The following is a 144179-nucleotide window of genomic DNA, read 5'->3' on the forward strand; positions in this document are numbered from 1 at the left end:
TTCCGACAATGCAGTAATAACCAACGATTAATCTAACCTAACAATTCCAAAACTACTACCTTATACATACAAGTGTAAAGGGATAAAGAATATGTACATAAAGATATATGAATGAGTGATGGTACAGAACGGCATAGGCAAGATGCAGTAGATGGTATCGAGTACAGTATATACATATGAGATGAGTAGGGTAGGGTATGTAAACAAAGTGGCATAGTTTAAAGTGGCTGGTGATACATATATTACATAAAGATGCAGTAGATGATATAGAGTACAGTATATACATATATATATGAGATGAGTAATTTAGGGTATGTAAACATTATATTAAGAGGCATTTTTTAAAGTGGCTAGTGATATATTTTACATCAATTTCCATCAAGTCCTCAATGTTAGTGGTGGCTGTTTAACAGTCTGTTGGCCTTGAGATAGAAGCTGTTTTTCAGTGTCTCAGTCCCTGCTTTGATGCACCTGTACTGACCTCACCTTCTGGATGATAGCGGGGTGAACAGGCAGTGGCTCGGGTGGTTGTTGTCCTTGATGATCTTTATGGCCTTCCTGTGACATCCGGTGGTGTAGTTGTCCTGGAGGGCAGGTAGTTTGCCCCCGGTGATGCGTTGTGCAGACCTCCCTACCCTCTGGAGAGCCTTACGGTTGTGGGCGGAGCAGTTGCCGTACCAGGCGGTGATACAGCCCGTCAGGATGCTCTCGATTGTGCATCTGTAGAAGTTTCTGAGTGCTTTTGGTGACAAGCCAAACTTCTTCAGCCTCCTGAGGCGCCTGCTGCGCCTTCTTCACCACGCTGTCTGTGTGGGTGGACCAATTCAGTTTGTCTGTGATGTGTACGCCGAGGAACTTAAAATTAAAACTTATTACCCTCTCCACTACTGTCCCATCGATGTGGATAGGGGGGTGCTCCCTCTGCTGTTTCCTGAAGTCCACAATCATCTCCTTAGTTTTGTTGACGTTGAGTGTGAGGTTATTTTCCTGACACCACACTCGAGGGCCCTCACCTCCTCCCCGTAGGCCGTCTCGTCGTTGTTGGTAATTAAGCCTACCACTGTAGTGTCGTCCACAAACTTGATGATTGAGTTGGAGGCATGCATGGCCACGCAGTCGTGGGTGAACAGGGAGTACAGGAGAGGGCTCAGAACGCACTCTTGTGCGGCCCCAGTGTTCAGGATCAGCGGGGTGGAGATGTTGTTACCTACCCTCACCACCTTGTTGCGGCCGTCAGGAAATCCAGTACCCAGTTGCACAGGGCGGGGTCGAGACCCAGGGTCTCGAGCTTGATGACGAGTTTGGAGGGTACTATGTTGTTAAATGCTGAGCTGTAGTCGATGAACACCATTCTCACATAGGTATTCCTCTTGTCCAGATGGGTTAGGGCAGTGTGCAGTGTGGTTGAGATTGCATCGTCTGTGGACCTATTTGGGCGGTAATCAAATTGGAGTGGGTCTAGTGTGTCAGGTAGGGTGGAGGTGATATGGTCCTTGACTAGTCTCTCAAAGCACTTCATGATGACGGAAGTGAGTGCTAGTCGTTTAGCCCAGTTACCTTAGCTTTCTTGGGAACAGGGACAATGGTGGCCCTCTTGAAGCATGTGGGAACAGCAGACTGGGATAAGGATTGATTGAATATGTCCGTAAACACACCAGCCAGCTGGTCTGCGCATGCTCTGAGGACGCGGCTGGGGATGCCGTCTGGGCCTGCAGCCTTGTGAGGGTTAACACGTTTAAATGTTTTAATCACATCGACTGCAGTGAATCAGATTGTTCGGACCAGCGTTGAACAGACCTGATTCTGTCGACAACATGTCAATTTATATTGCAAGAGCTCCAATAGGTCAGAGGATGTCCTCCGGAAGTTGTCATAATTGCTGTGTAAGTCTACAGAAGGGGCTGAGAACCATGAGGCTCCTAGGTTTTGCATTGAAGTCAAGGTACCCAGAGGAGGACGGAAACTAGCTGTCCTCTGGCTACTGTCGATCACCATTGCAAAACAGTGTTTAAATACATTTGGTGAAGTTAATATATTTAGTATAGTTTTTTTTAAAAGGCTAACTTTTTTTTGTTTCACTATTTTGCTGAAATTCAATGAGGAGGATGGTCCTCCCCTTCCACCTCTGAGGAACCTACACAGCTACCACTACTCTTGCTCAAATAAAAAGGTTATCTGTCTCATCTACATTTTTAAGTCAATCTAAAAACAAACGATTCTGAGGTAAGTTGATCTAATATTTTGTCATTTACAAAAAGTTATATATATATATATATATATATATATATATATATATATATATATATATATATATAATCTAAGTTAGATCTATAAATAAACGCTTTACATTAACCATTAGGCCCAAAGATACTTTAAATAACAAAAAAAAGTGTAATCTGAGGCCACCTATTTCTCTTCATAGTTTATTTGGTTCCATCATCCACATGCCTAATTTTGACCAAACTTTGCTTTTTTGTGTCAGCAATTGGATATTGTTCTTAGGGGGGCTAGTTACCCCAAATTAACATATTAATGCTTCTCCCTAGCCATATTAATACTGCTGCTTATACAGTATTTGCATATAGTCAAGTGTAGTTATAGTGAAAGGATCATTGGCTACAGTTGTCCTCTATAAGCCTGTGAGGAATATGCTTGTTGGGTGAAAATCAATTATTGATACGTTAAGATCAACAGAATAGGCTGCCAGAATCAATTTGTGAAGTAATCAGTTTGTTTGAAACACATATTGTTTTTTCCAGCTTGGGAGAAGATTGTGAGATTCCTTATCCGGTTTGGATCTTATTTCCTGTTTCTCAGTTTCCCGTTGGGAGATCTGAGTGTTGAGCTGTCAAGGCAATAAGAATTGCTGTCATATTAGATTGAGATGGGGGAGGGCGGCAGTAAACTATTGTTCTGTTGCGTTCAGAGAGAGTGTGTCCCCACTTTGTTTGTTGTCCTGGAACAATAATTCAACCATAATTAGAGAGATAAGCCAAAGCCAAAGTATTATACTGTAATGAAGTGTTTATTACCATCGATTACCTCATATTTCTTTCGCAGAGTTAGAGTGGATGAGGGATGCAAGCAAACTTGAGGACCATGAGCTTTTAATATAACTTCTACTTAATGTATATTGAACAAAGATATAAATGCAAAATGTAAAGGGTTGGTCCCATGTTTCATGAAATGTGTTGATCCCAGAAATGTCCCAAAAGCTTATTTCTCTCAAATGTTGTGCACAAATTGGTTTACATTGCTGTTAGTGAGCATTGCTCCTTTGCCTGACAGGTGACAGGCGTGGTATATCAAGAAGCTGATTTAACAGCATGATCATTACACAGGTGCACCTTATGCTGGGGACAATGAAAGGCACTTTAAAATGTGCAGTTTTATTTGTAGAGTAATGCCACATATGTTTCAAGTTGCATGCAATTGGCATGCTGACTACAGGAATGTCCACCAGAGCAGTTGCCAGAGAATGTAATGTTATTTTCTCTACCATAAGCTGCCTCAAAACATAGTTTTAGAGAATTTGGCTGTACATCCAACTGGCCTCACAACCGCAGACCACGTGTAACCACGCCAGCCCAGGACCTCCACATCTGGCTTCTTCACCTGCGGAATCGTCTGAGACCAGCCACCCGGACAGCTGATGAAACTGAGGAGTAATTCTGTATGTAATAAAGCCCTTTTGTGGGGAAAAACTCATTCAGATTGTCTGGGCATGTATCCCCAGGCAGGGGCGCAGCCATGGGTGGGCTTGGGAGTGCATAGGCCCACTCACTTGGAAGCCAGGCCCACCCATGGTTGAGACTAATATTTTTTTTTCAATTGACTGATTTCCTTATATGAACTAACTTTTGTAGAATTGTAGAAATTGTTGCATGTTGCGTTTACATTTTCTTTCAGTATATATTGTTTGGGAAACATTTTGTAGTAAGCATTATGCTTAAGTTTGTGAAATTCAAGCCTGAGGATTGGATCAGAAGGTAATGTTTAGAAGGTAAAAAAACAATAGTGGAGGTCGTATTTTGAAGAAACTAAAGAATTAAGTGAAAATGTTGGAACGCAACATTTTAAAATCACTTGATTGTGATGACATCCTTCTCCACAAGACAACAAAAGTGATAAATGTATCAAACACATCTATATTTTGATATATATATATAGATAGACTCTTCAATGATGATGAGAAGTTAAAGTGAAAAGGCTACGAGTCTGTCTGTCAAGCTAATAAACTGTGCCTTGTGTCACATTGTGCAGCTAGGGGCATTAACCTGGGTCCCACTCTCTCTCTCTTTCTCTCTGAGTTTCCACATCATTGATAATTTCCCCTTCACTTCAGGCATATCACAAGGCATAGCCTACATAGGAGTGAATGTTGTGCTCTCACCAAGCAGATGACATCCATACAACTGATTAAGCAAAGCAAGATGCTCAGGAGGAGATGCACCATGCTATTTCTTATTATATCTACAATGCCCATTCTACCCAACTGTGTTCCCAGATTGAGTCTGTATTTTACACTTTCGGGGCCGCTGACTCATGACTGTCATCACTAAGGTGTCCCAACAAAAAAGTTATTGTAACTTTTACTAACAACATCGCAAAAAAAACTGCCAAAACATTTGGTATAATCTAGATTAGGTTTAAGGGTGCTTCCCAGCCACCATAAATTTGTCAAATATACAGCCAACTCAATGATTTTGGTTGAGAGTTGGTATAAAATACATGTGAACATAATGGGTTGTGTTTGGACATTGCAGTCCAACAGAGAGTTGAACTTTTGACCCAATGTATCCAGACTAGCTAGGTCCATCAACTAATTGAGTTCAATCAATGGAGAGTGCCCTTGTCTAAATTCTTTCCACTCGCAACCACATCCCTAAACCCCAACCACACATTGGCATTTCATGACTTTGGGTTTTAATTTGTCCAAAGAGGCCTTACAAACCAGAAAAAGAGACGCATGCATAAAATAAAAACTATATTTTTTGTCAAAGAAAACAATAACTTGTTGGAGACCAATTCAGGGGAGTGCTGAAATACGTGTAGTGTTCAGCTGGAACCTTGTTCGCCAGTCTTCCCTTTGTGTTGCACAGCAAATTAAAAACTACAGTCTGGCTTGCTAGATTAGATCTGCTGCTTTTAATCACTGAATGTAGATGTAAAAACACTTTTCTTGGGGTCATCTGGTATTGAAGCATCAAATTCTAGTGACAAGTTGAGTTCATTAGATAGTTGTTGTGCTTTTAACTCCTCTTGACCTATTCAATACTTTCCTGCAGTCAAATGCCCTAGTGGCCTCATGAGTGGAACGTTATTAATATTTTTCATTTTTCATGATTTTGTTGTCTTTCAGTCTTCTGTGACGTAAATAAAGTGTAATATTGGGAGGCAAATACATTTCGAACTTCATATCTGACATGGTACGGGTGTCATGTTTTATTTCCATAGCCATCCATGGTGGTGAAGTGTATACTTTTGTTTCAAAGTAGATTTGTTTTTGCCCCATGAAATGAATCCATTCCTCTGATGGTCACCAGGAGTGAGTGTGTGTGTGCGTCTGCCTTTCTGTTTGTGTCTGTGTTTGAATGTCTGAGTGAGTCTGTGTGTGTCTGTGTGTGTGTGTGTGTGTGTGTGTGTGTGTGTGTGTGTGTGTGTGTGTGTGTGTGTGTGTGTGTGTGTGTGTGTGTGTGTGTGTGTGTGTGTGTGTGTGTGTGTGTGTGTGTGTGTGTGTGTGCGTGCGTGCGTGCGTGCGTGCGTGCGTGCGTGAGTGTGTGTGTGTGTGTGTTTGTGTTTGTGTGTGTGTGTGTGTGTGTTGGGGGTGGGTTGCTTGTAAAGGATTGAACGATAAATATGAAGTCCATTGCCATTTCACTCCACTATTTTTGCATAATAGTAGCCTGATTTAATTGATATGCTTATATTATTATCATGTGAATTGTTATCATTATCTGTTATGCACAAAGTTCTTACTGTAGCACACATGTACTGTATATGTTATTTCAAATATCTTGAGTTCTTTCTGCTCGTATCAGTATGTGATAATAATATGTGTGCATAATTTATCATGCATATTTGTTCCTTCTATCTGTCCAATGTTGAGCTATATAAACTGTCAGTTAGAATGACATCAGCTACAATAATTCACTTCATGTTCCTTTATATTTTCTTTGTGTACATATTCTATTATACAGTTCAAGTATTTCACAACAGTATTGTGATTCAACTGGGTGAGACTATCAATGGAGGCTGCTGAGGGAGGACGACTCATAATAATGGCGAGAACAGAGTCAATGGTGTGGTACCAACCATATGGAAACAACGTCTTTTATGTGTTTGATACTGTTCCCTTGACTCCATTCCAGCCACTATTATGAGCCATCCTGCCCTCAGCAGCCTCCATTGCTCTCTAGAGCAGTTTGCCCTATGCATACACAATACATACACAGGGCCAGTATTTCTCAGATGTCAACAGCTAAAAACAACCGGCTGTTCCAATGTCCTAGTCTGTAACCAAAGTATTATCATCCAAATTAGCCTGCATGCCACCCTGTTTCATCCAGCCAGTGGGACACCAGCAACGGTAAGGTTAGAGGGAGTACAGCATAGCACACAAAACATAAGCATCTCATTATTGAGTATGTTGTAATTTAATGTTTAATTATGTGCTTATTCATGCATATAAATTACAATTTAAATGAATGTTTAACTCCTGCAGGAGGACTGCAAGCTAGATAAAATGTGAAACATAAGACTACATATTGTAGAGACTGTATAAAATGTGATATCTCATAAGCATAGCGTATGCACATAGGAGTTGCGAGATACTCTTAGATGCAAAATCTATGCTGTGTGACAATCTCTCTCAGTGTGATATACGGTTGAGCATTTCTGTGGCACAGAAGCATCATTCTCTCCCATGTATAATGGATATGGATTAGATGGCGCCTTAATCCAAATCAATCTACTCAACACACACATCACCTTGTTGCTATGTGTGTGGTAGGCAACATGTAAGCTACTATAAAAAGACAATTTGATGACTAATTTCCAGACTCTTTACTTTTAGTAATATATTTATCATTTTCTTATAAAGTGATAGGTATTTGTCTATCTGTTCTAATGAGTAAGCAGTAAGATGAATGGTTGTGTCAGTACATGCAGTAGGGCGATTTATCTACTGAACTTGACCAATTTTTCTTCTTGAGTGTATTACCTTTAAGGCTTCTGTACACATTTGGTGGTTGATAGTCTTGTTAATTCATGGTTTTGAAAGAAGAAAAAAAACACAGTAGGCACATTTTTTGAATTTGTCACCAGAATGTGGTGACATTCTAACAGTGCAAGAGTACTACAATAGATACAAATGTTCCTCTAACAAAACCAATCAATGAACCAATATTGTTCGACATTGCACTTATTGGCGTCATTAAGTCTACGTGCTGACTCACAAATCTATACAGAATCTATATAAACAATATGGTTGTTCCTCATGTAGAAATATATTTTTTTTACCTTTATTTAACCAGGCAATTCAGTTAAGAACAAATTCTTATTTTCAATGACGGCCTGGGAACAGTGTGTTAACTGCCTGTTCAGGGGCAGAACAACAGATTTGTAACCTTCTGGTTACTAGTCCAACACTCTAACCACTAGGCTACCCTGCCGCCCCATATTCCAGCAAATGATTACAAGTATGGTTTTACAAACACCATGTCGTTATTGTAGAAAATAATGTGTTTTCAATGACTTAAATGCTTAAATAAAGGCAATTAACACCATGTAGTATATGTAGAACAACCATATACACTGAGTATACAAAACATTAAGAACAACTGCTCTTTCCATGACAGACTGGCCAGGTAAATCCAGGTGAACGCTAAGATCCAGTATTGATGTCACTTGTTAAATCCACTTCAATCAGTGTAGATGAAGGGGAGAAGACATGTTAAAGAAGGATTTGTAAGCATTGAGACAATTGAGACATGGATTGTGTATGTGTGCCATTCAGAGGGTGAATGGGCAAGACAAAAGATTTAAGTGGCTTTGAACAGGGTATGTTGGTAGGTGCCAGGCGCACCGGTTTGTGTCAAGAACTGCAACGCTGCTGTGGTTTTCATGCTCAACAGTTTCCCTCGTGTATCAAGAATGATCCACTACCCAAAGGACATCCAGCCAACTTGACACAACTGTGGGAAGCGTTAGAGTCATTTTTTATTGATTTGGCCTTTATTTTACCAGGTAAGTTGACTGAAAACATTTACAGCATTGACCCGGGGAATAGTTACATGAGGATTAATGAAGCAATTGGATGCTGGGGATGATTAGGTGGCCATAATGGTATGAGGGCCAAATTGGTAATTTGGGACCGACCAGGACCAACTCTGTTTAGCTCCAGAGGAAAGCCGGCAGTGGGATGCAGGGTGGTATACTGCTGTCTGAACATTGGTCAATATGGGCAAGCATCCCTGTGGAACACTTTCGACACCTTATAGATTCCATGCACCGACGAATTGAGGCTCAATATTAGGAAAGTTTTCCTAATGTTTGGTACACTCAGTTTAGAATACCTAGAATATCCATATACAGTGCCTTCGGAAAGTAGTCAGACTCCTTGACTTTTTCAACATTTTATTAGGTTACAGCCTTATTCTAAAATGTATTAAATATTTTTTTTTCCTTCATCAATCTACATACAATAACCCATAATGACAAAGCAAAAACAGGATTTTAGAATTTTTTGCTAATTTATTAAAAATGAATTCAAAAATTTTACAGACCCTTTACTCAGTGCTTTGTTGAATCACCTTTGGCAGCAATTTCAGCCTTGAGTCTTCTTGGGTATGACGCTACATGCTTGGCACACATGTATTTGGGGAGTTTCTCCCATTCTTCTCTGCTGTTCCTCTCAAGCTCTGTCAGGTTGGATAGGGAGCGTCGCTGCACAACTATTTTCCATTTGATTGGGTTCAAATCCGGACACTCTGACTGGGCCACTCAAGGACATTCAGAGAGGACATTCAGAGACCACTACTGCGTTTTCTTGGCTGTGTGTTTAGGGTCGTTGTCCTGTTGGAAGGAGTACCTTCGCTGCAGTCTGAGGTCCTGAGCACTCTGGAGCAAGTTTTCATCAAGGATCTCTCTGTACTTTGCTCTGTTAATCTTTGCCTCAATCCGGGCTAGTCTCCCAGTCCTTGCTGCTGAAAAACACCCCCACAGCATGATGCTGCCACCACCATGCTTCACAGTAGGGCTGGTGCCAGGTTTCCTCCAGACGTGACACCTGGCATTCAGGCCAAAGAGTTCAATCTTGGTTTCATCAGACCAGATAATCTTGTTTCTCATGGTCTAAGAGTATTTAGGTACAAACTCCAAGCGGGCTGTCATGTGCTTCCGTCTGGCCAGTCTACCATAAAGGACTGATTGGTGGATTGCTGCAGAGATGGTTGTCCCTCTGGAAGGTTCTTCCATCTCCACAGTGGAACTCTAGAGCTCTGTCAGAGTGACCATTGGGTTCATGGTCACCTCCCTGACCAAGGCACTTCTTTCACAATTGCTCATTGGTGTTTCCAGACTTCTTCCATTTTAGAATGATGGAGGCCACTGTGTTCTTGGGGACCTTCAATGCTGCATATTGTTTTACGCATCCACAGATCTGGGCCTCGACACAATCCTGTCTCAGAGCTCTACGGACAATTTTTTCAACCTCATGGCTTGGTTTTTGCTCTGACATACACTGTCAACTGTGGTACCTTACACATACAGATGTGTGCCTTTCCAAATCATGTCAAATCAATTTAATTGACCACAGGTGGACTCCAATCAAGTTGTAGCAACATCGCAAAGATGATCAATGGAAACAGGATGCACATAAGCTGAATTTTGAGTCTCATAGCAAAGGGTCTGAATACTTATTTCAGTTTTTAATTTGTAAGAAATGTATAAAAATTTATAAAAACCTGTTTTTGCTTTATCATTACGGGGTATTGTGTGTAGATTGCTGAGGATTTTTATTTACTTAATCAATTTTAGAATGGATTAAGATAACAAAATTAGGAAAAAGTCAAGGGGTCTGAATACTTTCCGAAGGCACTGTATGTTCTTGCAATTTCTAGTGTATTAAATTTCAGATTTATATATGAGAAGTAGTTTCTTAAACGATAGGATTCATGAGTTTTTACTCACCAATGTAACGACACATTGTGGTCAAAGACATAGTAACTTAGTTTAAGTCACGATTTGGTTTCCTATAAGTAAAAACACAGTTATGTTTTTGGCTATTACATTTTTATGAACTTATTTCCGGATATGTTCTACACTATCCACAATAAACAACTTCTGAACATCATATGGAGGATTTCCTCTGTGCTAACGTGTTCGTTTGCTAGCTCGGTAGCTAGCTCAAGCTGGCTAACGTGAGCGACTAACCATGCTAGCATGTATTTACATTCCAGACCAAGTGTTGACGGTGGTGAGCTACAATCCACCGATCACAGGAAATGGAATCTATCCATTTGGGATTTCCCTGACTCTCCAATGACCTTGTGAAACACCCCCCCCCCCCCCATGGTAGCTAACTCAGCCTTCACTCTTTTAAAAGTTTACCGTTGGATGCGCCCAGCCATCAAGCCTCTGCTCTCTCTTTGCTTTGATCTGTGGTTATCTTTTAGTTGTGTTGTGTTAGTTGTATTCTAGCTGGTCTCCAGTAGTTGGGCTCTAGGTTGCTGACCATAACTGTGGTGGTTGGCTAGGCTAGTTAGGCTAATAGCTAGTTGGTTAAATAGCTAAAGTTCACTGGCTGGCTAGCTTTCTGGCTAAGATAATTGCATTTAGCTAACATTCTTTGATAACTGGTTAGATGCCATTATTCATTTCCAAAACTTTGGTTTACTTTAATGTAGCTGTAAACTAGGTGTTGATAGCAACTGGATGACTCATGTAGTGCTAACATAACGTTAGCAGGCTGGTTTAGCTAACGTTAGAATGCTAATTGGTTAGCAATCTTACATGTTGATTTGTAACAGTAAATATAGAAAGTACTGTATTTACTTGTAATTTGGCTGAAAATGAAATTGAAACGTGTAGCCATGAGTGCAAACAATTTGGCTTAATTTGAAGTTATACATAGGAAGTTATTTCGGTTTAAATTTACTTTATAGGGAATAGGCTGGCTTGTCAGTTCCTCCATTGTCACGCCCTGACCTTAGAGATCCTTTTTATTCTCAATTTTGGTTAGGTCAGGGTGTGCCTATGGTGGGTAATCTAGTTTTTGCATTTCTATGTTGGCCTGGTATGGTTCCCAATCAGAGGCAGCTGTCTATCGTTGTCTCTGATTGGGGATCATATTTAGGCAGCCTTTTTTCCACCTGTTGTTTGTGGGGTCTTGTTTTTGTGTAGCTGCCTGTGAGCAGCTACACACTGTATTGTTTTTGGTGAGTTGCATATTTATTAAACATGTTGAACTCTAAGTACGCTGTGCCTTGGTCCATTCATTCCAATGATCGTGACATCCATATTAGATCACCCCCCAGGATTTTATTTTTAACTAAATGACTTCGGCATACTTCGGAATTCTGAAAGGTTTTATGTAATAACTAAAAAAAACTGAGGTGTAACTTCGCATTGGGATTTTTGATGTGTATACTATTGCAAATCAAGATGTTACATGTGGTTAAGTTTATGCTACCTACCCTTCAGCTTTAGTGTAGCTTAAAACTTCTTCGATTATGAAGTAATTGGTAGCTCAACACTGCTGAAGATACAATAGTTGGCAATTTGAAAGATTGTAAATTGAACATTTATGAAGGGTCACTTACATTTGGAAATGTATGTACTAATACAGTAACAATAACAATATGTATGTCGATAACAATTATATTATGACAAAGTGGATATATCATGTTAGAGGATATGCACAGTATGGCTAGGCTATTAGTGGAAAAATAACAGTGTAGGCTAAATTTGCCTGGAACATTTTACATCTCCTCCCATACATTATCTGTTGATAGCAAATACATTAAAATATGCAAAATGTTAGCGTAGTTTTCTGTAATAAACTGGCAACACTCAGAAATATGTTGAATGTGGAGATTGTGTGGAATGGGGTGAGAAAATACTGTATGTCATTTTAGAGACGTGGTTTACTCTAACGCAAGAGAGCGCGGACCAATGAGAACCTTTCACGCGCTTCTCTAATACCTGCCTCTTTCATCCGCCTTCATACTCTCACAACTGGTGTCGAGCAACTGCCGTTCACATCTGGCGCCGCGTTGAATATTAGGGTTAACTCTTTAACTTTCTGATTTATTTCGAAATGAGGCTGCCTTTTTAGATTTAGGTGGTTCTGAAAAAGCTGAAATGCATCAGAGTTTGGTTTGTCACAAATAGCGTAAGTGTGATCTTTATAGCCTGGTTTGCGATTTCCTTGGACTGTCTACACCACCATGCGTAAACAGAGCATGGTTACGTTTGTAGATTTGATACATCCACATAGAATGAATATAAGTATGAAGTTACACTTTTTATAGTTCGATACAATGTCTAGAATAGTTGGTCATTCGTATGCATGGTCCATCATCTATTCAGTTTAGAAATTAATGTCTGGTGGGACAGCCTACACGATAAAATGTTTCGTCATAGCACGAATCTTATTAGAAAAAGTTGATAATTCTATGACTTACATGACGGTTTGCCTTGAGATTCACTTTTCATTTTAACACGGCTTCCCGAGAAAAGATTATGTATTTCAATTGTGTATAGTTCTTCCCAGTGACAGATGACATGATGAACTATGCGTTTGTCATATAATAGGTCATATAATAAGTGACATTTTTCATATGATTTTGTCCACTTATCAAGTAACATTTGGACGGGGTTCTTGGGAAGGAAATTTGGGATATGGCATAAAGGCGCACAGCTCCATACTGAAGTGTTTAAGTTAGTCTGAAGGGAAATTTAAAAGACCTAAAAATACAGCGCTGGTTTCTTCTCCACAAAGAATCATTTGAACTTCCCACCGCAGAACGAGAGCGACATAAATAGTTCTGACATGTGGATGTAATTTCAGAAGAAGTAAAAAACCCCCACAAAAAACAGACATGCAGATAAATAAAGTGAGTGGGCTCAGTTTGAACGTATTACAGATTTAAAACGAGGGAGGGAAAGCGAAGAGATTATAGTTATGATTTTACAAGCCACTATCAAGACCATAATGAGAGGACAGATAGAGTGAAAGATGACTTGCTCTTTTGAAGACAGTTTAAAGTAAATTAAGTCATTTTAACTGAAGCATCAACTCAACCTTGCTTTCTGAAACGACTATTGGAGGTTCGGCATGGTTGTCTCAGGGATGGGCCCCCCTCTAGTGCTCCACAGTGTGGGCTTTCTTTTCTTCAGCTTGGTCCTCAGTCACGTCTGTCTGGTAAGTTATTCATTTCATTATAGAACATGTTCTGCATGTCATTCTTGTATTTTACCACATGTATAGGCAGCTGACCTTACAGCCTATTCAGTTGTAATAGGTTGAAGCTAGGCTATATATTTTTTAATAATTGTGACCTTCATTGAACATACCAGCCTATTGAAGCTGAAATTATGTTGACAGATGATCCACGATATGAATAAACTGTCTAGAAAAATGTTTCTTCATAATGGAACAAATTAAACAGACATTCCTTAACATCTCTTCCCATAGCACTTGTAGAGCAAGGATGTTTTGTTAGACATTGTACCTACAAAATTATATTCTGACCTATTCCACTGCCCTGCTCAGAGCATACTGTGGATACATATACTTTTAGAAAAAAGGGTTCCAAAAGGGTTCTTCGGCTGTCCCCATTGTAGAACCCTTTTGGTTCCAGGTAGAACCATTTTTGATTCAAAGTACAACTATTTTGGGTTTCATGTAGAACCCTCTCGGGAATGGTTCTACCTGGAACCAAAAGAACCAAAAGGGTTCTACCTAGAACCAAAAAGGGTTCTCCTATGGGGACAGCCGAAGAATCCTTTTAGGTTCTAGATACCACCTTTTTTTTCTAAGAGTGTACACACCCACTCAGTGTATTGCATTCACTCAGGTACATAATGCTATGCAGTGCAATTTCCATGAATTAATGCTATTAAAGAACCTCATAAAATGTAGGCATTTACTTAATTATGTGTGAAATTGTATTACTACAGTAGACTATAATGTGTGTAATTTCAATTATGCATGAATCCTACTGAAGCCCCATCACACAGAGATAGAGTGCATGCGTTAAATCACTTTGCCAAGCCTAATTAATAGTAATGTTGACATCTCTGATCAACTATGTTGAATACAGAAACTGCATGTACATCATCAAGGGAGACAGAGAGAGTCTAAATACAAAATGTAGGTTTTTACCATTCTTTGTATCCGGCATGGGTATTATATTAATGAAAAAATGCATTCACATGTAATTTCAGTGTGGTGTTTTCCAAAGGAGAATGCTAGTGTACATGCACCGCATGGGGGCAAATCCTCATTAACATTTTATGTCTGTGTAATATCATGCTCATGTAGGTTTTCTCATGTTGATAGGTGATGTTAACTTATTAGTAAAGCCACAAGGTTGATGATGCTATTTTCAAAAGTCAGTATAACAGTAGCTCTACTCTGTAGACTACACAGTGGCTTTACCGACAGCAGTACAGGCAACTGCAAGTAGCACTGCTGGTCGTGGTTGTCCTGTGTTTTTTGGCTGAGTGTGTTGAGCGTTCAACAGGCAGTTTGCTGGGGCTGTGAGGTACAGTGCCTTTCCCTGGTGATGTGGTACATCACTGTGCAGCAGCACTGCTGGCATAATTGGTTTAGATGGCAGGGGAAAGAATTCTAACATAGCTAACTGCATTTATAGCTGATTCAACATTTGATCATTAAAGGATGTGTCTGTAAATTTGGTTTACCCTTTCAGTTTTGATGTTTTGTTGTGTTATTTTTCTCAAAAAAGTTATATTTAAGAGTTGTGTTTTTTATAGTATATGTCCAGTGATGATATCCAGGTAACTGCCAAAATTATGGAAAGACTTGAGTAAGTGAGGGATACACAGTATATTGAAAGCAGGTGCTTCCACACAGGTGCGGTTCTTCAGTTAATTAAGCAATCATGCTTAGAGTCATATATACAAATGCTGGGCAGGCCATTATTTTGGCTACCATAGGATGACAATGCCCCCATCGCAGTGCATGAGTGGTCACTGAATGGTTTGATGAGCATGAAAACGATGTAAATCATATGCCATGGCCGTCTCAGTTACCAGATCTCAACCCAATTGAACTCTTATGGGAGATTCTGGAGCGGCATTTGAGGCAGCATTTTCCACCAACCTGAACAAAATACCAAATTATGGAATTTCTCTTGGAAGAATGGTCTCACATCCCTCCAAAAGAGTTCCAGACACTTGTACAATCTATGTCAAGATCATTGAAGCTGTTCTGGCTTGTGGTGGCCCACCACCCGATTAAGACTCTTTATGTTGGTGTTTCCTTTATTTTGGCAGTTACCTGTAGATATCCCCTAGTTTACGTAGGCTGAGTAATGAAGCACTAACATCTAACATCTATAACTATAACTATATATTAAGTCCTATGTCAGTTAGTATGTATCCTTCCATTAAGCTATACTTCATTTGAAATACTTAAAAAAGAAAATGTACGTTGATATAAACTGATGGTGCTTGCTGTACAGAGGAAGGATCTTAATTTCAGTTTCAGGAAGCTAGGCGTATGTCGCACATCACTACTTCACAGAAGAAGCATTTCAATATATTTTTTGTTGTTGTTGATCAAAATGCGTTTTTGGGTAGAAATGCCTTCTGGAACTTGTGAACTTTCATCTGCCTTAATAACGAACTTGTATTCCATCTGTAAATACAAATAGAATTGTTAAGTTAGGAGCCTAGTTGGTTTAGCCACAGAAAAAGACAGGAACCTTACCACTAGCCATGATTAGCTGAGGTAATGGATGGGCTGGACATGCCGAGAGATGAGTTTGGATTGGTCTTCTATGTAGCATGCTTCTGTCTATAACGTGAGCTACTCAGTATATGTTGATAGTCCTTTCTAACATGGTGTTTTTTGAAAGATTTAATGTTAGCCATCGAGAACCATAATAGTTTTGCGTCTTTTCTCATCAACATTGATGCCCTGATGGGCTACTTTCTGCACACGCCACAGTCAGTGTGAACCAGAATGACTTGACATAACGCTGGCCAAACAAGACGTAGCTACAAACAAAACGGAGTTAAATGGTTCCAGTCTGCTGTGAAGCATTCATCCATGTATACATATGGGTAAGAGTCTAGCTACATTTTCAGATTTTATACGTTTCTAATTGTGTCAGAAAGTCATATTCATTTCAAGTTAAAGTGTACTGTTAGCTAGCATGTGTATGATCTGTGTCGTAATATTATTCTAATCAGAACTCCATTTGGATTGCTAGTTAGAGCCTAATGTAAGCCTGCTAACATTGAACCTAGTTGGTTAGCTTTAGCTACCTGGAGATTCATACTACAGCTATGACAATGTTTATATTGGCAGTAGTATGAGTTGGGATTATGCCGCTTCATTGTTTAGCCAGCTAGCTACATGTCTAAACAAAATACTTTGCCAGATGATTACATGACCCATCAATTTAGCCAGGTGTGTCTGGTGGTGATTACGACCATCTATTGTATTTCATGAACGTGTGTACAGTACATGTCTAGACAATAGTGACCCATCCACTTAGCTAGATGTACCTGGGAGGGTGGTTATTGCATTTCTTTCACATGACCCATTACTTTAGAAAAATGTGTCAGGTAAGCGTCATCTAATAGTTATAAAATATCCTGTGCATGTGACAAATACATTTAGATTTTATTTGATATAGTGTGTGTTTACCAGAGACGATAATGTAAAGAATAACATGACCTGCACCAAAGTCAGATTAGGATATAGGCCAAGGACTAGATACATTGTATTTTTACATGGAGTTTTTCCTTAGTGTAAGCTTCTACTTTTACCACTTTTAGTTTTTGAATCTTTGATTTTTACTACACTATTCACTCTGATTAGCACATGGCCTCACATGTGAATGCTTAAAGAGATGGGTGGGGCTAAGGCTTAAGAGGGTGTGAACAATGCTGAATGTGTGTAGACAAAGAATAACTCTCCAGTAGGTGTACCAAAACATTCAAGGGCAATTTTCTCAAAAGTGGGGTTACAAGTTTATCAACTTTCAAAGCATAATTATTTTCCCATTGTTTCTCAACTATTGTGCAAATATATTTTGTTTTCTGGCGCCGAGTCTCTACTTTTTTCCAATGTTAAAAACACAATTTCAAATTACATAGGACCGAATCCAGGTGGTAGGTCATATTTGATTAGTATTGTCGTAGCAAAAGAATCCTGCAGCAAGAGGATTTGAGCGTTGAGTCCATAATATTGCTTGATCGGTGTTTAGGGTATTAGCTGGAATGAAAATGGGCTTTAAGAAAAGTGCAGTACTGTTAATAAAACCATGTGATAACATTCTCAACAAAAATGTTATCAAATTAAGATCCTACATTGTCATTCTCTGCTTTTTATTAACCTTGACACTCATAATTTAGTGCCAACTCACAGACATGGCCAACACACTGCTGCCTGCCTGGTAGGATTGTCTGTTATCAGACTGAGTGACTCAGACTCACTGGGTTATTGAATTTATTAAGAGGAAATGCTTCTTTCAGTAACCGCGGTCGGTGTGCATCGCCATCTAATTCCTACCTCATGACTGTGTTTTGGCTGTCTGATGACTTGCAAGTGTCATGTCTTCCTCCCAGAGTGAGAGTTAAACACATAAAGTATCTGTGAAACACAAGGTAGCCATGTAGGATATGTGATTCAGTCAAGATGTTTATCCAAGAAGCAACTTCATTGTAAGCACTAGTGACAGGGAAAAAAACACTGTTACATGTCGGGATATTATCACTGACGATATATCGTATATTATCATTTTGACAATATCGCAATATTAATTTGGGGCGAGTTGGCTCTACCTCTTTTTAAACAGGGAGCCAATTTGTTTTCAGCACTTTTATTTACATGACTGATCAAAACTTATTTTCTCATAGGTCTCTTTTGTCGCTCTGCAGCAGACATATCGTGAGCAATATGTTTGGAACATTGAATTGCAATAAAATCACAGTATCGAATCGTAATACATAAATCGTAATACATAAAGAATCGTGAGAATCGCAATACATCGCAATACAGATCATATCGGCACAAGTATTTGTGATAATATCGCATCGTAATGGCAATTCCCAGCCCTGGTAAACAGGTTTATATACAGTGGGGCAAAAGGATGAAATTTGCAAATAAATTAGACATTTGATCTGGTCAATGCTCATCCTGTCACACTGCCAGTTGCAATTGAGGAGACATCAGTTAGTGTCTGTTGGAGAACACTTTGAATGTAGGGTAGCCTAGTGGTTAGAGCGTTGGACTAGTAACCAGAAGGTTGCAACTTCAAATCCCCAAGCCGACAATGTACAAATCTGTTGTTCTGCCACTGAACAGGCAGTTAACCCACTGTTCCTGAAAATAAGAATTTGTTCTTAACTGACTTGCCTACTTAAATAAAGGTCAAATGTGTCTCAAGTTAACCATTTTTGCTGTTTCAATACATATCTAATTATTTTTTACAACACAGTGTATATACTATGTATGTTTCACAAAATAACACATAAGGCACTCAATTCTTTCCCATGAAGGCAAAAGAACAGCTGTGAGCTAACAATAGGGGTTTGTTCCCCCTAGTTAAGTGTACCACAGGAGGTTGGTGGCACTTTAATTGGGGAGGAACGGTTCGTGCTAACGGCTGGAGCGGAATTAGTGGAATGGTATTAAATACATCACACACAGGGTTTCCATGTGTTTGATGCCATTCCATTCCCTCTGTTCCAGCCATTATTATGAGTTGTCCTCCCCTCAGCAGCCTCCCCTTAATTGTAGAGTAATTGAATGGTGATAACACTGATAGGATACGAACGTACAATTATCTACTTACTACCTGCGTTTAGTCAAAACAATTAGCACCTGGCTTGTACCTGATAACACACTGTCCATTTAGTCAAAACAATTAGCAACTGGCTTGTACAAGCTAATATGCTGTTTGGACCACATTACTATAAGTATTATTAAGCCCCTAAGCTTTTAAGTAAAGACCCATTTTCTCTGCTTGGAATATTGTTCCAATATGTTAGCTTGTGTGTCTTTCGATTCTACACTGAACAAAAACATGAACGCAACATGTAAAATGTTGGTCCCATGTTTGATGAGCTGAAATAAAAGATCCCAGACATTTTCCATACAAAAAGCTTATTTTTCTCTAATTTTATGCACAAATGTGTTTACATCCCTGTTAGTGAGAATTTCTCATTTGCCAAGATAATCCATCCACCTGAGAGTTGTGGCATATCAAGAAGCTGATTCAACAGCATGATTATTACACAGGTTCCCCTTATGCTTGGGACAAGAAAAGGCCACTTTAAAATGTACAGTTTTGTCACACAACACTATGTCACAGATAAATTGACTGATTTCCTCATAAGAACTGTAACTCAGTAAAATCTTTGAAATTGTTGCATGATGCGTTGATATTTTTGTTCAGTTTAGTCTAATAATCAACAAGGCAACAGTGAATGATGCAGCCCCCCCCCACCCCACCCTTTTGGGCCATTTGAGATATGACTAACACATTTCAATGAATTACTATAGCTCCCACCTTGGCCCAATCAGTGTCTTTTTATAAAAGTTACGGATCTCTATGGCAAGAGGCATAATTCACAAAAGTTTGCTGTCTGAGATATCGCGTGTGAATAACGGACGGACGGATGGAGATAAACAGTCCCTTCCCCGATTTCATTGTGGGGGACAGCAATATCTGAGATCGATAGAGTGGAATGTTATCGCTAACCATGTTGTTATTACTGTTTTAGAGCCCTAGGCATGTCATATCCCTAGATGCTTTGGGTGAATATTAAAATACAAGCTGTGTTAAAAGTTGTTGCCAACATTTAACCCTTTCGGAATAAGTTACACAATACACTTGAGTGCTTGAGTGCTGAAATGGGATTCACTGTGCAGCGGATGTATGATGGACAAACAGTGTTCCACAGTATTATCTGGTACTGGATTGGTTGTTGCCCTTTCAACTGAAGTATGAAGGTAATGCAGTATCATCAGATGTGCACCAGACAGACATCATTGTCTCATAGCTGTTTCTCTCTTTATCATTATGTGTATACTGTAGGTCAGCTTTTAAGGTGCATGTAAAGTGTAGTTTTGGAAATTATTTTAATGGGTCAGAAGATTTCTACCAGACAAAAAAACACAAATGGAGATCTCAAGTGCCTTGAAAATATCTTCCTCAGAGAGGAGAGAGCTTAATACATGTAATGATCATGCATCACTGATCATCCTTTGACCAGCATCAGTACAGGTACACAGATTGATTTCTACTGGAATTGCTATAGTAAGACTTCCTGGTTGTTCTCTCTCTATTCTTCTAGAGGTCTACAGAGGATGGCGATGTTAGGACAGTACTAGGTAGTCATCTGTTGCACCATGTTTCTATGGATGCTACTGATAATAGCATCACTGTCTGCATATTCACAACAAGAATAGCTCGGCTTTTCTGTATACATTTGTGTATTGTCATCAGACAGTCACCGTGGACAGTTAAGAACCTGGGTGAGAATTATTCTTGCTTGATTGGCGTTTCCATTTTGTGCATTAATTTCAAGGTAATGATGATTGCGATCAGACTTTCAAATTGATAGCTGGTAACCTTGCTGGCACTTGAGCATTTCTGAGGGAGCCTGTTGGATAACCCTGAATTGACAATGGATGTCACTGAGACAGAGGAGACCATTTTTGGTTCCAGGTAGATCCCTCTGTGGAAAGTTTTTTTAAAAGGGTTCTCTAGAGAGCAAGTGCTTTGTGCTTTTCTTTAGTTCTCTGTCATCATACAGGGTTATTTTGTATCTTTAATTAACTAGGCAAGTCAGTTAAGAACAAATTCTTATTTACAATGACGACCTAGGAACAGGGGCAGAACGACAGATTTTTACCTTGTCAGCTCGGGGATTCAGATCTTGCAACCTTTCAGTTACTGGCCTCACGCTCTAACCACTAGGCTACCTGCCACCCCATAATTATGTTGTGAATTATAGAAAAAACATCTTCCTGAACGTAAGATTATATAATAAGTGTACTAGAGACTGCCCAGGCTGGCACAAAAATGTGTGTGTGTGTGTGTGTGTGTGTGTGTGTGTGTGTGTGTGTGTGTGTGTGTGTGTGTGTGTGTGTGTGTGTGTGTGTGTGTGTGTGTGTGTGTGTGTGTGTGTGTGTGTGTGTGTGTGTGTGTGTGTGTGTGCTGACAAAGTGAAGAGGACAGGAGGTAACGAAGTGGTCTTCAATCTGTATCTGTATAGCACTTTGTGACAATTTTACTGATGTAAAAATGGCTTTACAAAATACACATTTGATTTAATCGCCATGGCCAATTAATTAGGTCCGATATCAAGTTTTCATAACAATCGGTAATCTTCATTTTTGGACGCCTATTATGGCCGATTACATTGCAATCCACAAGAAGACTGTGTGGCGGGCTAACCACCTGTTTACGTGAGTGCAGCATCAAAAGGACCTGGTGGCTGCAAGGAGCCAAGGTAAGTTGCTAGCTAGCATTAAACTTATCTCGTAAAAAACAATCAATCTTAACATAATCACTAGTTAACTACACATGGTTGATGATATTACCAGTTTAACTAGCTTGTCCTGTGTTGAATATAGTCAATGCAGTGCCCGTTAATTTATCATCGAATCACAGCCTACTTCAACTTCGCAAAACGGGTGATGATTTAACAAAAGCGCATTCGTGAAAAAGCACAAACGTTGCACCAATGTACCTAACCATAAACATCAATGCCTTTCATAAAATTAATACAGAAGCATATTTTTTTTAAACTTGCATATTTCATTAAAATAAATTCATGTTAGCAGGCAATATTACTAGGGAAATTGTGTCACGTATCTTGCTTTCAGTGCAAGCAGAGTCAGGGTATATGCCGCTATTTGGGCCGCCGGGCTCGTTGCGAACTGTGTGAAGACCATTTCTTCCTAACAAAGACCGTAATTAACTTGCCAGATTTTTACATAATTATGACACAACATTGAAGGTTGTGCAATGTAACAGCAATATTTAGACTTATGGTTGCCACCCGTTCAATAAAATACGGAACGGTTGAATGTATTTTTATATTATATTAAGTTCAAATAAAAGTGTACATTGTTCATTCAGTATTGCTGTAATTGTCATTATTACAAATATATATTAAAAAAATTGCCTGATTAATCGGTATCAGCTTTTTTTTGGTCCTCCAATAATCTGTATCGGTAGATTGATTGATTGATTTAATGGATGTGACACTAAACACTTAATTCACAACCACACAGCCTAACATATTATGTCTTTAATGGTGCAATAGAAGCAATAAAGGTGGAGAAATGTAACCACTCTCAAATTCATAAACAGAGCTGTGGATGCAAGTACTGACCATCCATTATAGGTTCGGCCCTAATTTATGTATTCTCTGTCACCTGGAGCTGCATTGAAAATGATTCAGGAACAAAAGGACAATGCCCAACGACTAGTCAGCCCTTCCCCCTCTGAGGGGCCAAAATGTATCACTCTGTTACAGTATCCAGAGGACTGACTATTGTGACAGAATAATGCTATAGTATCCATGATTGATATCTATCTGAAACTTGTTCACTGAGGATAACTCTGATGTTATCTTTAAGGATGTATGATCTCTGTGGTTACTTGTATCTATACAGGGTGAACTCTCAATTACTCTATTATGCAAAAAGGTTTTATGGTCTTCTCAGGAATTCTGTCTTATGTACACTGGTCTCATCCCCACACAAGCACCTAGATGCTGTAACATCCTGTAAAACGTTTACAGGTTACTCTGTAAACTTGGTATCGTTTGATTGGTCAATTGTGGTTGGTTTTTGGTTAAAAGGTTACACCTTCAGATGTTATAAATGGAATGAAATGCCTTTGTTCTCTCTCTTATCCAGTATTCAGTTCATGGAGGAAGGTTGTATGATCAATTCTCATTTACTAGGCTTCTAGGCCTTTGGCCGAATAGGCATTTCTTTGATCATGCTTCGTCCTGTAAATTAACCGTAGAATCTATATTAGTGATGCACCGATATGGCATTTTTGGCCGATACCGATATCCGATATTTTCCTTGCCAAAAAAACCTGATACCGATAAACGATATTTAAAATTTTAACGGCCTTTTAAGCATTCTAGTACAGTTAAATAGTTAACATACACATGGACACAGAGGTCTAAGGCACTGCATCTCAGTACAAGAGGCGTCACTACAGTCTCTAGTTTGAATCCAGGCTGTATCACATCCGGCCGTGATTGGGAGTCCCATAGGGCAGCGCACAATTGGCCCAGCGTCGTCCGGGGTAGGCTATCGTTGTAAATAAGAATTTGTTCTTAACTGACTTGCCTAGTTAAATATAGGTTACACACACACACCACACTGACCAAAAATATATTTTGATGGCATTTACACTACTGTTCAAAGGTTTGGGGTCACTTAGAAATGTCATTGTTTTTGAAAGAAAAGCACATTTTTTGTCCATTAAAATAACATAGAATTGATCAGAAATACAGTGTAGACATTGTTAATGTTGTAAATGACTATTGTAACTGGAAACGGCAGATTTTTTATGGAATATCTACATAGGCGTACAGAGGCCAGCTGCAGTCAAAATTGGCTATATTGTCATAATTTTTTTATCACTCCTATTTTTCAATGGCACGTCGTGTTACTTTCAAATAGGTACTTATATTTTGAAGGAAAACCACAAATTCCACTATTGAGCCTAATCCTTATTGTGGCTAGCTTCACAACACATAACAACGGTCAGGTCGAGCCTCACGAGCCAGATGAAGCTAGCTGACTGCTTATAACATTAGCTTTGGGGAACAGGGTTAAGTAGCTGGCTAGCTTTTTATTTTCATGAACTGAAGTTCAATTTCAATAGGCGAGCAACAAGTGGCTACCTAGCCAATACTTACTCACAAGGATTACTAAATCATTGCGAAGAATAGTGAAAATGACTGCAGTTTCTACTGGTTATTATTTTCAGGCTGGTTGTATTGGTGCCAGCTACGTACCAAGCTAAAGCTAGCTAGCTACCCCAGAAGTTGCCGTTGAACAAATAATGCTATATTACCAACGTGGTATTGTTAACACATTGTTCGTGGCCGGTGTTAGCTTGTTTGCAGACTTTTTGTACAGCTTTGATAGTGCTACTGATAGTAGTGGTGGCACTTGGCTTGTACGTGCAAAGTCAGAACACACAACATTCTATAATAGAATTGTGTTATTTGACGTGTCAAATTAAAAGCTTATTTAACACGTCAAATAATGTTATTTGACATGTATCTTTTGTGACACGCAAAGGCCAAAAGGCATTCCATAGTATGTCGTGAAGCTTATAGCAGTAACTCTATTACTGTGTAACTCCGGTAGGGCAACATCTGAAAAATAGCGCAGTTGGTAACGTTAGTATGTACTGGGGCTCGACCAGTCGTGAAAGCCAACATCACCCACGACAGAGAACGGTTAATTGTCAAGGGCAATGAATTCCATTATCTTGGCATTAATGGATTTCGCCTTTGAGTTGTCTCGCTGAAATGTTCTTAGTCTTTGAAATGACTGCTCGACTTGTTGACTGCTTGATCCACACAGCAGACATTGTAGGCTAGGTTAGGAATGCTGTGTTGCACGTGTAGCACAACATTTTACGCGGCTTCATTACATCATGTACCTACGTTATATAGGTATGCACGTCAGCTTTGACATCGGTTTTGCACATCGGCGTTAAACTAGACATCGGGCAGATACCGCTGTTGGCATTTTTAGCAAATATAGGCCGATTCTGATAAGTTCACCGATGTATCGCGCATCCCTAATCTACAGTGGGGAGAACAAGTATTTGATACACTGCCGATTTTGCAGGTTTCCCTACTTACAAAGCATGTAGAGATCTGTAATTTTTTATCATAGGTACACTTCAACTGTGAGAGACGGAATCTAAAACAAAAATCCAGAAAATCACATTGTATGATTTTTAAGTAATTAATTTGCATTTGCTTTGCTAGAAATAATGCCTTGTAATAATCTTGAAACTCTGGGGGCAGTATTTCATTTTTGGATGAAAAACGTTCCCGTTTTAAACAAGATATTTTGTCACAAAAAGATGCTCGACTATGCATATAATTGATAGCTTTGATATTGATATTGTCTGTGAGTGCCCCAGAACAGGAGCTACAGGCAAAACCAAGATGAAACTGCAACCAGGAAATGAGCAGGATTTTTGAGGCTCTGTTTTCCATTGTCTCCTTATATGGCTTATATGGCTATCTATCATTTCCCCAAGGTGTCTGCAGCATTGTGACGTATTTGTAGGCATATCATTGGAAGATTGACCATAAGAGACTACATTTGCCAGGTGTCCGCCCGGTGTCCTCCATCGAAATTGGTGTGTCATTTTCAGCTGCTGGTATTTTTCCATGGGATTCTAAGACGAAAGCAGGCTTCCACAAACGGAATATCAATGAAGAGATATGTGAAAAAACACCTGATTCTAAACAACGTTTGCCATGTTTCGGTCGATATTATGGAGATAATTTGGAAAAAGTTTGACGTTTTGGTGACTGAATTTTCGGTTCGTTTCGGTAGCCAAATGTGATGTACAAAATGGAGTGATTTCTCCTACACAAAGATACTTTCAGGAAAAACTGAACATTTGCTATGTAACTGAGAGTCTCCTCATTGAAAACATCCGAAGTTCTTCAAAGGTAAATGATTTTATTTATTTGGTTATCTTGTTTTTGTGAAAATGTTGCGTGCTAAATGCTACACAAAACGCTAAGCTAGCTTGCAATACTCTTACACAAATGCTTGATTTGCTATGGTTCAAAAGCATATTTTGAAAATATGAGATGACAGTGTTGTTAAGAAAAGGCTAAGCTTGAGAGCAGGCATATTATTTATTTTCATTTCATTTGCGATTTTCAGAAATCGTTAACGTTGCGTTATGCTAATGAGCCTGAGGCTGTATTCACGATCCCGGATACGGGATGGGTAGTATCAAGAAGTTAAAGGGGTAATCCACCCCAAACCACTAAATCATATTATTAACAGTGTAAACACTGTTAAATAACAATAATATGTGACAACAATATTTTTTCGTGAACAAATGTATAATTTTGTTGTGATAACAAGATTGGTAGAAACTTGCATTTTTTTGTGAAATCTGTTGCAGCTCAAGTCTACTACAAACCCTCAAATGCAATGTTCCCATATTGCTCAGTTGGTAGAGCATGGCGATTGCAACACCAGGGTTGTGGATTTGATTCCCATGGGGGGCTTGTATGAAAATGTATGCTCTCAGTACTGCAAGTTGTTCTGGATAAGAGCCTCTGTTAAATGACTAAAACGTAAATGCAATGTTCTCTATTTTGGCTAGCTAGAAAACATAGCTACATACAATAATCCCAAAGTTAATATCAGCATGTGAAGGAACAAGCTAGCTGTAAAATCGCTAAACAAACTGTGCTATCAATTCAAGAGTCTTGCAGTTTTTCTCTGCCACTGGGCTATAAACGGCGTCTCTGCCGAGAGCAGCGTTATGTTGCTTTCGCACAGAGACAGTTTTGAGGACATGTGAACTCCATTTGAATCAGATTGTATGATGATTAGTTTAGCAACTGCATGATGCAAGCATGACAACATGAATGCGATTGGTCGACAGTCAGTTGGGTGGGGCGTTTCTCCATTCATTGCGCAATGAGATTCCTCCTATCTCCTCCTGTAATAGCACTGTTTCCTACAGACACGGCAAATTGCGACATGGTACTTGAAGGAGGAACAGAGGTTAATAATTTGGGACACTGTTTAAATTGAGCACATCTAAGGGAAGTCTATGCTTTGTAATGAAGATATAAACTGATGGATGTGTTCTAAACATTTATGGCCATCCATATTGGCTGATTTGACAATCTGGAATGCAGGTCATTGTTTTTAAAGCGTTATGAAATGTGATAGTGTGTAATCTCCTCTCTCCAGTTTCAAGAATGATGTAGTTCCTACACAATTTCCTGATTTTCACAGGCGGACCACTTAGAAGTTAAATCATGGGGATTTTTTTTACCCACAGATAGAACATAGGCTTTCACCAAATTGACAGGGGTTTCATGATTTTTATTTCTGTGGGTGGATTATCCCTTTAATGCTTGTAACTTAATCTTCATGCCTTGTATGTGAATCCATTCATTCCTACAAAGTAATTAAATAGACTTGTATTTACAATTCCACTCTCACACATTTCTTGATGGCCTATTACTGTAACTCAACTATAGTGTTTCTGCATATTGCTGATTATATTTATGGAGTCAGATAAACATTTTAATAGGCTAATTGCTTATTCTTAGTACGAGTCACATGTGAAGTACAGTGGGGCAAAAAAGTATTTAGTCAGCACCAATTGTGCAAGTTCTCCCACTTAAAAAGATGAGAGGCCTGTAATTTTCATCATAGGTACACTTCAACTATGACAGACAAAATGAGAAAAAAATACCAGAAAATCACATTGTAGGATTTTTTATGAATTTATTTGCAAATTATGGTGGAAAATAAGTTTTAACAAAAGTTTCTCAGTACTTTGTTATATACCCTTTGTTGGCAATGACAGAGGTCAAACGTTTTCTGTAAGTCTTCACAAGGCTTTCACACACTGTTGCTGGTATTTTTTCACACACTGTTGCTGGTATTTTGGCCCATTCCTCCATGCAGATCTCCTCTGTTGCTGGGCAACACGGACTTTCAACTCCCTCCAAAGATTTTCTATGGGGTTGAGATCTGGAGACTTTCTAGGCCACTCCAGGACTTTGAAATGCTTCTTACGAAGCCACTCCTTCATTGCCCGGGCAGTGTGTTTGGGATCATTGTCATGCTGAAAGACCCAGCCACGTTTCATCTTCAATTCCCTTGCTGATGGAAGGAGGTTTTCACTCAAAATCTCACGATACATGGCCCCATTCATTCTTTCCTTTACACAGATCAGTCGTCCTGGTCCCTTTGCAGAAAAACAGCCACAAAGCATGATGTTTCCACCCCCATGCTTCACAGTAGGTATGGTGTTCTTTGGATGCAACTCAGCATTCTTTGTCCTCCAAACACGACGAGTTGAGTTTTTACCAAAAAGTTATATTTTGGTTTCATATGACCATATGACATTCTCCCAATCTTCTTCTGGATCATCCAAATGCTCTCTAGCAAACTTCAGACGGGCCTGGACATGTACTGGCTTAAGCAGGGGGACACGTCTGGCACTGCAGGATTTGAGTCCCTGGCGGCGTATTGTGTTACTGATGGTAGGCTTAGTTACTTTGGTCCCAGCTCTCTGCAGGTCATTCACAAGGTCCCCCCGTGTGGTTCTGGGATTTTTGCTCACCGTTATTGTGATCATTTTGACCCCACGGGGTGAGATCTTGCGTGGAGCCCCAGATCGAGGGAGATGATCAGTGGTCTTGTATGTCTTCCATTTCCTAATAATTGCTCCCACAGTTGATTTCTTCAAACCAAGCTGCTTACCTATTGCAGATTCAGTCTTCCCAGCCTGGTGCAGGTCTACAATTTTGTTTCTGGTGTCCTTTGACAGCTCTTTGATCTTGGCCATAGTGGAGTTTGGAGTGTGACTGTTTGAGGTTGTGGACAGGTGTCTTTTATACTGATAACAAGTTCAAACAGGTGACATAAATACAGGTAACGAGTGGAGGACAGAGGAGCCTCTTAAAGAATAAGTTACAGGTCTGTGAGAGCCAGAAATCTTGCTTGTTTGTAGGTGACCAAATACTTATTTTCCACCATAATTAGCAAATAAATTCATAAAAAATCCTACAATGTGATTTTCTGGATTTCTTTTCTCATTTTGTCTGTCATAGTTGAAGTGTGCCTATGATGAAAATTACAGGCCTCTCTCGTCTTTTTAAGTGGGAGAACTTGCACAATTGGTGGCTGACTAAATACTTTTTTGCCCCACTGTAGATATACTGTATCTACACATATCAAATATTATTACAGTACACTACACCATGATATAAAATATATAGTTTTAATCATGTTTTGAGGCTGTATTGTTTTTGTTTATATTTTATTCGTTTACAAAAGTTGTAGTAAAACCAGGCTAATATTTGGGGTTCTGATAGGGTACGACAGTTGAACAAAGCTTATCAGGCATTTATAAGTTATATTATTCAAGAATCAATGGGAACATATTATTTATTAGTCCAAAAATTGATGTAGTAACTGCTGATTGCCCCTTTAAGGGTAAATGTTAATTAATAGTCAACATAAAGTTTATAAATAATTAATAAATATTTATAGCTGAAATTGTGTGGGTTGGAGAGGAGGACATTTCATATAGGTGTGAGAAAGTCACCCACAGTCGTCATTGCCTGGTCTCTTGGAAACGCGAGTTTATGTGATTCCTGGGATGAACTTTAGATTCCTCACACACAAGTACAAGTTTATGGGGTTAAATACTCCTTAGACATGGTTATACAAAACATCTTAGATAACAAAAAATATATATATATATTTTTTTTACTGTCCATTCCTTTCTTAAAGGGAAATTCCTGGTGTTTGTTTCATTACTCCACTGTTGATTCAGTCTCAAATTAATTTCAGTCAGCTATCAAGATTTCAAGAAATATAATTAGCAAAGTACAGAAAGTGTCACAGCATGATACATTTTGCAAATGAGTTGTATTTTCCTTTAATATTTGTAATTCTTTATTAAGAAATGTATCCTCAGCTCTCACACAATTGTTTTTTTTATGTTGACTCACACATAGCAGGGATTTTGAGAAGGCCCCTGACTCAGTCTCATAACAGACCTGTTAATAGTCAAGTCTTCAGTTTCCTTGGCATGGTAAGGTTATACCATGGCTGTGTTTGACTCAGGAAAGAGCTTGTTTTCTTGACTTCCCTTGACCTTCTCTTTTTTTCTCAACTTTTCCATTTAAAGAATGCAGGAGTGTGAGTAACTCAATGCCACTTTTACACCCCACTGAAAAAGTTACACCACTAACACAGATATTTTAATGATGTCTCTCTCTTTGCCGTAGTACTTTTGGAGGGTCTCTCTAATAATCTTTCTAGCAAAGATAAACCTGTTATTTGGGGTTTTGAAGGGACCATTTTTACAGTATATTTATTGACATTACTTGACAGGATTACTCATGGCACCATACCATATTTTGGGTAACTGACTAAATTCATATATTTTATTACAGTATACAGTACATTTTGGAGAAATGTTGTTGCTGAAACCAGTACAGCAAGAATAGTGCTGATGGTGTTTACCTACCAGAAAGTAATGTCACAAAACTACTCACTCAATGTGCTCCCGCATTGTCTTATATTTCCACCACCTCTGACTGCATTGCACATAATTATGTTAAATCATCCCTGTTCTAATATTCAACATTCCCAAAATCATAGCACGCTGCATAAGTGCATTTTAAGAAGTTAATACCCAAATCATAGTTTGAACATCATGAATTTAAAGCCCAGGAAGGGCCACCATCTTTATTAATACCTGTATGAAGAGCCAGGAGTATGTGAACAGGTATATAGTGAATATGACTGGACTGGTCTTTTGTACAGACAACCTATTGGAGGTATAGAAATAAATAAGTAAAGAAATGAAGAGTGGTTTTGTCACATGGGCAGTTGCCATGTTTCAAAAGAATAACAAGAGACAAAATGTATATGTGGGGCTGGTTATCTCTGAAGCTGTAAATGTGTGTGTCAATGGTTTAACTAACTTGTAGGAATTATCACTCTTTCAGTGTGAATATTTGAGTCATTAAGCAGACATTCTTATCCGGAGTGACTTACAGGAGCAAGGGTTAAGCGCCTTGCTCAAGGGCACATCAACCAAATTTTCACCTAATCGACTTCGGTATTCGAACCAGTAGGGCCAGTAACCGAATCTGACTCGTTTAACCGCTAGGCAACCTGCCACCCAATATTAGATAAGATATCCTGTGTTCATGATCCAGGATTAATTGATCTTAAATTGTTCCGAAGATACCTATGAACAGTGTTATTTTGTTTTACAACATGAAACAAAAGAATATTACATTTTGTATTAGACTATGAAATTAACCATTTTTGATGAGTTGTTAATAATCACTAAGCTAATGTCTTGTCCTGTGGGGCTCTTCTTCCCTCTACCTAGCTACTGGATGAAAATGCTGCGATAGATTTCTAGAATTCCATGTGGTGTGCATTCCATAACTCCCAGGGTACCTCAATTGCGTGTTCTTAGCCATGTTGCTGCCTTCCACATTGACATAAAGTCCTGCAACGCCCTCCTCCACCGGCAGTGCAAGCGATAACATTTCAAACACATAGGAGAACCCATGACATATTATGACATAGCCTCCCACCCCCAGCCCTCGTCACAACATCAAATGGGCTTTCACAGAATCCATTTATCAGATCAATGCAGCACCTGAGATCTGTGGTTACTAGGAATTCTCCTCAGTTCTGATCCAGTTGTTGTTGATGTGATTTGAAGGCAGCTCTAGTTTTGGGCAGGTCTAACCCGCTTTCCTTGGCTGGCACATGGCTTATATGCAGAGAGGAGGGAGCATTTCTTAAAAGGACCTTTATTAGTTTCATTGCGAACCTCTGGGGTTTATGGGTTAGTAAGTATGCAGTTCACAGCTCCCAGATTTTCCAGCAAAGAGTAAGAACAGCACATTACAGATCCAAGCCAATTCAAATTAAGATAACAGTGAGAGGCCTTGCCTGGATTGCTGCAGTAGCGCAATTGCATTTAGCACATGATCCAAAGTGAAAAGAAAATATACAAGCTGTATAAGCTCACAGTCTGATGATCCATGTTTTTGTCTAGGGAATATATTGTAATTTCTTGAGTAAAATGGTACTTACATAGCATTGTGTTCACAATATGAATGATGTGGATGGTGCATTGCATCAGTGTTAATTTTGGAAGCTATTTTTGTTTTCGTCTTAGTTGTAACTTTAAAATGCTATTTAGTCTTAGTCACATTTGAGTGATTTCATCCTCTGTTCGCTTTGTCTAGTTTTAGTCACAGCCATTTTAGTCACATACTATTAAATAATGAATATTCAGGCTACCTCTACCTCTAACCTACTATCCCATCATATACCTTAACTGGCAACATTGATATTGTGGCAGATTGTAACCAATGACAGCCATAATTAACCAAATAGGCTACAAAGCCTTAATCCCCATCATAGCCGTCAAGTGGTGGGGGGTAAATAACAGCGGTTTCCTTGAAAAGGGGAGAATTTGAGCTTTGCAAAAATGCCAGAAGTATGAAATATTCTGCATGCCTGCTTAGGATTGGACAAACCAGATGAACAGGAGCTTCACGTAAAATGAACTGTCCATTAGACTCACATGGAATTCTTGTCTCGTCACATTTTCGCAGTCTAAAAAAAGTAATTTGTAATAGTTTTTCCAGGGAATCTCATCTCATTATCATCATAGTTTAAGTCAGGAAAAGTAGGTTGTTGATGAGTATTTTTCGTCATGACAAAATTAACAATACATGAAAAATGGTCAAAACAGAACTTGAAGTGCTCCTTCTGTTATGTACTTGAGTGAAGACCCAAAAGCGGTTTTAACAGAAAACAGAGTTCTTTAATGAAAAACAGGAATGGCATAAATCCTCTTCCAACGTAGTCAATGGAACAAAAAGAACGTTAGTATAATGCAGGATGCACCTGCCAGGCGGACTCCGACAGGATAGGACAAGGTGGAAGCAAACGGGACGACAGCTTGCTTCTGGCATAAAAAACACAAACAAGAATCAGACACTGAAAGTAGCAGGAACAGAGAGAGAAATAGAGACCTAATCAGAGGGGGAAGAGAGAACAGGTGGGAAGGAGTGAATGAGCTAGTTAGGGGAGATGTAGAACAGCTGAAGAATGAGAGACAGAGAAGGTAACCTAAAAAGACCAGCAGAGAGAGACAGAGTGAAGAGAAAGGACAGGAACAGACATAACAAGACATGACAGTACCCCCCCCACTCACCGAGCGCCTCCTGGCGCACTCGAGGAGGAAACCTGGCGGCAACGGAGGAAATCATCGATCAGCGAACGGTCCAGCACGTCCCGAGAGGGAACCCAACTCCTCTCCTCAGGACCGTACCCCTCCCAATCCACTAGGTACTGATGACCACGACCCCGAGGGCGCATGTCCAAAATCTTACGAACCCTGTAGATGGGTGCGCCCTCGACAAGGATGGGGGGGGACAGCGGGGGAAAAGAACGGGCTTAACACAGGAGACATGGAAGACCGGGTGAACGCGACGAAGATACGCGGGAGAAAGTCGCACTGCGACAGGATTAATGACCTGAGAAATACGGAACGGACCAATGAAGGGCCAACTTGCGAGAAGCTGTCTTAAGGGGAAGGTTCTGAGTGGAGAGCCACTCTCTGACCGCAACAATATCTAGGACTCTTGGTCCTACGCTTGAGCGGCCCTCACAGTCTGCGCCCTATTACGGCAAAGTGCCGACCTCCCCCTTCCAGGTGCGCTCGCAACGCTGGACAAAAGCCTGAGCGGAGGGGACGCAGGACTCGGCGAGCTGAGATGAGAACAGCGGAGGCTGGTACCCGAGGCTACTCTGAAAAGGATAGACCGGTAGCAGACGAGGGAAGTGAGTTGTGGGCGTACTCTGCCCAGGGGAGCTGTTCTGACCAAGACGCAGGGTTACGAAAAGAAAGACTGCGTAAAATTGACCAACAGTCTGATTGGCCCGTTCGGCTTGACCGTTAGACTGGGGATGAAAGCCGGACGAGAGACTGACGGAAGCCCCAATCAAACGGCAAAACTCCCTCCAAAATTGAGACGTGAACTGCGGGCCTCTGTCGGAAACGACGTCAGACGGAAGGCCATGAATTCGGAAAACATTCTCGATAATGATCTGAGCCGTCTCCTTAGCATTCTTATCGAGAGGAATGAAATGAGTTTAGAGAATCTATCGACAACCGTAAGAATAACTGTCTTCCCCGCTGATGAAGGCAGTCCGGTGATAAAATCTAAAGCGATGTGAGACCACGGTCGAGAGGGAATGGGAAGCGGTCTGAGACGGCCGGCAGGAGGAGAGTTCCCAGATTTAGTCTGCGCGCAGACCGAACAAGCGGCGACAAATCGACGCGCGTCACGTTCCCGAGTGGGCCACCAGAAACGCTGGCGAATGGAAGCGTCCCCCGAACGCCGGGGTGGCCGGCTAACTTGGCAGAGTGGGCCCACTGAAGAACGGCCGGACGAGTAGGAACGGGAACGAACAGAAGGTTCCTAGGACAAGCTCGCGGCGACGGAGTGTGAGCGAGTGCTTGCTTTACCTGCCTCTCAATTCCCCAGACAGTCAACCCGACAACACGCCCGTCAGGGAGAATCCCCTCGGGGTCGGTGGAGACCTCAGAAGAACTGAAGAGACGAGATAAAGCATCAGGCTTGGTGTTTTTGAGCCCGGACGATAAGAAATAACAAACTCGAAACGAGCGAAAAACAGAGCCCAACGAGCCTGACGCGCATTAAGTCGTTTGGCTGAACGGATGTACTCAAGGTTCCTATGGTCAGTCCAAACGAGAAAAGGAACGGTCGCCCCCTCCAACCACTGTCGCCATTCGCCTAGGGCTAAGCGGATGGCGAGCAGTTCGCGATTACCAACATCATAGTTACGTTCTGACGGCGATAAGCGATGAGAGAAAAACGAGCAAGGATGGACCTTGCCGTCAGAGAGAGAGCGCTGAGAAAGAATGGCTCCCACGCCCACCTCTGACGCGTCAACCTCAACAACAAACTGACTAGAGATGTCAGGTGTAACAAGAATAGGTGCGGATGTAAAACGATTCTTAAGAAGATCAAAAGCTCCCTGGGCGGAAACGGACCACTTAAAGCACGTCTTAACAGAAGTAAGGGCTGTGAGGGGAGCTGCCACCTGACCGAAATTACGGATGAAACGACGATAGAAATTAGCGAAGCCCAGAAAGCGCTGCAGCTCGACGCGTGACTTAGGAACGGGCCAATCAATGACAGCCTGGACCTTAGCGGGATCCATCTTAATGCCCTCAGCGGAAATAACGGAACCGAGAAAAGGGACAGAGGCGGCATGAAAAGTGCACTTCTCAGCCTTCACATAAAGACAGTTCTCCAAAAGGCGCTGGAGGACGCGTCGCACGTGCTGAACATGAATCGAGAGAGACGGTGAAAAAATCAGGATATCGTCCATGTAAACGAAAACAAAAATGTTCAGCATGTCTCTCAGGACGTCGTTAACTAGTGCCTGAAAGACAGCTGGAGCGTTAACGAGGCCGAAAGGAAGAACCCGGTATTCAAAGTGCCCTAACGGAGTGTTAAACGGTCTTCCACTCGTCCCCCTCCCTGATGCGCACGAGATGGTAGGCGTTACGAAGGTCCAATTTGGTGAAAAACCTGGCTCCCTGCAGGATCTCGAAGGCTGAAGACATAAGAGGAAGCGGATAACGATTCTTAACTGTTATGTCATTCAGCCCTCGATAATCCACGCATGGGCGCAGGGACCCGTCCTTCTTCTGAACAAAAAAAACCCCCGCTCCGGCGGGAGAGGAGGAGGAGACTATGGTACCGGCGTCGAGCGAAACCGACAAATAATCCTCGAGAGCCTTACGTTCGGGAGCCGACAGAGAGTATAATCTACCCCGGGGGGAGTAGTTCCCGGAAGGAGATCAATACTACAGTCATACGACCGGTGTGGAGGGAGAGAAGTGGCCTTGGAACGACTGAACACCGTGCGCAGATCGTGATACTCCTCCGGCACCCCTGTCAAATCGCCAGGCTCCTCCTGTGAAGAAGAGACAGAGGAAACAGGAGGGATAGCAGACATTAAACAGGTCACATGACAAGAAACATTCCAGGATAGGATAGTATTACTAGACCAATTAATAGAAGGGTTATGGCGCACTAGCCAGGGATGACCCAAAACAACAGGTGTAAAAGGTGAACGAAAAATTAAAAAAGAAATGGTTTCGCTATGATTACCAGAGACAGTGAGGGTTAAAGGCAGCGTCTCACGCTGAATCTTGGGGAGAGAACTACCATCTAAAGCGAACAAGGCCGTGGGCTCCCCTAACTGTCTGAGAGGAATGTCATGTTCCCGAGCCCAGGTCTCGTCCATAAAACAGCCCTCCGCCCCAGAGTCTATCAAGGCACTGCAGGAAGCAGATGAACCGGGCCAGCGGAGATGGACCGGAAAGGTAGTGCGTGATCCAGAAGGAGAGGCCTGAGTAGTTTCACCAGTAGCCCTCCTCTTACTGATGAGCTCTGGCTTTTACTGGACATGAGGTGACAAAATGACCAGCGGAGCCGCAGTAGAGACAGAGGCGATTGGTGATTCTCCGTTCCTTCTCCTTGGCCGAGATGCGGATACCCCCAGCTGCATAGGCTCAGCATCCGAGCCGGCGGAGGAGGGTGGCAGTGATGCGGCAGGTGGCAGTGATGTGGAGAGGGGAGCAACGGAGAACGCGAGCTCCTTTCCACGAGCTCGGCGACGAAGATCAAACCGTCGCTCTATGCGAATAGCGAGAGCTATTAAGGAGTCCAGACTGGAAGGAACCTCCCGGGAGAGGATCTCATCCTTAACCTCGACGAGGAGACCCTCCAGAAAACGAGCGAGCAAAGCCGGCTCGTTCCAGTCACTAGAGGCAGCGAGAGTGCGAAACTCAATAGAATAATCCGTTATGGATCGATTCCCCTGACATAGGGAAGACAGGGCCCTGGAAGCCTCCTCCCCAAAAACAGAACGGTCAAAAACCCGTATCATCTCCTCCTTAAAGTCCTGATACTGGTTAATACACTCAGCCCTCGCCTCCCAGATTGCCGTGCCCCACTCACGCGCCCGTCCGGTAAGGAGAGAAATGACGTAGGCGTGCGGGCTGCGCTCCTGGAGTAAGTGTTGGGCTGGAGAGAGAACACCACATCACACTGAGTGAGGAATGAGCGGCACTCAGTGGGCTCCCCAGAGTAACACAGCGGGTTGTTGATCCTGGGCTCCGGAGACTCGGAAACCCTGGAAGTGGGCGGTGGATCGAGGTGGAGTTGGTGAACCTGTCTTGTGAGGTCGGAGACTTGGACGGCCAGGGTTTCAACGGCATGTCGAGCAGCAGACAATTCCTCCTCGTGTCTGCCTAGCATCGCTCCCTGGATCTCGACGGCGGAGTGAAAAGGGTCCGGAGCCGCTGGGTCCATTCTTGGTCTGATTCTTCTGTTATGTACTTGAGTGAAGACCCAAAAGCGGTTTTAACAGAAAACAGAGTTCTTTAATGAAAAACAGGAATGGCATAAATCCTCTTCCAACGTAGTCAATGGAACAAAAAGAACGTTAGTATAATGCAGGATGCACCTGCCAGGCGGACTCCGACAGGATAGGACAAGGTGGAAGCAAACGGGACGACAGCTTGCTTCTGGCATCAAAAACACAAACAAGAATCAGACACTGAAAGTAGCAGGAACAGAGAGAGAAATAGAGACCTAATCAGAGGGGGAAGAGAGAACAGGTGGGAAGGAGTGAATGAGCTAGTTAGGGGAGATGTAGAACAGCTGAAGAATGAGAGACAGAGAAGGTAACCTAAAAAGACCAGCAGAGAGAGACAGAGTGAAGAGAAAGGACAGGAACAGACATAACAAGACATGACACCTTCTCTTTGTGGAAGACACATTAACCCTGTGACAATGAAGAGAGCAATCGAAGAGAGCAACCACTTGTGAAGCACATAGGTTTGAAAGAGATGTGGAGATATTCAGTGCATTCGGGAAAGTATTCAGACCCCTTGACTTTTTCCACATTTTGTTACGTTACAGCCTTATTCTAAAGTGGATTACATTTTTGTTTTTTCCTCATAAATCTACACACAATACCCCATAATGACAAAGTGAAAACATAAATACCTTATTTACATAAGTATTCAGACCCTTTACTATGAGACTCAAAATTGAGCTCAGGTGCATCCTGTTTCCATTGATCATCCTTGAGATATTTTTACAACTTGATGGAAGTCCACCTGTGGTAACTTCAATTGATTGGACATGATTTAGATATGACAGTGCATGTCAGAGAAAGAAACAGGAAGGAATTGTCCATAGAGCTCCGAGACAGGATTGTGTTGAGACACAGATCTGGGGAAGTGTACCAAAACATTTCTGCAGCATTGAAGGTCCCCAAGAACACAGTGGCCTCCATTCTTAAATTGAAGGAGTTTAGAACCACCAAGACTCTTCCCACAGCTGGTTGCCCTGTCAAACTGAGCAATCAGGGGAGAAGGGACTTGGACAGGGAGGTGACCAAGAACCCAATTGTCACTCTGACAGAGCTCAAGAGTTCCTCTGTGGTGATGGGAGAATCTTCCAGAAGGACAACCATCTCTGCAGCACTCCACCAATCAGGCCTTTATGGTAGAGTGGCAGACGGAAGCCACTCCTCAGTAAAAGGCACATGACAGCCCGCATGGAGTTTGCCAAAAGGCACCTAAAGGACTCTCAGACCATGAGAAACAAGACTCACTGGTCTGATAAAACCAAGATTGAACTCTTTGGTCTGAATGCCAAGTGTCACGTCTGGAGGAAACCTGGCACCATCCCTACTAGAGGTCGAACGATTAATCGGAATGGCAGATTAATTTGGGCCAATTTCAAGTTTTCATAACAATCGGAAATGGTTATTTTTGGATGCCGATTTTTTAATATATTTTTTATGAAACGAAGCAAGTCAGTTAAGAACACATTCATATTTTCAATGACGGCCCAGGAACGGTGGGTTAACTGCCTTGTTCAGGGGCCGAACGACAGATTTTTACCTTGTCAGCTCGGGGATTCAATCTTGCAACCTTACAGTTAACTAGTCCAATGCTCTAACCACCTGCCTGCCTGTTACGTGAATGTAGTAAGAAGCCAAGGTAAGCTGCTAGCTAGCATTAAACTTATCTTATAAAAACCAATCAATCAATCATAATCACTAGTTATAACTCTACATGGTTGATGATATTACTAATTTATCTAGCGTGTCCTGCGTTGCATTTAATCGAAGAAGGACTGTCGTTGCTCCAACATGTACCTAACCATAAACATCAATGCCTTTCTTAAAATCAATACACAGAAGTATATATTTTTAAACCTGCATATTTATCTAAAAGAAAGGTTAGCAGGCAATATTAACCAGGTGAAATTGTGTCACTTCTCTTGCTTTCATTGCATGCAGAGTCAGGGTATATGCAACAGTTTGGGCCGCCTGGTTCATTGCAAAATTTTACATAATTATGACATAACATTGAAGGTTGTGCAATGTAACAGCAATATGCAGACTTAGGGATGCCATCCGGAACGGTTCCGTATTTCACTGAAAGAATAAACGTCTTGTTTTCGAAATTATAGTTTCCGGATTTGACCATATTATTGACCTAAGGCTCGTATTTCTGTGTGTTATTATATAATTAAGTCTATGATTTGATAGAGCAGTCTGACTGAGCGATGGTTGGCACCAGCAGGCTCGTAAGCATTCATTAGAACAGCACTTTCGTGCGTTTTGCCAGCAGCTCTTCGCAATGCTTCAAGCATTGAGCTGTTTATGAATTAAAGCCTATCAACTCCCGAGATTAGGCTGGTGTAACCGATGTGAAATGGCTAGCTAGTTAGCTGGGTGCGCACTAATAGCATTTCAAACGTCACTCACTCTGAAACTTGGAGTAGGTGTTCCCCTTGCTCTGCATGGGTAACGCTGCTTCGAGGTTGTCGATGTGTTCCTGGTTCGAGCCCAGGTAGCCCAGGAGAGTATTGGAAGCTATACTGTTACACTGGCAATACTAAAGTGCCTATAAGAACATCCCAATAGTCAAAGGTATATGAAATACAAATCGTATAGAGAAATAGTCCTATAATTCCTATAATAACTAGAACCTAAAACTTCTTACCTGGGAATATTGAAGACTCATGTTAAAATGAACCACCAGCTTTCATATGTTTTCATGTTCTGGAGCAAGGAACTTAAACGTTAGCTTTCTTACATAGCACATATTGCACTTTTACTTTCTTCTCCAACACTTTGTTTTTGCATTATTTCAACCAAATTGAACATGTTTCATTATTTATTTGAGGCTAAATTGATTTCATTGATGTATTATATTAAGTTAAAATAAGTGTTCATTCAGTATTGTTGTAATTGTCATTATTACAAATAAATAAATAAAATTGGCCGATTAATCGGTATCGGTTTTTTTGGTCCTCCAATAATCGGTATCGGCATTGAAAAATCATAGTCGGTCGACCTCTAACCCCTACGGTGATGCATGGTGGTGGCAACATCATGCTGTGGGGATGTTTTTCAGCTGCAGGGACCGGATCACTAGTCATTTTAAGCAATGCCACTTTAAACAATGCCACTTTAATAATGTTTACATATCTTACATTATTCATATCATATGTATATACTGTATTTTATACCATCTATTTTAACTTGCCTATGCCACTTGGCCATCTTTCATCCATATATTTATATGTACATATTCTCATTCAACCCAGAGCCCGGATTTGAACCTGATCAAACATCTCTGGAGAGAACTGAAAATAGCTGTGCTCTTAACTCTCCCCATCCAACCTGACAGAGCTTGAGAGGATCTGCAGAGAAGAATAGGAGAAACTCCCCAAATACAGGTGTGCCAAACTTGTAGCGTCATACCCAAGAATAGTTGAGGCTGTAATCACTGCCAAAGGTTATTCAACAAAATCTGAAAAAAGGATCTGAATATTTATCTAAATGGGATAATTCTGTTTTCATTTTTAATAAATACATTTTTGCTTTGTCATTATGGGCTGTTGTGGGTAGATTGTTGAGGAAAAAACAAACATTTAATCCATTTTAGAATACGGCTTTAACCTAACAGAATGTGGAAAAGGTCAAGGGGTCTGAATAATTTCCGAATGCACTGTAGTAAATGTAATGGTTGGGAAAAACATAATTTCAGTGATGTTGCAGGAAAACACTGGGTCTCATTTATCCCGGGCAGTGGGAGGCTTCATATATTTCAATGACTGACTGCAATGCTGTGTGATTGTCACTTGAAAATAAAGTATTGCAATCAAGCCAAAACATGACAGACATTGCACTCAGTTTTCTGGCCTTTGAGAAGAAATTCTCCAATGAAGATTTATGGAAGTCTTCAAATTGTTTGAGCATTGCTGTTTGATTGAAGCTGGTATGTCTGAAATTGTATTTGACACATTTCTTTTTCTCTCATGCTTGAAAAGTAAAATCTACTTTATAGGGGGAGTGCAGTCAAAAACTTGATTTTCCAGTTTTTTTCTTCTGATACTTCTACAATATGAGGTCAAAATAACACTCTGAAATTGTGAAAATTATGTTGATGCCCTTTTATTAAAACATTTTGAGTGGAATTTCAGCCTGCTCAGGTGGGATGGAGTTTTTGGCCCACAGCATGACATCGTAATCTGATCTGATTATTCTGACCATTGACCAATCATCATCGGCAGGGTAGCCTAGTGGTTAGAGTGTTGGACTAGTAACCAAAAGGTTGTGAGTTCAAACCCTCAAGCTGACAAGGTACAAATCTGTCATTCTGCCCCTGAACAGGCAGTTAACCCACTGTTCCTATGCAGTCATTGAAAATAAGAATTTTTTCTTAACTGACTCGCCTAGTAAAATAAATAAAAATAAAATATTTTTATTTGCATATGTATTCTCCTATTTTGAAGGGGTAAGTGGGGTTTAGAAAATCCTATCTTCCAATGGGCTGTGTGTGTAAATATATTTACATTTGTGTTAACACACCCAGACTGAGAATTTAAATTGCATAAGGAGGCTCAAGTAAATAAATGATCAAAAATATATTTAGTCATTTTCATGAAATTAACACACACAGTGAGGCAAACAGTGATGATTTAAAACATTTAATAAAAAATACTGCTTGGGGGCTTTAAAGAGTAACATTTATGAAAATAACAAAATGAATCAAAAACCAAATATTTTAGGCTTATTTATAATGATACACGTCAATTCTGGTCTTCATTTTGACAGTCCTTTGCAAAGGTGATACATTTTGGTATTTTAATATAAATCTAGCTCTTTTTGCCCCTAGCGGTTCAACTCTACCATTGAAATTGTGATGTAGCTGTACCCCTCTCAGTGGAGGGGTTCGGTATGAAATACACTACATTCTGGATGTGCTGGGTGGTACCACCTCAAGGCTTACTATAAAAGCAGGTGACAGCGCGCCTTATTTGGCAATGGTCTTGGTGAGTGGAGGGCGCCAATATATTTTGCATGATGCTTCCTTGACTAGACTACTGACGTTACACAAAATATTAAAGGAAGTAAGGCACATTTCCACATATGACCAAATTCAAAGTTTTTGCTTACCATTTCATACACATAGCTTTTTCAAATAAAACAACAGGTAGGCTATGAGGATTATACATTTATACTCATAGCTACATCCATTACAACAAGAACTAGATGAGAATGGAGGTCATGTCAAGTTGGTATATTTTTTTCTTAGCTGCTTTTGGTTGTGCAGTCTGCTAAGAAAGTTGGCTCATAGTTCAATTACTGTGAGTTCTAACCCCCAGATATCTATTTTTTCTTCAAATCCTGCTGAGCTTTCTACCTTTCTCCCCAGGCACTCTTTCTTAATTTGAGCTTTCACATAAATAAACCATCTTTGATTTGACTCCTCAGTTTTAGTGGGTAAAGAGCTCCTGTCTGCGTTTGACCTTCCCATCAAGGTTCACTTGCAAAAGACCCTTTAACAAGCTAATCAAAGGGGCGGGATGTTTGGGGAACAAGAGACACCTCGGATAATTAAGCAGATGCTGATTATACTCCAATTTGGGAAGCTGTCGCTTATTAGCGAGGCAAGCAGTCATAATTAGGGGCCTTACACAAATGCCTGACCCTGCTCGGCTCCTCTGCTCTGCAAGAGTTTGTGCCCTTGGTTGACAGTGAAAAATGTGTATTTAAGTAGAATTTTCACTGCTCAATTCCCCATTTTTCATCCAACAGTTGGGGCATAAACAGTTCCAAGGGATTGTTCCATACGCTTGGGCAATTCAGAGAAAGAGATGGTGATGGTAAAGATGCCGACAAAACATATTGATTGATAAAGCGGTGTCGTGAGGATTGTGGAGGTTTAAGATGGTTGAAATATTTAATTTTCTCTATAATGGGCATGTGGCATTGCACCGTTGCTTTTATGGGTTATCGCTTATCAAATATTCCAAACAGACATTTGCTAATGTGCATAGCACAAATTCCATTATGGGGGAAAAACTGAGATTACCAACAACATTTTGTATGTGCAAAAATCTGACTATTCTATTAAAATGTTGGGTGCCATTTTAGTACTAGCTCAGTTATGGTGGTAATGCCAATATATTTACATTTTTCCTTTCCTGAATTATACTATTGAACATGTGGAATCCATGTCATTCTGAAAAGCATGAACAAAGATAACATCTCACACGTTCTGAGGAATTTTTAGAAACATATGAACTTAAAAAGCATGCTTGAATTAAATCAACCTTAATGTACTGTAAGGGGTGTGTTCATTCATCTGAAATCTTCTCTGGAGCATGACCTAATGCTCTCTGGTGGAAAATAGCTTAATATTTCATAAAGTCCTATAGTGTTCTTCCTCTGGTTAAAACTACCTGACCACACATGGTATCTGAACAATCTATACTGAACAAAAATATAAACGCAACATGTAAAGTGTTTCCATACAAAACGCTTATTTCTCTCAAATTTTGTTCACAAATTTGTTTACATCCCTGTTAGTGAGCATTGCTCCTTTGCCGAGATTATCCATCCACCTGACAGGTGTGGAATATTAAGAAGCTGATTAAACAGCATGATCATTATGCAGTTTAGTCACACAACACAATGCCACAGATGTCTCAAGTTAACTGCAGGAATGTCCAGAGCTTTTGCCAAGGAATTGAATGTTAATTTCTCTACTATAAGCCACCTCCAATATCGTTTTGGAGAATTTGGCAGTACTTCCATCCGGCCTCACAACTGCAGACCACATCTAACCATGCCAGCCGAGGACCTCCACATCCAGCTTATTCACCTGAGAGATCGTCTGAGACCAGCTGATAAAACTGAGGAGTATTTCTGTCTGTAATAAAGCCATTTTCTGGGGAAAAACTCATTCTGATTGGCTAGGTCTAGCTCCCCAGTGGGTGGGCCTACGCCCTCCCAGGCCCACCCATGGCTGCGCCCCTGCCCAGTCATGTGAAATCCATAGATTAGGGCCTAATGAATGTATTTAATTTGATTTCCTTATATGAACTGTGACACAGTAAAATCCTTGAAATTGTTGCATATGCGTTTCTATTTTTGTTCAGTATATTAGAAACACTTACTACACTGAGTGCCCCAAAGAACAGACATAGAAAACCTTTTAGTTATACTTTAACAGTGAGTTACGAACTGGCTCATAGCTCGTAACAAAGAGGAAGACAATGTGGAGATAGAGAAATAACAAACATATTTATTAAATTAAGTAAACTACATCCATGTAACAATGGTGTGTATGTAGTCAGTAGTGTGAGTGAGTGGATGCGTGCATAGATAGTGATAATGAGGGTTGTTGAAAGGTGCCAAAACAAATGAACACCAAACAACAGTGTCTCTGCGTGGAGAGAGTCTCCTCGATGTATGGGGGAAAGGTGTATTTATCCCCGGGACACACCCGAGCCCACATGTATCCCATTTCACTGACGACCCTCCCAGCTCCGTCCCCCGATATCCTATTAAGGAAAACAAGAGCAGAGAGAAAGGATTCGGCAGACAGAGTGGGATGGTCGTCACACATGTAAACTTATTACAGTTACGTTACAAGCAAAAATATTGGAATAAGATTACAGATACTTTTGAAAAACTAGATGAGTTGTTTTTTTTGTAATTATGTTTTTGGAAAAGTACATTATGAAACCTTTCTATTTTTTCAATGACATTCAATTCAGCATTGAAAAAAAGTTGAAGTCTGTTCCACCTGAGCGAGTCTGACCTCAAGTCAGAGATCACTATGAGAACACACCAAAATGCATTTGATGGATCCTTTTTGTCTTCTAATGCCTTTTTTCTAATGCCTTTTAAGGGTTATATGATGCCTTTTAAGGGTATAATGCATTATTACTAGTTATACGCATTTATGACTCTTTATGACTCTCATTATGGGACTAATTATACTGTATGTTATGTCTCTATGTAGCAAATTCATTATAATTGTTGGATTTTACACTTGAAAGTGTTACTAAGTTTTTCAAAAAGGCATACTAGAAATGTGTAAAATCCCTGTTAAATATGACAAGTCTGAGAAAGCAGTATGATACCGCTCAGCTGCAATAGAGCGGCAGGTAGCCTCGTGGTTAGAGCATTGGACTAGTAACCGAAAGGTTGCAAGATTGAATCCCTGAGCTGACAAGGTAAAAGTTTGTTGCTCTGCCCCTGAACAAGGCAGTTAAATCATTGTTAAAAAAATTGAAATGGCTGTTGGAGGCCTTTTCATACAGTTAATGGCCTGTGGAATTACCTGTTTTTTAACAATGTGGACAACCCTTCAGAGTCACAAAGTGTGAACTGTTGCAATTTTGGCTAGGTCGCAGTTGTAAATGAGAACTTGTTCTCAACTGGTCTACCTGGTTAAATAAAGGTGAAATAAAAAAATAAATAAAAATACAATCATTCCAAGCAGCAACCTGTCAATCCATTGGGTTGTAGACAGACCAACTAAAGCTGCGCTTACACAGGCAGCCTAATTCTTATATTTTTTCCACTAATTGGTCTTTTGACCAATCACATCACATATTTTCACATCGGATCTTTTTCAGAGCAGATCTGATTAGATAAAAGACCAATTTGTGAAACTAAATATCAGAATTGGGTTGTGTGAACGCAGCCTTAGAGACTAACCTGGATGCTAATGAATTGGTAATGTGTTTTTGTCCTAAGTACACACACAAAATCTGATGAAATGAAAAAGAAAGTGAAAGACATTGATCTCAAACGATGACAATGCTGTCGATGTGAATGGTGAAAATTTGTAATGATGAAACTTGAACCATTTGGGGATATTCTAAATTGAATTATCGTTAACCTTTGAGTTCCACTGTCCTGGCACTGGGCGTTCATTCACTGTCATCATTCATTTATGGTATTTTCTGTAAGGTAAAAAAAAAATACCTGTGTAAAGCTTTCAGATATTTCAGGCGTCCTCTTATTTCTTCTTAATGGGTTCTTTTTTTATTTTTACGTAACTATCTTTAAAAAATTGATGGAGCTACTAGAACTCACCTGCTGTTCATCCATGGTAAATATTGTAGCATCTGGCTTTCTGACTCACGTATTGTAGTTCTTTTTCACAATGAGGCCATGGCTATGTGCAAGCGATTCAATGAGTTTGGTCCACAATAGTGTCTCTTTCCTCTGTTATCTCTGTTTCAACCAGTCTCCCCTGCATATAGTGTACTGAAACACACATTTGAACCATGAAATCATTCATGTTGGGAATAGGGCTCTGATCATGTACAGGTATATCACAGCAAAGAAGATAAACATGGGAGTTAAAGAAAATATACAACGGATACGTCTGTAACACTTTACACTAAGTAGCAGATATACTTGTGCAGTAATGTTATTGTTACTTCAGTATCAACATTGAATTTCACCAATGGTGTAGTAATGGAGTTTTTCTGTCATTACAATTATGTATCTTTCTCAAGGTGTAATGCTATTTGTATTATGCTTTATCTTGGCAAGGTCACAGTTGTAAATGAGAACTTGTTCTCAACTAGCCTACCGGGTTAAATAAAGGTGAAATAATTAAATACAAAAAATGATGAATATTTATATGGAATCGATAACATACTGACCTGTATGAACAATGTCATTTGAAGGTTGACTTATGAAACTTAATGGGACACTGTGTCTCGTTTCTATCAAAAATGACACACAGAGATGTATGATCTGAAAATACAGTTAGAAGGTAATGGACTGAGGTGGTAATGTTGTGTTACAGTGTCACAGTATCAAGAGTAAAAAGACCAGGATCTTAAAATAGAAAGCTTTTAGGAATATAAATAAATAAATGTAAATATATTTAATCCATAATCTAGATAATCTGTCAAGTGTATGTCAAAAGGATCACTCCCCTTAACAACATACTTTGCAGATACTGCATTCTCCAGATGTATGTAAATATAACCTATTGTCATGCTGGCCACCCCCACCCTCCATCCATCCTTCCCAATGTGATTTATTGAAACATTTCTGAAACGTCCATTAGGATATTATGAAATGTCTGGTGTCTTTGATTGTTATATAACCATTAGTAGTGTTTAAGCTTTTGATGAAAATTAAAATGCGGTCATTCTGGCTGGCATTGCTTTAGTGACAGAGAGACAGAGAACTCATGCATGCGCTCTGTATTAAAGGCAAAGCGCTTATATAACTTAAAAAATATATATAAGTGCTCAATTTCCAATAAAAGAGAACCACACAGACAGAAAGACCTCTTCTGGCCCCATGATATGAAGGGCTCTGTTGGTTTCCCAAAAGCACACATAATGTTTCCATCAGGGACACAAGTGCTGTTCTTCAGGCATATCTGGCCAGGCCAGGGTATAATTAGAAGCTGAATGCTGCTTTAAGTCAGAGTGTGGTTTGCAGAGCATTTCCAAAGGACAACTAGTCTAGTGGTCTGTGGTTTTTTATCATCAAATGCAAATTGCACATTTAAGGAGGAGTAGCACTGACTCATAGAGTTTATAATATCCAGGAACTTGCGTCCGCTAAAACATTCATGTGGTGCAATATGTCAAAAGTAAAATATTCATGTTTTTTTTACAGATAGTGGACAGGCCATTAAAAACAAGATTCGGTGGAGCTATAATTGACAAGATCCCCCTATTATTTATTTATTTAAAAAAAGGTGTGGAAATAGGCCAACAATAAGGAAGGACATGTTATACAGTGTAAACAAATTGATAGCCATAATTGATAGCCATGATCTGTATATTATTTATCTATGTGACGAAGTGTGATCTGAGCCGAGACGCACGCAAACTCAGATGAAGCATCCGAGTGAGAAGAACAGCTGCTGTCTGGACAAAAAGAGTATGGCATGCTTATTTAACCAGGTAGGCCAGTTAAGAACAAATTCTCATTTACAACTGCGACCTGGCCAAGATAAAGCAAAGTAGTGCAACACAAACAAAAACACAGAGTTACACATGGAATAAACAAACATACAGCCAATAACACAATAGACAAGTATATATACAGTGTGTGCAAATGAGGTAAGATAATAGAGGTAAAGCAATAAATATGCCATAGGGGTGAAATAATTACAATTTAGCAATTAAACACTGGGGTGATAGATGTGCAGAAGATGAATGTGCAAGTAGAAATACTGGGGTGCAAAGGAGCAAAAAATAATAATAACAGTATGGGGATGAGGGAGTTGGATGGGCTATTTACAGATGGGCTATTTACAGATGGGCTATGTACAGGTCCAGTGATCTGTGAGCTGCTCTGGCAGCTGGTACATAAAGTTAGAGAGGGAGATATGATTCTTCAGCTTCAGTGATTTCTTAAATTCGTTCCAGTCATTGGCAGCAGAGAACTGGAAGAAAAGGCGGCCAAAGAAGGAATTGGCTTTGGGGGTGACCAGTTATACCTGTTGGAGTGCGTGCTATGGGTGGGTGCTGCTATGGTGACCAGTGAGCTGAGATAAGGTGGGGCTTTACCTAGCAAAGACTTATAGATGACCTGGAGCCAGTGGGTTTGACGGTGAATATGAAGCAAGTGCCAGCCAACGAGAGCATACAGGTCACAGTGGAGGGTAGTATATGTGGCTTTGGTGACAAAACAGATGGCACTGTGATCCTGCATCCAATTTGCTGAGTCTATAACAGCTTATAGATACGTGTAGGTGGTTTCTTCCCTGTCTACTCTCTCTGGCGGTGGCACACATGATGAAGAAGTGTAGGCGTGTGTGCAGAGGCCCATCGGTCAGATGCTTGACTACTCTACTTCGAGCGAGCCAAACCCAATATAACAAGAACAGCCACAGACAGAAAACTCTACCAGGGCAGTGGAGGCTATCTCATAATAATGTCTGGAATGGAATTATTATTATTATTATTATTATTATTATTGATTTATTTATCTCGGCAAGTCAGTTAAGAACAAATTCTTATTTACAATGACGGGCTAGGAACAGTGAATTAACTGCCTTCTTCAGGGGAAGAATGTCAGGTTTTTACCTTGTCAGCTTGGGGATTTGATCTAGCAACCTTTCGGTTACTGGCCAAATTCTCCACCTGCTGCCGAGGTGTTTGATACCATTCCACTTATTCCACTCCAGCCATTACCACGAGCCTGTCTTCCCCAATTCAGATGCCACCAACCTCCTGTGTATCAGGGGTTGCTAAAACGGGGGTCCACAAAACAGTTTGTTATGGACTTGGAGCTCATGTACGACGCACTTAAACTCGCCCAACTGTCCGAGTGCTTAGCTTACAGAAACGTACCACCTCTATTGTGTATGCAGACAAACTGATCCCCCGCATGAACCTTATCATCATACCAACGAGATCTAGGATCCAAATTCACAGTGTGTCTGCATGGCTGTTAATAAAAGTCCATGGACACCTCTTACGCAGTGGAACCCAGAACGATATGTGTGCTATCCTTTCAGCACCACGAATAGAAGGGAGCTCGAATCTCTTTAAATAACATCAAGTTCTGTTGTCTATGCCTAATAGTCCTACTCATCACTTATTATTATTATTATTATTAGAAATAGAAGATTTTTACTTCTCACAATGGTGTTTGGTAAAGTTAGATCAAAGCAAGATCACATAATGATTAGAGGTCGACCGATTAATTGGAATGGCCGGTTAATTAGGGCCGATTTCAAGTTTTCATAGGAACGTTGAGTTAACAGCCTTGTTCAGGGGCAGAACGACAGCTTGAAAAATCATAATCGGTCAACTTCTAATAATGATTCATTAGTATTTCACATAACAACCGAATATAATAGCATACACTTTACCATAGAAGGCCTATAAAATGTTACACCAAAAACACATCCTCAGTCAGTTCTTATCTGAAGCTGAAATGTCAATAAAAGTCCTCATGTGGCCAAAATTCAACAGAGCGAGCAACTATACAGGATATATGCTTTAATTAAAACAAAATTATGCAATCAAGAAAGGCTCATAGTTTGTAAACACAATCTGCTTTAACTGGCTCACGAAACAGAACTTCAAGAAGATCAAATGATTGGCATGCAGACGCAGTTTGGACATTTCACTGTAAAAACGTGAAGAATTATCATTCACACTTGACAGTGATGATGGCTGAATTTTGAAGTAAGGTATGCCTGACTTGGTGTATGAGTCTAATATTCTTAGGGCTATTCTACAATGATATTCAATAGGCTATCAGACAGTCTGTCGGTGCAAACTTTGACTGACAAATTATGACAATGTTTCGAAAAGAAATGTTGCGCTACCTCACCAAAAGAAGATAGACTACACCAATGGAATTGAAAGAAAGATGGCGCCATGCACAGATACTGGGATTATTTTTGGACGAACATGCGAAGGTAACCTTCTTTTTGGAAGTGATTTGTTTGATCAGATGAAAACATCATGACTGCTTGTGTTCATGCCACATTAAAAGGTAATACATTTGTAAAGTTAAATTGCATGTCTTTATTATAAAACCCATTAAAAAAAGTTTTGCACATGCAAGCACGTGCACACATTGGAGGCACCATGGAAAAATGTGCCCCTCCTATGGAAATCAAATGCCTGTCCAATGCCTGTCCAACACACCTAGTGGCATATTGGTCTGCAGTAGGCTATTCTATCTCTCACTTTCAACTTTCTTAATCTTAACCATCCCAGGTTAGGTTTAGTTCCTCTTTGTTCTGTATGGTCCCCAATCCCCATTGTAGTATGCATGCATTTTTTATTTGTGCAATAATATGATTTCAGCAACAACTTACTTATCTGCAGTTGCATTTTATATAACATAATGTTAATTTAATCTGCTTGGAACACATACAGACGTTGCAGTTCTGTTTGAGCATTTGAGTCACAAATACACAGAGTAGACCATTTCAGGAAATGCTTTGGTTTACCACAAGTTTCTAAAGAAATGTCCTGCCATTGTATAAGGCGGTCTATAATCAAGACTGTGGGTAATGCAGCTGAACCCACTGTCTCCACTCAGAGCTCAACTCGTTCTTCTTCTCTTGTCACTCTCGTCTTCACCCACTTCCTATCACATGTATTTCATTTGCAACAAAACCTAAATCTTTACTTTCTGCAGCATTTTTGTAGAAACCAAATCTATTCTCTCCTGTTACTCAAACCGCATTGACTGACAACCTTGAGTGAGATGTAAAAGGGTGCAGTATGGCCACAGTGTAAAGCTTTATTCATTCTAGAAACTTAATAAAGCAAGACTAGCCATAATTGGCTGTTCCAATGGTGTTGTCCCTTCAGCCTATATGCAGCAAACTCAATATTGGTCCACACATTTCCTTGAAAGGAGAGATTTTCTTTCATTATTTAACCTGGAGTCTGAAGACAAACAGAAACGAGTGGTTTATTCAAGTAATGTTTTTATTTAGAGGACTAATGATGAAAACGCATGTTTACTGTATGTGGTGTGTATTTAAAAAATAAAATAAAATGGGCATGCTGTCAAAGGTATTTTACAAAAAGAATACTGTATTTTTGAATGGAATGCTGGTAAATAAGAATGTGCAACGCTTCTCAATGTGAGAGTTATGTTTGCTTTGGTGGTTTGGAGCCCGGCCAGTGGAGAAGGAATATAGTTTTCAAAAATAATCAAGAGGCACGGGCTTATTAACCATGATCCTCCTCTAGGGGATGGCTCTAATCCGAAATTATACATCATGATATCTCGGCATGTATCTTCCTTACGAAGACGTGTGCAAGCTGCATTGTCTGCTAGTGAAATATTGACGGCCTCTTATTCTCTTTTACCTATTTCTGACTTAACACACTTAAAGGTCCAATGCAGCTGTTTTTATCTCAATATCAAATAATTTCTAGTAGTGATGCACCGATATGATATTTTTGCTGCCTTTTAAGCATTCTAGTACAGTTAAATAGTTAACACACACACATGGACACAGCAGTCTAAGGCACTGCATCTCAGTGCAAGAGGCGTAATTACAGTCCCTGGTTCAAATCCAGGCTGTGTCACAACCAGCCGTGATTGGGAGTCCCATAGGGCGGTGCACAATTGGCCCACCGTCGTACGGGTTTGTTATTTTAACTGACTTGCCTAGTTAAGTAAAGGTTACACACACACAAACACACACACTGGCCCCAACATTTTTTGGGGGGGCATTTACGTATGTCCCCATTACCAGTAAAACATAATCAAAACCTAATTCTTTCACTTACTTGCTGTGCTGTTTCGTTGTTCATTTGTTCAGTCGTTTCATTCTCAACCAGGATTTCATCATACATGTCAAGCAGTGAAGTTTCAGCTGTCTGTCCATGGCTTCTTTTCCTTGGTGCGCACTGTCACTGTGTCTGTTTCCATCTTGTCCAGCTGTGTATGTAACATTTCACGTAAACCCTGTTTCTTGTCTGCATCTAAGTAGAGGTCCTTGTACCTAGCATGGAGCATGGTGGCGACACAGTAAAGACAGAATGCCACCGAGTCACTTGTTCACAGCCTGTGTCTGCAGTTTTGTTGACAGGCATTTCAATGCCATGACAGAGGGTATCACATCTGCTGCAGGTGCAGTTGATGAGCTTATTTCTCGAGTCAGTTGTTTGAATGGAGCTAGCTAGTGTGTTCAAGTTTCAAACATGAATATGCCGTCTTTAGATTTGGATGAAGACACCTATCTAAGATGATGAAGACACCTGTCTATTCAAGGGCTGTTTTCATGTTTTTCTGCCCTGTCACTGCCATTACCCCTGCATAAAGTAACAGAAGTCAGCAGCGATTTAGATGTGAACATTATCTTTGCTTCTCTGGAATAGACCTGTGGAATATTCTATATTGGCATAGCCAGTACAGTAAACAGGTTGTATCTATCCTTGTTCGCTGTGTTGTGATATGCTGTTCCATCTGTGGTTGTTTACAATCCTAGGCCATACATTTCTCTTTTCCTCTGTAGCCCCATTCAGCTCTCAAAATGGACATTCTTATTTCAACCCTTAAACTTGTGAAAATATTGATGGATTGAGCATTATGGTGCCAAGTGTTGCAGTGCAGCCCTGTGTGTGGCTGTGGGCCTGGTATTTGCCAATTTAATATTATATACCCTCCCTGAAAAATCTGGATATCTTATTTCCCAATTTATTAAAAGTAGATTTATTTAAGTCATGCACAACATGGTGTTTAACTATACAGACAACAAGAGTAGACATAGACTGTCATAAAAATAATATAAAAATAAGAGTTGATTTACGAAGGTACCTCTGAGAGTAGGCCTGCATAAAATATACAGTATATTAGTCCATGTAATTTACTGTTAAACCAAACATCTCTTTCGGGTCAACGTGGTGGCACATTGGATCATACTAGCGTCTCCTTTAATGGTGTTTGAATCCATATCTGTGTAAAACATATGCTGACACCTGCAGGGTGACTTAACTGAGCTTGTACTGTACCACATGCTTAGATTCTCACAGTGGTTGAGGGATTAAAGTTACATCACTTCTTTAGTCACTGTGGGAGGATAGATACTAGGCAGTGTTCACCAACCTTTTCTGAGTCAAGATCACTTTAGCAGTCAATAGGCAAGCCGATATCTACCACTCGGATAAAAAAAACAACCATGCAATATTAACGTAATAAAACCAGTTGAGATGTGTGCAGTAGGCCTAATACATTATCACAGCATATTGGCTATATGCCTGGCCTGCCAATGTTCTTCTCAGATCACATTATATTTCAAAGCCTGAGCTTTGATATCTAAATAGATCAGTTGGTGTAACCCTTGCGAGGCACAGCTGAGCATAAATTTAACTGGACTGATGGTACCTGCATCTGATGGTCAGTCTCAGCGGACGAAGGGAGGGAGAGAGCATAAGAGGGAGAGACCACACCTCCGCCTTTCACGGTCCCTGTTCTCTCCTTTCATCCAGTGAGATTGACCAGAGAGAGGGGACACTGTCTTCCACCTGATGATGAAACTCGAGTCGCACCACATCTGCCTCATGCACAAATTCATGTTGTTCCCATGGCCAGAGAAAGTGAAATATTCCTTGATATTAAAAAGATAGGAAGTGCTAATAATAATAAAAACGCAGGCCTATCGATACATTTGGCTACTCATTGATTGCAGCTGAAATGCTAATGGAAGTAGGAGGAAGTGTGTTTTGTTTTGTAAAAGTGTTGACAGTGCTGATTTAAAAACTTAAAAATGAATTCAGAAAAAATCCTCATAAAAACAACTGCTCTTTTGTTGTATTCTTTGAAAATCTATCTCTGGTCATGGTTTTAAAAGTTATGAAATCTCATGTAGGCTGGTATCAAACTTTGCTGTGGGGTCGCTGAAGCAGTAGGCATGGTAATTTGAGGTAAATGATTGGCCAGCGCAGTAGGCACACTTGATTTAGCCACAGCTCTCCTGGTCTGCTGGGGAGGCGGAAATGTTCCCTTCAGTCAAATGAAATGGTTCAACATGGGAACACCTTGCCTACCCGGCGCGCAGGGCTTCTGAACCGATTGCACCTACCAACAACAGCACAAAGCAAATAAAACAACAAAACTAGGCTTTATCCTTGGCTTTTCTACAGAAATGTTTGGTGATCGAATAGGAATGCCTTGAAGATTGATCGCGATCGACCGGTTGGTGACCACTGGACCTTTTTATAACCTTTGACATTATCACGTCACTTTGGCTCAGTTAGACTGTTCTTCCAGCACGTACAGTAAAACCTTTTATGAATGAAATACTTTACAATGATTAGAATTTTAGTTTTGTGAGTTAGGTGCCACTCGTTTAAGTTTACAAGATATGCAAACGTGAGTTTGCATGAACAGTTTGAAAATGGGTCTGCTGGTAAATGTTTTTGTCACGAATGCCAAAGATGACATAAAGTCAAGGGAAAGCTCCAGCCAAAGGTACCTATTAGGAGGGGGAAAGTTTCCCAGAATAGAAAACCACACCTGGATATTATGGCTCTCTCTCCAGAGCTGTGTTTGAAAGCTGAGTGAATGTTGTGAGGTGTAAGAGGAAACCGTTTGGTATAAAATGTCTTTTTCCCTTTTCTGTGTCATATCTGATTAGTGCTTTAGGGTACACAAGCCACAGAGTGGCTAAAATCACAGGAATACCAGCTGGGTCTATAAACAAAGAGCGAAACTGATACTGTTTAGACAAGAAACAGAAACCGCAAGGTCTTTTATAACCCTTTGCCTTCATGGGCAGCTAAGACAGAAATAAAAATATGTAATCGGCTTTACGTTTACACAACTCATTGTGACTTACAGTTGGCCAAATGCCTTTATTTTGGTTCATCTCAAGTGTATCATAGAAGAAAACACTCTCTTATGTTTGAGGAAATTGTTAGACTGAGACAATGAGTGACAGGGTTTTGATAATTGGATTGCATTGCATGCATGCACACATTACACACACTAACACCTGCTGCTGTTCTCTAGGCTAGTTGTTTATATACAGTGTGTGTGTGTGTGTGTGTGTGTGTGTGTGTGTGTGTGTGTGTGTGTGTGTGTGTGTGTGTGTGTGTGTGTGTGTGTGTGTGTGTGTGTGTGTGTGTGTGTGTGTGTGTGTGTGTGTGGGGGGGGCAGCTGTGTTTAATATTGTCCATTTGATGTATTTCACGAAGCTGTCAACCTCACTTAAAATGCTTATTGATATGGGAAATGAAATGTGGTTTCACAACGATGCATTGCTCCTCTGCTATCTGATGTTTGTTACAATTCAAGTTTCATGTTGTTTCAGATGCTTCACTTTTCCATTGTGTTGATGGAAGAATGATTGCTCCTCGCTCCACTAACTCAGTGTCATTGTCCTTTCTATGCAGGTGGAGGCAGATGATGTGCTCACCAAAGAGGAACAGATCGGTCTGCTGTTTAAAGCCAAACGCAAGTGTGAGGTGGCCATCAGTAACAAACACAAGCCTGGTGGTGAGTAAAAAACTAATCTCAGATAAAAGTTATGTAAACCTGACGTGTCAACCTACCTGACGTTGTGTTTTGTTTTTTTCATTGACATGAAAACAGCCCTGTCACATTGGTAATGGATAAATGACATCTGTGGCTTCCTGCAGAGTTAATCTGTTGGTTCACTGCCTGCTCTGTTAACCATGCACACGTCGAGTTCTGTCACATTGGCACCTGAGGACACACCAGGAACATAAGCATTATTTTGTCTACTAGATTGTCCAAGCAGAAAAATAACTCTGTTTGAACTGACAACATCACTATAACAGTGTTGACACAGAGCAGAGGAAGCAGTGGATTTAGAAGCTGAGATGTACAGATTATTGAGTTGGTCAGAACTAATATGCGTCAGACATGGAAACAGGACAGGGTTTCTGTAGGAATAATTACTTGGCTCTGACAGAAAACCAGAAAATGTAAATGTGTTTTTAGAGCCTGTCACAAGATGAATTATCTCAGGTGGAGAAAATGGTTTCCTTCCTTTGTCACCATTGACTCACATTATTCCAATTAGTGTGACTGCTGCGGGCATTGATCGAATATCAGATTGTAGCTTTAATATGAGGCATTCATACTGGACAAATACAGATACCGTGGCTGTACTGTAGTCTGAAATTAAGAGGGGGAAATGTATTATATTTCTTCCTGTATGGTTAGGAGGTTACGATGGTCAGGGGGGCTTTTTGAGAGAATCCGGTCCATATTTGTTTACTTGTGGTTATGTGAAGACTGTCACATTCAGCCAGACCCCAGAATCCCCCTGTCTCTGTGGTCACTGTCGTTTTTTCTGGTTGATTATTCTAAAGAGGTTTTGGATTCCATATCCAGCCAGTCATATTATTTTCTCTTTAACCCTGGTTCATTGTGGTCTTCTTGGGTTCTTTCTGTGTTGAGTTCTCAGGCTTTCTAAACAAAACTTCTCTGTAAATGAAACACAGCATTGCAAACCTTTATTTTAAAATTAAGAAAGCAAAAGGTATTGTTGATGGATTCCCAGTAGTTATATTATCTCTCACCACATTCCCCAAATGTTCACAGTTTGAGGTATAACTCGAAATAGAACTTAAAATAACACATTATATGGTAACTATTGTCAACGGTCATCAAAATACTTGTTTGAAGGTGATGGTTTCAGTGTTTAAGAGGGAAAGTGTAAAGCCTGCATGTGTATTGATCAGAATGATCCTAGACACTTGACACTAAGCAGGGCTTTATAGCCACATTAGAGTGTTCTAAGATGACAGGCACCTTGTCTCCCTGACCATCGTCACCTGTAATGCAGCCTGACATTTGTTGCATGTCACTGTTGTATGAGGTGTTACTCTTTTTCCAGGTATCTGGGGTACATTTCCAGGGTTCATTTCAGCCTTCAACAGTTTCCTTGGACTAGAAAGTTATCCTGTCCTCCCCAATTAATGTGCCACCAACCTCCTGTGCTCTTGATGGTTACTTTTGCTGATATGTTCACATATGCAGTATTTTACTTTTTATCACCTGGGAGAATAGAACTGTTACCTTCAGTTTGGGTTCGTGTATATTTAAATGAGCAATTTTGTGTAATGAATAGAAATTCAGAGACTGACAAACGTGGGTCAATTAATAATTTTTTCAAAGACCAATTAAAACTCATGTTTCAATGATTTCTCTTGATGGTCTACCTTTTCTAATATGTTCTCAGGTACATTTATGTTACTTTTTTAGATACACTTCTTTAGAGATCTACTTTGGATATGGTTTCTATATAAAGCTGTTTGCTGGAAGGACAGTTTTGGGGCTAACGGTAGATGCGTCAGAGATGACCACGACTTGACCTGTATACCTGATGACGCTGTCAGAGAGTAGTAGACTCGACATAGCCTTTATCTGGTGGCTGTATCCCGGCTCCCTTTGGACGGTTGCACACGTCTTTTGAATCATAGCTCAGTTGATGCTGAAATTAGCGTAAACATATGACCTACCTCTCAAAGAGAGGGAAAATGTCCTGGTATACTTTCAGCCTGAAAAAGAATTCAAAACCTCATTTTGTATGCTTGAGTTTTTATTTTTTTGTATTATTTCACTCTTTGCGTTTTCATTTGAACTTCATTTCAACCTAATGTGCACATCTGTTGATCTGTTTATTGCTATTTATTTTATGTCGATATTCAATCAACATTTTTTATTTAGATGCCTATTACAAATATTATTGATTAAGGTAGAATGGCAATATATTATATTAGGTGGCAAAGACCTCCACAGCATTATGTTCTGGAATGTTACAGCATAGCCTAATGGGGTAGTGAGTCTAATGATGACCCTGTAGAAATGACGATGGAAACTGTTGCTGTTAACAGGCAATTATATTTTATGAATCGTTTTTATTTTTGTAATGTTGCATTGGCCAAGAAAAGAGTTCCCCTTTTTTAATAGGCTACTGCTAATTGTGGTCTCCTCTATTGTGGAAAAACCATGAAACCTGCAATCTGACTCAAACTCAAAGAATAGCAACTGAATTAAATTTTGAGGACTTTTCTTCCAGATTTGTCTTGCCTATATTGTGTGTCACCACCCTTGGGGTTCTGTGCCACTGTAAACTCTTGGTTAGCCTAACTATTATTACTGTGGAGGGGAGACTACTATTTGCAAAACAATGAATTGATCTTGCTATTCTAGCTATTTTGAAAGTGGTGGCTGGTAGGGTGGTCGGCCAACCTCAGCCCAAGGAGAGGGTCTTGCTTAGTATTGCGGTGTTTCACTGTGAAGCCCATCCATTTGTTATTATTTTTCATTTGTGCCTTAAATACTTGAGTTCTCATTACTTCCTTGACACAACGTTTTCATTGAGGGAGACACTGAGGTTTGCCTGGTTAGGACAGTAGAAGGATGTGGGTTCAAGGCCCTAGACCTTGCAGTGTTGAAAATAGCTCAGCATTCAAACCTGTAGTCCCAGTGTAAAATAACATCAGCACTCATCATAACAGCTTGTACATATCAAAACTCTACTGCGATATATGTTTTGACATCTGCAAGGCCTGAATCAAATGATTGCAGGGAAAAGAAAATGTTATTTGAAACCTCTAATAGATCACCAATACCAATGTCCCCCACAGTCACGTTTATATTTAAATCATGGTCATGGAATTTATAGGAAATTATATATGTGTGTGTTCTGTGTTTAATTTGAGTCTGTTGGTAGGTGGTCCAATGAGTATTAAAAGTACAGCCAAAAAAACTAAAACCTAAGACCGATTTCATTCTCACTTCACTCCCAGGACCATGTGGTCATTGTGATTTTGAAAAACGTGAAGCTTCTTCGGCTACTTTTTCAACCCTGTCATCTCTCACAAACAAAGTCTACGCTTTCATTGAGAGCTGGGTGACAGGCCATTTTGAAGGCACATAAAAAGCATTTTGTCATTGCCTCTGATGTTTCTTTGTAACTTTGATTACAGGAATGAGACAATAATAGATGTAAAGCAAGGAGAAAACAGTTTTAGTTTTATCCTCAACTAGTTATTAGTGGTGAGTGTGGGGCAGATGTTTTCAATAATAGAAAATAAAAGCGTAGCCAGAAACCGGCGTCTGCCAGGGATCTGTGGGGAGGGGGGACTACACTCCCACTATTGCAGGGCTAGGGTTAATAATAACGTTATAAAATGCTACTGCTGCCTGTATTAACGAACGCGAGGTTGCTGATCCCAGAAAAGTAAGGCTTCTGCCTTCCACTCACAACAATTCATTGTTAGATAAAGGCATTTTCGCAATCCTGTACAAATAGCAACTTCACTGCACATTACACACACCCAGGGGATGGGGAAGAAACATTTTACAAGAGGGTGGATTTGAGAGCGGTTAGCAGAACAACAATTCTGCTTGACTCTGCTCTTCCACTGTGGTAGACTAGACTCGTGTTCAGTGTTGCGTCATAGTATCTTTGTTTCTTCCCAGGGAGCCAGAACGCTACAGCCCTGTCAGTTGTTTTCTTAATTTTGCATGGAATCTCCACAAATAAGATCCATATTAAAACCACTTTGACAAAACAGATGCACTATAGCGTGTGAGTGCTGCGGTGAGATCATAAGCTTTCAATAAATAGCCCATTTAGGCCTATGCCGCTCCTATGGATCATTAGAAACATGTCTGCTTAGACCTACTCAGTTATTTAATAATTACAACATTGCAAGTGTCCATTTCAGGCAGAGGAAGCAACGTAGACTAGCAAACATGTCTTTCTTGTGGGGTGGACATAAACAACCTACCGTGACTGATTTGATATATCGGATGGGATTGAAGCAGATTCATGCCACAGCAAATTAAAATAAAAACATTGAAATTAACACACATTTGCTTGCAAATGTAGACATTTCAGAGGTGTTTGGGGAATTCAATGCTGGTTTGTTGAGCCTTAATTGTAAAGACCAAACATATCCAGCAGACAGAACACAACACTGCTCTGGATGGCTGGTGTTGTGAACATTCAGCATCACAAAGGACATTGCATCTGTTTCCTGCATACCCACCAATTAAAAGGCCGCCAGGGCCGTCTTTCTCTACATGCTATTTATGATCATAACATTAGGCTAAAGTTAATTTGTGTATCGTCTTTAGAGGACAACACAATAAATTAAAAAAACAGCTACCCGCTGGTGCTCTGGAATTTAACAAAGAAGCCTCCAGCAGTGTAATGTTGGCGCCAAGGCAGTGAACACTCAAACTCTCTACACTTAAATGTCACCATTGCTTTGTCTCTACTCCTGCAGATGGTTACTGCTCGCCAGAGTGGGATGGCATTGTATGTTGGCCTGAGGGGTCTCCCGGGAAGCTGGTGTCCACTGCCTGTCCAGACTACATCTATGACTTCAACCATAAAGGTAACACTGGCCCCTTGATAGCCTGCAGTTCAACAGTTCTCTTGCACAGAGCTCATTTTCCATTTTAGGTCATGGTGCTCAATGCCCACATTAGTAAGATAGCCAATAGGCCGCTGAGATAGTGGATCATCTTTTATCTACTTTAATCTGTAACACAGCATGGAGCATTTCTTTTCAATATTTTTATATAGCTTTGGCAATGCAACAAGATATTGTAATGTTTTATGTAAGTACTTCGTCTTACAAGGCTGTTGTGAAGTTGTTGAAATGCCCATGATTTCTGATGTGATTAGACAACGGCAATATGCACTTGCAGGTGAAAAGAAATGACATGTGCATTGTGTCATTCTGTTGTTTTCTGTAATTGTGTTGTATTCTACAGGACTAGCCTATCGTCGCTGTGACAGCAATGGGACGTGGGAGCTGACCACCACCAACAACAAGACATGGGCCAACTACAGCGAATGTGCAAAATTCCTCTCGCACTATAACCAAAACAATGAGAAGGTGAGAGTCATGTCCATCCCAGCATGCATTTCTCCGCACCATTAGACAATGCCAACTTTGTCAGAGACGTGACACAATAGTAGTAGACAGGGACAGTGGCCATTGTGTGTCATTTCTGGAAAAAAAATGTGACATTTCAATCTATTCTATTCTTTGGGGGCTGTTGTGGCATTAGCATACATAATCAACGTGGAGGTATTTGAATGTTAATGATATTAGACGTGTGATTTGATTGGTCAGAACAAAGGTCCTTTTCACTACATCAGTATGCAGTGGGATGCTTTTCATTTCTGTCACACATCAGATGGTCCTGGAGGGGGCTTTGTGTCTAAGCATACTGGAGCAGCTATCTGGCTCACATTCTCTGAGTGTTCAATCATTCTATAACCTTGTCTGTAACTTAATGAGCATCTACAGTGTTCATTGTCTGTCTGTCATCCCCTTTGTTAGACTAATTTACCTTCTGCTTTTTCTGATGTTTCTACTCATTTGTAAGAAACCGAACAATAACAAGATGAACATAAAAACCATGTTTATATTTTAGATGAAGTGTTGCGTAATGGAACAAAAGACTTGTCCCCTCAGAATTGTTGGACTATTTGAAATGAAAACCAGACATGACAATTGACTTATTTCCCCCATGGAGATTATGTGAACAACACAACAGTAGGCAGGTAGCCTGATTGCTCGTTTGAATCCCTGAGCTGACTAGAGGAAAAATCTGTGGATGTGCCCTTGAGCAAGGCACTTAGCCCTAATTACTCCTGTAAGTTGCTCTGGACAAGAGCATCTGCTAATACTTGTGTTTGGAAGTGACTTACAGGAGCAATGTTTCACCTAGTTAAACTTGTAGTGTATTTGAGCTTTAAAACGGCTTATGAAGTTTGTAATATCCACTTTGAAATACCAGACTGGATTTTCCCTTATGAAAAATGTATCAACCCCTACAAAAATGTCCATTAATTATAATCCACATAATAATTGATTAAGTTGTTTTTTTGTGTCTTACGACTCAACGTGGTAGTTGGGACTAGAAATATCCAACTAACTGGTTGAATGAGGCACGTGTATAACTACAATCAGTTAGCAGGAATAAAATTTCAGTTTCCTAGTTCCAACTAGCACGTGAACGCGGCATGAGCTACCGTACAGCGAGAGTTTGGACTTGTGTTTCGAAGGCAAAGGATGAGTCTTATTTAGTTTTACACAAATAATTGTACATTTTCAGTAATAAAGCTGACAATTATTTATTTTTGATTAAAAGTACCGAAGATGGGAGTACAGTTGCTTCATGCATTGGTTGTGTGTGCTTACTGTCACCCTGATATTGGCTACTAGGTATCTACTTCTCCAGCCTTTGCCAGACAGACGTGCTTGTCAAGCGGAGTGAAAGGCACTGTGTCCCGGTGATGTTGCCGTTCATGCCTTCCCCATTGAGTAGTAGACTGTATGTATGTATCAAGGTGATATCTATATGGTTATCCATGTTAGTTATTTATTGTGTAGGCTGCTATCCTACTTGAAATAAATTGATGGGAGGTGAATCAATTGCCATGTTAGCTACCGCCGGTGACACGACCGTGATACAATAGGAAGCATCTCAGGTCAGCAGGCACGTCAATACAACACTGGTTCACTGGTCGCTGGCTTATCGACTCGTTGTGCATCCCAATCAGCCACACAAAATGGTGTTGAGTGGCAACAAATCAGCCCAATTAGCTGATTCGCTTTCCGCACACCTACTCCTTTCAGTCACCCATACTCCAGTCTCCATGGGCTGCAGCGACCCATACTTGCATTCAGGGGCTGATTACGGCCCAGTGACGGAGCAGACAAACTAACCCATGGCAGCCCACTGTCCACTGGCGTAGAACTGAGTGTTAAAACCTGTTGGGGATCGTGAGTCCCAATTGGGAACTTTCCCTCCCACGTTCAGCTGGAATGTGGCGCATGGAACGCAAAAAATATTCTTAAAAATATTTAACCTCCACACATTAACAAGTCCAATAGCTCAAATGAAAGATAAACACCTTGTTTATCTACCCAGCAAGTCAGATTTCTAAAATGTTTTACGGCGAAAACATAGCACATATTTATGTCAAACCACCACCGAAGACACAGCTAATTTGCATAGCCAAGTTGAACAAAATATGAAATCAACAAACGCAGGATTAAAAGAAAAATAATTCACTAACCTTTTGAAATCTTCATCAGATGACAGTAATATAACATGTTACACAGTACATTTATGTTTTTTCAATAATATGCTATATATATCCATAAATCTCTGTTTACAATGACGCATTGTTCAAAAAATGCTACTCAAATGTCCTGAGAAATGACGATAGCTCCGGCAGATAACGTCAGATAACAAGCAATACACATCATAAACTTTGACTAAATATGCATGTTCTACATATATATAGAAAGATACACTTCTTCTAAATGCAATCGCTGTGTTCCATTTATTTTTAACGTTACAGAATTCGTTCACTAGGCTATAATATGAGTCGGCGCTCAGAAATAGCTCCTCTATCTTGGAGTCCACAGAAACCCAAATTTACCACGTAAATATTCCCTTACCTTTGCTGTTCTTCCATCAGAAGACCTGGAAGGAATTATACTTACCAAAAACAGCGTTTAGTTTTGAAGTCTGTGTCTTTCGGTTATCAAACACGACATATTTTGGTTGAAATGCAGCCAAAAGTCAAGTGGATGCGCACCAAAACGTCGAAATTACATATTATATGTCGACTAAACTTGTCAAACTATGTTCAGAATCAAGCTTTAGGATGTTATAAAGGTGCACAACAATCCTGAGGACGAACAGAAACACAAGCATCGTTTAATTAATCTTGGAAGAGAGAGATCACTGGAGGAGAGCGCGCATGAATGTAACCTGTTTTTTCGAGTGACCGAAAGGTTTCGGCCCGCCAAAACTCTCGTGAGCGTGCGATTCTCACAATGAGAAGCCCCATTGAAAGCAGACATCGCGCTGAAGACATAGAAACTGTTCCCAGGTCTGTAGGTGCTTGGGAAGGGTGGGGGCGATGACGTCAAAGTTGGGCCAACTTTTATGATGACAAGAGAGAGTTTGGGAGAATGACTGCCCTGAGAGTTCTGCTTTACATACAGAAAATAATTTAAACGGTTTTAGAAGCTTTAGAGTGTTTTCTATTCAATAATATTTTTTATATGCATATATTAGAAATTTTTGACCGATTTTTTTCTGTTTACTATGGGCACGCAATTCCACCAAAGGGGGCAGCAGACAGCCCTATCTTTAACAGGTTTTAAGGAAATCCATTCGATCATTGAAATGAACACCTCTAATAACGGTTGTTGAGGGCCAAGGGGTTTAACCCGTTACAATCGTGGGAATTGGCCTATATGGATAGGGCCAAAGAGAAATGTTTCTAACATAAGAAATATGAGAAGCATATGCATAACCATGATTACAATTTAAATGGGACATTTTGGAGATTATTGGGAAATTACTGGAACAAAATTGAGGACGCAACAGTTCACCTGACACGAGACTGAATCCAAACATTACGCTGCACTTTTCGCAGCATTTGACAATTATGAAATCTGAAAATACTCCGGACATATTCAATAACATTATAAGAATATTCATGGCAAATGTGGTGTAGGTGCATCATAACAAAGAAATGACAAGGGAATGAGTGAGGCCTTAACAGGTAATTTCAATGCAATTTTATGACTCAAAGAACAGTCTTAATTTACTTTCTTTTTTTTAGCTCCCCTAGCTATGTATGTCCTTGAGGAACTGAAGCAAGCACACTTATGTTTGTAACATAGGCCTGCACTGCTACCAATTACTGTTGTTGTTCACGCAATCTAAAAACGGTCCATTATAAATCACAATCTGGGTCAGGTGGGCATCATTTGAAAGCGTTTAGGCTCATTCTGTTCAGAACAACCCAGGGTATAATGCCATGTTATCCTTGGAACTGCACATCAAACAAAGTGATCAGAAACGTTGATACTGTAAATTACATGAGTTTTATCATATTGAAATATGAATGGCACATATGGTTTGCTTGTATGACATCAAAGCGGTATTTATTATAATGTTCAATGTCTGATATTTCAGAACACATCAAATGCTCTTAATTTACAGGATTCCTCTCGCTCAGACAACAAAATAAAAAATAAAAAATGCAAATTAGCATGAGGGATGGGAACATCTTCTATTTCGGCATTATGCTAACAATTAGAACATGGTTTAACTCTTATACAACTCTGTATAGCAGAGACCCTAAGCTTTATCATACACTTAGTTTACAAAACATTAGGAACACCTGCTCTTTCCATGACATAGACTGTCCAGATCAAAGCTATGATCCCTTATTGGTGTCACCTGTTAAATCCACTTCAATCAGTGTTGATGAAGGAGACAGGTTAAATAATGATTTTTAAGCCTTGAGCCAATTGAGGCACGGAATGTGTGTGTGTGCCATTCAAGAGGGTGAATGAGGGTATCAGGTAGCCTAGTGGTTAGAGCATTGGGCCAGTAACCGAAAGGTTGCTGGATTGAATCCACGAGCCGACAAGGTAGAAATCTGTCGTCCTGCACCTAAACAAGACAGTTAACCCACAGTTCCCCTGTTGGCTGTCATTGTAAATAAGAATTTGTTCTTAACTGACTTGCCTAGTTAAAGAAAGGTTTTTAAAAAATGGGTAAGACAAAATATGTAAGTGCCTTTGAACAGGGTAAGGTAGTAGGTGTCAGGTGCACCAGTTTGAGTTTGTCAAGAACTGCAATGCTGCTGCAACGCTCAACAGTTTGCTGTGTGTACCAAGAATGGTCCTCCAGCCAACTTGACACAGCTGTGGGAAGCATTGGAGTCCACATGGGCCAGCATCCCTGTGGAATGAGTTTGACACCTTGTCGAGTCCATGCTCCAACGAATTGAGGCAGTTCTAAGGCAAAAGGGGGTACAACTCAATATTAGGAAGGTGTTTTGTACACTCAGTGTATTTAAAAAATATATTCATTTTACTATTAAGAACAGATTTAACATCCGTGGAATAAGTTTAGAGGGTGTAATACTATACAATACAATGTAATATTATTAATCTACAATTTCTGTTCTTAACCCTGGGCAAAATGGGCCTGGTGGGCAACATGAGCCTGGTAGGCTCACAGGGATATTGTGAGCCTACCACAATACTCCACCAATTATACAAATTTCAATTTAATACTTATTGCATTCCCCCAAAATGTTTTTGGGAACATGAATGCACTGTAATTTAAAACTGCAAAGTCTTCTCTCTGCCTCATGTCAACATTTGTAGAATTGCAGGATATTAGCTTTAAAGCTACAACAACAAAACATTTCTCTGCCTCATGGCAACATTTGTAGAATTGCAGGATATTAGCTTTAAAGCTACAACAACAAAACATTTCTCTGCCTCATGGCAACATTTGTAGAATTGCAGGATATTAGCTTTAAAGCTACAACAACAAAACATTTCTCTGCTTCATGGCAACATTTGTAGAATTGCAGGATATTAGCTTTAAAACCTCTTGATACTCCCCATCCCGGATCGTGAATAAAGCCTCAGGCTCATTAGCATAATGCAACGTTAACGCTTTCTGAAAATTGCAAATAAAATGAAAATAATGCGCCTGCTCTCAAGCTTAGCCTTTTCTTAACAACACTGTCATCTCAGATTTTCAAAATATGCTTTTGAACCATAGCAAATCAATCATTTGTGTAAGAGTATTGCAAGCTAGCTTAGCATTTTGAGTAGCATTTAGCACGCAACATTTTCACAAAAACCAGATAACCAAATAAATAAAATCATTTACCTTTGAAGAGCTTTGGATGTTTTCAATGAGGAGACTCTCAGTGACATAGCAAATGTTCAGTTTTTCCTGAAAGAATCTTTGTGTAGGAGAAATCGCTCCGTTTTGTACATCACATTTGGCTACCAAAACGAACCGAAAATTCAGTCACCAAAACGTCAAACATTTTCCGAATTAACTCCATAATATCGACCGAAACATGGCAAACGTTATTTAGAATCAATCCTCAAGGTGTTTTTTCACATATCTCTTCATTGATATGCAGTTCGTGGAAGCCTGCTTTCCCCTCAGAATCGCATGGAAAAATACCAGCAGCTAAAAAAGACGCACCAATTTCGACGGAGGACACCGGGCGGACACCTGGAAAATGTAGTCTCTTACGGTCAATCTTCCAATGATATGCCTACAAATACGTCACAATGCTGCAGACACCTTGGGGAAACGACAGAAAGGGCAGGCTCATTCCTCTCGCATTCACAGCCATATAAGGAGACAATGGAAAACGGAGCCTCAAAAATCCTGCTGATTTCCTGGTTGCCGTTTCATCTTGGTTTTGCCTGTAGCTCCCATTCTAGGGCACCCACAGACAATATCTTTGAAGTTCTGGAAAATTCAGAGTGTTTTCGTTCCAAAGCTATCAATTATATGCATAGTCGAGCATCTTTTTGTGACAAAATATCTTGTTTAAAACGGGAACGTTTTTCACCCAAAAATGAAATTGCGCCCCCAGAGTTTCAAGAGGTTTTAAAGCTACAACAACAAAACATTTCTCTGCCTCATGGCAACATTTGTAGAATTGCAGGATATTAGCTTTAAAGCTACAACAACAAAACATTTCTCTGCCTCATGGCAACATTTGTAGAATTGCAGGATATTAGCTTTAAAGCTACAACAACAAAACATTTCTCTGCCACATGACAAAATGTGTAGAATTTTGGGTTGGGGAACGTGGTACCATGATGTCGTTAATGAAGGTAAAGCTAGGGTGACAAGTAGCCTAGTGGTTAAGTGCGTTGGGCCAGTAACTGAAAAGTTGCTGATTTGAATCCCTGAGTTGACTACTAACTTCAGAAGCCTTTTTAAACCTCAAATACACTACCCGTTTGCAGGAAAGTTCTACAGCAACAGGGTGATAAAATGAAGATCCTAGGTGGGATAGTGATGAGATCTGCTCAGCTGACAAGGACAGGGCCAGAGAGCACAGGAGAAGTAGGCCATCAGATAAAACAAAGAGCGGACATTCAGCCTTTGTGATTTTTACTGTCCAATGTTTTTTCTTCCCAATAGGATCTGTTTTCTCTTCAGTGCTGCTCAATGCAGCTTTTTCTCCTGTTAACCCCAACATTTCTCTGGTCTCGCCCCACCTGCATTCTTCTCTCCTTCTTTTAAATATGTCTCTCAACTTTAAGGTTTTGGGTGGAGGAGATTGTGGGTATCCATCCACATTTTGATGAGGCCCGCTAATTTTCCTCCTTTTTCGACTTTGAATGTTTACGCCAATGGTCTCCCGGTTCCAGGATTCATAGCAGCAGCAATGAAACCCTTCAGCCGCGCACCACAACTTAGGAACCCTTTGGTTTGGCGCTGGTTCTCCATCCCTAAATGATAACAGCAGTGGAGGAGGCTCTGGTTACAGCAGGCCCCAGAGTAGCCCCTGCACTAGGCTGTGTTGATACAGAGACCACGGGTAGCTAGCTGGAGGCCAGACCTAGATTCAAACAGTATTAATTTTCTTGCAAATACTTTCAGGGTTGATTGAGCCTACCTGGAGAGCCAGATGGGCAAAGTGTATTATTTTGGAACTATGCTGTTGGTTCCATTACGCTAGGCAAGCTCAATCAAGTGCAGCTAAAGTATTTGAAAGAAAACAAGTCCTATTTGAACCCAGGTGTGCTAGCTTCTCACCTCTCCAGCAGTATGTCCTCTGGCTGCCTGCTCTGTGCTGTAAGCCCCAGCACTCTCCGCACCTCACCCAGGCTTTTGTGAGCGCGGCACATCTCTCAAGCCAAATGTTCAGTTTATTAGAAACCTGGAGTCATCTCAGTCAGTCTCTTGGTGGGCAGCCTTATTGCTTGGTGGGCTTTAGTCGTCTGGTGGGCAGCTCGCTGTCAGAATCAATGCACCCCATTTCATTCAGAAACTAATTAGAGGCCTGGAACGGACCTTGGAATGGTTGCACACATTGACATAAGCTTCTGTGACCTTTGGTGTGCAGGCTGTTTAGTTTTTGGTCCACAGCAGTTTTCTATGTTGCAATGTGTAGCCTGCAACTGTATTGGTATTTGGTATTTATTAGGATCCCCATTAGCCGCTGCAAAAGAAGCAGCTTCTATTCCTGCGATCCACTTGAAACATGACATAATACATAGTAAAGAACATTATTAGTCAAGGACTGAACTACATATAGTTAAAATGTCACACACAGCCTACATGTCAGTACATACACACAATATCTAAGTCTAATACGTAGTATATTGCAAATTAGAATACAAGATATATAAAATGACTGTGAGTCGTTTGTCAAGAGTAACATTATCCTCAGTGCTTCTGGAAAGCATGAAATGTGTAACTTGTTTATCACAGATTTATCAGGACAATATTGTAAATTATAAATGTAGCACACAAGGCACAGAGGCCCATGATAGCTTGACATTATCAACAAATGTATGGGGACAATATTGTGTAATTGGAATGTCATTGGTCAGTGACTGTATAGCCATGTTTTATGTATTGTAAAATGATCAATCTAACACACCAGGCACATACTAGTCATGGATTTATGAAACATCTATCACTTCTATCACTTCCTCAACCAAACTACTGTAAGTAGGCTGACACCTCTGAGTACACAGTACATGATATGACAAACAACATTTATCCTTCATATGTCCTTGTCTCTCTTGTCCCAACAGGAGGTGTTTGACTGATTGTACCTCATCTAGACAGTTGGGTCCTCCATCTCTCTAATGTTTCTCCTTCATATGTCATTGTCTCTTTCAACAGGAAGTGTTTGACCGCCTGTACCTCATCTATACAGTAGGATACTCCATCTCTCTGGGATCACTTATGGTGGCTGTGGTCATCCTAGGTTATTTCCGGTGAGTGATCTACTTGTTGCCATTGGGAAAATTCCTTTCTCAGTTAATATTTTATCTTCCACCAAATCCCACCTGGGCTTGAGGGCTGGGTGAATTAACGGTCCGAGTGGGACAGAGATTAGGGTTAGTGTCACAGTAATGATATTGGTACCTTCCACTAAAATCAGGACAACTGTGGTTTAATATTTGATGGGGTGCTGCTGAGCGTACATATTTAAACAATGCCGTTGGGGAATAGTAAAAGTACTGTGAATATGAGACAACAAAGAGTAAGGAACAATGAAGAAATATATTGTCAAAGATGATTTTGATGGCAGTGAGTGACTTTCGTAATGGGAAAAACAGTCAATAGCCCTGGTGGTATCTTGCTACTGTCCTAGACTGTTTAAAAAAAAACTTTATTTAGCTAGGCAAGTCAGTTAAAAACAAATTCTTATTTACAATGACAGCCTAGGAACAGTGGGTTAACTGCCTTGTTCAGGGTAGAACAACAGATTTTTACCTTGTTTACACAGGGATTTGATCTCGTAACTTTTCAGTTACAACTTCTCAGTTATTGACCCAACACTCTAACCACTAGGCTACTTGCCACCCCAGGAAGCCTAGTGTTTTGTGTGGTGGAACAAAGAAACAAAATGTGCAAAATGTGTATGTAAACTCTTTCAAAGATAATTCATAAAAATCCAAGTAACTTCACAGATCTTCATTGTAAAAGGTTTAAACACTGTTTCCCAATGAACCATAAACAATAATGAACATGCATCTAAGACACTAACAGCTTACAGACGGTAGGCAATTAAGGTCACAGTTATGAAAACTTAGGACACTAACTCTGAAAAACACCAAAAGAAAGATGCCCAGAGTCCCTGCTCATCTGCGTGAACGTGCCTTAGGCATGCTGCAAGGAGGCATGAGGACTGCAGATGTGGCCAGGGCAATAATTTGCAATGTCCGTACTGTGAGATGCCTAAGACAGCGCTACAGGGAGACAGGACGGACAGCTGATCGTCCTCGCAGTGGCAGAGCATGTGTAACAACACCTGCACAGGATCGGTACATCTGAACATCACACCTGCGGGACAGGTACAGGATGGCAACAACAACTGCCCGAGTTACACCAGGAACGCACAATCCCTCCATCAGTGCTCAGACTGTCCGCAATAGGCTGAGAGAGGCTGGACTGAGGGCTTGTAGGTATGTTGTAAGGCAGGTCCTCACCAGACATCACCAGCAACAACGTTGCCTATGGGCACAAACCCACCGTCGCTGGACCAGACAGTACAGGCAAAAAGTGTTCTTCACTGACGAGACACAGTTTTATCTCACCAGTGGTGATGGTCGGATTCGCATTTATCGTCGAAGGAATGAGCATTACACAGTGGTCTGTACTCTGGAGCGGGATCGATTTGGAGGTGGAGGGTCCGTCATGGTCTGGGTTGGTTTTTCACAGTTTCATCGGACTGAGCCTGTTGTCATTGCAGGCAATATCAATGTTGTGCATTACAGGGAAGACATCTTCCTCCCTCATGTGGTACCCTTCCTGCAGGCTCATCCTGACATGACCCTCCAGCATGACAATGCCACCAGCCATACTGCTCGTTCTGTGCGTGATTTCCTGCAAGACAGGAATGTCAGTGTTCTGCCATGGCCAGCGAAGAGCCCGGATCTCAATCCCATTGAGCACGTCTGGGACCTGTTGGATTGGAGGGTGAGGGCTAGGGCCATTCCCCCCAGAAATGTCTGGGAACTTGCAAGTGCCTTGGTGGAAGAGTGGGGTAACATCTCACAGCAAGAACTGGCAAATCTGGTGCAATCCATGAGGAGGAGATGCAATGCAGTACTTAATGCAGCTGGTGGCCACACCAGATACTGACTGTTACTTTTGATTTTGACACCCTTTTTTTCAGGCACACATTTTTCAATTTCTGTTAGTCACATGTCTATGGAACTTGTTCAGTTATGTCTCAGTTGTTGAATCTTGTTATGTTCATACAAATATTTACACATGTTAAGTTTGCTGAAAATAAACTCTTTTTTTGCTGAGTTTATAATGTTTTACCTTTGCCTTTTCCGTGAGCGTTTGACTTTCAAAAGGATTAGAGATAGCTGCCTTTGAGGTTGTTGCCTTGGGGCCAGTGTGTGATTGTGGTACGTGCCTCATCTTGCTGACATTTATATTCTTAGTTATTTTCATACTTATTGATCTCAGGCCATAGAGATCTATAGGAGAGCTGTGGTTAGTGTTTGCTGTTATTCTGTCTACTTAGTGGGATGTTTATATGACGATATCGTTAATATATTGGTGTGCAGTTTCAGCCTCATCAAAATACTGTCATCTACAGGCTGAAACCTTTAAGGCGGGCTGAAAGGACAAATTTATTCTGACAGTCAATTTTATATGTAGTGAATTGACTGGTTGGATTTTATAGAGAGAGTTACTTTGTTCTTATCATTGCCTTAGAACAACGTATGACTCATATTCAACAGCATAAACGCTAATCATTGAATTCATTTGATATTTTACAGTGAATCAGGCCCAGGAATTGGTGTAAAGTCGTGTTTACAAACGTTCCGCTCAACTTGACTTCGTTTAATAAGGCGTCTCAGGGGTCCGTGTATGTCTGGGCTGAGGATCCAGCAGCATGTTCTGGATCACTCCAGCCACTGCTCCCTCTTCCATTTAACGTCAGGCTTTTAAGACCCTTGGACACGAGAGAGGCAGGTTCATAAACATTTTCTGGGGAGAGACCAAGTGATACATACTGCACATTAGCAGTAGTGTTCCTCCTCTTCACCCAATGCACTGGGGGACTGTTCACCTCACAGGAGACTGGTGGCACCTGAATTGGGGGCCACGGGCTCGTGGTAATGGCTGGAGCGGAATCAGTCGAATGGTATCAAACACATGGGTTCCATTTGATTCCATTCCGTTCACTCTATTCCAGCCATTATTATGAGCCGTCCATCCCCTCAGCAGCCTCCACAGGTTCACATACAATATGATTTTATCTCACAACTTCATAAATCAATATTCCCCAAAGCAGAGCTTGTCTAATAACCAGGTTACCTATTGGTTTGACTACAGAGGTTAGTCACAAGCAAATAGTGAGTGAATAATGATTCATGAGTTTTCTGCTGTCACTTATTATACACAGTGCCTTGCGAAAGTATTCGGCCCCCTTGAACTTTGCGACCTTTTGCCACATTTCAGGCTTCAAACATAAAGATATAAAACTGTATTTTTTTGTGAAGAATCAACAACAAGTGGGACACAATCATGAAGTGGAACGACATTTATTGGATATTTCAAACGTTTTTAACAAATCAAAAACTGAAAAATTGGGCGTGCAAAATTATTCAGCCCCTTTACTTTCAGTGCAGCAAACTCTCTCCAGAAGTTCAGTGAGGATCTCTGAATGATCCAATGTTGACCTAAATGACTAATGATGATAAATACAATCCACCTGTGTGTAATCAAGTCTCCGTATAAATGCACCTGCACTGTGATAGTCTCAGAGGTCTGATAAATGCGCTGAGAGCATCATGAAGAACAAGGAACACACCAGGCAGTCCGAGATACTGTTGTGAAGAAGTTTAAAGCCGGATTTGGATACAAAAATATTTCCCAAGCTTTAAACATCCCAAGGAGCACTGTGCAAGCGATAATATTGAAATGGAAGGAGTATCAGACCACTGCAAATCTACCAAGACCTGGCCGTCCCTCTAAACTTTTAGCTCATACAAGGAGAAGACTGATTAGAGATGCAGCCAAGAGGCCCATGATCACTCTGGATGAACTGCAGAGATCTACAGCTGAGGTGGGAGACTCTGTCCATTGCACAAATCTGTCCATTGCACAAATCTGGCCTTTATGGAAGAGTGGCAAGAAGAAAGCCATTTCTTAAAGATATCCATAGTGTTGTTTAAAGTTTGCCACAAGCCACCTGGGAGACACACCAAACATGTGGAAGAAGGTGCTCTGGTCAGATGAAACCAAAATGGAACTTTTTGGCAACAATGCAAAACGTTATGTTTGGCGTAAAAGCAACACAGCTCATCACCCTGACCATACCATCCCCACTGTCAAACATGGTGGTGGCAGCATCATGGTTTGGGCCTGCTTTTCTTCAGCAGGGACAGGGAAGATGGTTAAAATTGATGGGAAGATGGATGGAGCCAAATACAGGACCATTCTGGAAGAACCTGATGGAGTCTGCAAAAGACCTGAGACTGGGACGGAGATTTGTCTTCCAACAAGACAATGATCCAAAACATAAAGCAAAATCTACAATGGAATGGTTCAAAAATAAACATATCCAGGTGTTAGAATGGCCAAGTCAAAGTCCAGACCTGAATCCAATCGAGAATCTGTGGAAAGAACTGAAAACTGCTGTTCACAAGTGCTCTCCATCCAACCTCACTGAGCTCGAGCTGTTTTGCAAGGAGGAATGGGAAAAATGTTCAGTCTCTCGATGTGCAAAACTGATAGAGACATACCCCAAGCGACTTACAGCTGTAATCGCAGCAAAAGGTGGCGCTACAAAGTATTAACTTCAGGGGGCTGAATAATTTTGCACGCCCAATTTTTCAGTTTTTGATTTGTTAAAAAAGTTTGAAATATCCAATAAATGTCGTTCCACTTCATGATTGTGTCCCACTTGTTGTTGATTCTTCACAAACAAATACAGTTTTATATCTTTATGTTTGAAGCCTGAAATGTGGCAAAAGGTCGCAAAGTTCAAGGGGGCCGAATACTTTCGCAAGGCACTGTAGCTCCCTCTGATTTAAAGATGTTGCAAGGGATATTTTGAGTGTAATGTGACAGATGCACTTGCTTGTCTGGGAGGAAATGCACATGCTCTTTGATCTGCTCAATACATCAGGGCTTGACATGAACTCTTTTAGCCACCTGTCCTTCAGACAAGTAGAACTGATCTTTTACTTGTCCGAAAGCTTAAGTCACTTGGATGGTCTGTCACTCCATGGGCCAAAAAGGTGACTGAACATTGTGTTTTTGATGCAAGAAGTCACTTCACAAAATACAGTACATTCATTATGATCACTGGTGTTGACAATGGAACGCTGCTGGTCTCTGAACCCATGTATTGTATCTCCTGCCATTGTGGCCTTGAGCAAGGCACTTAACCCCCCACAAAGTATAATACTACACTGATAGGCTACTGTATAAAATACATGTGGTCCGTCAACTGTCCATCTGGAGAGCTACTGGCTCTGAAGAATCTTCACCCAACCCTGCTCAAACACACCAGTCATCTTAGTCATCTTATCAAGGTTCTGTTGAGCAGCTGATTTTTTATAATGCGGGGTTTTCGAGCAAGGCTGGAGCAAACGCCTGCACGCACAGTAGCTCTTCTGGAATCTCCAGGAGGATGTTGGCCACCCTGCAACATTACAATTACCACCAAATACTTTTTATGTCTTTATAAAATAATTCCCTCACTCAATGAACCAGGGACCAAATGGCTAAGGTGGGCGAGGTTCATTCAATATTTGTGCTTTTCAATCCCCTAAATCTCTAGAATGTGTTATAGTCTGCGAGGAATTCAGCTGGCTCTAATTATGATGAGTACACTTCTGAAGAGTGTGAAAACACACACCCACATTCACACACACATACTGTTCACACGCACACTCACTGTGAAAGACCTTCACCCCTCCACACACTTATCACCTTGATAACATTTCAAAATGGGTTCCTAGTGTAGTAATGGCTTAGTGGCAACACATTCTCTGATGTTTTGCACAAGGATTTATGTATTTTTTCAATGATTGTCTTTGGTTTGAATAAGCCAACAGTATAACTTACAATTACCCCATATCACGGTGCAGATTATATCATTATTTATATGATCTTTTTCTCCTCTCCTCTCTTCTCTTCCAGGCGGTTGCATTGTACCAGGAACTACATCCACATGCACCTGTTTGTGTCCTTCATGCTCCGAGGCATCAGCATATTCGTAAAGGACGTGGTGCTGTACTCTGGCTCTGCGCTAGAAGATATGGAGAGAGTCAGTGTGGAAGATCTCAAGTCCATCACTGAGGCTCCTCCAGCTGACAAAACCCAGTTTGTAAGTACCTAGTCTTTTCTCCCCAGACTATAGGAAGTTTGGTGCGCGAGAATAGTAGGTAGCAGGCTAATGTAGTTGAGTCACTGACCAAACGCAACTGTGAATTATTTCCATAGAAAACAAATTCTGGAATACTTGTTGTTTACAAATTCTATAACTTTGTTATTTTGAAAGGTCCATTGTAAACTGGTTGGATCGTTGTAAAAGGCCTTCCTCTAAGGATATAGTGATCAGTGTAATCCAGGGACTATTGGATATGACTTACTAAAGTCGTTCCAGCATTCAGTATTATGAGTCATCAGTCATTTCATTATAATTATTATTTTTTTCATTACTGTCTGTCGCAGCATTTCTAAATGAGAAAAAAAGTCAATGCTACTGGGAAAGACTTGCCTAATGATTATAAAACAGGGAGAGCGAGAGAGAGAGAGAGAGAGAGAAAGAGAGAGAAAGAGAGAGAGAGAGAGAGAGAGAGAGAGAGAGAGAGAGAGAGAGAGAGAGAGAGAGAAGAGAGAGAGAGAGAGAGAGAGGCTAAGTCTCTCTTGGCTCATGTGTATCATCCCTAGCTGGAGTAAGCATGCAAGGCTGAAGGAATCAGCTATGGACTTCAAAGTACTCTCGTAGAATAGACAGGCATAAAGGATGGCTTCTCTCGGGGCATACACAGGCTGAACCTCCAGGGATTCCCTGTTGTTTACAGTTGATCAGCATCTACAGATTGGAACAGTATTCATTAGGATTAGAATAAATCTTTAATTGTACAAACCGTGATTGGAACCGAGAGGTTAAGGTTTAATCCTGGACAGGCTTGAATGTTGGTTTACTCACTATAAAGGGATTTCACATTTATCAATGTACACACTACCCTTAGAGTTTCTCTATGTCGCACCAACCCAGCAGTAGAACTATATAACAGTGCGAAGCAAGAGTGGATTATAAGGATTCAAAATGGCTTCAGGTCACTATAAGAAGATCCAAGGCATTCTGAATTGATTCTGCGATTGACAGGTCGTGACCTTGAGACCATAGTGCCTCGATCACAACGACACCAGAACCACGTTCACTTCCAATGGAACGGTGCGTTTGCCTTGCAGCATGTCGTTGCAGAGGCCGTTGCAGTGCGCTCTGTGTGGTGCATACGTTGGATTCATGGAACGTATGCGTCAAAATGTATGCTTAGACTGCTCGACAGAAATGGTAACAGAAGGTGAATGTTAAACTTCTGTTTCACACATATCCAGATGCTGCTGCGTACCATTTTGCGCAATGATGCTGTAGGTGTGAACAAGGTGCAAGGTTCTATCTGCCCAAAGCACAGAGATATTGAGCATAAAAGTTTTCACATGCCAGATCTCAGAACTGTTTTGTAGTGAATTCTTATTTTGTTAACCATTAAGGTCCTCAGCTTAAAGGTACCTAAAGTGCAGAGTATCAAAATCCTGAGACATTTGTAAATCTGTTTCTTTAGTGGGGTGCAATAGCAGATATAACCGTATGGCTCTGAAATATCAATCTGGGTTCAGCCATAAGGTTGTGTCTGACACTTCTGAATTAGACATGTTCAGTTTTTAAGAAGACTGTAGCTATTTGAGTAGCATAAATTATAGAATAACACTATTGTATCAGGATAGGGTCAGAACACATCATCAAATACATTTAGACATGTATTATGATCCTCAGATGAGTTACTGTCATCACTGAACAACGATGTGATATCATTTACTGTAAGATTTCTGACAGTGTTGTTTTTTTTTTGCTTGCGTGCCTTTATTGCTTGCTAGAATAGCCTAGATCATACTTAGAGGGAGATGGCAGAGACATGTGTTCTGATTCGTTTTGTATTTGTTCAGGCTTGTGATTGGATTGCAGATCGAACCTTATATCACAAAGTTCAAATTGGTTCATGCAGATAGAATTGTTTTTTGTTGTTTTGTTTTTACTTAAAATGTACTTTTTCAAAATGTTTACTTCACAGAGATATGAAAAACCATCTAAAGATCAGATAGAACCTTATATTGCCTATGTCTCAAGGTGTTGGAAGTCATTAGTCATTCATCTACAAGTGCTTGTGACCATGAAATAGGCTGCTGTATTTAAGGATGCTTAGTAAGCTCAGTATATTTGATATATTTGTCTGTTGTGTTTCCTTTAGATTGGCTGTAAGGTGGCAGTGACCCTGTTCCTATATTTCCTGGCTACCAACTACTATTGGATCCTAGTAGAGGGTCTGTACCTCCACAGCCTCATCTTCATGACCTTCTTCTCAGACAGGAAGTACCTCTGGGGATTCACTCTAATTGGATGGGGTGAGTGTTCCCAGAATTCTTTGGAGGTTTTACTGCAGATTCACAGCTACGAAGTCAAAAAATAAGCTAAACAAACTATCCCAGACAGATGTATTAATCAATCAATTTCAAAAGCCATTCCAATGTTGTCATGTTTCGAGGAAGGTTTAGAAGAAAGCTGATAATATTATTTGATTCCACAATTGTCTACAGTTCATTGGTTTCACACATACTTTCACACATTCACTGACCATCTCGAATCCCACCGTACCTTCTCCGGTATGCAATCTGGTTTCCGAGCCGGTCACGGGTGCACCTCAGCCACACTCAAGGTACTAAACGACATCATAACCGCCATCGATAAAAGACAGTACTGTGCAGCCGTCTTCATCGACCTTGCCAAGGCTTTCGACTCTGTCAATCACCATATTCTTATCGGCAGACTCAGTAGCCTCGGTTTTTCGGATGACTGCCTTGCCTGGTTCACCAATTACTTTGCAGACAGAGTTCAGTGTGTCAAATCGGAGGGCATGCTGTCCGGTCCTCTGGCAGTCTCTATGGGGGTGCCACAGGGTTCAATTCTCAGGCCGACTCTTTTCTCTGTATATATCAAGGATGTTGCTCTTGCTGCGGGCGATTCCCTGATCCACCTCTACGCAGACAACACCATTCTATATACTTTCGGCCCGTCATTGGACACTGTGCTATCTAACCTCCAAACGAGCTTCAATGCCATACAACACTCCTTCCGTGGCCTCCAACTGCTCTTAAACGCTAGTAAAACCAAATGCATGCTTTTCAACCGATCTCTGCCTGCACCCGCATGCCCGACTAGCATCACCACACTGGATGGTTCCGACCTTGAATATGTGGACACCTATAAGTACCTAGGTGTCTGGCTAGACTGCAAACTCTCCTTCCAGACCCATATCAAATATCTCCAATCGAAAATCAAATCAAGAGTCGGCTTTCCATTCCGTAACAAAGCCTCCTTCACTCACGCTGCCAAGCTTACCCTAGTAAAACTGACTATCCTACCGATCCTCGACTTCGACGATGTCATCTACAAAATTGCTTCCAGCACTCTTCTCAGCAAACTGGATGCAGTTTATCACAGTGCCATCCGTTTTGTCACTAAAGCACCTTATACTACCCACCACTGCGACTTGTATGCTCTAGTCGGCTGGCCCTCGCTACATATTCGTCGCAAGACCTACTGGCTCCAGGTCGTCTACAAGGCCATGCTAGGTAAAGCTCCGCCTTATCTCAGTTCACTGGTCACGATGGCAACACCCATCCGTAGCACGCGCTCCAGCAGGTATATCTCACTGATCATCCCTAAAGCCAACACCTCATTCGGCCGCCTTTCGTTCCAGTACTCTGCTGCCTGTGACTGGAACGAATTGCAAAAATCGCTGAAGTTGGAGACCTTTATCTCCCTCACCAACTTCAAACATCAGCTATCTGAGCAGCTAACCGATCGCTGCAGCTGTACATAATCTATTGGTAAATAGCCCACCCATTTTCACCTACCTCATCCCCACAGTTTTTATTTATTTACTTTTCTGCTCTTTTGCACACCAATATCTCTACCTGTACATGATCATTTATCACTCCAGTGTTAATCTGCAATATTGTAATTATTCGCCTACCTCCTCATGCCTTTTGCACACATTGTATATAGACTCCCCTTTTTTTCTACTGTGTTATTGACTTGTTAATTGTTTACTCCATGTGTAACTCTGTGTTGTCTGTTCACACTGCTATGCTTTATCTTGGCCAGTTCGCAGTTGTAAATGAGAACTTGTTCTCAACTAGCCTACCTGGTTAAATAAAGGTGAAATAAATAAAAATACTGTGTGAGTTCTACTATAATCAGAACTCAAGAAGAGTTCAGAAAACTCGGCTGTACGGCTCCTGCATTGTACACACTGTGCATATCTGTTATGTAAGCACAGCGCATACAATGTGGATGCCGTGTCACCCAATTGCCTCGCTGCACGAATCCGAAAAACTACATTATATTAGCAGTATATTACAAGGGTAATTTTGACTTGAATCCACAATGATAATTGAAAGAAAATGACTGTATTTTGTTTCTGAATCATTGTTTGTGTGATTGCAAATAATTATGCTCTGTTCTGTAGGGGTCTAGGCTGTTTAGTTGTTTTGAGATCTTTTTTATGTTTGTTGTTGTTGATTTACAGGGGTCCCAGCTATGTTTGTGACAGTGTGGGCGAGTGTGAGAGCCACCTTGGCAGACACAGAGTAAGTACTGCACTAAAATCCCAATTCGTCATTGATGATGTCAGCTCTAAACACATAGTACTGTACATTTGCCAGAATCTTTCATGGGAATGTGAATCTGGACCTTAGAACATGTTCCAGAATCCTCTTAGATTCTTAGAGCATTTAAGGGTGTGAGTGTACATCCTCAATTTCATAGAAACACGCAATGCAGTATTTACACAGTAGTACCTCTCACAAATAGATTCTGACAGTTTTCAGGATAGGAAATGTGTGTACGGAGGCAGTAGTTTGTGTACAAGGACCGTGTGTAAACATAGCCATGGCTGGTTGGATTGAATTCCAGCCTTGGACTCGGAGCCTAGGAACAGACTGTAAGCACTGCCAACTTCCCCATGTGTTGTTGCTACACTAGGATAAACCGAAACAGATCAGATCCTGAAAGCGATTAGTTAAACAATTATACCTACCTGTATTAGTTTTTCATAAATGCCCTGTTTATCACTTCCAGGTGCTGGGACCTAAGTGCCGGCAATCTGAAGTGGATCGTACAAGTGCCCATTCTAACAGCAATAGTGGTAAGTAAACATGTCAATTGAAAATCTTAATTGGCGTAATGGCATTTAACATTTTCGATTGACACGTTTACTTACCACAATTACTTACCACTATGACCACCATTTGCTTTTTGAGAGATTTGGCCTTGGTGTTCTACATTGTGTCATTTTCTGTTTTCAAAGGTGAATTTTATGCTGTTCCTGAATATAATAAGAGTTCTGGCCACTAAACTTCGGGAGACAAATGCTGGCAGATGTGACACAAGACAGCAGTACAGGTAAGAAGCATTACTCCGACTGACTGCTCCTCCTTCCCTGACTGCTTTATCGTGACATTTGTATTCTGTTTTATCTCCAGCATGCTGATAGAAATATAGACTCTTTGTCACACCAAAACATGCCACCAATAATGTCAGTGATACATAGTATGTATGAAAATGCATAATGCAGTGAATGACCACGATAATATCAAACTTAATCTCCTCATTACAATAAATGTCACGCACAGTAAATCTAAAAATAAATGTTAAAAGTATAATAATAATAATCACATTGAAATCTGTACAGAACTGTAGAAATCTGTACAGAACTGTAAAGGTACAGTAGATGATCTTTGTAGCTGCCAAAAAAAAGAACAATGGGGCAAAATGCCAATAAATACACAGAGTGTACAAAACATGACAATCTATGTATTTCCATGACATAGACTGACCAGGTGAAAGATTTGATCCCTTATTGATATCACCTATTAAATCCATTTCAATCAGTGTAGATGAATGGGGGGAGACAGGTTACAGAAGGGTGTTTATCTTCTTGCGTCGAGCAATCCCGGATCCGGGATCCTATTTATAGCCTCAAGCTCATTAGCATAACGTAACATTAACTATTCATGAAAATCGCAAACGAAATGAAATAAATATATTTGCTCTCAAGCTTAGACTTTTGTTAACAACACTGCTAGAATTCAGCCAGCAACATTTTCACAAAAACAAGAAAATCATTAAAATAAAATAATTTACCTTTGAAGAACTTCAGATGTTTTCAATGAGGAGACTCTCAGTTAGATAGCAAATGTTCAGTTTTTCAAAAAATATTATTTGTGTAGGACAAATCGCTCCGTTTTGTTCACGTTTGGCTATGAAAAAAACCTGTATCCAGTTATAGCCTCAAGCTCATTAGCATAACGTAACGTTAACTATTTATGAAAATCGCAAATGAAATGAAATGAATGTGCTAGCTCTCAAGCTTAGCCTTTTCTTAACAACACTGTCATCTCAGATTTTCAAAATATGCTTTTGAACCATAACAAAACAAGCATTTGTGTAAGAGTATTGATAGCTAGCGTAGCATTTAGCGTAGCATTTAGCGGGTAACATTTGCACAAAAAACAGAAAAGGATACAAATAAAATCATTTACCTTTGAAGAACTTCGGATGTTTTCAATGAGGAGACTCTCAGTTACATAGCAAATGTTCAGTTTTTCCTCGAAGATTCTTTGTGTAGGAGAAATCGCTCCGTTTTGTACATCACGTTTGGGTACCAAAAAACCCCGAAAATTCAGTCATCAAAACGGCGAACTGTTTTCCAAATTAACTCCATAATATCGACTGAAACACGGCAAACGCTGTTTAGAATCAATCCTCAAGGTGTTTTTCACATATCTCTTCATTGATATATCGTTCGTGGATGTCTACTTTCTCCTCTGAATCGCTTGGAAAAAGACGTGCAGTTGAAGATGACGCACCAATTTCGACGGAGGACACCGGGCGGACACCTGGCAAATGTAGTCTCTTATGGTCAATCTTCCAATGATATGCCTACAAATACGTCACAATGCTGCAGACACCTTGGAGAAACGATAGATCGGGCAGGCTCATTCCTTGCGCATTCACAGCCATATAAGGAGACAATGAAAAACAGAGCCTCAAAAATCCTGCTCATTTCCTGTTTGAAGTTTCATCTTGGTTTCGCCTGTAGCATCAGTTCTGGGGCACTCACAGACAATATCTTTGCAGTTGTGGAAACGTCAGAGTGTTCTCTTTCCAAAGCTGTCAATTATATGCATAGTCGAGCATCTTTTTGTGACAAAATATTGCGCTTAAAACGGGCACGTTTTTTATCCAATAATGAAATAGAGCCCCCATAGATGTAAGAGGTTTTAAGCCTTTAGACAAGACATGGATTGTGTATGTGTACCATTAAGAGGGTGAATGGGCAAGAAAATATATTTAAGTGCCTTTGAAAGTGGTATAGTAGTAGGTGCATGGCGCACCAGTTTGAATGTGTCAAAAACTACAACGCTGCTGGGTTTTCAAAGCTTAACAGTTTCCTGTGTGTATCAAGAATGGCCCACCACCCAAAGGACATCCAGCCAACTTGACACAACTCTGGGAAGCATTGGAGTCAAAATGGGCCAGCATCCCTGTGGAACGCTTTTGACACCTTGTAGAATCCATGCCCTGACACATTGAGGCTGTTATGAGGGCAAAAGGAGGTATTAGGAAGGTGCTCTGTTCTGTACGCTCTGTGTAGATTGTAAGAAAAAAGAATCTTATGAACATTTGCTTGTATTTATTCAGGAAACTGTTGAAGTCTACATTGGTCCTGATGCCACTGTTTGGTGTCCACTACATAGTGTTCATGGCGATGCCTTATACTGAAGTGACTGAAGTCCCATGGCAGATACAGATGCACTATGAGATGCTATTCAATTCATTCCAGGTACCGACTTATGTTGTACAGCATGGATGGATGGATGGATGAATGAATGAACAAACTAACTAATGAATGAATGAACAAACAAACAAAACAATGAATTAATATACTACTGCATATGGGTTTAGTCACAGGCAGCCAGCAATGGATCCGAAACGATGGGCTACTACAGTACTTTAAAAAGATCCACTAAGGGGCACTGCATCTGTTCTAGTGGTGTGCTACACATAATTAGCTTTTGAGTTGTGATTAAACTGTGATGAGTTAAGATTTTGAGAGAGCAAAGCTCAGTGTTTTCAGAGTAAGCAGCTGGTATCAATGACGTGAAGAAGTCACTTTAGATTGCATGGCATTCTTCCAGAGTGCTCTGGATAGATGCACAGGTCAACCTGTGAACTTTGAGGCTTAAGCAAAAATGTAATAATGTTTTTTTTATCCTTTTCAGGGATTCTTTGTTGCAATTATATATTGTTTCTGCAATGGGGAGGTAAGGACTACTTTGAACAACTTTGTTAATATATTTCTTTGAAAATGTCTGCAATGACTCATTATAGTATTTTATTTAGACAAAATATGTAATCCTGAAAGATGATATAATGTTCAAGATGAATTGCAGTCACAGCATGCACAGACCTGAGACTCAATTATTGTATGTCACAGTAGATTAGATCTATTTAGTGACAATCTCATTTCTTTCCATCTTTAGGTCCAAGCGGAAATTAAGAAATCGTGGAGCAGGAGGACACTAGCGCTGGACTTTAAACGTAAAGCCCGTAGTGGCAGTAACACATATAGTTATGGACCTATGGTGTCTCACACCAGTGTAACCAACGTCACTGCCCGGGGGCCCCTGGCACTGCACCTCACCACGCGCCTTGGGGGCCCCGTCACCGTGAACGGGCACCGGAATCTCCCGGGGTACGTGAAGAATGGTTCCATCTCTGAGCACTCCATCCCTTCCTCAGGACAGGAGTTACATGTTCCCGAGGAGGAGCAGCCATCCAGTAATGTGCCACCGCATTCTGTTGAGGAGGAGAAACCCTCGCCTGTAGTGGAGGAGGAGCGGGAGACCGTCATGTGACAATCATGTGACCTCTTGCGAGAGACCTTCAGGCAGCCTATAGCGCCTCCACTGTGAGGACGATCTCTGTAGGAATGAGTCATGGGAAAGATCTCCTTGTGTCCTCTCTCCTCATCTCCAGAGGGACCTTTGGCTTTCTCATCCAATGAGTTTTGAAAAGGAGAAGAGGAGAGAGGGCGCAATTGAGAGCTTCCCATGAAACATAGCACCACATAGACCAGTCAAGCTTCTCAGTTGATTTTATTTCACTGCCTTCAATGTGTTGCAGCAAGTACTTTATAATGGATGAATACCAACCATGGTCTGTGGATGAACAGTAGGCTAATGTGTCTGACTGAAACAGACAGCATTGATTGTCCACAGGTCCTGTGGCTGAAGGTATCAACTGTATACTATAGGTCCTCATTCTGGCAGGAGCATCTTAGGTTATGTTAGTGTAGCAGATGGCTAAGTTAGCATACAGATCACTAGCTCACATTTGCTACATTAGGCACTCCTAGTGATATGAGAATATGCCTGGCTGCAGTTGATTCTGCCTGCGTAGTTGGGGAGATCTCGCTACGTTTCAATTTGTTTGAAAATGTGGATGTACATTGAGATGACCCAACCCACTTTGATGTAGCTGAAAGGGAATAAAACTCAGGTCCTCTAAACCCTCCATTCTAGTGCATCAGTTGGAGCTAGTCTGTAGTTTCAGAGGTGTGCTGGCTTCTAGAGTTGATTTATATGGAGAAAGGCCCAATGGATTACTTTTCCCCATGAGTATCAACTTTTTGTACAGTTTGTATTTTTGCTATTTAAAAGAGACTATCCTAATATTCAATGGCTAATGAAGGTTATGCTTTTTCCAGGATGTGTTGATGATTACATTCTTCAATAATAATATTATATTTCACAATATATAATGCCACAAAAGTAACCAAAACTTGGAGCCCATTGGAGTCAAAACGTGATTTTCCTGTGTTTAATATATATTTCAACACTCTGAGGTTTGAATAATACTGTAAAATTGTGAAAATTATGATTATGCCCTTTTAATGTAAGAGCCATTTGAAAAGACCGCCTGAAATTTCTGCCTGTTTTGGTTGGATGGAATTTTGGTCTGTCTGGCAATATCACCAGGGGGTAAATTAGTTAATAGTTAATAACAATAAGAAAGAGAGTTCCAAACTTCTCTGCAAATAATAGCTCGTTTTCAGTTTTCCTCTCCCAACTCAGACTACTCTCAGATAGTCCTAGAAAAATTCTTGCTTGAGAAATTACTCTTTGCTAAGAAGGAATTTTGGTTTCTTTTTTACCATTTTAATTGAAAACAATCACAGTAAGGTACTTAATTGTTACCCGGAAATGATTTGTTATTAATTTAAGACACAAACGGCTGCATTGGACCTAAAGTTTTGGGAGAAATGGAGTGGTAGAGACAGCTCAAAGAGGACGAAAAATGGCTATTATTATAATGGAATTGTAGAAAAATACTTTATTAATGTTTTAAAGGGAGGCACCCTCTCCAAAACTCAGGGTGCAGAAAACAGTAAAAAAATAAATACGACATTTTAATTAGATGAGGAATTCCCAAATTCCACAGGAGAATTCCCAGGGAGACTTGGGAAGAGACGGACCGTATGAAGGAACACCAGAACTGAATAGTACACAACTGTTATGTTTTATATAGTCCAGTGTTTTGCTGCTCTTTTTGTATATACAGTATGTATGCATTTGCATAGAAGTCACAATGTTTACAATGATAATAAAATCCATTCTAGCTGTGAGCTAAAATAGCATCAAAGGTCATGTAAATGTATTAGAACTATAATTTGATATTTGTACAGACTGTTGAAAATGTTAAGGGATGTTGAAAATGTAGAATGATTTATATTGTATTTTGTGGTAAAAACATTGAAACTGGATATTTACTATAGGTGAGGGACAACATACTGTATGAGGATTCAGGACCATAGAGTTAAGATTTGAGTAGAATGCCTATCAGAGGTAATAACATTAGACAGATATTTACACTATACTCACATGTAATTCGGTGAATATGGAAGTTTAGGTTGATGGGAGTCAAGAACTCAATTGCACTCCGCTACTGTATATCCACATGTATACACTTTGACCCTACAGTTCCCTCCCCCACTACTCTATATCCACATTTATAAAGTGGGAGGTTTGAGCCCTGAATTCTGATTGGCTGAAGGCCATGGTATATCAGGCCATATACCAAGAGGTATGAGAAAACATTTAGTTTTACTGATCCAATTACGTTGGTAACCAGTTTATAATAGCATTAAGTCTCCTCTGGGGTTTGTGATATATGGCTAAAATACCACGGCTAAGGGCTGTGTCCAGGCACTCCGCGTTGCGTCGTGCATAAGAACAGCCCTTAGCCGTGGGATATTACATTGGCCATATACCACACATCCCCAGGCCTTCTTCCTGAAGTATATACTTTGTGAAAATATTTCTAGTTACACTTTACATTTCAGTTCCATCACACTGCAGTTTGCTTCCCAGACAATGTTCACGGAGTGAAGTGAAGGGATAAAGTGATTTGCTTGTTAGTTTGTCACAGAAGCAGAATGTGTGTCTTTTAGAGTGTGTCAAGTAGCCTGGTCCTATACAGTACAATATGTGCTGTAGCCATTGTCATGCCTTACTGTATGTACTGTATGTTTGACATGAAAATTAATGAACACATAGAACACAGAGAGGAGTTGGCTAAAGCACAAACAGACTCATTCACCAGGCTATGTGTAAAGATGTCAAGGTCCCAACACGCAATGTCACGTTTCATTCCCAATCCGTCCTAATAGTTCATATACGTTTTCAACCCTGTCCATCCCAATGTCCGTTTCATTCCAATCCGTCCCAATAGATTATATATATATTTTCAACCCTGTCCATCCCAATGTCTGTTTCATTCCAATCCGTCCCAATAGATTATATATATATTTTCAACCCTGTCCATCCCAATGTCTGTTTCATTCCAATCCGTCCCAATAGTTCATATACGTTTTCAACCCTGTCCATCCCAATGTTACGTTTCATTCAAATCCGTCCCAATAGTTCATATACGTTTTCAACCCTGTCCATCCCAATGTACGTTTCATTCAAATCCGTCCCAATAGTTCATATACGTTTTCAACCCTGTCCATCCCAATGTTACGTTTCATTCAAATCCGTCCCAATAGTTCATATACGTTTTCAACCCTGTCCATCCCAATGTTACGTTTCATTCAAATCCGTCCCAATAGTTCATATACGTTTTCAACCCTGTCCATCCCAATGTTACGTTTCATTCAAATCCGTCCCAATAGTTCATATACGTTTTCAACCCTGTCCATCCCAATGTACGTTTCATTCAAATCCGTCCCAATAGTTCATATACGTTTTCAACCCTGTCCATCCCAATGTCCGTTTCATTCCAATCCGTCCCAATAGATTATATATATATTTTCAACCCTGTCCATCCCAATGTACGTTTCATTCCAATCCGTCCCAATAGTTCATATACGTTTTCAACCCTGTCCATCCCAACGTCCGTTTCATTCCAATCCGTCCCAATAGTTCATATACGTTTTCAACCCTGTCCATCCCAATGTACGTTTCATTCCAATCCGTCCCAATAGATTATATATATATTTTCAACCCTGTCCATCCCAATGTACGTTTCATTCCAATCCGTCCCAATAGTTCATATACGTTTTCAACCCTGTCCATCCCAATGTACGTTTCATTCCAATCCGTCCCAATAGTTCATATACGTTTTCAACCCTGTCCATCCCAATGTTACGTTTCATTCCAATCCGTCCCAATAGTTCATATACGTTTTCAACTCTGTCGATCACAATGTACGTTACATTTCTGATCTCGGTGTGGCTTGCTATTCTTATTTATTGTCATGATCTTGTATGGTTAGTGCACATGATCTTTTATACTGAAGAGTAGAGCTAAATATAAAGGTGGAGATCATTTTCTGCCTCACAAAGATCTGTTGCGTGTTACAAGCGTGATGTAAGGATACCATTAGAGAAAGTGTTACCTAAAGATGCCCTCTAAGCCAACAAGAACATGAAAAATACAGTAGAATATCCCCATTTTCTTATACAGTGGTTATCTTAAACCAACCTACAGCCAACAGATATTCCACTGGCAAGTAGATACGTTTGGGAGTATTATTAGTATTGTGTTTTGTAGGTATGTCCATCTGAACTTTAACTGTCCATGTTTGGTTCGGAGAGGGCAATGCTAGAGCCAGTGTTGATTAGGAAAACATTTTTTATATTTTTTATATTTGAGCACTTTAATACCCTATTATATTTCCTATTGTTGGAGCTAGGAACACAAGCATTTCATTACATCTGCAATAACGTCTGCTAAATATGTGTATGTGACCAATAACATTTCATTTGATTTGATTTATTGATTGTATCATGTAAATGTATTGTTTTTTAAATTCAGTATGTTAACAGGCCAATACTTAACAGAGCTAATATTGTACTCGTTTTTTGAAAGTTACCTCTCATGGAAGTAAAAATTACATGATATTTTCATTGTTTTATTATTTATCTTATATTGAAAATGTGTCTGTCCTCAAAGAGGTAGGAGTTGTTCTTTTTCATTAATAGTCTTTATGCCATGTGTAGAGTGGGTGTGACTGTTTGTGTTTGAAATAGGACACATCATACCTGGTTGATTTCACTCAAAGTCGGTTGAGTGAAGTCAATGTTGTAAATGTAAACGTGGGTTTAAAATAAAATAAAATTCCAATCTAATGTTCATCGTTGTATTGTGAATAAGACATTAAAATTTACAATTGTACTGTAACTGAAGTGTTCATTGAATTTGAAACATGACTGCAATCCTATAGTAATTCTGTTCTTGTTCGAACAAGAATTTACATACAGGTTGAAGAAATTAATGTACTTTTATTCTCATTATATACAATATTATACGTATTCCATATTTACAAAAAGTATTAAAAAAATCGACAAGTAAAAAAATAAATGTGTGTTTCCGGCCCAGTGTTCACTTTTTCACAGCAGGTTTTTTGGCTCCCCCCTTTGCGCCTCCTTTTGGACCTCCTCCTTTATCACCTCCTCCTTTCTCTATCTTCTTCCCTTTTACTTCACTTGCTTCTCCTTTCTTTCCTCCTTCCTTTTCACCCTTTTCTCCTTTTTTCTTAGTTGATCCCTCCTTTTCATCATCCTTTTCCTCCTTGGCACCCTTGCCCTCTTTCTTTCCCTTGGTCTTCTTTTCCCCCTTGTCACCGTCCACTTTTCCTGAGACTGTTGTTACCGCTTCTTTTTTCTCCACAACTACAGCTAGAAGGATAAGAAGCACAAAAGGGAACAATCACTTGGAGGCCGCAACAACAGCATTTGTTATCATCAAGACCTCTGACAGCAATAATATCTGGTAAGTGGAAAGGAAAATATATAATCCCAGCAAAGAGAACCCTACCTTCAGTGGGTCACAGTATTCTAATGAATGCGCATCTGTCTTTCTCCATTCTAATGAACACGGCCTATATATTCTACTAATGAGATTTCATACGTTTACTGGGCTGGCTGCGAAACAAATTATGGATATTTGAAATAGAAAAATATTTGATTTACTACGTTTGAATCTACCAGAAGGCCATGAAGTACTGTAGGCAATCTGCACTCCAGAGGATTTCATAATCCTGGTAACTGATCACGGCAAACATGACAATCTAAATGGCCTCTGTATTACACAACATCAAAATAACTATGTTTGTTCTATGCTATGAGTGTCGTTTGCTCCACCTCCGACAACCAATCAAAATGTAAGGTGAACCCAGGTCAAGGTAGGATGAGCTTCCCGCAGATGCTAGGACAGCAGAGTTCCTGTTCATCTTCTGAAAATGTTTGAAACCCTAACTCTTTAAAAAGTATCTTAAATACCCCCCCACAAAATACCCCCCCCAAAAAAAACAACAACAATACAAATAAAAACTTAACACCCTTGTCGTTCATGAACTAACACTCGCACTTCATCTTTTACTACTCACACTGACTTTGCTGATAGCTACTTTATTGAGGAAATATGTGCTTACAATGACTGTGAATTATGGTTTTCTCACCTAGCTATCTTAAGTTGAATGCACTAACTGTGAGTCGCTCTTGATAAGAGAGTCTGCTAAATGACTAAAATGTCAATCAAATGAGACTTTACTGCAAAGCAAATAGATCTAAAATATATGGAAATAATTCAAGACGTACAGTGCCTTGAGAAAGTATTCACACCCCTTGAATTTTTCCATATTTTGTTGTGTCACACCTACCTACAATACCACATAATTAATAAAAAATGGGGAGGGATGGTAGACTTAGAGGGGAAGGATCATAGGGTTAGAGGAAAATAATAAAGGAAAATGCATTTACAAAATCTAAATATATATATTTGATATACAGTACCAGTCAAACGTTTGGACACATCTACTCATTCAAGGGTTTTTCTTTATTTTGACTACATTGTAGAACAATAGTGAAGGCATCAAAACTATGAAATAAAACATATGGAATCATGTAGTAACCAAAAAAGTGTTAAACTATAAATACATTTTATATTTGAGATTCTTCAAATTAGCCACCCTTTGCCTTGATGAGAACTTTGCACACTCTTGGCATTCTCTCACCCAACTTCATGAGATAGTCACCTGGAATGCATTTGTGAAATTTCTTTCATTCTTAATGCGTTTGAGCCAATCAGTTGTGATGTGACAGGGTAGGGGTGGTATACAGAGGATAGCCTTATTTGGTAAAATACCAAGTCCATAAAATGGCAAGAACAGCTCAAATAAGCAAAGAGAAAAGACAGTTCAAAATTACTTTAAGACATCAAGGTCAGTCAATCCGGAATATTTCAAGAACTTTTAAGGTTTCTTAAAGTGCAGTCGCAAAAATGATCAAGCGCTATGATGAGACTGGCTCTCAAGAGGACCGCCACAGGAAAGGAAGACCAATAGTTACCTCTGCTGCAGAGGATAAGTTCATTAGAGTTACCAGCCTCAGAAATCGGCATTTAACTGCACCTCAGATTGCAGCCCAAATAAACGCTTCATAGATTTCAAGTAACAGACACATCTCAACATCAGCTGTTTAGAGGAGACTGCGTGAATCAGGCCTTCATGGTCGAATTGCTGCAAAGAAACCACTACTAAAAGACACCAATAAAAAGAGACTTGCTTGGGCCAAGAACCACGAGCAATGGACATTAGAACGATGGAAATCTGTCCTTTGGTCTTATTAGTCCAAATTTGAGATTTTTGGTTCCAACCGCTGTGTCTTTGTGGGACGCAGAGTAGGTGAACGGATGATGTCCGCATGTGTGGTTCCCACTGTGAAGCATGGAGGCGAAGTTGTGATGATGTGGGGGTGCTTTGCTGGTGACACTGTGATTTATTTAGAATTCAGGGCACACTTAACCAGCATGGCTACCACAGCATTCTGCAGCAATACGCCGCCCCGTCTGGTTTGCACTTAGTGGGAATATCATTTGTTTTTCAACAGGACATTGATCCAAAAACAGGCTCTGAAAGGGCTATTTGACCAAGAAGGAGAGTGATAGAGTGCTGCATCAGATGACCTGGCCTCAACAATCACACAACCACAACCCAATTGAGATGGTTTGGGATGAGTTGGACAGCAGAGTGAAGGAAAAGCAGCCAACAAGTGCTCAGCATATGTGGGAACTCCTTCAAGACTGTTGGGAAAGCATTCCAGGTGATTACCTCATGAAGTTCGTTGAGAGAATGCCAAGAGTGTGCAACGCTGTCAACAAGGCAAAGGGTGGCTACTTGGAAAAATCTCAAATATAGTATGATTTATTTAACACTTTTTTGGTTACTACATGATTCCATATGTTTAATTTCACAGTTTTATGTCTTCACTATTATTCTACAACGTACAAAATAGTAAAAATAAATAAAAACCCTTGAGTGAGTAGGTGTGTCCAAACTTTTAACTGGTACTGTATATACATTTTAAGTCGTAAGTATACATACAGTTAGGTTGGAGTCATTAAAACTCGTTTTTCAACCACTCCACAAATTTCTTGATGACAAACTATGGTTTTGGCAAGTTGGTTAGGACATCTACTTTGTGCATGACACAAGTAATTTTTACAACAATTGTTTACAGAGAGATTATTTATATTATACAGACATATTACTTATAATTCACTGTATCACAATTCCAGTGGGTCAGTTTACAAACACCAAGTTGATTGTTTCTTTAAACAGCTTGGAAAATTCCAGAAAATTATGTCATGACAATTAGCTTCTGATAGGCATTGATACATCTGTACAAACAATAGTACGCAAGTATGAACACCATGGGACCACGCAGCTGTCATACCGCTCAGAAAGGAGATGCGTTCTGTCTCCTAGAGATGAACGTACTTTGGTGCGAAAAGTGCAAATCAATCCCAGAACAACAGCAAAGGACCTTGTGAAGATGCTGGAGGAAACGGGTACAAAAGTATCTATATCCACAGTAAAACAAGTCTTATATCAACATAACCTGAAAGGCCGTTCAGCAAGGAAGAAGCAACTGCTCCAAAACCGCCATAAAAAAGCTAGACCCAAGTTAAACAATTTCAAGGCAATGCTACCAAATACTAATTGAGTGTATGTAAACTTCTGACCCACTGGGAATGTGATGAACGAAATAAAAGCTGAAATAAATCATTATATCTACTGTTATTCTGACATTTCACATTCTTACAATATAGTCGTGATCCTAGCTGACCTATAACAGGGAATTTTGCTCTGATTAAATGTCAGGAATTTTGAAAAACTGAGTTTAAATGTATTTGGCTAAGGTGTATGTAAACTTCAACTGTATATGGTCTAGCAATGATCAACAACCAATTTGGCAGAGCTTGATAATTTATTTTATAATAATGGGAAAATATTGTACAATCCAGGTGTGCAAGGCTCTTAGAGACTAATCCAGAAGGACTGTAAACACTGCCAAAGGTGATTCTAACATGTATTGACTCAGGGGTGTGAATACGTATGTACATTTCTGTATTTCATTCTCAATAAATTTGCAAAAATGTATTGAAACATGTTTTCACTTTGTCATGTTTATTGTGTGTAGATGGGTAAGAAAAACAATCTATTGAATCCATTTTTTATTCAAATGTAACGCAACAAAAGGTGTGCTAGGTAAAAGGGCATGAATACTTTTTGAAGGCAATGTGGATGGTTATATCCCTTCCTTGATCCAGCATATCCATTGACGTGTATTTATTCATTGTTTCACATGTATTTATTCATTGTTTCCGAAGTCAAATGGCATTTTGAGATAGATGAAAGTATTGAAACTATTTAGATGAAGACTGTTGCGGATACAGGTATTCTGTGTGTGTATCCTGTGTGTGTATTTCTTTTCTCTCTTTCTCCCCTCCTCACAGGTGGCAATCATCATTCCCCAATCAGTCAACATGCAGTCATCAATCAGAAGACACACCTCCTTTTCCCTTACCCTATCACATTTCCTTTTCCTTGGTTTAAAAACCCAATCAGTTGTTTTCTCAGGAGCTCGATCTCTTTGTGTCTCAATCTCTCTTTCTCTGGATTGAGCTCTTTTGTTTTGTTTTAGCACCTCCATATCATTTTGTCCCCACCTGTGAGTATTGGTTTTGTTATGGTGTTTGATGGTGGGAAAAGGGGGAACCAAGACAAGTTGCCCATGGGCATACACTACCCGTAGTACTACTTTGTCTAAAAACACTAAAACTGGGCGGACCACCCACTGTATTTTTGGTTAGTTAGTTAGCTGTATGGAAGTAGGCTAGTCTAGCTTAGGGGTATTTTGGGATATTTGTTTCTTTCCTTGGGTCCAGCTCAGCCCCTTTTTCCTTTGTCACTATTACACTTCGCATGAGTTATGTTACGGGTCTCGATAACATCCCCCCCTAGACTGCCGGGCCAAAGGGATTTTTAACAAAGACAAAGCTGTTTATATTCCATCTGTTACAACTAAACATGTGAATCAGCATGAAGACAGACACAGTGTGCATGTCTTACAACGTCCCCTCCATGCATGAGAGGATTTCTGTAATGAAAAATTCAACAGTTCCCACAATCTAGAGCTGTGAAGATTGCGAGGATTACCTCCCGAATGCTCCCTCCCTCTATAACATCCATGGTAACACCCTGGGTGTGCTAGTTCCTGCTCTAGGGGAAACCACTGCTGAGAGGGAAAGGATACTGTTGCTTCTTACTATACCTTCTTAAAGCAATTGAGCGGGACCTTAAGTGCAACAAATGTGTAAAATACTGTATGAATTGGATTCATAACATATCACACGAAAAAAGGATGTAACATACAGGAAATGGATGACGTAGTAGATTGTGGATGGATAACGTAGTAGATTACTTTCAAAGCTACTGGCTAAAATTATGCACAACTTGTATAACACAGCTTGAATACAGTAACAGAGGAGCAAACACAGAGAAATAGAATGGAAGTCCCCATTCAAGTCAATGATTGCATGATTGCATAATTGGAGCAAAGCAGGAAGTAAAAACATAAAGTAAAAGTAGGAAGTGTACCCATCAATCTGTGCTGTGATTTGTTGATTCAACTCAACTGACATGCCATTATATGAGCCACATCAGTTAACATAATTTTAATGAACATTCCACATTACATCCAAGATGGTGTAGCAGTCAGACGTCTTTTGTCCTTGTCTTGTCGTGTCCCATGTATATATCTTTTAAAATATTATTTTTTTTTGCATATATTTTTTAAATATTTTTCTTAACTTCAACCTCAACATACTCTCCTGCAATCCGCCTCACCCAATGTGGTATGGATCTGCTATTTTCTTTACTCTTTGAACCGTAACCCCCAACATAAGCTAGCCAGCTAACTAGCTAATAGTCAGCTAGCTACTTCTAGCGATCATCAGCTACCTTTAGCCCAACTCTCGCCAGTCTGCACAGCGTGACTCAAACCAGAGCAAATCGGACGTATTTTTCTCCATATCTCTGGATTCCTACCTCAAGCTCTGAACCTTTTCACCTGGATCATTGCAACTTGCCCAAGCCTCCCCATTTCCCCCATTTCTCCTTCACCCAAATCCTGATAGCTGATGTTCTGAAAGAGCTGCAAAACATGGACCCCTACAAATCAGCCGGGCTAGACAATCTGAACCCTCTCTTTCTAAAATTATCCGCCAAAATTGTTGCAACCCCTATTACTAGCCTGTTCAACCTCTCTTTCGTATCGTCTAAGATTCCCTATATCTATCCTACCCTGCCTTTCTAAGGTCATTTTGAATCCCACCTTACCTTCTCCACTATGCAATCTGGTTCTGAGCTGGTCAAGGGTGCACCTCAGCCACGCTCAAGGTCCTAAACGATATCATAACCGCCATCGATAGGAGACAATTCTGTGCAGCTGTATTCATCGACCTGGCCAATGCTTTCGACGCTGTCAATCACCACATTCTTATTAGCAGACTCAACAGCCTTGGTGTCTCAAATGACTGCCTTGCCTGGTTCACCAACTACTTCTCAGACAGAGTTCAGTGTGTCAAATTGGAGGGCCTGTTGTCCGGACCTCTGACAGTCTCTATGGGGGAGCCACAGGGTTCAATCCTTGGGCCGTCACTTTTCTCTGTACACATCAATGACGTTGCTCTTGCTGCTGGTGATTCTCTGATCCACCTCTACGCAGATGAAACCATTCTGTATACTTCTGGCCAGACGAGCTTCAATGCCATACAACTTTCCATCCGTGGCCTCCAACTGCTCTTAAATGCAAGTAAAACTAAATGCATGCTCTTCAACCAATCGTTGCCCACACCTGCCTGCCCGTCCAGAATCACTATTCTGTTCTGACTTAGAATATGTGACAACTACAAATACCTAGGTGTCTGGTTAGACTGTAAACTCTCCTTCCAGACTCACATTAAGCATCTCAATCCAAAATTAAATCTAGAATCGGCTTCCTATTTCGCAACAAATCATCCTTCACTCATGCTGCCAAACACCCCTGTAAAACTGACTATCCTACCGAACCTTGACTTCGGCGATGTCATTTACAAAATAGCCTCCAACACTCTACTCAGCAAATTGGATGCAGTCTATCACAGTGCCATCCATTTTGCAACCAAAGCCCCATATACTGCCCACCACTGCGACCGGTATGCCCTCGTCTGGCCATCGCTTCATATTTGTCGCCAAACCCACTGGCTCCAGGTCATCTATAAGTCTATGCTAGGTCAAGCCCCGCCTTATCTCAGCTCACGGGTCACCATAGCAGCACCCACCCATAGCACTGGTCACCCCCAAAGCCAATTCCTCCTTTAGCCGCATTTCCTTCCAGTTCTCTGCTGCCAATGACTGGAACGAACTACAAAAATCAAATTTTAAGCACCAGCTGTCAGAGCCTCTCACAGATCACTGCACCTATACATAGCCCATCTGTAAATAGCCCATCCAACTACCTCATCCCCATACTGTTATTTATTTTGCTTCTTTGCACTTAAGTATCTCTACTTGCACACTCATCTTCTGCACATCTATCACTCTAGTGTTTAATTGCTATATAGTAATTATTTCTGGACTATTTATTGCCTTACCTCCCTTATCCTACCTCATTTGCACCACACTTTATATAGACTTTTTCTATTGTATTATTGACTGTATGTTTGTTTATTCCATGTGTAACTCTGTGTTGTTTGTGTCGCACTGATTTGCTTTATCTAGGCCAGGTCGCAGTTGTAAATGAGAACTTGTTCTACCTGGTTAAATAAAGGTGGAATACATTTTTTTACAAAAAAATGTAAAATTACAATGGAGATGATTGCATCACAATACCAAATTGTGAGGGATTTCTGACATTGCAATGCAGCAAATGCATGGAGCACAACCCCACTAACTTCGTCACCGACAAGAGCAGGGTGGATTTTGTGGCTCTACTCATAGGCAAAGCCCTGGATTCCCACAGCCATATGGACTGCCAACAGCACAGAACTAGGCTCATTTCCGCACCCTCTTCAAGGAGGTATTCACTCTCCCTCCGGTCGTCCTATAGGAGACCTCCTCATAGAATTTCAACAAGGATGCAATTCAGCTGCCTATTATGGCTTTAGGGAGTAGATGGGATGAGGTTGCTTTACTTACCATGTACCAAAGAGGGCTCATCAGGGAATTTCAGGCAGAGCTGGCCTGTAAAGGTGAACTTCAATACAATTTGTATGTCCATTTCCATCGACCACCTTATTGCCGACCGTCAAAGAACTCTGCCACCCAGGAACCCGAAACCTTTTCTTTTCATGATCCCGTCTGAGTCTTCCTGAGCCCATGCAATTGGGCCATGCTCCTCCCCCATGTATCGGACGTCAAAGGCGGATCCATAAAGGGCTCTGCCTATACTGTGGAGGGAATAATCATCTACTCAGCCATTGCCCTGTTCACCCCCACAGAGATAAGGGTCCCCCCGTGCCATGCAGGTATGCGTGTCCTTATTTCTAAATGTCTCCCAGAATCAATTCTCCATTCCAGTATTGATAACCGTGAAGGGTGTTACCAAGTACGTAGAAAGCTTGATAGATTCGGGACCAGCAGGTAATTTTATCGATCACCAGCTAGCACAAGAGCTTGATATTGATCTGTCACCTATCCCTTAAGGATTAACACCCGAGATGGGCAGCCATTGGGCACGGGCTTCATCACGCACCTGATACAGAGCGTCACCTTCCAGATTGGAGTTTTCCATGCAGAAACCATTCAACTCATGGAACTCTCATCCCAAATACAGACACTCGTTCTCGGACACCCCTGGCTTTGTCGTCACAACCCTGCCATCTCGTGATAACAAGGTGAACTACTGTCCTGGTCTTCTACTTGCTTCTCCAGTTGTCCCAGCCTACCCTGCAGAGCCATCACCATTGAGGACTCTGCCTCGGCAGTGCCACCCACCATACCATCTGAATACGCCCAGTACAGCAATGTCTTCAGCAAAATCGAGGCCTCCACTATGCCACCACATCGCCCAGGGGACTGTGCTATTGACTTACTCCCTGGAGTGTCCCCACCGAAGGGCCGTGTTTACCCCTATCTATTCCGGAAAAGGAGGCAATGGAGAACTACATTGAATCACTCAAACGGTTTCATTCGTCCTTCTTCACCGGCTGCGTCCGGCTTCTTCTTGGGGAAAAAAGTACGGTGGTCTTTGTCCATGTATTAATTGTCGTTCCCTGAATGACATCATAGTCAAGAACCATTTGCCTCTTCCTCTGATCTCAGCGACCCTTGAACAAGTGGGCCGCGCCAACATCTATACTAAACTCGACCTGCAAAGTGCATATAACTTTGTCTGTATACTTGAAGGTGATGAATGGAAGATGGCCTTTATCACCGCTCGAGGGCACTATGAATACCTGTTCATGCCTTACGAATGACCCCGCCGTCTTCCAATCCTTTATGAATGAAGTTTTCTCATCTTCTACATTGTTGACATCTTGATTTACTCCCACTCCCTGAAGGAAAAAATACAGCATGTGCAAAAGGTTCTTCAAGGGCACCTTGACCATAACCTTTATGTGAATACTGTGTAACCTCAGTAAGCATCTTACGGACATCTGGAGGGGTCCGAATGGATGAGAACAAAGTCACCCCCATCAATAATGGGCCCAAACCCACCATCGTTAAGGAACTCCAACTTTTCATTGGGTTCTCCAACTACTATCGCCGGTTCATTCAGAACTTCAGTTCTACTGCCGCTCCCCTAACTGCCCTTACCAGCCAAAAGACCCTGACCCTTCTATGGACTGAAACCGCCCTGACTGCGTTCAACAACTTGAAACACCTCTTCACCTCAGCTCCTGTCCTTCGCCAACCTGATCCGACCCTTCCTTTCACCCTTGAGGTGGAAGCCTCTGGAGTTGGAGCCATACTCTCTCAGCGGGTGGGAACACCTTCCAAAGCACATCCCTGTGCCTTCTTCTCCAGGAAGTTATTCCCAGCTGAGAGGACTTACGATGTGGGGAACTGCACTTCTCACCATCAAGCTGGCCCGCGAGGAGTGGCGCCACTGGTTGGAGGACGCACAACATCCCTTTCTCGTCCTAACAGATCATTGTAATCTGGAATATATCAGATGGGCCAACAGATTAAACTCCAGAGAAGCCCGCTGGTCTCTTCACACACTTCCATTTTCATGTTACTAACATCCTTGAAAAGAAAAACGTAAAAGCTGATGCTCTCTCCTGCCAGTTTGACCTTCCGACCAGTAACTCTGACCCTACACCCATTCTTCCTCCCTCTTGCGTTATGGAACGGGTACAGAGGGAAGTTCACTCTGCCATACAAGAAGCCCTAACCTCAGGCACAGCTCCTCCTGAGACACCAGCTGAGAAGAGTTATGTACCAGCAGCTGTTAGACCTCAATTGATGTAATGGTGTCACATGTCCTTGGGGTCAGGACTTCTGGGCATTACACGAACCACCGAATTTCTCGCCCGGAGGTTCTGGTGGTCCTCACTGGCATCTGACGTAAAGGATTATGTACTCTCCTGCCCAGTCTGTGCCCAAACCAAAAGTCCTCGTCATCTCCCTTCCGGGAAGCAACTTTTGCCAACCCCTCACAGACCCTGGTCCACATTGCTGTTGACCTCATCACAGACCTTCCTGAATCCTCTGGCAAAACCACCGTCCTTGTCATAGTAGACTGTTTTTCAAAAATGTGTCTGGTTCCTCTAACGCGATGGAATTGTCTGAGCGTATGTTCCAGCAGTTGTTCTGTATGGGATTCCGGAGGACATCGTCTCTGACCGCGGGCCCCAGTTTGTCTCCCAGATGTGGCGAGCCTTCTGTGACCGACTGGGGGTCACCCTCAGCCTCTCCTTAGGGTACCACCCCAGACCAACGGGCAGACGGAACGCATGAACCAAAAAATGGGGAAGTACCTCTGCCAGCAATGTTCTGCCTCTTCACACGGCTGGAGTCGGTATATGGCCTGGGCTGAATATGCTCAGAACTCACTCATGCACTCATCCCTCCGCCTTACTCTGTGTCAGTGTTTCCTTGGTTACCAACCCCCCATGTTTCCCTGGGAGGAGGAGCCTGGTACTGTCCCAGCTGTCAACAACTGGTTTTGGCATAGTGAGCTAGTATGGGAGACCACTCACCGGATTCTGCAGGAAGCCTCTAATACCTAGAAACGCTTATCCGACAGACGCCGCCGACCTACGCCACTCTTTCACCCCGGACAACGTGTGTGGCTCTGCCTCCCCTGCAAAAAGTTCTGTCCTCGCTTCATTGATCCGTTTAAGATATCGCATCAGCCCTGTCACGTACCGCCTCCAGTTACACCGTCAGTATAAAATATCCTCGTCTTTCCACTTGTCCCTGTTTAAAATTGATCACCTTCAGTCCTCTTCATCCTCCAATCTTTACCCGCAGTGCGCCCCCACCGTTAGATGTCGGAGGGGAACCTGCCTATGACATCCTTGATTCCAAACACCTGATGGGTCGCATCCACTACCTAGTGGGCCTGAAGACCAGTCCTGGGTCCCCGACCAAGACATCCCCGACCCAGAGATGATTCAGACATTTCACCACAATCGTCCTGCTCCCGACCTCGGGGGTCGGCCGACCTAGACCCACTGGACATCAGCCTCGACTCAGACAGTTGGGTCAGTCTACGACCTAGTCGAAGCAGCCTGCCGGACCTCGCCCCAGAGGTAGGCGTCCGCCTCTGCTCCTTTGCCCGCTCCACCCTCCGGTGCCGTTGGGTCGTCAGGAACCTCCCTGGGGGGGAACTGTAAGGTTCTGCTTTTCTTAGTCAGCCTTGTTTTTCTTTGTTCTGGAACGTAGCCTTGTCTTTCATTTTTGTTCATTTTCACCTGTGTTCGTTTCTCACCTGCTCCCTATTTAGTTCATTTCTTTCTGTTTGTATGGTTGAGGTATTGTTTGTTTTTGACTGCCTATCTGTGTTTGGCCATTGCCTTCTGTGAAGGCTTAATTAACATCTGCTGCGCTCTGTGCGTAAATCTACATATTTTTTCTACCTGAGTATTTAGGGAGATGCAGAAAAATTCATCCATGCTTTTGTCACTTCTAGGTTAGACTACTGCAATGCTCTACTTTCCGGCTACCCGGATAAAGCACTAAATAAACTTCAGTTGGTGCTAAACACAGCTGCTAGAATCTTGACTAGAACCACATTTTTTTTATCATATTACTCCAGTGCTAGCCTCTCTACACTGACTTCCTGTTAAGGCAAGGGCTGATTTCAAGATTTTACTGCTAACCTACAAAGCATTGCATGGGCTTGCGCCTACCCATCTTTCCGATTTGGTCCTGCTGTACATGCATAAGCTACATTCACAAGACGCAGGCCTCCTTACTGTCCCTGGAATTTCTAAGCAAACAGCTGGAGGCAGGGCTTTCTCCTATAGATCTCAATTTTTATGGAATGGTCTGCCTATCCATGTGAGACGCAGACTCTGTCTCAACCATTAAGTCTTTAATGAAGACTCATCTCTTCAGTAGTTCCTGTGATTGTGTAGTCTGGCTCAGGAGTGCGAAGGTGAACTGAAAGGAGCAACGAACAACCCTTGCTGTCTCTGCCTGGGCGGTTCTCCTCTCTCCACTGGGATTCTCTGCCTCTAACCATATTACAGGGGCTGAGTCACTATCTTACGTGTGCTCTTCCATGCCATCCCTAGTAGGGGTGTGTCACTTGAGTGGGTTGAGTTACTGATGTGTTCTTCCTGTCCGGGTTGGTGCCCTCCCCCCACTTGGGTTGTGCTGTGGGGGAGATCTTCTTGGGCTATACTCGGCCTTGTCTCAGGATGGTAAGTTGGTGGTTGAAGATATCCCTCTAGTGATGTCGGGGCTGTGCTTTGGAAAAGTGGTTGGGGTTATAACCTGCCTGTTTGGCCCTGTCCGGGGGTATCGTCGAACGGGGACACAGTGTCTCCTGACCCCTCCTGTCTCAGCCTCCAGTATTTATTCTGCAGTAGTTGTGTCAGGGGCCTAGGGTCAGTCTGTTATATCTGGAGTATTTATCCTGTCTTATCCGATGTCCTGTGTGAATATAAGTATGCTTTATTTTTCTTTCTTTCTCTCGGAGGACCTGAGCCCTAGTACCATTCCTCAGGACTACCCGGCCTGATGACTCGTTGCTGTCCCCAGTCCACCTGGCCGTGCTGCTGCTCAAGTTTCAACTGTTCTTCTTGCGGCTATGAAACCCTGACCTGTTCACCGGACGTGCTACCTGTCCCAGACCTGCTGTTGTGAACTCTCTAGAGACAGCAGAGTACTCTGAATGATCGGCTATGAAAAACCAACTGACATTTACTCCTGAGGAGCTGACCTGTTGCACCCTCGACAACCACTTTGATTATTATTATTATTTGACCCTGCTGGTCATCTATGAACATTTGAACATCTTGGCCATGTTCTGTTATAATCTCCACCCGGCACAGCCAGAAGAGGCCTGGCCTCCCCTCATAGCCTGGTTCCTCTCTAGGTTTCTTCCTAGATTTTTGGCCTTCCTATGGAGTTTTTCCTAGCCACTGTGCTTCTACACCTGCATTGCTTGCTGTTTGGGGGTTTTAGGCTGGGTTTCTGCACAGCACTTTGTGACATCAGCTGATGTAAGAAGGGCTTTATAAATTAATTTGATTTTATATTCATTACAGGTATGTGTAATGTGGCAAACCTCTTCAAGGTTAGGAGCGTTTGTCACAAACTAAGTGGTAAACTGTCACCAAATCACCCAAGAATGAGAGTTCTTTCGAACAGGACAGTACCTGTGTGTTTGTTTCTTCGTCCTGGTCCACCCAGGCCGTAGGCGAGGTCAAGGATAGCAGGGTTCGGTACACGAATCGGGTTCTCGGTAGGTCCAGGTCCAAACGCCAACAGGTAAGTCCAAAACAGTCCAGCTCATACACGGTAAATCCAGCCAATCTCTATTGTCTCTTTCTCTATTGTTCATAGATCCTTCCAGCACTCTCTTCTCCTCTTCCTGGTTTTTCTTGACCCTTTATCTGTGGGTTGGCTCCACCTTCTGAGGGTTCCCCTTGCTTCTGGGACTTGTAGTTTTGGTGGTCGGCCATTTTGTGATCTGTAGTTCTGACAGGGGTGGCCATTTTAGTGATCGGGCAGAGCCCGTTTATTAGTTCTGCTCTCACATATCTGCCATTTACCACTCGACCCCCTTCTTTGCCACAGTAAATACACACATTTGCATTAGATCCATGAACACACTCCAACCCCCTCTCCTCATCCCAGAATTATTGCTTTGGATTACTGATTTAATGAACTACAAAATCGATCAAAACAGTCATAAATACAATGTCAGTGTACCCACATGTTCAGTTCCACTGTACCAGCCGATGTAATTACTATGAAAATAGTGGTCACACTTAGTGGTCCCACTGTGACGTCCCTAGGCTACGACTCTTCTCACTGATGGTGTTATTTTCACAGTCTGAGACACGCAGGCGCACTCACACACAGTCTTGCACACCCGCACACACACACTCGCATGCACACTGTTAGTCTACACCTGTTGTTTACGAAGCATGTGAACATATACTATTTTATTTGTCACTCTCTCTGGTTTTCTGTCTGTCCGGTGGAGGCCAAGGTGCAACATGCACACTCCCCCTCCTAACTCGTCTTTGCATGCGGATGTGTAGGGTCATCTGAATAATCCTCAGATGACCCGACACCTCTGTGGGAATGAAATGTGGTTACGTGTGCATTTGTGACCATGCGTATGTGTGCATCAGAGCCAGTAAACTGACACAACGCATTGCATGACTGATCAAAGTGTGATGGAATAATGTCTACTTTCCATTTGAATAGCTTTTCCACTTGTCTGTAAGGCAAAGAATTAGGGGAGTGAAGTTGCACTTTGTCCCTAATCCTCCCCTCATTGTTTCTTCCTGTCTGGTGTTTGCTTTACCGTCTCCTGTGAATGTCAAACACTTACGGAATTTAACATTTAGAATGATCTTTTCATTATCACTTTAACCAAGCTGTCTGAAACCATTTTTTAAAATTTAGGCCAGGGGGGGAACCGTGAGGACCTTCTACGTCTTCAGAGAAGGCCTAAGGACTTATAAAATAATTGTTTTTAATTATAAACGTCGTTTTGAATTTATATTTCATCTTTTCAATACGATTTCAATTGTATTCTAATTCTATTTTAAATGATATTCTGATTAAATCTCTTCGAATAGTGTTGGAAAGGGTTAACACTGAAAATATGTTTTTACATACATTCATACAGTTTCTTTACTGTGTCCAGTTTGCTAATTATCCCCGAAATGAAAGCTAGACAGTCTAGATGGAATATTTTCATCACATTTTGACAGTGAGGAAATGACAAATTGTCAATGTGGTCCTCAGGACATTGTTGAAGACTGAATGCAGCCCCCGTGAGAATTTGTTTGACACCCCTGAGCTTTATAAAAGGCATGTGCCGTTCAATTTACAAGGGCCTTCTCGAAGGCCAAAATAGCGAGCAGTAGTTTTCCGACAGTCTAGCTAGCCAGCTTTTATTGTAAGCTAGTGAAAAGTGTGTAGTGGCTGCAGCAGCTGTTATCGATAAAGATGTTGCTAATTTGTTAGATTTGCCCTTTTCAAGATTAACTTTAAACAAATTAAGTTTCAAATGATTATCATCTGGTGAGCAGAACTGTTTTTTTATTGCAGCTTGATTGCTGTTGGTAGCTATCTCTTTGAAAATAGATTGTGTGTTGAACATTGTTCCACTTAAACTTTAGATCACCGGTTAGGCTACTTTGTGCTGAATGTGAAAAATATGTTTGCAAATGGAAGTAATAATTTCACATTTCAATTGGGAAATGCTTAGTCTAATGGTTGTGTTTTTGTTTTCTTATGTGATTGGGACCTACTGGCTTATTATGTCTGAGTGAATGGGCTGCTTATCTTTCAACTTCATGCTGTGTGTGACTGCTGTCTTTCTATCGACCCTATGTGTTTTACAAAAAGTCTGTTCTCCTACATGGTGATAGTGATGGCATTAGGCTACCATAGGTTGTGTAAGCTGTGTGGTTGTTGTTGCTGGTAGCATTATCCGTGCGGGTGCTGTGTCTGTGAGTGGAAGCCAGTAGCATGGCTCAGCCTCAGGCCTTTTTTATTCAGTTGGGCGCATTAAGTGATGTTATGTTCCTGTTATTTTACTTGATTTTTGAGTTTGGTACAATGTGTTGGAAGATTTCCTTTCCACACTTTTTTTGTTCTAGGTAGAACCATTTTGGGTTCCATGTGGAACCCTCTGTGGAAAGGGTTCTAAGTGGGACCCAAAACGGTTATTCTTGGAACCAAAAGGGTTCTACCAGGAACCAACAAAGGTATTTCAAAGGGTTCTCCTATTGGGACAGCAAAACAACACGTTTTGGTTCTAGATAGCACCTTAATTTCTAAGAGTGTAGGTCCAATTGCTAATGTTCCCAGCGGATTTAGGTCATGCAGGTAAAGTGTGCAGTAAAACTTTTGAGAAGGAAGAGATGTCAGTATTACCACAGCCTCTTTGCTGTAGGGGCCAATTCCAATTTAGGAAATTGAATGGATTCTTAAATGGATTCTTGAATGGATTCTTCATTCTTCAGATTGGATTCTTAAAGGTTAGGCTTGGATGAATCCCGGGGTAAACAGATTGAGTTGTGTGGGGTTCATGAGTCTGCACGATTATAAACCATATCTGTTAATCCTTTCCATTTATAATTGCCACACAGCCTCTGTCGGTCTGGTCTGGTCTGGTCTGCACATGGTTAACTACTTATATGTTCACTGCAAGGTTTTGCTGTGTAAATGACTGCATATTAGATCCAGTATCCCCTTATGCTGCATTATAATATACAGCTGTAGATTATGATTTCTCTCATGGATTAAGCTTGTCCCTGACTGACACTTCATTATGGTAGCAATCCAAATAAAGAGTCAGTCCCCAAAAAGCATACTTTTGTTCATGTTATTCATGTTATATATATATATAAATACTAACCTGTGTGATACTTCAAGAGCGCAGAAACAAGACAAAGATAACACAACAAGTACAGTTTGTCAGTGGCTACCAACCTTAGACCTGGATGATCTACATACAGTGTGCAGGCATGTTTTTCGACACTAAAACGTGCGATTCGACTTACAATTAAGACATTGTTGGTTCTAGGTTGAGAAAAGGCCTAAGTACCTTGTAGCTCTCCAGGACCAGGATTGGTTATCAAGGGTGTTATTGTATAAGCTTGCATAAAAGGGAAGCTATATTTATTCAAAGCCAAGCTTACAGATTGAGTCAGAGGAAGAGAAGGAAAAACAACGAATGACAAGGAATAGACATGCAACATCACTGACAGAAGCCTACATTTTTTCATAATCCACAGTTGGCTACCAGATACTGAACTTGCAGTTCTGTGTCCAATGTACAATCAATGTACAGGGTAGCCTAGTGGTTAGAGCATTCAAACCCCCGAGCTGACAAGGCTCTGCCCCTGAACAGGCAGTTAACCCACTGTTCCTAGGCCGTCATTGAAAATAAGAATTTGTTTTTAACCTCTTGAAACTCTAGGGGCGCTATATCATTTTTGGATAAAAAGACGTGCCCGTTTTAAGCGCAATATTTTGTCACAAAAAGATGCTCGACTATGCATATAATTGGTAGCTTTGGAAAGAAAACACTCTGACGTGTCCAGAACTGCAAAGATATTCTCTGTGCGTGCCCTAGAACGTGAGCTACAGGCAAAACCAAGATAAGACGGCATCCAGGAAATGAGCAGGATTTTTGAGACTCCGTTTTCCATTGTCTCCTTATATGGCTGTGAACGCGAGAGGAATGAGTCTGCCCTTTCTGTCGTTTCCCCAAGGTGTCTGTAGCATTGTGACGTATTTGTAGGCATATCATTGGAAGATTGACCATAAGAGACCACATTTACCAGGTGTCCGCCCGGTGTCCGCCCGGTGTCCTGCGCCAAAATTGGTGCGCAAAACTCAGCTGCAAGTATTTTTCCATGGAATTCAGAGAAGAAAGCATGCTTCCACGAACGATTATATCAATGAAGAGATATGTGAAAAAACACCTTGAGGATTGATTCCAAACAACGTTTGCCATGTTTCGGTCGATATTATGGAGTTAATTTGGAAAAAGTTTGACGTTGTTGGTGACTGAATTTTCGGTTCGTTTCGGTAGCCAAATGTGATGTACAAAACGGAGCGATTTCTCCTACACAAAGATGCTTTCAGGAAAAACTGGACATTTGCTATGTAACTGAGTCTCCTCATTGAAAACATCCGAAGCTCTTCAAAGGTAAATGATTTTATTTATTTGGTTATCTGGTTTTTGTGAAAATGTTGCGTGCTAAATGCTACTCAAAATGCTAAGCAGGCTTAGCATACTCTTACACAAATTAGTGAATTGCTATGGTTCAAAAGCATATTTTGAAAATCTGAGATGACAGTGTTGTTAAGAAAAGGTTAAGCTTGAGAGTAGGCGCATTATTTTCATTTTATTTGCGATTTTCAGAAATCGTTAACGTTACATTATGCTAATGAGCTTGAGGCTATAACTGTATACAGATTTTTTTCATAGCCAAACGTGAACAAAACGGAGCGATTTGTCCTACACAAATAATATTTTTTTGAAAAACTGAACATTTGCTATCTGAGAGTCTCAGTTATCTGAAGTTCTTCAAAGGTAAATGATTTTATTTGAATTATTTTCTTGTTTTTGTGAAAATGTTGCTGGCTGAATTCTAGGCTTATAGCCATGCTAGCAATCAATACTCTTACACAAATGCTTGTTTAGCTATGGTTGAAAAGCATATTTTGAAAATCTGAGATGACAGTGTTGTTAACAAAAGTCTAAGCTTGAGAGCAAATATATTTATTTAATTTCATTTGCGATTTTCATGAATAGTTAACGTTGCGTTATGCTAATGAGCTTGAGGTTATAAATAGAATCCCGGATCCGGGATTGCGCGACGCAACAGGTTAACTGACGTGCCTAGTTAAATAATGGTGAAATATATTTTTTTTAAATGTGTGATCGACAAGGATGAGTATATCAACAAAGAGCAGATGAGGAAATAGTGAAAACCCATTTCAAGTACTTAACACCGACAATTGTAACTCTTCAGCCGGCAATATTCTCAACAATCTCCAAGTCATTCTTTCTGGGAAGTAATGACTAACGCTGAGTTACTCAATGAACCATTCTATCCAGCTATTCATTCATTTTTTGTGAATTACTGAATGCTGAGCTTCATGCTCCAATATTCCCTCTAGTGGATTTCCCATTTTGTCAGAACATAAATAGGAATGTGGAGAAAGGGAAGTTGAGAAGAAACAATAAGAAGTAGGAAACGGAGGGATGGATGGACGTAATCCAGTCTCAGGCTGAGTGATGGGGACCAGAAGGAGGAGAAGGAGGGAGGAAAGTCATCCAGTCTCAGGCTGAGTGAGGGGACCAGAAGGAGGAGAAGGAGGGAGGAAAGTCATCCAGTCTCAGGCTGAGTGAGGGGACCAGAAGGAGGAGAAGGAGGGAGGAAAGTCATCCAGTCTCAGGCTGAGTGATGGGACCAGAAGGAGGAGAAGGAGGGAGGAAAGTCATCCAGTCTCAGGCTGAGTGATGGGGACCAGAAGGAGGAGAAGGAGGGAGGAAAGTCATCCAGTCTCAGGCTGAGTGAGGGGACCAGAAGGAGGAGAAGGAGGGAGGAAAGTCATCCAGTCTCAGGCTGAGTGATGGGGACCAGAAGGAGGAGAAGGAGGGAGGAAAGTCATCCAGTCTCAGGCTGAGTGAGGGGACCAGAAGGAGGAGAAGGAGGGAGGAAAGTCATCCAGTCTCAGGCTGAGTGATGGGGACCAGAAGGAGGAGAAGGAGGGAGGAAAGTCATCCAGTCTCAGGCTGAGTGAGGGGACCAGAAGGAGGAGAAGGAGGGAGGAAAGTCATCCAGTCTCAGGCTGAGTGAGGGGACCAGAAGGAGGAGAAGGAGGGAGGAAAGTCATCCAGTCTCAGGCTGAGTGAGGGGACCAGAAGGAGGAGAAGGAGGGAGGAAAGTCATCCAGTCTCAGGCTGAGTGATGAGGACCAGAAGGAGGAGAAGGAGGAGAAGGAGGGAGGAAAGTCATCCAGTCTCAGGCTGAGTGAGGGGACCAGAAGGAGGAGAAGGAGGGAGGAAAGTCATCCAGTCTCAGGCTGAGTGATGGGGACCAGAAGGAGGAGAAGGAGGGAGGAAAGTCATCCAGTCTCAGGCTGAGTGATGAGGACCAGAAGGAGGAGAAGGAGGGAGGAAAGTCATCCAGTCTCAGGCTGAGTGAGGGGACCAGAAGGAGGAGAAGGAGGGAGGAAAGTCATCCAGTCTCAGGCTGAGTGAGGGGACCAGAAGGAGGAGAAGGAGGGAGGAAAGTCATCCAGTCTCAGGCTGAGTGAGGGGACCAGAAGGAGGAGAAGGAGGGAGGAAAGTCATCCAGTCTCAGGCTGAGTGATGGGGACCAGAAGGAGGAGAAGGAGGGAGGAAAGTCATCCAGTCTCAGGCTGAGTGATGGGGACCAGAAGGAGGAGAAGGAGGGAGGAAAGTCATCCAGTCTCAGGCTGAGTGAGGGGACCAGAAGGAGGAGAAGGAGGGAGGAAAGTCATCCAGTCTCAGGCTGAGTGAGGGGACCAGTGAGCACCAGCTCCTCTCTCACCACTGGGAGCTGGCTGCTACTGGCGCTGCTAGTCTGGACCTGCTCAGAGACCGTCGGGAGGGATGCAGTGTCCAGGAGCGCTGGAGGGACAGGATGAAGAGGAAGAGATGGAGAAGGATGAGGGGGAGGATAGAGTGGAAGACATGTGTGAGAATAGAGAGTAGGAAGAGGAGGACAGGGAGGATGAGGAGGAAAAGAGGAGGAGGAAGAGAAAGGGGATAGTGAAGAGAGAGAGGAACACAAGGAAGAGAGGAGGAAAGACAGGGTTTGGAGAGGAAGGGTACAGGTCAAATGAAAGGGATAGGGTTGGAAGATGAAGGATTGTGGGAGGAAGAAGCCAAAGGAAAGGCATGAAAGTTAGAACAGTTGCAAAGGAGACAGACTGACATAGAAGAGGAAAAAGCTTTAATGTAAAGTCAATGAAACTTTGAATAACCTGTATTCATTAATCCAGAGTGTGTTTGTATCTCCAAGACTATATGTCTATGTTGACTCCATCTACATCTTCAGTCAGATAGGACAGGGACAATATGGCACATTAAACTAATTCAAAACACCATTTGCATCCAGAGAGATTCAGACAGAGGTGTGAGATTTCGTGCTGCTTGTTATCCGTCGGAAATGAGAGAAAACATGTCTTAGCTTTGAATGATTGGAAGTGATGACCATTAGCATAATATTATGAAATCTGAGAGAAACATCAAATTAATTAATACAAAAGCTGTCAGCGGCCTAGTCTCGTTAGTGTGTCAAGTCAAACAGCTATGATTCTCCTACTGTATAAACAGGCCTAGCAGGTGGTATTTCATTAATAGCATCCAGAACTCGCACTTAATTTTCTCCTTGCTGTGGATTTATTTCACCAAGGAGAGATGAGTGTGTGACTTTTTTACCATTCGTAAAGTTATAATGTAGTTCAAGAGAGTAGGGACATTTGTCACAAGGAGGAGGGATGTGCTAAAATGTACACTGCACCTGCCTCCTAGGGACTTTGTCGTAGAGAGTAGTAGAGATGTCCTAAAATGTACACCACAACTAACTCCTTGGGACTTTTGTCATGGGCAGAAGGTATTTTCTATAATGTGCACCATAGTATTCTTGAGGGGATGCTGAGAGGAGCTTTAGCCTACTTACCTCCTGGGATCTCTGTGAGCTCGTTGAGAGGAGGCACTGTCTCCAGTGTGTTGGCGTAGTCCTTAGCTGCTACTCTCTGAGCATGTCGCGCCTCAATCTCCTTCTTCGTCCTGGGGATACGGCATTTGAAGATGCAGCATAGGGTTATGACTTACAAATGGAGAATGAGAGAAAGAGGGATACAAAGAGAGAAAGATAAAATATAATAGTATTTCCTATGTAGAATGTTATGTGTTTCTGAAGTACATCTGAAGATGTTTTGAATTAGACACTACTCAGCTGTGTCACATTACAGCTATTATATAACTGTATACGTGACACTTCATTATCCGCTGTTATCAGACTATTTTCCTTTTTGTTGATTTGGGCTCTGTCATGACATGGTAAATTACTGTATAGATGTCTGATGGATTATCACTAAACTAGAATGCCATCATTGTCTCGTGAAGTGCAATTGCTGTCCTCCACCCCTTATTGAACCATGCATCATGTGGTTTGATAAACCAATCACAAACAGATGATGCCATTACCATTTGGAACCCTCCATCATAATAACCATCATGACAATTCAGCGCATATAATATTACAGGACCATGATATTTATTTTACCTTTATTTTAGCAGAGTCTCTTTAGCCAAGTACAAACTCAACTCCACACATTGTCCCGTGTAATTGAGTACTGTTCTTTGGGTGCTGAAGTCCATAGTATTTAAAAAAAATATAAATATATTTTTGTACCCCTTTTCTCCCCGGTTAGGGTTACAGTATCCAATTGGTAGTTACAGTCTTGTCTCATCGCTGCAACTCCCATATGGACTCAGGAGAGGCGAAGGTCGAGAGCCGTGCATCCTTCGAAACACAACCCAACCAAGCCGCACTGATTCTTGATGCAATGCCTACATAACCCGGAAGCCAGTCGCACCAATGTGTCGGAGGGAACAGTGTACACCTTGCGACCGTGTCAGTGTGCACTGCGCCCAGCACGCCACAGGAGTAGCTAGTACACGACGGGACAAGGACATCCCTGCCGGCTAAACCCTCCCCTAACCCGGACGACACTGGGCCAATTTTGCGTCGCTCCATGGGTCTCCCGGTTGCGGCCAGCTGCGACAGAGCCGGGACTCGAACCCAGAATCTCTAGTGGCACACACCACTGCGTTACTCAGGAGGCCCGAAATCCATTGTTTTTTATTCAAACTTTTATGTGATGTAGGAGCTCCAGTCCGCCCACACTAGTTGCTGCTCAACTCTGTTGATGTGAAGTACATAATAGAGTTCAGTTTTACTTGGCTAAGGTCTAAAGCCTGCATCTCACAATTAAAACAACAAATTACACATTCGCCTCTCCATGCATCATGCAATATATCTGTTCTGTATGAAAACTAGTTGGACCATGAAGCCAAATACAGTGCCTATCATAGGTATTCAACCCCCTTGGATTTCATCACATTTTGTGTTACAAAGTGGGATTAAAGTGGATTTAATTGTAATTTTTGGACAATGATCAACACAAAATATTCTGTAATGTCAAAGTGGAGGAAAAGTTTGAACATTTCTCTTAGATTAATGAAAAATAAAACACTAATATACCTTAATTTGATAAGTATTCACCCCCTGAGTCAATATATGTTCAAAACACCTTTGGCAGCTAATTACTTCTGTGAGTTGTGCAATATTTGCCCATTATTCTTGAAAAATTCTTCAAGCTTGGTCAAGGTGTTGGGGATCATGGCTAGACAGCCATTTTCACGTCTTTCTATAGATTTTCAAGAAGATTTAAAACTGTAACTTCAAATTAAATGCTTTGTAACAACAGGTCAAGACAAAAAGTGAAATGCTGACTTATGGGTCCTTTTCCAACAATGCAAAGTTAAATATAAAATATATAAACTACCAGTCAAAAGATTTTTTTGTTGTTTCATCTGTACAAACAATAGTACACAAGTATAAACACCATGGAACCACGCATCATTCACACCGCTCAGGAAGGAGACACGTTCTGTCTCCTAGAGATGAACGTACTTTGGTGCGAAAAGTGCAAATCAATCCCAGAACAAAAGCAAAGGACCTTGTGAAGATGCTGGAGGAAACAGGTAGAAAAGTATCTATATCTACAGTAAAATGAGTTCTATATCGACATAATTTGAAAGGCCGCTCAGCAAGGAAGAAGCCACTGCTCCAAAACTGCCATAAAAATGCCAGACTACGGTTTGCAACTGCACATGGGGACAAAGATCGTACTTTTGGGAGAAATATCCTCTGGTCTGATGAAACAAAAATAGAACTGTTTGGCCATAATGACCATCGTTATGTTTGGAGGAAAAAGGGGGATGCTTGCAAGCTAAAGAACACCATCCCAACCATGGGAAGCTTGTGGAAGGCTACCCAAAATGATTGACCCAAGTTAAACAATTTAAAGGCAATGCTACCAAATACTAATTGAGTGTATGTAAACTTCTGACCCACTGGGAATGTGATGAAAGAAATAAAAGCTGAAATAAATCATTCTCTCTACTGTTATTCTGACATTTAACATTCTTAAAATAAAGTGGTGATCCTAACTGACCTAAGACAGGGCATTTTTACTAGGATTAAATGTCAGGAATTGTGAGAAACTGAGTTTAAATGTATTTGGCTAAAGTGTATGTAAACTTCTGACTTCAACTATATACAGAGTGACACGAGAAATAAATACACTGAATAATTAATAAAAATAACGAGTAAAAATGGCAGGGATTATCAGTACCGAGTCGATGTGTAGTGGTACGAGGTAATGAGGTGGCTATGTACAGGTAGTGGTAAAGTGACTAGGCAACAGGATAGATAATAGACGGTAGCAGCAACATATGTGGTGAGTGTGAAAGTATGTCTGTGTGTGTGAGTGTGTGTGGTGTCAGTATCCTTGTCTGCGCGTGTTATGTGTGTGTTTGGGCGTATGTGTGTTAGGTTGTCTATGTACGTATGTGTGAGCGTGTGGGTAGAGTCCAGTGTGTGTGCATAGTCAGTGCAGGAGAGAGAGTGAAAAAATGTATGTGTTGGGGTGTGTATGTGTGTGTTGGGGTGTCAGTGTAAGTATGTATGAGTGTACCTACCCGCCCCCAGGTGGTGAGGGTAAGTAACAACATCTCCACACCGCTGATCCTTAACACTGGGGCCCCAAAAGGGTGCATTCTCAGCCCTCTCCTGTACTCCCTGCTCACCCACGACTGCATGGCCATGCACACCTCCAACTCCATCATCAAGTTTGCAGATGACACTACAGTGGTACGCTTGATTACCAACAACGACGAGACGGCCTACAGGGAGGAGGTGAGGGCCCTCGGAGTGTGGTGTCAGGAAAATAACCTCACACTCAATGTCAACAAAACATGAGATGATCGTGGACTTCAGGAAACAGCAGAGGGAGCAGCCCCCTATCCACATTGACGGGACAGTAGTGGAGAGAGTGGAAGGTTTTAAGTTCCTCAGCGTACACATCACGGACAAACTGAAATGGTCGACCCACACAGACAGCGTGGTGAAGAAGGCGCAGCAGCGCCACATTGAGTGGCTGCTGCCAACATACTGACTCAACTCTAGCCACTTTAATAATGGAAAAATTGATGTAATAAATGTATCACCAGCCACTTTTAACAATGCCACTTTATATCATGTTTACATACCCTACATTACTCATCTCATATGTATATACTGTACTCTATACCATCTACTGCATCTTGCCTATTCTTTTTGGCCATCGCTCATTCATATATTTTTATGTACATATTCTTATTCATTCCTTTACACCTGTGTGTATAAGGTAGTTGTTGTGAAATTGTTAGGTTAGATTACTTGTTATATATTACTGCATGGACGGAACTAGAAGCAAAAGCATTTTGCTACACTCGCATTAACATCTGCTAACCATGTGTATGTGACATATAACATTTTATTTGATTTGAGTTTGTTTAGCTCGAGTCCAGTGTGTGTGCATAGAGTCAGTGTAGGAGAGTTAACCTCTTGAAACTCTGGGGGCGCTATATCATTTTTGGATAAAAAGACGTGCCCGTTTTAAGCGCAATATTTTGTCACAAAAAGATGCTCGACTATGCATATAATTGATAGCTGTACAACTTTCAGATGAGACTGAAATGAGGTGACGATTAATATTGACTGCTATTGATGAAGGTCTTTAAGAGTTTATTCGGAAGATAACTGCTCTATAAACATTCTTTCGTGGTGCCCCGACTTTCTAGTTAATTACACTTACATGATTAGCTCAATCAAGTAATATTAATTACAGAGAAAGGATTTTATAGAATAGCATGTCATATCACTTAATCCGGCATAGCCAAAGACACGACAACTGAGTGTACAAAACATTAAGAACACCTTCCTAATATTGAGTTGCAAAACCCCCTTTTGCCCTCAGAACAGCTTCAATTCGTCGGGGCATGGACTCTACAAGGTGTTGAAAGTGATCCACAGGGAAGCTGGCCCATGTTGCAATTCTTCACACAAACCGGTGTGTCTGGCACCTACTACAATATATTACTACAATATTTCATTGAAAGGCACTTGAAGCTTCTGTCTTGCCCATACAGGTGTGCAATGTCTCAGTTGTCTCAAGGCTTAAAAATGATTCTTTACCCTGTCTCAGACGCCTCACAAATCCCCAACAGGTCCTCATTAAATAGTACCCACAAAACACCAGTCTCAACGTCAACAGTGAAGAGGCGACTCCGGGATGCTGGCCTTCTAGGCAGAGTTGCAAAGGAAAAGCCATATCTCAGACTGGCCAATAAAAAGAAAAGATTAAGATGAGCAAAAAAACACAGACACTGGACAGCGGAACTCTGCCTAGAAGGACAGCATCCCGGAGTCGCCTCTTCACTGTTGACGTTGAGACTGGTGTTTTGCGGGTACTATTTAATGAAGCTGCCAGTTGAGGACTATTCTGGTTAGGGCCAGTTTGCGCTGTTCTGTGAAGGGAGTAGTACACAGCGTTGTACGAGATCTTCAGTTTCTTGGCAATTTCTCGCATGAAACAGCTTTCATTTCTCAGATCAAGAATTGACTGACAGAGTTTCAGCAGAAAGGTCTTTGTTTCTGGCCATTTTGAGCCTGTAATCGAACCCACAAATGCTGATGCTCCAGATACTCAACTAGTCTAAAGAAGGCCAGTGTTACTGCTTCTTTAACTTCTTATGGCTGCAGAGGCAGTATTGAGTAGCTTGGATGAAAGGTGCTCAGAGGTGGCCAGAGTAAACGGCCTGCTCCTCAGTCTCAGTTGCTAAAATATGCATATTATTAATAGTATTGGATAGAAAACACTCTGAAGTTTCTAAAACTGTTTGAATGCTGTCTGTGAGTATAACATATCTCATATGGCAGGCAAACACCTGAGTAGAAATCCAAACAGGAAGTGGGAAATCTGAGGTCGGTCGATTTTCAACCCAGCCCCTATTGAATACACAGTGGGATAATGTGGCTTCCACTCCTAAAGCTTCCACTAGATATCAACCGTCTTTTAAAACTTGAATGAGGCTTCTACTGTGTTGTGGAGCCGGATGGGAGGTGTTAGAGTCAGTAGTCTGGCAGAGAGCCAGGTCCTGGTCACGCGCATTTCACATGATAGCGACCTGCGTTCCATTGCTTCTCTACAGACATAGGATTTCTCCGGTTGGAACATTATTGAAGATTTATGATAACATCCTAAAGATTGATTCTATACTTAGTTTGACAAGTTTCTTCGACCTGTAATATAACTTTTTAAAGTTTCCGTCCGACGTTCGGCTGGACCTGCACGAGCGTTTGGATTTGTGTACTAAACACGCTAACAAAAGTAGCTACTTGGACAAAAATAATGGACATTATCGAACAAATCAAGCATTTATTGTGGAACTATGATTCCTGGGAGTGCATTCTGATGAAGATCATCAAAGGCAAGGGATTATTGATAATGTTATTTCTGATTTCTGTTGACTCGAACATGGCAGATATTTTTTTTTTCTTAGCGCCGTTCTCAGATTATTGCATAGTTTGGTTTTGATGTAAAGTTTTTTTGAATTCCGACACAGCTGTTGCATTAAGGAGAGGTATATCTATATTTCCATATCTAACAATTGTATTTATCAACATTATAATGAGTATTTCTGTAAAATGATGTGGCTCTCTGCAATATCACTGGATGTTTTTGGAACTAGTGAACGTAACGCGCCAATGTATACTGAGATTTCTTTATTTAAATATGAACTTTATCAAACAAAACATACATGTATTGTGTAACATGAAGTCCTATGAGTGTCATCTGATGAAGATCATCAAATGTTAGTGATTCATTTTATCTCTATTTGTGCTTTTTGTGACTCCTCTCTTTGGCTGGAAAAATGGCTGAATTTTTCTGTGAGTTGGTGGTGACCTAACATAATCGTTTGTGGTACTTTCTATGTAAAGCCTATTTGAAATCGGACACTGTGGTGGGATTAACAATAAGATTACCTTGAAAACGGTATAAAATACATGTATTTTTGAGGAATTTTAATTATGAGATATCTGTTGTTTTGAATTTGGCGCCCTGCACTTTCACTGGCTTTTGTCATATCGATCCCGTTGACGGGATTGCAGCCCTAACAAGTTTTAAACAGGACAGTTTTCAGCTGTGCTAACATAATTGCAAAAGGATTTTCTAATGATCAATTAGCCTTTTGAAATGATAAACTTGGATTAGCTAACACAACGTGCCATTGGAACACAGGAGTGATGGTTGCTGATAATTGGCCTCTGTACGCCTATGTAGAAATTCCATAAAATATCTGACATTTCCAGCTACAATAGTCATATACAACATTAACAAAGTCGACACTGTATTTCTGATCAATTTGATGTTATTTTAATGGCCAAAAAATGTGCTTTTCTTTCAATAACAAGGACATTACTAAGTGACCCCAAACTTTTGAACGGTAGTGTATATATAATACACAAGAGTGGGGCTTCCCAAGTGCCGCAGCGGTCTAAGGCACTGCATCACAGTGCTTGAGGTGTCACTACAGACCTGGGATTGATCCCAGGCTGTGTCACAACAGGCCGTGACCAGTAGTCCCACAGAGCGGCGCACAATTGGCCCAGCTTTGTCCAGGTTAGGGGAGGGTTTGGCCGAGAAGGCTTTCCTTGGCTTTTCGCACTCTAGCGACTCCTTGTGGCATGCTGGGCGCCTGCAGGCGGACTTCTGTAATCAGTTGAGTGGTGTTTCCCTTCAACACGTTGGTGCAGTTGGCTTCCGGGTTAAGCGGGTGGGTGTTAAGAAGCGTGGTTTGGCGGGTCATGTTTCGGAGCACACATGACTCGACCTTCGCCTATCCCTAGCCCGTTGGGAAGTTGCAGCGATGAGACAAGATTGTAATTGGATCGCAGTTGGATATAACGAAATTGTGGTCCAAAAAATACAGTATATAAATAAAATAACAAAATAACAAAAATCAAGTGTGAAGGTGTTTGTGTCAGAGTGGGTAGAGACCTGTGGATGGGCATAGAGCCGGTGTGGATAGTCTGTGGGAGAGGGAGAGCAGTAGCTGTTAGCCATTTAACAGTCTCATTGCCAGGGGATAGAAGCTGTTTAGGAGTCTGTTGCTCTGAGCATTGATGCTATGGAGTATGGAGAATAGTCAATGTTTTGGGTGGCTGGAGTGTTTGGCAATTCTTTGAGCCTTTCTCAGACACTGTCTGGCATGTCCTTAGAAAATCATTCAACCCCTATCATTTAATTTTTCAATCCCCCTTTGTAATGCAACAAAATGTGAAAAGGGGTATGGATACTTATGATACCCACTGTAGCTGAGCTGTGGCATTGTGGCTTAATTGACTGACTGACTGACTGATTGACTGATTGACGGACGGACGGACGGACGGACGGACTGACTAATTGACTGACTGGCTAACTGACTGACTAACTGACTGGCTGACTGACTAAATGACTGACTAACTGACTGACTGACTAACTAACTGACTGACTGACTGATTGACTAACTGACTAACTAACTGACTGACTGACTGACTGACTGACTGACTGACTGACTGACTGATTAACTGACTAACTGACTTACTGACTAATTGACTGACTGGCTGACTGACTGACTGACTGAGTTACTGTCTGACTGGCTGACTGACTGTCTAAATGACTGACTAACTAATTGACTAATTGACTGACTGACTGATTGACTAACTGACTGAATGATTGACTGACTGACTGACTGACTGACTGATTAACTGACTAACTGACTAACTTACTGACTGACTAACTGAATAACTGGCTGACTAACTAACTTGCTGACTGACTAACTATCTAACTGACTGACGAACTAACTGACTGACTAACTATCTAACTGACTAACTAACTAACTGGCTGACTAACTATCTAACTGACTGACTAACTAACTGATTGACTAACTAACTGCAGACTGACTGACTGACCAACTGACTGACTAATTGATGGACTAACTGACTGACTAATTGACTGACTAACTGATTAACTGACTGACTGATTAACTGACTAACTGACTGACTAACTGACTGACATTAACTAACTGATGGACTAACTGACTGACATTGACTAACTGATGGACTAACTGGCTGACTAACAAACTAACTAACTGACTAACTAACTGATGGACTAACTAATTGGCTGACTAACTAACTGACTGAATGACTAAATTATTGACTGGCTGACTGACTGACTGACTTACTGACTAACTTACTTACTAACTAACTGATTGGCTAACTAATGGAATAATGAACTGGCTGACTAACTAACTGATTGACTGACTAACTAACTGACTGACTGACTGACTGACGAACTGACCTCCTAACTGACTGATTTATACATTAATTTTATTAATGTGATTTATGTCAAATAGAATTGGAAGGGAGAATAGTTGTGAGATTGATAGATACTTAAGTGAATGTGTGTGAATATTCTCATCTCATAAATCATCGTGAATGAGTCTGGCACACGATTATGACAGGTTTGGAGAAATACTTACTGACTGCTAGAATAAACATAGAGAAGACGCCAATAACCTGCCATAACCGCAGTCCCCAGAACACGACTGTTTCTGAAGTGACTGGGTCTGGCTTCTTTGGGGGATCTGTCGGTAAAAGCTGAGGAAAAAGAGTCAAAATGTGCATTAGTTACTTATTGTGTAATCTAGACAGGTACTCTTCAAATCACTATGCAGTTTGAGAATCTTCATATAAATTAGTCTAATGCAAATTGGAAATATACCGCAATGGAAGCAAATATCAATCTGATTGAGAGAAAAATAGTTTTCGCTTCCTTTCAGTTTCTGAAGAGACATGGTGGAAAGACAACTGGAGGAAATACAGAATTGGAAAAAACAACACACTGGGCACACACTGAGCACACACTGGTTGAATCTTCTATGAAATGATGTTGAACTAACATGGAATAGACATTGAATTGACGTCTGTGCCCAGTGGGAAGTTTATGTCACTATGTGTTTAGGGAGAAAACAACAGGGAAGATAGGCTTGGAATAAAACCCTCAAAAAGAGGATTTAGTAGATCATGCAGAATGTGGAACATGCCAGTCTGGTGTGACCCCTCATGACCCATTCATATTCTGAATATCTCAATCAACCTTAGGCCACTTGTGAGAGCTACCAGCACAGGCCTAAAATAAATCTAATCTGCCTCACAAATTGCCTTGAAAATAGAGAACAATGGGTTGAATCCCAACCACCTTTCACAGAAATAGAAAGATGACTATCTGAATAAGAAAAATTGAAGAAAAGAAAACAAGAGCATTGAACAACAAGCAGCAATAGACAAAGAGCAACATTATGTTTGTCGTGTCATGCCCAATCACTTCGAACACTAGAATCTGTATTAAGTCTTTTTTTCCCATCAATTTGTTATGTTGACTAAACGCAACTTTACAGAAAACTCAAGCTACCGAATGCTGAGAAATACTGTAAGAACACAATGAAAACAAAATAATTGCCTCACTGAGTGAATGGCACTGATGGAGGAGAATGAATCACAGATCTTGGCACAAGGAGTGAATGGAAGAAAACATTAAACACTCTCCCCCTAATTAGAGGGATCCAAACACTGTTTGTTTGGTGGAGAGGAAAAGGGCACTTTTAAACTGAACATGCTCCTTCTTTCGTGTGACAACAATCTTAAGATATTGTTTTTGAGATATTGATCTGATATGATTGGAAGCATGTTTTTTTCTGAATAAAAAGAGTCTCTTAAGTGTTGAAGGTTAAAGTGTTAGTCTGAGTATTCACATTTCAACACTTGTTTTTATTTCAGATAGGTCTTGAGAAAATGGGGAAATTCAGCGCTAGCAGACAGACATGAATCAAGAAAGATAAGCCAACTCCTCTTAGATCTGACTCAAAGTTACTAGTCCATTTCTTCGACATCACAATTAGACTACAGAGGTTATGCTGTTTTATTAATACAGTCATCATTATGATTAATTCAAAGCCCTGGTGAGGAGCCTTAAATTATCTATAGTGTGTGAAATGTTTGTTAAAAGGATAGTTAACCCAAACTACAAAATTACATGTTGGTTTAGTTTATACCCTTTAACCAGTCTAACAAACAAACAGTGCCAGAGAAATAAAACCAAAGCATGAATTGCTGTCACAACATGCAAACAAGCAAACAAATGTGTATTGTGTGAACTTGTGTGAATTTGTGTGAACTATCCCTTTATGTGAATAGAGGCTATGAAAAGAACAGTATGTTGTGATTGCAGTTTAATCAGGAAGGTGTTGGAAAATCTATAAATCAAATCAAATCAAATCAAATGTATTTGTCACATACACATGGTTAGCAGATGTTAATGCGTGCGTAGCGAAATGCTTGTGCTTCTAGTTCCGTGCTAGTATACCGTGCTGCATGGTGTTCTGCAGGCAATGCAGGCATCACACTTACCCTACAACATATACAAGCACGCACACACTCACACTATGGGTCTCATTCCTCTTCCACACCACAGTCAGTGAGGTTTTCTTCCTGGTGCTCCAGTATTGACATGCTTGGTTTAATTGAACAACAAATGATGGGTTACATCCCATTATGTACAGTGCTTTTGGAAAGTATTAAGACTTTTTCAACATTTTGTTACATTACAACCTTATTCTGAAATTGATTAAAGAGTTGTTTTACTCATCAATCTACACACAATACCCCATAATAACAAAGCAAAAGCAGGTTTTTAGAAATCTGTTCAAAAAGAAAAATAATAATACATAAATATTCAGTACTTTGTTGAAGCAACTTTGGCAGCGATTACAGCTTCGAGTCTTCTTGGGTATGATGCTACAGCTTGGCACACCTGTATTTGGGGAGTTTCTTCCATTCTTCTCTGCAGATCCTCTCAAGCTCTGTCAGGTTGGATGGGGAGCTTCGCTGCACGGATATTTTCAGGTCTCACTAGAGATGCTTGATCGGATTCAAGTCCGGGCTCTGGCTGGACCACTCAAGAATATTCAGAGACTTGTACCGAAGACACTCCTGCATTGTCTTGGCTGTGTGCTTAGGGTTGTTGTCCTGTTGGAAGGTGAACCTTCGCCCCAGTTTGAGGTCCTGAGAGCTCTGGAGCAGGTTTTCATCAAGGATCTCTCTGTACTTTGGCCTGCTCATCTTTCCCTTGATCCTGACTCATCTCCCAGTACCTTCTGCTGAAAAACATCCCCACATCATGATGCTGCCACCAGCATACTTAGCTGTAGGGATTGTGCCAGGTTTCCTCCAGACGTGACACATGGCATTCAGGCCAAAGAGTTCAATCTTGGTGAAATCAGACTAGAGCATCGTATTTCTCATGGCTTCCGTAAGGGCACTCTACCATAAAGGCCTGATTGCTGGAGTGCTGCAAAGATGGTTGGAAGGTTCTCCCACCTCCATAGAGGAACTCTAAAGCTTTATCAGAGTTACCATCGGGTTCTTGGTCACCTCCCTGACCAAGGCCCTTCTCCCCCAATTGCTCAGTTTTTGCCTGGTGGCCAGCTCTAGGAAGAGTCTTGTGGTTCCAAACTTCTCCATTTAAGAATAATGGATGCCACTGTGTTCTTGGGGACATTCAATGTTACAGAAATGTTTGGGTACCCTTCTCCAGATCTGTGCCTCGACACAATCCTGTCTCTGAGCTCTACAGACAATTCTTTTGACCTAATGGCTTGGTTTTTGCTCTGACTTGCACTGTCAACTGTGGGACCTTATACTGTATATACAGATGTGTGCCTTTCCAAATCATGTTCAATAAATTTAATTTACCCCAGGTGACTCCAATCAAGTTGTAGAAACATCTCAAGGATAATCAATGGAAACAGGATGCACCCGAGCTCAGTTTCAAGTCTCATAACAAAGGGTCTGAATACATTTGTGAATAAGATACTTTTTTTATACATTTGCAAAAATTATTTTGCTTTGTCATTATTGGGTATTGTTTCTAGATTGATGAGGAAAATGTTTAATTTAATCCATTTTAAAATAACAGTGTATTGTAGCAAAATGTGGAAAAGGGGAAGGGGTCTGAAGACTTTCCGAATGCACTATATATAAACCCTGGATTGCTGATGCTATGTATTGGCTATTGAGAGGCTTTGAAGCCACCAGTCGGCCATATTGGCACTCCCCAGTAGAAGCAGTCCTCCATAGCAATGATTAGAATTCTACAGTATTTACATGTTTTTAAGTTTTTTTCTGTTGTAGTGGGGACAGTAATGTTAGTAATCAAAAAGAATACACGTACTTCAAGGAAAAAAAATATTTGTGCATTTTTTAAATGTTTGTCTCACATAATGCAATTTAAAAGTATGCATGAAGGTGTCTGTAATGGAATGAATGTGGCAAAAATGCAGACATTAATAAATGCATTTCTATTTTTTCCAAAATATTTTTTTACAATGGTGGGGGAGTGCCAAGATCGAGGCACGGTGGTTTCAACACAAATCCCCCTAGTGTGTATACAAATCATTGGTTTAATCTAGCCCCATAGTTAATGTCGACTGATCAATACATGATGGGTCAGGACATGAACACTTATTAGGTTTTCTGCCGTTGTAAATAATCTAATCTCACACTGTAATGGGAAGACGGTTTATGAAACAATACATCTGGGAAAAAGCCAAAACACTTACTTCAGATGACTGTCAAGCAAATGGGACTTTCATGTGAAAAATTACATTGTTTTTTAAAATTCAGAGTGCAATATTAGAAACATTCATAAGAGCACCTCCTCCCAGCTGCCCACTGCACAGAGGCTAGGAAGCACTGTCACCACCGATAAATCCACAATAATCGAGAATTTCAATAAGTGTTTCTCTACGGCTGGCCATGCTTTCTTCCTGGATACCCCAATCCCGGCCAACAGCTCCGCACACCCCGCAGCTACTTGCTCAATCCTCCCCAGCTTCTCCTTCACCCAAATCCAGATAGCAGATGTTCTGAAAGAGCTGCAAAACCTGGACCCGTACAAATAAGCTGGTCTAGACAATCTGGACCCTCTCTTTCTAAAATTATCTGCCACCATTGTTGCAACCCCTATTACCAGTCTGTTCAACCTCTCTTTTGTATCGTCCGAGATCCCTAAAGAGAGGAAAGCTGCCGCGTTCATCCCCCTCTTTAAAGGGGGTGACACTGTAGACCCAAACTGTTATAGACTAATATCCATTCTGCCCTGCCTTTCTAAAGTCTTTGAAAGCCATGTTAACAAACAGATCACTGATCATTTCGAATCCCACCGTACCGTCTCCGCTGCGCAATCTGGTTTCCACACCTCAGCCACGCTCATGGTCCTAAACGATATCATAACCGCCATCGATAAAAGACAGTACAGTGCAGCCGTCTTTATTTATCTGGCCAAGGCTTTCGACTCTGTCAATCACCGTAATCTTATCGGCAGACTCAACAGCCGTGATTTCTCAAATGACTGTCTCGCCTGGTTCACCAACCACTTCTCAGATAGAGTTCAGTGTGTCAAATTGGAGGGCCTGTTGTCAGGACCTCTGGCAGTCTCTATGGAGGTACCACAGGGTTCAATTCTCAGGCAGACTCTTTTCTCTGTATATATCAATGATGTTGCTCTTGCTGCGGGAGATTCCCTGATCCACCTCGACGCAAACGACACCTTTCTGTATACATCTGGCCCTTCTTTGGACACTGTGTTAACAAAACTCCAAACCAGCTTCAATGCCATAAAACACTCATTCCTTGGCCTCCAACTGCTCTTAAATGCTAGTAAAACTAAATGCATGCTTTTCAACCGATCACTGCCCACACCTGCCTGCCTGACCAGCATCACTACTCTGGACGGTTCTGACTTAGAATATGTGGACAACTACAAATACCTAGGTGTCTGGCTAGACTGTAAACACTCCTTCCAGACTCATATTAAACATCTCCAGTCTAAAATTAAATCTAGAATCCGCTTCCTATTTCGAAACAAAGCTTCCTTCACTCACGCTGCCAAACATACTCTCGTAAAATGGACTATCCTACCGATCCTCGACTTTGGCGATGTCATTTACAAAATAGCCTCCAACCCTCTACTCAACAAGCTGTATGCAGTCTATCACAGTGCCATCCGTTTTGTCACCAAAGCCCCATATACTACCCACCACTGCGACCTGTATGCTCTCGTTGGATGGCCCTCACTACATATTTGCCGCCAGACCCACTGGCTCCAGGTCATCTATAAGTCTTTACAAGGTAAAGATCCGCCTTATCTCAGCTCACTGGTCACCATAACATCACCTACCCGTAGCACACGCTCCAGCAGGTATATCACACCGGTCATCCCCAAAGCCAACACCTCCTTTGGCCGCATTTCCTTCCAGTTCTCTGCTGCCAATGACTGTAAAGAATTGCGAACATCGCTGAAGTTGGAGACTTATATCTCCCTCAATAACTTTAAGCATCAGCTATCTGAGCAGCTTACCATCCCAATATTGTTTTTATTTACTTTTTTCCTCTTTTGCACACCAGTATTTCTACTTGCACATCATCATCTGCACATGTATAACTCCGGTGTTAATTTGCTAAATTGTAACTGGTGGCAAGTCAGACGCAAGTCAGACGCAGGAGAGGAGGACTGGGTAATAACCGGCGCAGTTTAATTGTCAAAACCAACGGCATCCAGAATAACAAAATATGGGTACAAAATACTTCGCGCACCAGTCACAAAGTGCACAAGTACTTACAACAAACAATTTTACACACAGACATGGAGGGAACAGAGGTTTAAATACACGTCAAGTAATGTGAACCAGGTGTGAACCAAGTGCGTGGGAAAACAAGACCAAACAAATGGAAAATGAATGGTGGATCGGCGATGGCTAGAAGCCCGGTGACGTCGACCGCCGAACGAACAAGGAGAGGAACCGACTTCGGCGGAAGTCGTGACACACACTGTATATAGACTTTTTTCTATTGTGTTATTGACTGTACATTTGTTTATTCCATGTGTAACTCTGTGTTGTTGTTTTTGTCGCACTGCTTTGCTTTATCTTGGCCAGGTTGCAGTTGAAAATGAGAACTTGTTCTCAACTAGCCTACTTGGTAAAATAAAGGTGAAATTAAAAAACAGAATGAACGAAACAGAATGAATGGAATGGTCTCAAACACATCATACATCTGGTTTCCATGGTCTTGATACCATTCAACTCATTCACTCCATTCCATTAATTATTATGAGTCATCCTCCCCTCACCAGCCTCCTTTGGGTGAAATGTAATCTAACAGTCAATAAACAGGATGGGAACAATGTACAACTATGACATTATCAAAACATAGATTACTGTACATCTTGAAGCCATTGTTATTAATGTAGATGTGTTGTTTAGTCATTGGTGGATTGACCAACAAATAGCATCATATGTCGGAAATGACTTTGGGCCAAACTCTTCTAAACAGCATACATGCTGAAAGACCATTGCCTTGGGGTACTGTATATTTCGTAAGGGAATTGTAATTCTTTGAAATGTTATATTGTAATTTTTCTCAGTATTATTGCCATGTTGTCTCTCATCTCAGTGTGACAGACAGGGGTGTGTCTGAAATGGCACCCTATTTTCCATAATACAGTGCACCTTTGACCAAAGCCCATATATTCCCTACGTAGTGTATGACTTTTGACCAGGGCCCTAGGGCTTTGTACAGGGAATAGGGTTCCATTTCACACTCAGCCAGGGTCTTACAGGGCTGAGTGTTTGGCCTCAGTTGGGAGCTGCGTGTTAGAGCTGATTGGCTTTGGTGAGTCAGCATGTTAACGAGATGTCATGGGCCTAACCTTGTCTGACTTCCCAGCCAATCTCCAAATATCAGCAGTGTACCGTATGAGTATGTGTTCTATCTGCCAAGGCCATCAACCTGTTGCCAGAACCAAAACTAATAATGAATTTTTGATTAAAATTGTTTGTAGCCTGACATGACTTTACTCCAGAGTGTAATGCCACTTTAGGGGGGAAACAGATTGTAACTCTGCTGCCCTTAATTCATAGTATTTCAACATGATTATGTAATGCTAAAATGTCTTTCTCGCTCGCCTATTTGATGTGGTGGGATAAGTAGATGAGCCAGAAAACTTTGGTAAACATATTGAGACAACTCAGATCCAGTGGGAGAGTTGACTGGCTGCAGCTTGCAGTTGCTATGGTTGTCGGATTTTCGATGTCAAACCTGATTCAGGAAAGGCTTAGTTGAGATAATTCTGACTTTATGCCATGAAATGAACACACTCTTAGCATATTTTTTTCTAAGTAGAACCATACAGAGTTCTTTGGTTTGTCCCCATTGGGGAACCCTTTTTGGTGCTGGGTAGAACCCTTTGCAGAGGGTTCTATCTAGAACCCTCTATGTAGGGTTCTTCAAAGAATCCCCAGTATCATCTATGAAGGGTTCTACCAAGAACCCTTTTATCTTAGGAGTGTTCTTCCTAGAACACTCTGTGAATGGTTCCACCAGCCTTATTAGCCTTAAAAAATTAATTAGTTATAACAATATATTACAAATTGTACATCATAAGGCCTTTCTTTGAGGGCCTAGTTATACCCTAACACAGTGGTGTTAGGAATTTCCTGGTTTACAGGCCACATCAGGCCTACAAGTCACATTATACTGGCTCATAAAGTGATGTGTAATACCTGTTGGAATCCAGCCAGAGTTAGGATAACCAACAAGTGGAAATGTTAATCACCCAAAACCTGCATTCAGAATAGAAAAGGTTGAAAAGGTTGAATACTGAGACTACCTCAATCATCTAAACTGGAACAGCCATCTCAGTAACTGGTGCAATAAATCCAATTACTAACAGATGAAATTATACAATTCATCAATCAACCAATCAATGTACTGTACATGCAAAAACACAGATATTACAGTAAAACAAACAATTCTGAAAATCTCCCTGCAATAGAGCATGCTGGGAAATATTATATATGGTTCTATGTATAAGCCTTCATGCCTTCTAAATCATTCTTCTTCTCTTCTAATGAATCAAATAACTCTTTCTTCCAAAAATAGTTATTATGATGTTAAAGGTTTTGGGTAGAACCCTTTGCCTTACAAAACCCCATGTCTTCCAAAAACGGTTCTTCTGATCAAAACGGTTCTTGGTAGAATAACCCTATCCCTCTGCAAAGAACCTTTTTGGAACCCTTTTTTCTAAGAGTGTACATGAGAGAATATTCAAACTGAACCGGATGTGTATCACATGAGTATTGTAATTCAAATGATTTGGGAGAGGTGTCATGTGCATGCTGGTTCTCTTTCTTTGTTATTATCTAAATGATTATAATTTCTCTAAGATTTCCCATTATTTAGATCCCTCTCGGAACATAATGAAATCTACCCCCTAAGTGAATGAAAATACATTTAGTATACAAACCATTAAGAACGAAACTAATTGGATTTGAAAAAGGTTAACGTAAGGGAATTTAGTCTTTTTTTCACCCAAATTATTCCCTAAATCCAATGACATGGTGACATTTTTTGTTGGTTTCAGGTTAGTTGACAACTTAACCAAATGTAAATCAAAACTAGATGCTGAAATGACATCTGTGCACAATGGAATATGATTGACCTTGTTCACCAAATTCCAATTTCATTACAATCAATAATATATATATTTTTTAAATGGCTCATTATATTTATTAATGAATCAGCTTTTCCTACTGGATCTGTCACCTATTATCTATTAAACTCTCTGCCAAAATCTTCTGAAATCAACATTTAAATATCAGAGACTGATAAGTACAAATACATGGAGCAACCACCTTGGGAAAACTCTGGATCCATTGAAGCAAAGTCAGGGAACTACATGAATATTAAAGCTACTCTTCCTCATCGGAGGATTTCATCACAAACGCCCACAAACTACAAATGCTGCTGGTGCTGCTGGTGCAGCATATCAACACAGAAATTGTCCACATGATCAACAGTCTGAGTATCCATCAGCAATAACAGTGTATGTGTTGTCATTATATCAAGACGGACATTTCTAGAACTTTCATGTTTATTCTCTGATCTAGCATGGAATTGTGTTGCTTGTTTTGTACAACACCCTGTATGTGGTATAACATGGTGTCACAGTCGTCGTAAGGAGGAGACCAAGGCGCAGCGTGGTAAGCGTACATACTTATTTAATCAAAGAACGAATACTGAACAAACTATTCAAAACAACAAAATGAACCGTGAAGCACATATGAGAAGTGCAGAATAGACAACTAAACATAGAATAACAACCCCTAGACATACAAAAACCCCTAGACAATACAAAAACAAAACAAACCACCCTCGTCACACCCTGACCTAACCAAAATAATAAAGAAAACAAAGATAACTAAGGTCAGGGCGTGACAGTACACCCCCCCCCCCCCCCCCCCCCCCCCAAAGGTGCGGACTCCCGGCCGCAAACCTAAACCTATATGGGAGGGTCTGGATGGGCATCTAACCTCGGTGGTGGCTCTGGTTCTGGACTCCGCCCCTCTTCTTTTCAATGAGTTCGCTCTTGAAGCACTGACCGGTGGATCATCGCCGGAGGCTCTGGACTGTGGATCCTTGCCGTAGGCCCCGGGCTGGGGACCCTCACTGCATGGATCGTCGCCGGATGTTCTGGACTGGGGACCGTCGCTGAAGACCCCTGGCTGGGGACCGTCGCTGGAGGATCCGGACTGTGGCCTGTCGTTGGAGGTTCCGTTCTTTGAACTGTCGCCGAATGTTCTGGACTGGGTACTGTCGCCGGGTGCTCTGGACTGCCGAAGCGCACTGTAGGCCGGGTGCGTGGTGCCGGCACTGGTGGTACCGGGCTGGTGGCACGCACCTCAGGGCGAGTGCGAGGAGCAGGAACAGGGTGTACTGGACCCTGGAGGCGCACTGATGGCCTGGTGCGTGACACGCACCTCAGGGCGAGTGCAGGGAGCAGACACAGGACGTACTGGACTGTGGAGCCGCACTGGAGGTCTGGAGTGTAGAGCTGACACAACCCGTCCTGGCTGGATGTTTATTCTCACCCTGCAAATGCAGGGCGCTGGCACAGGACGCACTGGGCTGTGCAGACTCATCGGAGACACAGTACGCAGAGCCGGCGCAGGATATCCTGGTCCAAGGAGGTACACTGGAGACCAGGAGCGCTGAGCCGGCACCCTCCTTCCTGGCTGGATGCCCATTCTAGCCAGGCCATTGCGAGGAGCTGGAATAGAGCACACCGGGCTAGAATAGCGTACTGGAGCATTCCACCGCATAACACAGTGCCTGACCTGTAACACGCTCCCCACAGTAAGCATGAGGAGTTGGCTCAGGTCTCCGACCTGAGTCATGCAATCTCCTCATGTGACCCCCCAAAACAAATCTTGGGGCTGCCTCTCGGGCTTCCATGCTAGCCGTGTACCCTCATATCGTCGCCATTCCTCCTGTGCTATCTCCACCTGCTTCCATGGCAGGGTCTTGTCCCCTGCCATTACCTCCCCCCAGTTCCAGGATGTCCTCCACTCCTCTTTCTCCTGGGTCCAAGATGTCCACTCCTCTTTGGCACGCTGCTTGGTCCTTTTTTTGGTGGGCTGTTCTGCCGCGGTCGTCGTAAGGAGGAGACCAAGGGGCAGCGTGGTAAGCATACATACTTATTTAATGAAAGAACGAATACTGAACAAACTATACAAAACAACCAAACGAACCGTGAAGCTAATATGAGAAGTGCAGAACAGGCAACTAAACATAGAATAACAATCCACAAAATACCCAAGGAATATGGCTACCTAAATATGGTCCCCAATCAGAGACAACGATAAACAGCTGCCTCTGATTGAGAATCAATCTTGGCAACCATAGACATATAAACCCCATGACATACAAAAAACCTAGACATACAAAAAACCTCTAGACAATACAAAAACTAAACAAACCACCCTCGTCACACCCTGACCTAACCAAAATAATAAAGAAAACAAAGATAACTAAGGTCAGGGCGTGACACATGGAGTCTCACATTTCAAAACAATGCATTAGCTCCCTTCTATATTCTGCCGTGGTGCTCTCAACTGCCTGCCACAGTATTTCATTTTTGACTCCGCCACTTACGGCATCACTCCCAGCTTTAGAAAATACAAATGGCGGCAAATGGCTATCACTACGTCTGTGCATGCTGCAACGGCCCGTATTAGCCATGCTACTCTAGGAAGAACGCCACCACAAAGTATCCCATTACGACACATGTAGATTGACTATTGTCTAAGGGGCCGCCCAACACTATAGCTCTATAGCGAACAGGCCCCATTCATTAATCACATGAAAACAAGCAACCAGCCTATAAACAGGGGAGGGAGCGAGTGTGACAGACACCCACACCTCCGTAAGCAGTAACCCGATGATGAGCCTCAACCAGTGGACAAAGACATGTATGAACGAACACTTTCTTACCTCTGGGTCTGGGACCTGGGAGAATACAGTGGAGATGCAGAAGGAGAGCAGCGCTGCCTCCAAGCCCAGCATCACTGGCTGGAGAGGAGGACAGGAAGAAGGCCATTCTCCGGCTGCCATTATTTTCCACTTTCCTTTCTCCCTGAAGGCTACAGCTCCTTGCCCCCTCTCTCCTCTCCTCTCTTCTGCCTGCCTGGCTGGGTGGCTGGGCTGTGTGGTTGCGCTGCAGGCTACCCTGGACAGGACCACAATGGCCCTGGATGATTGATGGTCAGAGAGGGGTGCTGAAGAGGAAAGAGGATGTCCTCTCTCCTCTCATCTGGTGTACTGCCTCTGCCTCTCCTCCCCTGTTCTCCCCTGTTCACCACTGTAGCACATCACACTGTCTTCCTGTAGACAGCTCCACAAGCCACTAGCCAGCCCCTTCAGGTAGGGTCATTAATTAATGAATAGGACCGGTGTAGTTTACAGCCCATTCTGCCAGGAACGAGAGGTAGGGAAGTTAACACTGCTCTGTCTGGGAGACGAAAGGTTAGGGAGGTTATAACACTGTTCTGTCTGGGGGACGGGATGTAGGGAGGTTATAACACTGTTCTGTCTGGGGGACGGGATGTAGGGAGGTTATAACACTGCTCTGTCTGGGGGACGGGAGGTAGGTAGGTTATAACACTGCTCTGTCTGGGGGACGGGATGTAGGGAGGTTACAACACTGCTCTGTCTGGGGGACAGGATGTAGGGAGGTTACAACACTGCTCTGTCTGGGGGACGGGATGTAGGGAGGCTATAACACTGCTCTGTCTGGGTACGGGAGGTAGGTAGGTTATAACACTGTTCTGTCTGGGGGACGGGATGTAGGGAGGTTACAACACTGCTCTGTCTGGGGGACGGGAGGTAGGTAGGTTATAACACTGCTCTGTCTGGGGGACGGGATGTAGGGAGGTTATAACACTGCTCTGTCTGGGGGACGGGAGGTAGGTAGGTTATAACACTGCTCTGTCTGGGGGACGGGATGTAGGGAGGTTATAACACTGCTCTGTCTGGGGAACGGGAGTTAGGGATGTTATAACACTGCTCTGTCTGGGGGACGGGATGTAGGGAGGTTATAACACTGCTCTGTCTGGGGAACGGGAGTTAGGGAGGTTATAACACTGCTCTGTCTGGGGGACGGGATGTAGGGAGGTTATAACACTGCTGCCTGACATGACATCATCTTTCAGTTCTACTGTCCTTGTCCTCTGTGTGGCAGGATATAATATAAAGCATAGGTCGTAGGTGTCTGGCTTCAGATCACAGTGTTTGACTGACACTGTGTTGTTGCCAGTGGATTGTTGACAGGTATTTTGCTCCTGAAATTACAGATGGATGAATATAATCAATCACTTGGGTAATTTACTGACCTCAGAGATGCAAGTATGTTATAACATAGTTCATGTTTTTGTCCAGTTTTTTTGGTCTACAATGACCAGATATTCACACAAATCTGACTGGTCCATTTCACAGGATTGGTTGCTACATTTATTGGTAAAATCGATGTGGAAATCAGTTGACTCTATACTCTGCTTTGACCGTATGTAACACCCCCACCTCCACAGCAAGCAGGCAGAGGCAGAGGTGGTTAGCTAGTGGTCATGGAACACACAGATGATGGCTCAGTTACACAATAAGAGAGCTGAGGCATAGTGACTGTCACTGTAGCTGCAGCATGATAGAGGATTCCTTTCCCTTTAATCCCAGGCTCACATCCACATCAAGGGAAGAGATCTACTGGTTGAATTAGTTTAGTTGAGTTTTTAAAGATATCCATTAGTCCATCAGGGATAATACTCCCAGAGTCTTTGTCTGGCTAAGCCACCTTTTCTCGACTGGCTAAGGAGTCACTTAGGCTACTTAGGCTCCGTTCACACTTTTTTCTACTAATTGGTCTTTGACCAATCACATCAGGATCTTTTCACATCAGATATTTTTCAGAACTGATTGTTCAAAAGACCAATTAGTGGAAGATAAACAAAAACATCCGAATCGGGCTGCCTGTCTAAACGCAGCCAATGCCCTAGATCTGTGCTCTTGAATATTAAGCTATCATGCTCTCTATGATTAACCCTTACAGGATGTAAGAGGCCTACAGTACTCAATATGATACATTAATGTGCTGCACTTAGTTGGAATTAGGTTGCATCTTGTTATGTAAAACAAGACACAAAGGGGGCCAACAGCCTAGGTGTTTTTCTTAGTCTTTTTAATGATCAAATACTTCACTTTGACATGTAAGTGCCCTTACAATGTGAAAAGAACGGCATTAAATTACTCATCATTCCCTTTTGAGTGTTTTGTGTACTACCAACTACCAATGTGCTTCTGATAATGGTATTCGGGAATGTCAAATGGTGGAAAATGTACAAGTTATTTTGGATCTGGGTTGCGCGGCAGCGTGAGGTAGCTAACTGGGTGACAACATCACTTCCTGTGGGCAGCCATCTGGAACACAAGAATAAAGGGGTTTAAATACATATCACTTAGGTCAATTGTCCAATGGAAACACCTGCTGATTTCACAGGAGCAATTAGTCACACCTGTGACAGAACAAGTGACACAATCTGGCCTGATTCCTCTGATGGTTAGATGGCCTGATGGTTAGATGGCCTGATTCTTCTGATGGTTAGATGGGAGGATAAGGGGGTTAACATGACCTAGTGTAAGTGACACAAGCAAATTGGTTGGAAAACAAAATATGATTGAAAGGTGATTACTGGTTATTTTCTTCCAAAATAGGTCATTTTGTTGTTTAGTCTAAATGTATTTGATATAGATGAATGTGGTGATTAGGCAATAATTATTTCAAGGCATCATACAAACATTTGATCAACTAGTTTTATAATCCCCTCAGCGATAAAATGATATGAGAGTCAATAACCACAGCGTGAATGGCATTGGAGGAAGCTTTTGGACATTTGCATGGTTACCAGAAGCCATAGCAGCGCAACAACTAAATGGATGTCAATGGTACCTTTTATTCAGCATTGCCCTTGGTGCTACACATTTTGTCACACAATTGCACATTTGTATTGCTTTTCTCAATACAAATTGCTGGCATGATCAGTTATCCACTCCAATCTTTTGCTGTACTTCGTGTAGACACTAGACAGTGGGCAAGGCTTTGACTAGACGATATACAGCTACGAAAATAATGTACTTTTTTGTAGCAGGTTAGGAGAACTTATGCAGCAGGTTAGGAGAATTAACATAGTAGCTTAGTAGAAATAGGTTAATGTTAGGAAAAGGGTTTGGGTTAGGGTTAGTTAAAATGATAACATTCTCCCCGACCAGTAGACCTACAGGCAACATGGGAATGAATAATTGGCCAATTAGGTTTTATTTTCTATAGTCACAAGATGCGAGGGGGCAGCTGTCATCTTCACAGCTCACAACAGGAAATAGGCAGCAGTCACGCTCAAAGACGTGCTGATATTCTGTTCTCTAACAGCCAGGTCTGGAACAACATGTTCTTGGAGGAGGATTTCCTTCATGCTCTTTTCTTCTTCATGACAGTTCCCATTATGGTCTTTTTCTATATACAGTATATAACCATTACTTACTGATTTGTCACAATGTCAGTCTTACATACTGTAGCTATATACTGTATCTTTATTTGATTTTTAACATATCCTTATTAGATGTCTTGTACATTGGGAAATAGGGTTCTTCACTGTTTGACCCAGTGTACTTTGCACCCTGACTTCTCCTTCGACCTACTCTTCCTCAGATCAAGTGGATTACATCATGTGCTAGAAACACGCACGCACGAACGCACGCACGCACGCACGCACGCACGCACACACACACACACACACACACACACACACACACACACACACACACACACACACACACACACACACACACACACACACACACACACACACACACACACACACACACAGGGAGCAACCTTTACCTTAAGGCCATTAAAGCTTGGGACCAGGAAGTAGAGGACAGAGCAAGGTGAGAAACAGGAAGTGCCCTCTGGTAGCACTTGAATAAATGTAGTCTGACAATAATGTATTACTCTATATGACCTTCAGTGATTGGATCCATCTAACATGAATACATTGAGATGCTGTGCGTGAGCAAACGTTGTCCTTTTGACAGCTGCTTTTGACAGTATCATTAGCCTATGAATTATTATTCATCTGACAATTTTCAGGGGATCTGACATTTCCTGGTCTGATCTATTTCTCCTTCGGACTAAGATCAGCATTCTTATCTGAGCAGAGACTGGAAAGACAAACTGATTTCTACAACCACTGAGAGAGAGAAAACCAAAGAAAATACCAAGAGAAACATGCAGAAACTAGCCTGCATTCTTAAAATACAAATGAAATAAGTTTGAGGAAAGAGAATATTCCCTTGATCAATGGTACTCTTCCTGCCGTTTGCTATAAACAAGGCAATTCCCCTGTATCTGTTTTGCCACGGCACTGTGATATAACACAACACCAGTCATATCCACCAACCATCTGTCGGTGGGGCGTCATGGACAGCAGTGTGTGAATGTGAAGAGGAGTTGAGCTAAAACGGTCGCCAGGCCTTATCCCCATTTATCCTGTCTTGCTTGTTTAACATATGACTCATGGCTGTACTTACATGTCAACTGGGGTAGAAAGGGTATCTGCGTCAGTGGCTATGGCTATCGCTGTGGCAGACACATAACACAGTCAGTCATTCAGACTTCCAGGCAGCTTGAGTTGGGCCTATTCATCCTTACTACCACAGCCATAAAAAGTATATGCCCCTTTGCCATGAGGGATGATTGGTAATAATGTGTGTGGTGACTTCTCAGTGAAAGGTGAAATACACTACCGTTCAAACGTTTGGGGTCATTTAGACATGTCCTTGTTTTAGAAGGAAAAGCACCTTTTTTGGCCATTACAATAACATCAAATTGATCAGAAATATAGTGTAGACATTGTTAATGTTGTACATGACTATTGTAGCTGTAAACGGCAGATTTTTTAATGGAATATCTACGTAGGCGTACAGAGGCCCATTATCAGCAACCATCACCTTCTGTGTTCCAATGGCACATTGTGTTAATTGTGCTATTCCAAGTTTATAATTTAAAAAGGCTAATTGATCATTAGAAAACCCTTTTGCAATTATGTTAGCAAAACTGAAAACTGTTGTTCTGATTAAAGAAGCAATAAAACTGGCCTTCTTTAGACTAGTTTAGTATCTGGAGCATCAGCATTTGTGGGTTCGATTAGAGGCTCAAAATGTCCAGAAACAAAGACCTCTGTCACGACTTCCGCCGAGGTTGGCTCTCCTGCCCGTTCAGGCGGTGCTCGGCGGTCGTCGTCACCGTCCTACTAGCCACTACCGATCCCTTTTCGTGTATCTGTTGGTTTTGTCTGATTGGTTTCACCTGTGTGTTGTTTAGTTAATTAGTGTCTGTATATAATGTAGGTTGTCCCGCCCTTGTTTTGTGCGGGATTGTTTATTTTGTCATCTATGTCTGTCGGTGTTCTTGTGTTTCTTATTCTCCGGTTCGTCTGTTATCCTGTGTTGGATAATTTCACCCTGTGTGTATTTGGGTTGACCGTGTTTATTTGTTCACCAGAGAATAAAACTTTCATATCGCTATCTGCTCTCTGCACCTTTCCACCCACCTTGATTAGACGTGACAACCTCTATTCTGAAACTCATCAGTCTATTCTTGTTCTGAGAAGTGAAGGCTATTCTATGCGAGAAATTGCCAAGAAACTGAAGATCTCGTACGACGCTGTGTACTACTCCCTTCACAGAACAGCGCAAACTGGCTCTAACCAGAAGAAAAAGAGGAGTGGGATGCCCCGGTGCATAACTAAGCAAGAGGACATGTACATTAGAGTGTCTAGGTTGAGAAACAGACACCTCACAAGTCCTCAACTGGAAGCTTATTTAAATAGTACCCGCAAAACACAAGTCTCAACGCCAACAAGGAAGAGGCGACTCCGGGATGCTGGCCTTCTAGGCAAAGTTGCAAAGAAAAAGCCATACTGTATCTCAGAATGGCCACTAAAAATAAAATATTAAGTTGGGCAAAATAATACAGATACTGGACAGAGGAAGATTGGAAAAAAAGTGTTATGGACAGACAAATCTAAGTTTGAGGTGTTCGGATCACAAAGAAGAACATTCGTGAGACGCAGAAAAAGTCAAAAGATACTTGTATAGTTTGGAGTGCTTGACGCCATCTGTCAAGCATGGTGGAGTTAATGTGATGGTCTGGCGGTGCTTTGGTGGTGGTAAAGTGGGAGATGTGTACAGGGTAAAAGGGATCTTTAAGAAAGAAGGCTATCACTACAACGCCATGCCATACCCTTAATTGGAGCCAATTTCCTCCTGCAACAGGACAATGACCCAAAGCACAGGACCAAACTATGCAAGAACTATTTAGGGAAGAAGCAGTCAGCTCGTATTCGGTCTATAATGGAGTGGCCAGCACAGTCACCAGATCTCAACAATATTGAGCTGTTGTGGGAGCAGCTTGACCGTATGGTACGTAAGAAGTGCCCATCAAGCCAATCTAACTTGTGGGAGGTGCTTCAGGAAGCATGCGGTGAAATCTCTTCAGATTACCTAAACAAATTGACAACTAGAATGCCAAAGGTCTGCAAGGCTGTAATTGTTGCAAATGGAGGATTCTTTGGCAAAAGAAAAGTTTGAAGGACAAAATTATTATGTCAATCAATTATAACCTTGTCAACGTCTTGACTATATTTCCTATTCATTTTCAACTCATTTCATGTATGTTTTCATGAATGATAGGTATAGGCGACATGGGCAGGGGCGGCATCTTGCCGGGGGCGGCACAGGGCGCCCGCACAAAAAAAAATCGTAATGGTGACATTTGTGTGATCTGTTTTCTGTTGCTCATTTGCATGTCACGTCAATGATATCATGTCACCGTGTGGGACTGTAGGTCAATTAACCTTGTCGGAGAGGGCGCCCTGATTCTAGTTTGTGTGCTTTTTTTGTTGGGTGGGGTGGGGGGTTCGCCCAGGGAGCCATACAAGCTAGAACCGAGAAGTAATTTTCCAAAAGGATTGCTTTGATGGTAGCCTCTGTCGCAGGCTACTATGATAGAGTTGGGGTCAGCTGCCAAGGTGTGCATCCGTTAACTGATAAAAGAATGTATAAAAACAGGTATAACTAGAGGACAAAGTCATATGAAGACAAAACAGAGGAATTGTCCAAGATAACATACTGGTGTATTGCAGTGTTTATTTGAAGACTCGGAACATTGCTATTTGTTGAGGCCTCAGGCAACATCTTATCTTTGATTATTTCCCAGAAATGTTTTCTTCTTGGAAATAAAAGCAGTGCTTGCTGTACCTGTTGAAAATACAAGATAAGTCTGGAACACATAGGCTATGAATTCAAATTGGTAATTGAAGGGATAATCTAATTTATTAGAATAGAAAGATGCACAAGTTAATGTATTTTGTCCATTGTGAAATCAGATGAGATGTTCATCACATGAAATTAAATGATAATTCATTGTCAAATTAATTTCATCAGAGGTAGAAAATTGAAATACAGAATTGACCATACTGCCATCTAGTGATATGCACTGAATGTAAATGTTGACCCTGTCCCGTCTGTTTGTCCTTAAGCCAAGTCTCTGTGTATAATATGTTTGTTATCATTCCAAAGATGAGTTGGTTACAGCACAATATGGTTAGTACTGTTTGGGTGTAGAGCTGGTTTGTGTGCGCAGTTTAAAACCCTGAGAACTTCCCTTTTAAAACCAATGACAGGGAGTGACTGACTGTGAAATCAACATCTATCTATATTGTACATCATGATATATTGAATATCAATAGTAATGTCAAGATCAGTTTCAATGACCTTTTCCAAGTCACGTAGGGCAAAACGCCAATGAAGGTTATTCCATAAAAAAATATATTTTCATTGTTGTAACCTTGATTTCTTTATATCTAGCCTAAATACCTTTGTTGTAAAACCACAGTCTTTGCTTGCCTTCCTCCTTACTTACTGTAAATGACCAGATTAGGACTCATCTGGGGCAGCATATTTATTTGCTTTCCATTGCATGTAAATGAGAAAGTTGTTACAGTGAGAATGAATAGACTCATAGAGGGGCACACATACCGTCCGTTCATTTTCAGGGCCCAGAGAAATGTTCACACACACAGTATCCCTCAAATACTGATGGCTAACTTAAACCTCTGCGTTCACAGCTTCGGTGGTTGACTTTAGTTTCTGGATGCAATGAATGGTCTGGAGGAAGCACTGATCCAGAATGAGGAGGAGAAGGATGGAGAAAGGAGTCATTGAAACCTGGAATGACAAATAGGTCAGCATGTTTACATACTGCTGTGTTTACACAAGCTTATGTTTGGCTTGGTGGGTTATTGGGCATTTTGGAATAAATCTACACCTTTCTGCGTAATCCAACTTTTATACAACAACATTCAAATCGTTTGGTTGAAATGTAATTTATTTGAAAGTGATGACAGTGACATCCCTGTAATTACTGAAGTCATCAGGAATAGACATATTAATGTTAATGCTGCATTTGTAAACAAGAGGTGGGAATTGACCTGCTGTGAAGTTGTAAATACCAGTTGGATGCATTCACGTGCCTTGAACTCATTCAAAGCATTCACGTGCCTTGAACTCATTCAAAGCATTCACGTGCCTTGAACTCATTCAAAGCATTCACGTGCCTTGAACTCATTCAAAGCATTCACGTGCTGATGACCAACAAGCTGCATAAACCATAAACCAAAAGTACAGCTATCATGCTTGGAAACAAATTACAGTGTTCAAAAACCATATTAGTTTAATAAATAATGTTTTGTTGCTTCATTTAACTGCCGAAAATGCTGTTATTGAGGTCATTTCTTTAGTAGGTGATGTCAGAGGTCAAAATGTGTGAGAAGTGGGTGAAGTTGGTCTGGATGATAGAGGAGTTTCCCACTAGTAATTTACCAGTGGAAGGGCCGTTGAAGATTTTTCCCAGTCTTATGTGGTAAATTCTCACTTCCCACTTGGTTACAAATGCAGCATTAGACAACATGGAGGTTTACTACTTGGCAACATACAGGAGTGACTGACAGCTCATTTAAGTTGCAAATGAATGCAATATAATGGTATAATTGTATTCATAACTGACTTACACAGAATGTAAAAAACATGAGTGGCTCAGTTGGTAAGAGCATGGCGCTTGCAATTGTAACGTCAGGAGAGTGATGGGTGTGGAGTCAGGCGCAGAGAGCAGAAGTTTCACGGGAAAAAAACGCTTTAATGTCCACAATAAACAGGAACAGGTTCAAAAATGGATGAAGCCAAAACACAACCCAAAGACCACTGTTACATAAACCAGACAGCAAAAACCCAAAATGAACAATACACCTCCAATGTACAATGACAACAAGCCCGCACAAACACAAGCGGGCTAAACAAACTTAAATAACACCAAACCCAAAACCCCAACAAGGAACAGGTGAAAACAATTTGACCAAAACAAACGAAAAGGAAAAAATTTGATAGGTGGCAGCTAGTAGACCGGCGACGACGATCGCCGAGCGCCATCCAAACAGGAAGGGGAGCCACCTTCGGTGATATTCATGACAGCAATGCCAGGGTTGTGGGTTGATTCCCATGGAGAACAAGTATGATAAATCTATCCACTCAATACTGCAAGTCGCTCTTGATAAGAGTGTCTGCTAAATTATTCAAATGTACAAATGAATTAGGAAGTCATGCTCTTTCCATGACAGACTTGTCACGCCCTGACAAGAGAGCCTTTTTATTCTCTATTTTGGTTAGGTCGGGGTGTGACTAGGGTGTGTAATCAAGGTTGTTTTATTTCTATGTTGGCCTGGAATTTTTTCCCCTTTCCCTGCAATGCCCAGCGTTTCTCAATAGATTGGGGATCATACATTGACCGTTGTTGGGCAGCCATTTCTCCTTTATTTTTTTTGGGATATTTTTACGTGTCAGCTGCCTTAAGCCCTTCCATAAAATCACGGACCAAATAAAAGTGGAACTCAAAGCCGATTTGGACAATCGTGGACAGAAGATCCCACTTCACCAGGACCAAGCGGCTGTATGTCTGATATGGAGGAGAAGGTATCCTGGGCAATGCACATTTGGGAGGAAATAATGGGAGGACACTTAAAGCCTTCCCCATCCCGGATCCAGACGTGCTAAAGCCTCAGGCTCATTAGCATAACGCAAGATAGCGATTTCTGAAAACGCAAATAAAATTAAAATAATGCGTTTGCTCACAACGAAAGCCCTTAAGAACAGCCCCAGATTTTCAAAATATGCTTTTGAAAAAAATTGGGATGTGGGGCACAGCATAGCATTTTGGGTGGTCGCAACATTTTCCAAAAGCCAGATGTGTCATCTGTCCGGGAAAGCTTTGATGCCAGCTCAGTCGCACCAAATCCAGTATGCCTCCACAGCCGGGTAGGAGAAATCGTCCTGTGCCTGCGCCTGGCCTCGAACCGAAAATGCAGTCACCTGAAGTTTGTGTCACCAGTCCGGAAACATGGCACCCGTTGGCTCCACGCACCAGGCCTCCAGTGTTTTTTCCCAGTCCTTCATTGACATCCTGTGCCTGCTTTCCTCGCACTTGCCCTGAAAAGTGTGTGTCACCAGTCTG

At 41.3% G+C, this 144179-nt stretch overlaps 2 protein-coding genes across 2 annotated transcripts; one reads left to right on the forward strand and one right to left on the reverse strand.

The window, feature by feature from the left end:
- The first annotated feature begins 12819 nt into the window (after nucleotides 1–12819).
- On the forward strand, nucleotides 12820–90705 carry LOC135512326 (parathyroid hormone/parathyroid hormone-related peptide receptor-like). The gene is made up of 13 exons (XM_064934252.1): nucleotides 12820–13426; nucleotides 56332–56434; nucleotides 61210–61320; nucleotides 61703–61827; nucleotides 70667–70761; nucleotides 76664–76850; nucleotides 79003–79156; nucleotides 81343–81403; nucleotides 81894–81960; nucleotides 82123–82217; nucleotides 84519–84660; nucleotides 85100–85141; nucleotides 85361–90705. Exons 1-13 carry the CDS (start codon nucleotides 13340–13342, stop codon nucleotides 85733–85735), a joined length of 1644 nt encoding a protein of 547 aa, XP_064790324.1. The 5' UTR covers nucleotides 12820–13339; the 3' UTR covers nucleotides 85736–90705.
- Nucleotides 90706–111391: 20686 nt separating this feature from the next.
- LOC135506938 (transmembrane inner ear expressed protein-like) lies at nucleotides 111392–133624 on the reverse strand. The gene is made up of 4 exons (XM_064926377.1): nucleotides 133505–133624; nucleotides 121597–121714; nucleotides 112580–112729; nucleotides 111392–111525 (listed from the first exon to the last, which is right to left on the reverse strand). The coding sequence occupies exons 1-4, from the start codon at nucleotides 133622–133624 to the stop codon at nucleotides 111392–111394; spliced, it is 522 nt and encodes a 173-aa protein (XP_064782449.1).
- Nucleotides 133625–144179: the final 10555 nt, after the last annotated feature.

This window comes from Oncorhynchus masou, chromosome 3, assembly GCF_036934945.1.
Source record: "Oncorhynchus masou masou isolate Uvic2021 chromosome 3, UVic_Omas_1.1, whole genome shotgun sequence".
Lineage (NCBI taxonomy): Eukaryota > Metazoa > Chordata > Actinopteri > Salmoniformes > Salmonidae > Oncorhynchus > Oncorhynchus masou.

Coding starts and splice junctions, on each gene's coding strand:
- LOC135512326 (XM_064934252.1), top strand. CDS start 13,340: ATGGTTGTCTCAGGGATGGGCCCCCCTCTAGTGCTCCACAGTGTGGGC. Junction 70,762..76,663: donor GTCATCCTAGGTTATTTCCG/GTGAGTGATCTA, acceptor CTTCTCTTCCAG/GCGGTTGCATTGTACCAGGA. Junction 84,661..85,099: donor TGCTATTCAATTCATTCCAG/GTACCGACTTAT, acceptor TATCCTTTTCAG/GGATTCTTTGTTGCAATTAT.
- LOC135506938 (XM_064926377.1), bottom strand. CDS start 133,624: ATGGCAGCCGGAGAATGGCCTTCTTCCTGTCCTCCTCTCCAGCCAGTG. Junction 121,715..133,504: donor CCCAGGTCCCAGACCCAGAG/GTAAGAAAGTGT, acceptor CTTTTTCCTCAG/CTTTTACCGACAGATCCCCC. Junction 112,730..121,596: donor TATGTTTATTCTAGCAGTCA/GTAAGTATTTCT, acceptor TCCATTTGTAAG/TCATAACCCTATGCTGCATC.